Genomic DNA, 144,179 nt, shown 5'->3' with positions numbered 1-144,179 from the left:
TTGGGAAAGAAATCTCATTTCAAATTTTGTTGGGATGAGAGAGTTGTAGTCCGTTTTATAAAGAGTGTGCGACACGTCATCCAAAATTAAAACCTGTGTAACTCTCTGACTTTAAGTTCAAAAGTGGTGAAATTTCTACCAATCTTCAAATTCTCTTCCGGGGAAAAAAATCTTGTTTTAAAAATTGTTGGGGTGAGAGAGTTGTTGTCCGTCTTAAAAAGAGTGTGGGAAACGTCACCCAAAATTAAAACCACCATAAGTCTCTCTTTTCAGGTCCAAATATGGTCAAATTTCTAACAAATTAGTGGACTTCAAATTCTCTTTCAACGAAAAAAATCCCATTTAAAAATTCGGTAGGGCGAGAGAGTTTTGGACCATTTTATAATGAGTGTGTGAAACGTCACCCAAAATTAAAACGTCCATAACTCACTCATTTTAAGTCGAAAAGTGGAGAAATTTCTATCAATTAGATGCCTTCAAATTCTCTTTTGAGTAAAAAATCTCATTTAAAAATTCGGTGGGATGAGAGAGTTTTGGTCCATTTTAAAAAGAGTGTGTGAAACGTCACCCAAAATTAAAACTTGCCTAACTCTCTCATTTGAAGTCAAAAAGTGGTGAAATTTCTACCAATCGGAGGTCCTAAGATTCTTTTTCTTGGGAAAGAAATCTCATTTCAAATTTTGTTGGGATGAGAGAGTTGTAGTCCGTTTTATAAAGAGTGTGCGACACGTCATCCAAAATTAAAACCTGTGTAACTCTCTGACTTTAAGTTCAAAAGTGGTGAAATTTCTACCAATCTTCAAATTCTCTTCCGGGGAAAAAAATCTTGTTTTAAAAATTGTTGGGGTGAGAGAGTTGTTGTCCGTCTTAAAAAGAGTGTGCGAAACGTCACCCAAAATTAAAACCACCATAAGTCTCTCTTTTCAGGTCCAAATATGGTCAAATTTCTAACAAATTAGTGGACTTCAAATTCTCTTTCAACGAAAAAAATCCCATTTAAAAATTCGGTAGGGCGAGAGAGTTTTGGACCATTTTATAATGAGTGTGTGAAACGTCACCCAAAATTAAAACGTCCATAACTCACTCATTTTAAGTCGAAAAGTGGAGAAATTTCTATCAATTAGATGCCTTCAAATTCTCTTTTGAGTAAAAAATCTCATTTAAAAATTCGGTGGGATGAGAGAGTTTTGGTCCATTTTAAAAAGAGTGTGTGAAACGTCACCCAAAATTAAAACTTGCCTAACTCTCTCATTTGAAGTCAAAAAGTGGTGAAATTTCTACCAATCGGAGGTCCTAAGATTCTTTTTCTTGGGAAAGAAATCTCATTTCAAATTTTGTTGGGATGAGAGAGTTGTAGTCCGTTTTATAAAGAGTGTGCGACACGTCATCCAAAATTAAAACCTGTGTAACTCTCTGACTTTAAGTTCAAAAGTGGTGAAATTTCTACCAATCTTCAAATTCTCTTCCGGGGAAAAAAATCTTGTTTTAAAAATTGTTGGGGTGAGAGAGTTGTTGTCCGTCTTAAAAAGAGTGTGCGAAACGTCACCCAAAATTAAAACCACCATAAGTCTCTCTTTTCAGGTCCAAATATGGTCAAATTTCTAACAAATTAGTGGACTTCAAATTCTCTTTCAACGAAAAAAATCCCATTTAAAAATTCGGTAGGGCGAGAGAGTTTTGGACCATTTTATAATGAGTGTGTGAAACGTCACCCAAAATTAAAACGTCCATAACTCACTCATTTTAAGTCGAAAAGTGGAGAAATTTCTATCAATTAGATGCCTTCAAATTCTCTTTTGAGTAAAAAATCTCATTTAAAAATTCGGTGGGATGAGAGAGTTTTGGTCCATTTTAAAAAGAGTGTGTGAAACGTCACCCAAAATTAAAACTTGCCTAACTCTCTCATTTGAAGTCAAAAAGTGGTGAAATTTCTACCAATCGGAGGTCCTAAGATTCTTTTTCTTGGGAAAGAAATCTCATTTCAAATTTTGTTGGGATGAGAGAGTTGTAGTCCGTTTTATAAAGAGTGTGCGACACGTCATCCAAAATTAAAACCTGTGTAACTCTCTGACTTTAAGTTCAAAAGTGGTGAAATTTCTACCAATCTTCAAATTCTCTTTCCGGGGAAAAAAATCTTGTTTTAAAAATCGTTGGGGTGAGAGAGTTGTTGTCCGTCTTAAAAAGAGTGTGCGAAACGTCACCCAAAATTAAAACCACCATAAGTCTCTCTTTTCAGGTCCAAATATGGTGAAATTTCTAACAAATTAGTGGACTTCAAATTCTCTTTCAACGAAAAAAATCCCATTTAAAAATTCGGTAGGGCGAGAGAGTTTTGGACCATTTTATAATGAGTGTGTGAAACGTCACCCAAAATTAAAACGTCCATAACTCACTCATTTTAAGTCGAAAAGTGGAGAAATTTCTATCAATTAGATGCCTTCAAATTCTCTTTTGAGTAAAAAAATCTCATTTAAAAATTCGGTGGGATGAGAGAGTTTTGGTCCATTTTAAAAAGAGTGTGTGAAACGTCACCCAAAATTAAAACTTCCGTAACTCTCTCATTTGAAGTCAAAAAGTGGTGAAATTTCTACCAATCGGAGGTCCTAAGATTCTTTTCCTTGGGAAAGAAATCTCATTTCAAATTTTGTTGGGATGAGAGAGTTGTAGTCCGTTTTATAAAGAGTGTGCGACACGTCATCCAAAATTAAAACCTGTGTAACTCTCTGACTTTAAGTTCAAAAGTGGTGAAATTTCTACCAATCTTCAAATTCTCTTTCCGGGGAAAAAATCTTGTTTTAAAAATCGTTGGGGAGAGAGAGTTGTTGTCCGTCTTAAAAAGAGTGTGCGAAACGTCACCCAAAATTAAAACCACCATAAGTCTCTCTTTTCAAGTCCAAATGTGGTGAATTTCTAACAAATTAGTGGACTTCAAATTCTCTTTCAACGAAAAAAATCCCATTTAAAAATTCGGTAGGGCGAGAGAGTTTTGGACCATTTTATAATGAGTGTGTGAAACGTCACCTAAAATTAAAACGTCCATAACTCACTCATTTTAAGTCGAAAAATGGAGAAATTTCTATCAATTAGATTCCTTCAAATTCTCTTTCAAGTAAAAAAATCTCATTTAAAAATTCGGTGGGATGAGAGAGTTTTGGTCCATTTTAAAAAGAGTGTGTGAAACGTCACCCAAAATTAAAACTTCCGTAACTCTCTCATTTGAAGTCAAAAAGTGGTGAAATTTCTACCAATCGGAGGTCCTAAGATTCTTTTTCTTAGGAAAGAAATCTCATTTCAAATTTTGTTGGGATGAGAGAGTTGTAGTCCGTTTTATAAAGAGTGTGCGACACGTCATCCAAAATTAAAACCTGTGTAACTCTCTGACTTTAAGTTCAAAAGTGGTGAAATTTCTACCAATCTTCAAATTCTCTTTCCGGGGAAAAAAATCTTGTTTTAAAAATCGTTGGGGTGAGAGAGTTGTTGTCCGTCTTAAAAAGAGTGTGCGAAACGTCACCCAAAATTAAAACCACCATAAGTCTCTCTTTTCAAGTCCAAATATGGTGAAATTTCTAAAAAATTAGTGGACTTCAAATTCTCTTTCAACGAAAAAAATCCCATTTAAAAATTCGGTAGGGCGAGAGAGTTTTGGACCATTTTATAATGAGTGTGTGAAACGTCACCCAAAATTAAAACGTCCATAACTCACTCATTTTAAGTCGAAAAGTGGAGAAATTTCTATCAATTAGATGCCTTCAAATTTTCTTTTGAGTAAAAAAATCTCATTTAAAAATTCGGTGGGATGAGAGAGTTTTGGTCCATTTTAAAAAGAGTGTGTGAAACGTCACCCAAAATTAAAACTTTCGTAACTCTCTCATTTGAAGTCAAAAAGTGGTGAAATTTCTACCAATCGGAGGTCCTAAGATTCTTTTCCTTGGGAAAGAAATCTCATTTCAAATTTTGTTGGGATGAGAGAGTTGTAGTCCGTTTTATAAAGAGTGTGCGACACGTCATCCAAAATTAAAACCTGTGTAACTCTCTGACTTTAAGTTCAAAAGTGGTGAAATTTCTACCAATCTTCAAATTCTCTTCCGGGGAAAAAAATCTTGTTTTAAAAATCGTTGGGGTGAGAGAGTTGTTGTCCGTCTTAAAAAGAGTGTGCGAAACGTCACCCAAAATTAAAACCACCATAAGTCTCTCTTTTCAAGTCCAAATATGGTGAAATTTCTAACAAATTAGTGGACTTCAAATTCTCTTTCAACGAAAAAAATCCCATTTAAAAATTCGGTAGGGCGAGAGAGTTTTGGACCATTTTATAATGAGTGTGTGAAACGTCACCTAAAATTAAAACGTCGATAACTCACTCATTTTAAGTCGAAAAGTGGAGAAATTTCTATCAATTAGATTCCTTCAAATTCTCTTTCAAGTAAAAAAATCTCATTTAAAAATTCGGTGGGATGAGAGAGTTTTGGTCCATTTTAAAAAGAGTGTGTGAAACGTCACCCAAAATTAAAACTTCCCTAACTCTCTCATTTGAAGTCAAAAAGTGGTGAAATTTCTACCAATCGGAGGTCCTAAGATTCTTTTCCTTGGGAAAGAAATCTCATTTCAAATTTTGTTGGGATGAGAGAGTTGTAGTCCGTTTTATAAAGAGTGTGCGACACGTCATCCAAAATTAAAACCTGTGTAACTCTCTGACTTTAAGTTCAAAAGTGGTGAAATTTCTACCAATCTTCAAATTCTCTTCCGGGGAAAAAAATCTTGTTTTAAAAATCGTTGGGGTGAGAGAGTTGTTGTCCGTCTTAAAAAGAGTGTGCGAAACGTCACCCAAAATTAAAACCACCATAAGTCTCTCTTTTCAGGTCCAAATATGGTCAAATTTCTAACAAATTAGTGGACTTCAAATTCTCTTTCAACGAAAAAAATCCCATTTAAAAATTCGGTAGGGCGAGAGAGTTTTGGACCATTTTATAATGAGTGTGTGAAACGTCACCCAAAATTAAAACGTCCATAACTCACTCATTTTAAGTCGAAAAGTGGAGAAATTTCTATCAATTAGATGCCTTCAAATTCTCTTTTGAGTAAAAAATCTCATTTAAAAATTCGGTGGGATGAGAGAGTTTTGGTCCATTTTAAAAAGAGTGTGTGAAACGTCACCCAAAATTAAAACTTGCCTAACTCTCTCATTTGAAGTCAAAAAGTGGTGAAATTTCTACCAATCGGAGGTCCTAAGATTCTTTTTCTTGGGAAAGAAATCTCATTTCAAATTTTGTTGGGATGAGAGAGTTGTAGTCCGTTTTATAAAGAGTGTGCGACACGTCATCCAAAATTAAAACCTGTGTAACTCTCTGACTTTAAGTTCAAAAGTGGTGAAATTTCTACCAATCTTCAAATTCTCTTCCGGGGAAAAAAATCTTGTTTTAAAAATTGTTGGGGTGAGAGAGTTGTTGTCCGTCTTAAAAAGAGTGTGCGAAACGTCACCCAAAATTAAAACCACCATAAGTCTCTCTTTTCAGGTCCAAATATGGTCAAATTTCTAACAAATTAGTGGACTTCAAATTCTCTTTCAACGAAAAAAATCCCATTTAAAAATTCGGTAGGGCGAGAGAGTTTTGGACCATTTTATAATGAGTGTGTGAAACGTCACCCAAAATTAAAACGTCCATAACTCACTCATTTTAAGTCGAAAAGTGGAGAAATTTCTATCAATTAGATGCCTTCAAATTCTCTTTTGAGTAAAAAATCTCATTTAAAAATTCGGTGGGATGAGAGAGTTTTGGTCCATTTTAAAAAGAGTGTGTGAAACGTCACCCAAAATTAAAACTTGCCTAACTCTCTCATTTGAAGTCAAAAAGTGGTGAAATTTCTACCAATCGGAGGTCCTAAGATTCTTTTTCTTGGGAAAGAAATCTCATTTCAAATTTTGTTGGGATGAGAGAGTTGTAGTCCGTTTTATAAAGAGTGTGCGACACGTCATCCAAAATTAAAACCTGTGTAACTCTCTGACTTTAAGTTCAAAAGTGGTGAAATTTCTACCAATCTTCAAATTCTCTTCCGGGGAAAAAAATCTTGTTTTAAAAATTGTTGGGGTGAGAGAGTTGTTGTCCGTCTTAAAAAGAGTGTGCGAAACGTCACCCAAAATTAAAACCACCATAAGTCTCTCTTTTCAGGTCCAAATATGGTCAAATTTCTAACAAATTAGTGGACTTCAAATTCTCTTTCAACGAAAAAAATCCCATTTAAAAATTCGGTAGGGCGAGAGAGTTTTGGACCATTTTATAATGAGTGTGTGAAACGTCACCCAAAATTAAAACGTCCATAACTCACTCATTTTAAGTCGAAAAGTGGAGAAATTTCTATCAATTAGATGCCTTCAAATTCTCTTTTGAGTAAAAAATCTCATTTAAAAATTCGGTGGGATGAGAGAGTTTTGGTCCATTTTAAAAAGAGTGTGTGAAACGTCACCCAAAATTAAAACTTGCCTAACTCTCTCATTTGAAGTCAAAAAGTGGTGAAATTTCTACCAATCGGAGGTCCTAAGATTCTTTTTCTTGGGAAAGAAATCTCATTTCAAATTTTGTTGGGATGAGAGAGTTGTAGTCCGTTTTATAAAGAGTGTGCGACACGTCATCCAAAATTAAAACCTGTGTAACTCTCTGACTTTAAGTTCAAAAGTGGTGAAATTTCTACCAATCTTCAAATTCTCTTCCGGGGAAAAAAATCTTGTTTTAAAAATTGTTGGGGTGAGAGAGTTGTTGTCCGTCTTAAAAAGAGTGTGCGAAACGTCACCCAAAATTAAAACCACCATAAGTCTCTCTTTTCAGGTCCAAATATGGTCAAATTTCTAACAAATTAGTGGACTTCAAATTCTCTTTCAACGAAAAAAATCCCATTTAAAAATTCGGTAGGGCGAGAGAGTTTTGGACCATTTTATAATGAGTGTGTGAAACGTCACCCAAAATTAAAACGTCCATAACTCACTCATTTTAAGTCGAAAAGTGGAGAAATTTCTATCAATTAGATGCCTTCAAATTCTCTTTTGAGTAAAAAATCTCATTTAAAAATTCGGTGGGATGAGAGAGTTTTGGTCCATTTTAAAAAGAGTGTGTGAAACGTCACCCAAAATTAAAACTTGCCTAACTCTCTCATTTGAAGTCAAAAAGTGGTGAAATTTCTACCAATCGGAGGTCCTAAGATTCTTTTTCTTGGGAAAGAAATCTCATTTCAAATTTTGTTGGGATGAGAGAGTTGTAGTCCGTTTTATAAAGAGTGTGCGACACGTCATCCAAAATTAAAACCTGTGTAACTCTCTGACTTTAAGTTCAAAAGTGGTGAAATTTCTACCAATCTTCAAATTCTCTTTCCGGGGAAAAAAATCTTGTTTTAAAAATCGTTGGGGTGAGAGAGTTGTTGTCCGTCTTAAAAAGAGTGTGCGAAACGTCACCCAAAATTAAAACCACCATAAGTCTCTCTTTTCAGGTCCAAATATGGTGAAATTTCTAACAAATTAGTGGACTTCAAATTCTCTTTCAACGAAAAAAATCCCATTTAAAAATTCGGTAGGGCGAGAGAGTTTTGGACCATTTTATAATGAGTGTGTGAAACGTCACCCAAAATTAAAACGTCCATAACTCACTCATTTTAAGTCGAAAAGTGGAGAAATTTCTATCAATTAGATGCCTTCAAATTCTCTTTTGAGTAAAAAAATCTCATTTAAAAATTCGGTGGGATGAGAGAGTTTTGGTCCATTTTAAAAAGAGTGTGTGAAACGTCACCCAAAATTAAAACTTCCGTAACTCTCTCATTTGAAGTCAAAAAGTGGTGAAATTTCTACCAATCGGAGGTCCTAAGATTCTTTTCCTTGGGAAAGAAATCTCATTTCAAATTTTGTTGGGATGAGAGAGTTGTAGTCCGTTTTATAAAGAGTGTGCGACACGTCATCCAAAATTAAAACCTGTGTAACTCTCTGACTTTAAGTTCAAAAGTGGTGAAATTTCTACCAATCTTCAAATTCTCTTTCCGGGGAAAAAATCTTGTTTTAAAAATCGTTGGGGAGAGTGAGTTGTTGTCCGTCTTAAAAAGAGTGTGCGAAACGTCACCCAAAATTAAAACCACCATAAGTCTCTCTTTTCAAGTCCAAATGTGGTGAATTTCTAACAAATTAGTGGACTTCAAATTCTCTTTCAACGAAAAAAATCCCATTTAAAAATTCGGTAGGGCGAGAGAGTTTTGGACCATTTTATAATGAGTGTGTGAAACGTCACCTAAAATTAAAACGTCCATAACTCACTCATTTTAAGTCGAAAAATGGAGAAATTTCTATCAATTAGATTCCTTCAAATTCTCTTTCAAGTAAAAAAATCTCATTTAAAAATTCGGTGGGATGAGAGAGTTTTGGTCCATTTTAAAAAGAGTGTGTGAAACGTCACCCAAAATTAAAACTTCCGTAACTCTCTCATTTGAAGTCAAAAAGTGGTGAAATTTCTACCAATCGGAGGTCCTAAGATTCTTTTTCTTAGGAAAGAAATCTCATTTCAAATTTTGTTGGGATGAGAGAGTTGTAGTCCGTTTTATAAAGAGTGTGCGACACGTCATCCAAAATTAAAACCTGTGTAACTCTCTGACTTTAAGTTCAAAAGTGGTGAAATTTCTACCAATCTTCAAATTCTCTTTCCGGGGAAAAAAATCTTGTTTTAAAAATCGTTGGGGTGAGAGAGTTGTTGTCCGTCTTAAAAAGAGTGTGCGAAACGTCACCCAAAATTAAAACCACCATAAGTCTCTCTTTTCAAGTCCAAATATGGTGAAATTTCTAAAAAATTAGTGGACTTCAAATTCTCTTTCAACGAAAAAAATCCCATTTAAAAATTCGGTAGGGCGAGAGAGTTTTGGACCATTTTATAATGAGTGTGTGAAACGTCACCCAAAATTAAAACGTCCATAACTCACTCATTTTAAGTCGAAAAGTGGAGAAATTTCTATCAATTAGATGCCTTCAAATTTTCTTTTGAGTAAAAAAATCTCATTTAAAAATTCGGTGGGATGAGAGAGTTTTGGTCCATTTTAAAAAGAGTGTGTGAAACGTCACCCAAAATTAAAACTTTCGTAACTCTCTCATTTGAAGTCAAAAAGTGGTGAAATTTCTACCAATCGGAGGTCCTAAGATTCTTTTCCTTGGGAAAGAAATCTCATTTCAAATTTTGTTGGGATGAGAGAGTTGTAGTCCGTTTTATAAAGAGTGTGCGACACGTCATCCAAAATTAAAACCTGTGTAACTCTCTGACTTTAAGTTCAAAAGTGGTGAAATTTCTACCAATCTTCAAATTCTCTTCCGGGGAAAAAAATCTTGTTTTAAAAATCGTTGGGGTGAGAGAGTTGTTGTCCGTCTTAAAAAGAGTGTGCGAAACGTCACCCAAAATTAAAACCACCATAAGTCTCTCTTTTCAAGTCCAAATATGGTGAAATTTCTAACAAATTAGTGGACTTCAAATTCTCTTTCAACGAAAAAAATCCCATTTAAAAATTCGGTAGGGCGAGAGAGTTTTGGACCATTTTATAATGAGTGTGTGAAACGTCACCTAAAATTAAAACGTCGATAACTCACTCATTTTAAGTCGAAAAGTGGAGAAATTTCTATCAATTAGATTCCTTCAAATTCTCTTTCAAGTAAAAAAATCTCATTTAAAAATTCGGTGGGATGAGAGAGTTTTGGTCCATTTTAAAAAGAGTGTGTGAAACGTCACCCAAAATTAAAACTTCCCTAACTCTCTCATTTGAAGTCAAAAAGTGGTGAAATTTCTACCAATCGGAGGTCCTAAGATTCTTTTCCTTGGGAAAGAAATCTCATTTCAAATTTTGTTGGGATGAGAGAGTTGTAGTCCGTTTTATAAAGAGTGTGCGACACGTCATCCAAAATTAAAACCTGTGTAACTCTCTGACTTTAAGTTCAAAAGTGGTGAAATTTCTACCAATCTTCAAATTCTCTTCCGGGGAAAAAAATCTTGTTTTAAAAATCGTTGGGGTGAGAGAGTTGTTGTCCGTCTTAAAAAGAGTGTGCGAAACGTCACCCAAAATTAAAACCACCATAAGTCTCTCTTTTCAGGTCCAAATATGGTCAAATTTCTAACAAATTAGTGGACTTCAAATTCTCTTTCAACGAAAAAAATCCCATTTAAAAATTCGGTAGGGCGAGAGAGTTTTGGACCATTTTATAATGAGTGTGTGAAACGTCACCCAAAATTAAAACGTCCATAACTCACTCATTTTAAGTCGAAAAGTGGAGAAATTTCTATCAATTAGATGCCTTCAAATTCTCTTTTGAGTAAAAAATCTCATTTAAAAATTCGGTGGGATGAGAGAGTTTTGGTCCATTTTAAAAAGAGTGTGTGAAACGTCACCCAAAATTAAAACTTGCCTAACTCTCTCATTTGAAGTCAAAAAGTGGTGAAATTTCTACCAATCGGAGGTCCTAAGATTCTTTTTCTTGGGAAAGAAATCTCATTTCAAATTTTGTTGGAATGAGAGAGTTGTAGTCCGTTTTATAAAGAGTGTGCGACACGTCATCCAAAATTAAAACCTGTGTAACTCTCTGACTTTAAGTTCAAAAGTGGTGAAATTTCTACCAATCTTCAAATTCTCTTTCCGGGGAAAAAAATCTTGTTTTAAAAATCGTTGGGGTGAGAGAGTTGTTGTCCGTCTTAAAAAGAGTGTGCGAAACGTCACCCAAAATTAAAACCACCATAAGTCTCTCTTTTCAAGTCCAAATATGGTGAAATTTCTAACAAATTAGTGGACTTCAAATTCTCTTTCAACAAAAAAAATCCCATTTAAAAATTCGGTAGGGCGAGAGAGTTTTGGACCATTTTATAATGAGTGTGTGAAACGTCACCCAAAATTAAAACGTCCATAACTCACTCATTTTAAGTCGAAAAGTGGAGAAATTTCTATCAATTAGATGCCTTCAAATTCTCTTTTGAGTAAAAAAATCTCATTTAAAAATTCGGTGGGATGAGAGAGCTTTGGTCCATTTTAAAAAGAGTGTGTGAAACGTCACCCAAAATTAAAACTTCCCTAACTCTCTCATTTGAAGTCAAAAAGTGGTGAAATTTCTACCAATCGGAGGTCCTAAGATTCTTTTTCTTGGGATAGAAATCTCATTTCAAATTTTGTTGGGATGAGAGAGTTGTAGTCCGTTTTATAAAGAGTGTGCGACACGTCATCCAAAATTTAAACCTGTGTAACTCTCTGACTTTAAGTTCAAAAGTGGTGAAATTTCTACCAATCTTCAAATTCTCTTTCCGGGGAAAAAATCTTGTTTTAAAAATCGTTGGGGTGAGAGAGTTGTTGTCCGTCTTTAAAAGAGTGTGCGAAACATCACCCAAAATTAAAACCACCATAAGTCTCTCTTTTCAAGTCCAAATGTGGTGAATTTCTAACAAATTAGTGGACTTCAAATTCTCTTTCAACGAAAAAAATCCCATTTAAAAATTCGGTAGGGCGAGAGAGTTTTGGACCATTTTATAATGAGTTTGTGAAACGTCACCCAAAATTAAAACGTCCATAACTCACTCATTTTAAGTCGAAAAGTGGAGAAATTTCTATCAATTAGATGCCTTCAAATTCTCTTTTGAGTAAAAAAATCTCATTTAAAAATTCGGTGGGATGAGAGAGTTTTGGTCCATTTTAAAAAGAGTGTGTGAAACGTCACCCAAAATTAAAACTTCCGTAACTCCCTCATTTGAAGTCAAAAAGTGGTGAAATTTCTACCAATCGGAGGTCCTAAGATTCTTTTCCTTGGGAAAGAAATCTCATTTCAAATTTTGTTGGGATGAGAGAGTTGTAGTCCGTTTTATAAAGAGTGTGCGACACGTCATCCAAAATTAAAACCTGTGTAACTCTCTGACTTTAAGTTCAAAAGTGGTGAAATTTCTACCAATCTTCAAATTCTCTTCCGGGGAAAAAAATCTTGTTTTAAAAATTGTTGGGGTGAGAGAGTTGTTGTCCGTCTTAAAAAGAGTGTGCGAAACGTCACCCAAAATTAAAACCACCATAAGTCTCTCTTTTCAGGTCCAAATATGGTCAAATTTCTAACAAATTAGTGGACTTCAAATTCTCTTTCAACGAAAAAAATCCCATTTAAAAATTCGGTAGGGCGAGAGAGTTTTGGACCATTTTATAATGAGTGTGTGAAACGTCACCCAAAATTAAAACGTCCATAACTCACTCATTTTAAGTCGAAAAGTGGAGAAATTTCTATCAATTAGATGCCTTCAAATTCTCTTTTGAGTAAAAAATCTCATTTAAAAATTCGGTGGGATGAGAGAGTTTTGGTCCATTTTAAAAAGAGTGTGTGAAACGTCACCCAAAATTAAAACTTGCCTAACTCTCTCATTTGAAGTCAAAAAGTGGTGAAATTTCTACCAATCGGAGGTCCTAAGATTCTTTTTCTTGGGAAAGAAATCTCATTTCAAATTTTGTTGGGATGAGAGAGTTGTAGTCCGTTTTATAAAGAGTGTGCGACACGTCATCCAAAATTAAAACCTGTGTAACTCTCTGACTTTAAGTTCAAAAGTGGTGAAATTTCTACCAATCTTCAAATTCTCTTCCGGGGAAAAAAATCTTGTTTTAAAAATTGTTGGGGTGAGAGAGTTGTTGTCCGTCTTAAAAAGAGTGTGCGAAACGTCACCCAAAATTAAAACCACCATAAGTCTCTCTTTTCAGGTCCAAATATGGTCAAATTTCTAACAAATTAGTGGACTTCAAATTCTCTTTCAACGAAAAAAATCCCATTTAAAAATTCGGTAGGGCGAGAGAGTTTTGGACCATTTTATAATGAGTGTGTGAAACGTCACCCAAAATTAAAACGTCCATAACTCACTCATTTTAAGTCGAAAAGTGGAGAAATTTCTATCAATTAGATGCCTTCAAATTCTCTTTTGAGTAAAAAATCTCATTTAAAAATTCGGTGGGATGAGAGAGTTTTGGTCCATTTTAAAAAGAGTGTGTGAAACGTCACCCAAAATTAAAACTTGCCTAACTCTCTCATTTGAAGTCAAAAAGTGGTGAAATTTCTACCAATCGGAGGTCCTAAGATTCTTTTTCTTGGGAAAGAAATCTCATTTCAAATTTTGTTGGGATGAGAGAGTTGTAGTCCGTTTTATAAAGAGTGTGCGACACGTCATCCAAAATTAAAACCTGTGTAACTCTCTGACTTTAAGTTCAAAAGTGGTGAAATTTCTACCAATCTTCAAATTCTCTTCCGGGGAAAAAAATCTTGTTTTAAAAATTGTTGGGGTGAGAGAGTTGTTGTCCGTCTTAAAAAGAGTGTGCGAAACGTCACCCAAAATTAAAACCACCATAAGTCTCTCTTTTCAGGTCCAAATATGGTGAAATTTCTAACAAATTAGTGGACTTCAAATTCTCTTTCAACGAAAAAAATCCCATTTAAAAATTCGGTAGGGCGAGAGAGTTTTGGACCATTTTATAATGAGTGTGTGAAACGTCACCCAAAATTAAAACGTCCATAACTCACTCATTTTAAGTCGAAAAGTGGAGAAATTTCTATCAATTAGATGCCTTCAAATTCTCTTTTGAGTAAAAAATCTCATTTAAAAATTCGGTGGGATGAGAGAGTTTTGGTCCATTTTAAAAAGAGTGTGTGAAACGTCACCCAAAATTAAAACTTGCCTAACTCTCTCATTTGAAGTCAAAAAGTGGTGAAATTTCTACCAATCGGAGGTCCTAAGATTCTTTTTCTTGGGAAAGAAATCTCATTTCAAATTTTGTTGGGATGAGAGAGTTGTAGTCCGTTTTATAAAGAGTGTGCGACACGTCATCCAAAATTAAAACCTGTGTAACTCTCTGACTTTAAGTTCAAAAGTGGTGAAATTTCTACCAATCTTCAAATTCTCTTTCCGGGGAAAAAAATCTTGTTTTAAAAATCGTTGGGGTGAGAGAGTTGTTGTCCGTCTTAAAAAGAGTGTGCGAAACGTCACCCAAAATTAAAACCACCATAAGTCTCTCTTTTCAAGTCCAAATATGGTGAAATTTCTAACAAATTAGTGGACTTCAAATTCTCTTTCAACAAAAAAAATCCCATTTAAAAATTCGGTAGGGCGAGAGAGTTTTGGACCATTTTATAATGAGTGTGTGAAACGTCACCCAAAATTAAAACGTCCATAACTCACTCATTTTAAGTCGAAAAGTGGAGAAATTTCTATCAATTAGATGCCTTCAAATTCTCTTTTGAGTAAAAAAATCTCATTTAAAAATTCGGTGGGATGAGAGAGTTTTGGTCCATTTTAAAAAGAGTGTGTGAAACGTCACCCAAAATTAAAACTTCCGTAACTCTCTCATTTGAAGTCAAAAAGTGGTGAAATTTCTACCAATCGGAGGTCCTAAGATTCTTTTCCTTGGGAAAGAAATCTCATTTCAAATTTTGTTGGGATGAGAGAGTTGTAGTCCGTTTTATAAAGAGTGTGCGACACGTCATCCAAAATTAAAACCTGTGTAACTCTCTGACTTTAAGTTCAAAAGTGGTGAAATTTCTACCAATCTTCAAATTCTCTTCCGGGGAAAAAAATCTTGTTTTAAAAATCGTTGGGGTGAGAGAGTTGTTGTCCGTCTTAAAAAGAGTGTGCGAAACGTCACCCAAAATTAAAACCACCATAAGTCTCTCTTTTCAGGTCCAAATATGGTGAAATTTCTAACAAATTAGTGGACTTCAAATTCTCTTTCAACGAAAAAAATCCTATTTAAAAATTCGGTAGGGCGAGAGAGTTTTGGACCATTTTATAATGAGTGTGTGAAACGTCACCCAAAATTAAAACGTCCATAACTCACTCATTTTAAGTCGAAAAGTGGAGAAATTTCTATCAATTAGATGCCTTCAAATTCTCTTTTGAGTAAAAAATCTCATTTAAAAATTCGGTGGGATGAGAGAGTTTTGGTCCATTTTAAAAAGAGTGTGTGAAACGTCACCCAAAATTAAAACTTGCCTAACTCTCTCATTTGAAGTCAAAAAGTGGTGAAATTTCTACCAATCGGAGGTCCTAAGATTCTTTTTCTTGGGAAAGAAATCTCATTTCAAATTTTGTTGGGATGAGAGAGTTGTAGTCCGTTTTATAAAGAGTGTGCGACACGTCATCCAAAATTAAAACCTGTGTAACTCTCTGACTTTAAGTTCAAAAGTGGTGAAATTTCTACCAATCTTCAAATTCTCTTTCCGGGGAAAAAAATCTTGTTTTAAAAATCGTTGGGGTGAGAGAGTTGTTGTCCGTCTTAAAAAGAGTGTGAAACGTCACCCAAAATTAAAACCACCATAAGTCTCTCTTTTCAAGTCCAAATATGGTGAAATTTCTAACAAATTAGTGGACTTCAAATTCTCTTTCAACAAAAAAAATCCCATTTAAAAATTCGGTAGGGCGAGAGAGTTTTGGACCATTTTATAATGAGTGTGTGAAACGTCACCCAAAATTAAAACGTCCATAACTCACTCATTTTAAGTCGAAAAGTGGAGAAATTTCTATCAATTAGATGCCTTCAAATTCTCTTTTGAGTAAAAAAATCTCATTTAAAAATTCGGTGGGATGAGAGAGTTTTGGTCCATTTTAAAAAGAGTGTGTGAAACGTCACCCAAAATTAAAACTTCCGTAACTCTCTCATTTGAAGTCAAAAAGTGGTGAAATTTCTACCAATCGGAGGTCCTAAGATTCTTTTCCTTGGGAAAGAAATCTCATTTCAAATTTTGTTGGGATGAGAGAGTTGTAGTCCGTTTTATAAAGAGTGTGCGACACGTCATCCAAAATTAAAACCTGTGTAACTCTCTGACTTTAAGTTCAAAAGTGGTGAAATTTCTACCAATCTTCAAATTCTCTTCCGGGGAAAAAAATCTTGTTTTAAAAATCGTTGGGGTGAGAGAGTTGTTGTCCGTCTTAAAAAGAGTGTGCGAAACGTCACCCAAAATTAAAACCACCATAAGTCTCTCTTTTCAGGTCCAAATATAGTGAAATTTCTAACAAATTAGTGGACTTCAAATTCTCTTTCAACGAAAAAAATCCCATTTAAAAATTCGGTAGGGCGAGAGAGTTTTGGACCATTTTATAATGAGTGTGTGAAACGTCACCCAAAATTAAAACGTCCATAACTCACTCATTTTAAGTCGAAAAGTGGAGAAATTTCTATCAATTAGATGCCTTCAAATTCTCTTTTGAGTAAAAAATCTCATTTAAAAATTCGGTGGGACTCAGAGTTTTGGTCCATTTTAAAAAGAGTGTGTGAAACGTCACCCAAAATTAAAACTTGCCTAACTCTCTCATTTGAAGTCAAAAAGTGGTGAAATTTCTACCAATCGGAGGTCCTAAGATTCTTTTTCTTGGGAAAGAAATCTCATTTCAAATTTTGTTGGGATGAGAGAGTTGTAGTCCGTTTTATAAAGAGTGTGCGACACGTCATCCAAAATTAAAACATGTGTAACTCTCTGACTTTAAGTTCAAAAGTGGTGAAATTTCTACCAATCTTCAAATTCTCTTTCCGGGGAAAAAAATCATGTTTTAAAAATCGTTGGGGTGAGAGAGTTGTTGTCCGTCTTAAAAAGAGTGTGCGAAACGTCACCCAAAATTAAAACCACCATAAGTCTCTCTTTTCAAGTCCAAATATGGTGAAATTTCTAACAAATTAGTGGACTTCAAATTCTCTTTCAACGAAAAAAATCCCATTTAAAAATTCGGTAGGGCGAGAGAGTTTTGGACCATTTTATAATGAGTGTGTGAAACGTCACCCAAAATTAAAACGTCCATAACTCACTCATTTTAAGTCGAAAAGTGGAGAAATTTCTATCAATTAGATGCCTTCAAATTCTCTTTTGAGTAAAAAAATCTCATTTAAAAATTCGGTGGGATGAGAGAGTTTTGGTCCATTTTAAAAAGAGTGTGTGAAACGTCACCCAAAATTAAAACTTCCGTAACTCTCTCATTTGAAGTCAAAAAGTGGTGAAATTTCTACCAATCGGAGGTCCTAAGATTCTTTTCCTTGGGAAAGAAATCTCATTTCAAATTTTGTTGGGATGAGAGAGTTGTAGTCCGTTTTATAAAGAGTGTGCGACACGTCATCCAAAATTAAAACCTGTGTAACTCTCTGACTTTAAGTTCAAAAGTGGTGAAATTTCTACCAATCTTCAAATTCTCTTCCGGGGAAAAAAATCTTGTTTTAAAAATCGTTGGGGTGAGAGAGTTGTTGTCCGTCTTAAAAAGAGTGTGCGAAACGTCACCCAAAATTAAAACCACCATAAGTCTCTCTTTTCAGGTCCAAATATGGTGAAATTTCTAACAAATTAGTGGACTTCAAATTCTCTTTCAACGAAAAAAATCCCATTTAAAAATTCGGTAGGGCGAGAGAGTTTTGGACCATTTTATAATGAGTGTGTGAAACGTCACCCAAAATTAAAACGTCCATAACTCACTCATTTTAAGTCGAAAAGTGGAGAAATTTCTATCAATTAGATGCCTTCAAATTCTCTTTTGAGTAAAAAATCTCATTTAAAAATTCGGTGGGATGAGAGAGTTTTGGTCCATTTTAAAAAGAGTGTGTGAAACGTCACCCAAAATTAAAACTTGCCTAACTCTCTCATTTGAAGTCAAAAAGTGGTGAAATTTCTACCAATCGGAGGTCCTAAGATTCTTTTTCTTGGGAAAGAAATCTCATTTCAAATTTTGTTGGGATGAGAGAGTTGTAGTCCGTTTTATAAAGAGTGTGCGACACGTCATCCAAAATTAAAACCTGTGTAACTCTCTGACTTTAAGTTCAAAAGTGGTGAAATTTCTACCAATCTTCAAATTCTCTTTCCGGGGAAAAAAATCTTGTTTTAAAAATCGTTGGGGTGAGAGAGTTGTTGTCCGTCTTAAAAAGAGTGTGAAACGTCACCCAAAATTAAAACCACCATAAGTCTCTCTTTTCAAGTCCAAATATGGTGAAATTTCTAACAAATTAGTGGACTTCAAATTCTCTTTCAACAAAAAAAATCCCATTTAAAAATTCGGTAGGGCGAGAGAGTTTTGGACCATTTTATAATGAGTGTGTGAAACGTCACCCAAAATTAAAACGTCCATAACTCACTCATTTTAAGTCGAAAAGTGGAGAAATTTCTATCAATTAGATGCCTTCAAATTCTCTTTTGAGTAAAAAAATCTCATTTAAAAATTCGGTGGGATGAGAGAGTTTTGGTCCATTTTAAAAAGAGTGTGTGAAACGTCACCCAAAATTAAAACTTCCGTAACTCTCTCATTTGAAGTCAAAAAGTGGTGAAATTTCTACCAATCGGAGGTCCTAAGATTCTTTTCCTTGGGAAAGAAATCTCATTTCAAATTTTGTTGGGATGAGAGAGTTGTAGTCCGTTTTATAAAGAGTGTGCGACACGTCATCCAAAATTAAAACCTGTGTAACTCTCTGACTTTAAGTTCAAAAGTGGTGAAATTTCTACCAATCTTCAAATTCTCTTCCGGGGAAAAAAATCTTGTTTTAAAAATCGTTGGGGTGAGAGAGTTGTTGTCCGTCTTAAAAAGAGTGTGCGAAACGTCACCCAAAATTAAAACCACCATAAGTCTCTCTTTTCAGGTCCAAATATAGTGAAATTTCTAACAAATTAGTGGACTTCAAATTCTCTTTCAACGAAAAAAATCCCATTTAAAAATTCGGTAGGGCGAGAGAGTTTTGGACCATTTTATAATGAGTGTGTGAAACGTCACCCAAAATTAAAACGTCCATAACTCACTCATTTTAAGTCGAAAAGTGGAGAAATTTCTATCAATTAGATGCCTTCAAATTCTCTTTTGAGTAAAAAATCTCATTTAAAAATTCGGTGGGACTCAGAGTTTTGGTCCATTTTAAAAAGAGTGTGTGAAACGTCACCCAAAATTAAAACTTGCCTAACTCTCTCATTTGAAGTCAAAAAGTGGTGAAATTTCTACCAATCGGAGGTCCTAAGATTCTTTTTCTTGGGAAAGAAATCTCATTTCAAATTTTGTTGGGATGAGAGAGTTGTAGTCCGTTTTATAAAGAGTGTGCGACACGTCATCCAAAATTAAAACATGTGTAACTCTCTGACTTTAAGTTCAAAAGTGGTGAAATTTCTACCAATCTTCAAATTCTCTTTCCGGGGAAAAAAATCATGTTTTAAAAATCGTTGGGGTGAGAGAGTTGTTGTCCGTCTTAAAAAGAGTGTGCGAAACGTCACCCAAAATTAAAACCACCATAAGTCTCTCTTTTCAAGTCCAAATATGGTGAAATTTCTAACAAATTAGTGGACTTCAAATTCTCTTTCAACGAAAAAAATCCCATTTAAAAATTCGGTAGGGCGAGAGAGTTTTGGACCATTTTATAATGAGTGTGTGAAACGTCACCCAAAATTAAAACGTCCATAACTCACTCATTTTAAGTCGAAAAGTGGAGAAATTTCTATCAATTAGATGCCTTCAAATTCTCTTTTGAGTAAAAAAATCTCATTTAAAAATTCGGTGGGATGAGAGAGTTTTGGTCCATTTTAAAAAGAGTGTGTGAAACGTCACCCAAAATTAAAACTTCCGTAACTCTCTCATTTGAAGTCAAAAAGTGGTGAAATTTCTACCAATCGGAGGTCCTAAGATTCTTTTCCTTGGGAAAGAAATCTCATTTCAAATTTTGTTGGGATGAGAGAGTTGTAGTCCGTTTTATAAAGAGTGTGCGACACGTCATCCAAAATTAAAACCTGTGTAACTCTCTGACTTTAAGTTCAAAAGTGGTGAAATTTCTACCAATCTTCAAATTCTCTTCCGGGGAAAAAAATCTTGTTTTAAAAATCGTTGGGGTGAGAGAGTTGTTGTCCGTCTTAAAAAGAGTGTGCGAAACGTCACCCAAAATTAAAACCACCATAAGTCTCTCTTTTCAGGTCCAAATATGGTGAAATTTCTAACAAATTAGTGGACTTCAAATTCTCTTTCAACGAAAAAAATCCCATTTAAAAATTCGGTAGGGCGAGAGAGTTTTGGACCATTTTATAATGAGTGTGTGAAACGTCACCCAAAATTAAAACGTCCATAACTCACTCATTTTAAGTCGAAAAGTGGAGAAATTTCTATCAATTAGATGCCTTCAAATTCTCTTTTGAGTAAAAAATCTCATTTAAAAATTCGGTGGGATGAGAGAGTTTTGGTCCATTTTAAAAAGAGTGTGTGAAACGTCACCCAAAATTAAAACTTGCCTAACTCTCTCATTTGAAGTCAAAAAGTGGTGAAATTTCTACCAATCGGAGGTCCTAAGATTCTTTTTCTTGGGAAAGAAATCTCATTTCAAATTTTGTTGGGATGAGAGAGTTGTAGTCCGTTTTATAAAGAGTGTGCGACACGTCATCCAAAATTAAAACCTGTGTAACTCTCTGACTTTAAGTTCAAAAGTGGTGAAATTTCTACCAATCTTCAAATTCTCTTTCCGGGGAAAAAAATCTTGTTTTAAAAATCGTTGGGGTGAGAGAGTTGTTGTCCGTCTTAAAAAGAGTGTGCGAAACGTCACCCAAAATTAAAACCACCATAAGTCTCTCTTTTCAAGTCCAAATATGGTGAAATTTCTAACAAATTAGTGGACTTCAAATTCTCTTTCAACGAAAAAAATCCCATTTAAAAATTCGGTAGGGCGAGAGAGTTTTGGACCATTTTATAATGAGTTTGTGAAACGTCACCCAAAATTAAAACGTCCATAACTCACTCATTTTAAGTCGAAAAGTGGAGAAATTTCTATCAATTAGATGCCTTCAAATTCTCTTTTGAGTAAAAAAATCTCATTTAAAAATTCGGTGGGATGAGAGAGTTTTGGTCCATTTTAAAAAGAGTGTGTGAAACGTCACCCAAAATTAAAACTTCCGTAACTCTCTCATTTGAAGTCAAAAAGTCGTGAAATTTCTACCAATCGGAGGTCCTAAGATTCTTTTCCTTGGGAAAGAAATCTCATTTCAAATTTTGTTGGCATGAGAGAGTTGTAGTCCGTTTTATAAAGAGTGTGCGACACGTCATCCAAAATTAAAACCTGTGTAACTCTCTGACTTTAAGTTCAAAAGTGGTGAAATTTCTACCAATCTTCAAATTCTCTTCCGGGGAAAAAAATCTTGTTTTAAAAATCGTTGGGGTGAGAGAGTTGTTGTCCGTCTTAAAAAGAGTGTGCGAAACGTCACCCAAAATTAAAACCACCATAAGTCTCTCTTTTCAGGTCCAAATATGGTGAAATTTCTAACAAATTAGTGGACTTCAAATTCTCTTTCAACGAAAAAAATCCCATTTAAAAATTCGGTAGGGCGAGAGAGTTTTGGACCATTTTATAATGAGTGTGTGAAACGTCACCCAAAATTAAAACGTCCATAACTCACTCATTTTAAGTCGAAAAGTGGAGAAATTTCTATCAATTAGATGCCTTCAAATTCTCTTTTGAGTAAAAAATCTCATTTAAAAATTCGGTGGGATGAGAGAGTTTTGGTCCATTTTAAAAAGAGTGTGTGAAACGTCACCCAAAATTAAAACTTGCCTAACTCTCTCATTTCAAGTTAAAAAGTGGTGAAATTTCTACCAATCGGAGGTCCTAAGATTCTTTTTCTTGGGAAAGAAATCTCATTTCAAATTTTGTTGGGATGAGAGAGTTGTAGTCCGTTTTATAAAGAGTGTGCGACACGTCATCCAAAATTAAAACCTGTGTAACTCTCTGACTTTAAGTTCAAAAGTGGTGAAATTTCTACCAATCTTCAAATTCTCTTTCCGGGGAAAAAAATCTTGTTTTAAAAATCGTTGGGGTGAGAGAGTTGTTGTCCGTCTTAAAAAGAGTGTGCGAAACGTCACCCAAAATTAAAACCACCATAAGTCTCTCTTTTCAAGTCCAAATATGGTGAAATTTCTAACAAATTAGTGGACTTCAAATTCTCTTTCAACAAAAAAAATCCCATTTAAAAATTCGGTAGGGCGAGAGAGTTTTGGACCATTTTATAATGAGTGTGTGAAACGTCACCCAAAATTAAAACGTCCATAACTCACTCATTTTAAGTCGAAAAGTGGAGAAATTTCTATCAATTAGATGCCTTCAAATTCTCTTTTGAGTAAAAAATCTCATTTAAAAATTCGGTGGGATGAGAGAGTTTTGGTCCATTTTAAAAAGAGTGTGTGAAACGTCACCCAAAATTAAAACTTGCCTAACTCTCTCATTTGAAGTCAAAAAGTGGTGAAATTTCTACCAATCGGAGGTCCTAAGATTCTTTTTCTTGGGAAAGAAATCTCATTTCAAATTTTGTTGGGATGAGAGAGTTGTAGTCCGTTTTATAAAGAGTGTGCGACACGTCATCCAAAATTAAAACCTGTGTAACTCTCTGACTTTAAGTTCAAAAGTGGTGAAATTTCTACCAATCTTCAAATTCTCTTTCCGGGGAAAAAAATCTTGTTTTAAAAATCGTTGGGGTGAGAGAGTTGTTGTCCGTCTTAAAAAGAGTGTGCGAAACGTCACCCAAAATTAAAACCACCATAAGTCTCTCTTTTCAAGTCCAAATATGGTGAAATTTCTAACAAATTAGTGGACTTCAAATTCTCTTTCAACGAAAAAAATCCCATTTAAAAATTCGGTAGGGCGAGAGAGTTTTGGACCATTTTATAATGAGTTTGTGAAACGTCACCCAAAATTAAAACGTCCATAACTCACTCATTTTAAGTCGAAAAGTGGAGAAATTTCTATCAATTAGATGCCTTCAAATTCTCTTTTGAGTAAAAAAATCTCATTTAAAAATTCGGTGGGATGAGAGAGTTTTGGTCCATTTTAAAAAGAGTGTGTGAAACGTCACCCAAAATTAAAACTTCCGTAACTCTCTCATTTGAAGTCAAAAAGTGGTGAAATTTCTACCAATCGGAGGTCCTAAGATTCTTTTCCTTGGGAAAGAAATCTCATTTCAAATTTTGTTGGGATGAGAGAGTTGTAGTCCGTTTTATAAAGAGTGTGCGACACGTCATCCAAAATTAAAACCTGTGTAACTCTCTGACTTTAAGTTCAAAAGTGGTGAAATTTCTACCAATCTTCAAATTCTCTTCCGGGGAAAAAAATCTTGTTTTAAAAATCGTTGGGGTGAGAGAGTTGTTGTCCGTCTTAAAAAGAGTGTGCGAAACGTCACCCAAAATTAAAACCACCATAAGTCTCTCTTTTCAGGTCCAAATATGGTGAAATTTCTAACAAATTAGTGGACTTCAAATTCTCTTTCAACGAAAAAAATCCCATTTAAAAATTCGGTAGGGCGAGAGAGTTTTGGACCATTTTATAATGAGTGTGTGAAACGTCACCCAAAATTAAAACGTCCATAACTCACTCATTTTAAGTCGAAAAGTGGAGAAATTTCTATCAATTAGATGCCTTCAAATTCTCTTTTGAGTAAAAAATCTCATTTAAAAATTCGGTGGGATGAGAGAGTTTTGGTCCATTTTAAAAAGAGTGTGTGAAACGTCACCCAAAATTAAAACTTGCCTAACTCTCTCATTTGAAGTCAAAAAGTGGTGAAATTTCTACCAATCGGAGGTCCTAAGATTCTTTTTCTTCGGAAAGAAATCTCATTTCAAATTTTGTTGGGATGAGAGAGTTGTAGTCCGTTTTATAAAGAGTGTGCGACACGTCATCCAAAATTAAAACCTGTGTAACTCTCTGACTTTAAGTTCAAAAGTGGTGAAATTTCTACCAATCTTGAAATTCTCTTTCCGGGGAAAAAAATCTTGTTTTAAAAATCGTTGGGGTGAGAGAGTTGTTGTCCGTCTTAAAAAGAGTGTGCGAAACGTCACCCAAAATTAAAACCACCATAAGTCTCTCTTTTCAGGTCCAAATATGGTGAAATTTCTAACAAATTAGTGGACTTCAAATTCTCTTTCAACGAAAAAAATCCCATTTAAAAATTCGGTAGGGCGAGAGAGTTTTGGACCATTTTATAATGAGTGTGTGAAACGTCACCCAAAATTAAAACGTCCATAACTCACTCATTTTAAGTCGAAAAGTGGAGAAATTTCTATCAATTAGATGCCTTCAAATTCTCTTTTGAGTAAAAAAATCTCATTTAAAAATTCGGTGGGATGAGAGAGTTTTGGTCCATTTTAAAAAGAGTGTGTGAAACGTCACCCAAAATTAAAACTTCCCTAACTCTCTCATTTGAAGTCAAAAAGTGGTGAAATTTCTACCAATCGGAGGTCCTAAGATTCTTTTCCTTGGGAAAGAAATCTCATTTCAAATTTTGTTGGGATGAGAGAGTTGTAGTCCGTTTTATAAAGAGTGTGCGACACGTCATCCAAAATTAAAACCTGTGTAACTCTCTGACTTTAAGTTCAAAAGTGGTGAAATTTCTACCAATCTTCAAATTCTCTTCCGGGGAAAAAAATCTTGTTTTAAAAATTGTTGGGGTGAGAGAGTTGTTGTCCGTCTTAAAAAGAGTGTGCGAAACGTCACCCAAAATTAAAACCACCATAAGTCTCTCTTTTCAGGTCCAAATATGGTGAAATTTCTAACAAATTAGTGGACTTCAAATTCTCTTTCAACGAAAAAAATCCCATTTAAAAATTCGGTAGGGCGAGAGAGTTTTGGACCATTTTATAATGAGTGTGTGAAACGTCACCCAAAATTAAAACGTCCATAACTCACTCATTTTAAGTCGAAAAGTGGAGAAATTTCTATCAATTAGATGCCTTCAAATTCTCTTTTGAGTAAAAAATCTCATTTAAAAATTCGGTGGGATGAGAGAGTTTTGGTCCATTTTAAAAAGAGTGTGTGAAACGTCACCCAAAATTAAAACTTGCCTAACTCTCTCATTTGAAGTCAAAAAGTGGTGAAATTTCTACCAATCGGAGGTCCTAAGATTCTTTTTCTTGGGAAAGAAATCTCATTTCAAATTTTGTTGGGATGAGAGAGTTGTAGTCCGTTTTATAAAGAGTGTGCGACACGTCATCCAAAATTAAAACATGTGTAACTCTCTGACTTTAAGTTCAAAAGTGGTGAAATTTCTACCAATCTTCAAATTCTCTTTCCGGGGAAAAAAATCATGTTTTAAAAATCGTTGGGGTGAGAGAGTTGTTGTCCGTCTTAAAAAGAGTGTGCGAAACGTCACCCAAAATTAAAACCACCATAAGTCTCTCTTTTCAAGTCCAAATATGGTGAAATTTCTAACAAATTAGTGGACTTCAAATTCTCTTTCAACGAAAAAAATCCCATTTAAAAATTCGGTAGGGCGAGAGAGTTTTGGACCATTTTATAATGAGTGTGTGAAACGTCACCCAAAATTAAAACGTCCATAACTCACTCATTTTAAGTCGAAAAGTGGAGAAATTTCTATCAATTAGATGCCTTCAAATTCTCTTTTGAGTAAAAAAATCTCATTTAAAAATTTGGTGGGATGAGAGAGTTTTGGTCCATTTTAAAAAGAGTGTGTGAAACGTCACCCAAAATTAAAACTTCCGTAACTCTCTCATTTGAAGTCAAAAAGTGGTGAAATTTCCACCAATCGGAGGTCCTAAGATTCTTTTCCTTGGGAAAGAAATCTCATTTCAAATTTTGTTGGGATGAGAGAGTTGTAGTCCGTTTTATAAAGAGTGTGCGACACGTCATCCAAAATTAAAACCTGTGTAACTCTCTGACTTTAAGTTCAAAAGTGGTGAAATTTCTATCAATTAGATGCCTTCAAATTCTCTTTTGAGTAAAAAAATCTCATTTAAAAATTCGGTGGGATGAGAGAGTTTTGGTCCATTTTAAAAAGAGTGTGAAACGTCACCCAAAATTAAAACTTGCCTAACTCTCTCATTTGAAGTCAAAAAGTGGTGAAATTTCTACCAATCGGAGGTCCTAAGATTCTTTTTCTTGGGAAAGAAATCTCATTTCAAATTTTGTTGGGATGAGAGAGTTGTAGTCCGTTTTATAAAGAGTGTGCGACACGTCATCCAAAATTAAAACCTGTGTAACTCTCTGACTTTAAGTTCAAAAGTGGTGAAATTTCTACCAATCTTCAAATTCTCTTTCCGGGGAAAAAAATCTTGTTTTAAAAATCGTTGGGGTGAGAGAGTTGTTGTCCGTCTTAAAAAGGGTGTGCGAAACGTCACCCAAAATTAAAACCACCATAAGTCTCTCTTTTCAAGTCCAAATATGGTGAAATTTCTAACAAATTAGTGGACTTCAAATTCTCTTTCAACGAAAAAAATCCCATTTAAAAATTCGGTAGGGCGAGAGAGTTTTGGACCATTTTATAATGAGTGTGTGAAACGTCACCCAAAATTAAAACGTCCATAACTCACTCATTTTAAGTCGAAAAGTGGAGAAATTTCTATCAATTAGATGCCTTCAAATTCTCTTTTGAGTAAAAAAATCTCATTTAAATATTCGGTGGGATGAGAGAGTTTTGGTCCATTTTAAAAAGAGTGTGTGAAACGTCACCCAAAATTAAAACTTCCGTAACTCTCTCATTTGAAGTCAAAAAGTGGTGAAATTTCTACCAATCGGAGGTCCTAAGATTCTTTTCCTTGGGAAAGAAATCTCATTTCAAATTTTGTTGGGATGAGAGAGTTGTAGTCCGTTTTATAAAGAGTGTGCGACACGTCATCCAAAATTAAAACCTGTGTAACTCTCTAACTTTAAGTTCAAAAGTGGTGAAATTTCTACCAATCTTCAAATTCTCTTTCCGGGGAAAAAATCTTGTTTTAAAAATCGTTGGGGTGAGAGAGTTGTTGTCCGTCTTAAAAAGAGTGTGCGAAACGTCACCCAAAATTAAAACCACCATAAGTCTCTCTTTTCAGGTCCAAATGTGGTGAATTTCTAACAAATTAGTGGACTTCAAATTCTCTTTCAACGAAAAAAATCCCATTTAAAAATTCGGTAGGGCGAGAGAGTTTTGGACCATTTTATAATGAGTGTGTGAAACGTCACCTAAAATTAAAACGTCCATAACTCACTCATTTTAAGTCGAAAAATGGAGAAATTTCTATCAATTAGATTCCTTCAAATTCTCTTTCAAGTAAAAAAATCTCATTTAAAAATTCGGTGGGATGAGAGAGTTTTGGTCCATTTTAAAAAGAGTGTGTGAAACGTCACCCAAAATTAAAACTTCCGTAACTCTCTCATTTGAAGTCAAAAAGTGGTGAAATTTCTACCAATCGGAGGTCCTAAGATTCTTTTTCTTAGGAAAGAAATCTCATTTCAAATTTTGTTGGGATGAGAGAGTTGTAGTCCGTTTTATAAAGAGTGTGCGACACGTCATCCAAAATTAAAACCTGTGTAACTCTCTGACTTTAAGTTCAAAAGTGGTGAAATTTCTACCAATCTTGAAATTCTCTTTCCGGGGAAAAAAATCTTGTTTTAAAAATCGTTGGGGTGAGAGAGTTGTTGTCCGTCTTAAAAAGAGTGTGCGAAACGTCACCCAAAATTAAAACCACCATAAGTCTCTCTTTTCAGGTCCAAATATGGTGAAATTTCTAACAAATTAGTGGACTTCAAATTCTCTTTCAACGAAAAAAATCCCATTTAAAAATTCGGTAGGGCGAGAGAGTTTTGGACCATTTTATAATGAGTGTGTGAAACGTCACCCAAAATTAAAACGTCCATAACTCACTCATTTTAAGTCGAAAAGTGGAGAAATTTCTATCAATTAGATGCCTTCAAATTCTCTTTTGAGTAAAAAAATCTCATTTAAAAATTCGGTGGGATGAGAGAGTTTTGGTCCATTTTAAAAAGAGTGTGAAACGTCACCCAAAATTAAAACTTCCCTAACTCTCTCATTTGAAGTCAAAAAGTGGTGAAATTTCTACCAATCGGAGGTCCTAAGATTCTTTTCCTTGGGAAAGAAATCTCATTTCAAATTTTGTTGGGATGAGAGAGTTGTAGTCCGTTTTATAAAGAGTGTGCGACACGTCATCCAAAATTAAAACCTGTGTAACTCTCTGACTTTAAGTTCAAAAGTGGTGAAATTTCTACCAATCTTCAAATTCTCTTCCGGGGAAAAAAATCTTGTTTTAAAAATCGTTGGGGTGAGAGAGTTGTTGTACGTCTTAAAAAGAGTGTGCGAAACGTCACCCAAAATTAAAACCACCATAAGTCTCTCTTTTCAAGTCCAAATATGGTGAAATTTCTAACAAATTAGTGGACTTCAAATTCTCTTTCAACGAAAAAAATCCCATTTAAAAATTCGGTAGGGCGAGAGAGTTTTGGACCATTTTATAATGAGTGTGTGAAACGTCACCTAAAATTAAAACGTCTATAACTCACTCATTTTAAGTCGAAAAGTGGAGAAATTTCTATCAATTAGATTCCTTCAAATTCTCTTTCAAGTAAAAAAATCTCATTTAAAAATTCGGTGGGATGAGAGAGTTTTGGTCCATTTTAAAAAGAGTGTGTGAAACGTCACCCAAAATTAAAACTTCCCTAACTCTCTCATTTGAAGTCAAAAAGTGGTGAAATTTCTACCAATCGGAGGTCCTAAGATTCTTTTTCTTGGGATAGAAATCTCATTTCAAATTTTGTTGGGATGAGAGAGTTGTAGTCCGTTTTATAAAGAGTGTGCGACACGTCATCCAAAATTAAAACCTGTGTAACTCTCTGACTTTAAGTTCAAAAGTGGTGAAATTTCTACCAATCTTCAAATTCTCTTTCCGGGGAAAAAATCTTGTTTTAAAAATCGTTGGGGTGAGAGAGTTGTTGTCCGTCTTAAAAAGAGTGTGCGAAACATCACCCAAAATTAAAACCACCATAAGTCTCTCTTTTCAAGTCCAAATGTGGTGAATTTCTAACAAATTAGTGGACTTCAAATTCTCTTTCAACGAAAAAAATCCCATTTAAAAATTCGGTAGGGCGAGAGAGTTTTGGACCATTTTATAATGAGTGTGTGAAACGTCACCTAAAATTAAAACGTCCATAACTCACTCATTTTAAGTCGAAAAATGGAGAAATTTCTATCAATTAGATTCCTTCAAATTCTCTTTCAAGTAAAAAAATCTCATTTAAAAATTCGGTGGGATGAGAGAGTTTTGGTCCATTTTAAAAAGAGTGTGTGAAACGTCACCCAAAATTAAAACTTCCGTAACTCTCTCATTTGAAGTCAAAAAGTGGTGAAATTTCTACCAATCGGAGGTCCTAAGATTCTTTTTCTTGGGAAAGAAATCTCATTTCAAATTTTGTTGGGATGAGAGAGTTGTAGTCCGTTTTATAAAGAGTGTGCGACACGTCATCCAAAATTAAAACCTGTGTAACTCTCTGACTTTAAGTTCAAAAGTGGTGAAATTTCTACCAATCTTCAAATTCTCTTTCCGGGGAAAAAAATCTTGTTTTAAAAATCGTTGGGGTGAGAGAGTTGTTGTCCGTCTTAAAAAGAGTGTGCGAAACGTCACCCAAAATTAAAACCACCATAAGTCTCTCTTTTCAAGTCCAAATATGGTGAAATTTCTAACAAATTAGTGGACTTCAAATTCTCTTTCAACGAAAAAAATCCCATTTAAAAATTCGGTAGGGCGAGAGACTTTTGGACCATTTTATAATGAGTGTGTGAAACGTCACCTAAAATTAAAACGTCTATAACTCACTCATTTTAAGTCGAAAAGTGGAGAAATTTCTATCAATTAGATTCCTTCAAATTCTCTTTCAAGTAAAAAAATCTCATTTAAAAATTCGGTGGGATGAGAGAGTTTTGGTCCATTTTAAAAAGAGTGTGTGAAACGTCACCCAAAATTAAAACTTCCCTAACTCTCTCATTTGAAGTCAAAAAGTGGTGAAATTTCTACCAATCGGAGGTCTTAAGATTCTTTTTCTTGGGATAGAAATCTCATTTCAAATTTTGTTGGGATGAGAGAGTTGTAGTCCGTTTTATAAAGAGTGTGCGACACGTCATCCAAAATTAAAACCTGTGTAACTCTCTGACTTTAAGTTCAAAAGTGGTGAAATTTCTACCAATCTTCAAATTCTCTTTCCGGGGAAAAAATCTTGTTTTAAAAATCGTTGGGGTGAGAGAGTTGTTGTCCGTCTTAAAAAGAGTGTCCGAAACATCACCCAAAATTAAAACCACCATAAGTCTCTCTTTTCAAGTCCAAATGTGGTGAATTTCTAACAAATTAGTGGACTTCAAATTCTCTTTCAACGAAAAAAATCCCATTTAAAAATTCGGTAGGGCGAGAGAGTTTTGGACCATTTTATAATGAGTGTGTGAAACGTCACCTAAAATTAAAACGTCCATAACTCACTCATTTTAAGTCGAAAAATGGAGAAATTTCTATCAATTAGATTCCTTCAAATTCTCTTTCAAGTAAAAAAATCTCATTTAAAAATTCGGTGGGATGAGAGAGTTTTGGTCCATTTTAAAAAGAGTGTGTGAAACGTCACCCAAAATTAAAACTTCCGTAACTCTCTCATTTGAAGTCAAAAAGTGGTGAAATTTCTACCAATCGGAGGTCCTAAGATTCTTTTTCTTGGGAAAGAAATCTCATTTCAAATTTTGTTGGGATGAGAGAGTTGTAGTCCGTTTTATAAAGAGTGTGCGACACGTCATCCAAAATTAAAACCTGTGTAACTCTCTGACTTTAAGTTCAAAAGTGGTGAAATTTCTACCAATCTTCAAATTCTCTTTCCGGGGAAAAAAATCTTGTTTTAAAAATCGTTGGGGTGAGAGAGTTGTTGTCCGTCTTAAAAAGAGTGTGCGAAACGTCACCCAAAATTAAAACCACCATAAGTCTCTCTTTTCAAGTCCAAATATGGTGAAATTTCTAACAAATTAGTGGACTTCAAATTCTCTTTCAACGAAAAAAATCCCATTTAAAAATTCGGTAGGGCGAGAGACTTTTGGACCATTTTATAATGAGTGTGTGAAACGTCACCTAAAATTAAAACGTCTATAACTCACTCATTTTAAGTCGAAAAGTGGAGAAATTTCTATCAATTAGATTCCTTCAAATTCTCTTTCAAGTAAAAAAATCTCATTTAAAAATTCGGTGGGATGAGAGAGTTTTGGTCCATTTTAAAAAGAGTGTGTGAAACGTCACCCAAAATTAAAACTTCCCTAACTCTCTCATTTGAAGTCAAAAAGTGGTGAAATTTCTACCAATCGGAGGTCCTAAGATTCTTTTTCTTGGGATAGAAATCTCATTTCAAATTTTGTTGGGATGAGAGAGTTGTAGTCCGTTTTATAAAGAGTGTGCGACACGTCATCCAAAATTAAAACCTGTGTAACTCTCTGACTTTAAGTTCAAAAGTGGTGAAATTTCTACCAATCTTCAAATTCTCTTTCCGGAGAAAAAATCTTGTTTTAAAAATCGTTGGGGTGAGAGAGTTGTTGTCCGTCTTAAAAAGAGTGTGCGAAACATCACCCAAAATTAAAACCACCATAAGTCTCTCTTTTCAAGTCCAAATGTGGTGAATTTCTAACAAATTAGTGGACTTCAAATTCTCTTTCAACGAAAAAAATCCCATTTAAAAATTCGGTAGGGCGAGAGAGTTTTGGACCATTTTATAATGAGTGTGTGAAACGTCACCCAAAATTAAAACGTCCATAACTCACTCATTTTAAGTCGAAAAGTGGAGAAATTTCTATCAATTAGATGCCTTCAAATTCTCTTTTGAGTAAAAAAATCTCATTTAAAAATTCGGTGGGATGAGAGAGTTTTGGTCCATTTTAAAAAGAGTGTGTGAAACGTCACCCAAAATTAAAACTTCCGTAACTCTCTCATTTGAAGTCAAAAAGTGGTGAAATTTCTACCAATCGGAGGTCCTAAGATTCTTTTCCTTGGGAAAGAAATCTCATTTCAAAATTTGTTGGGATGAGAGAGTTGTAGTCCGTTTTATAAAGAGTGTGCGACACGTCATCCAAAATTAAAACCTGTGTAACTCTCTGACTTTAAGTTCAAAAGTGGTGAAATTTCTACCAATCTTCAAATTCTCTTCCGGGGAAAAAAATCTTGTTTTAAAAATCGTTGGGGTGAGAGAGTTGTTGTCCGTCTTAAAAAGAGTGTGCGAAACGTCACCCAAAATTAAAACCACCATAAGTCTCTCTTTTCAGGTCCAAATATGGTGAAATTTCTAACAAATTAGTGAACTTCAAATTCTCTTTCAACGAAAAAAATCCCATTTAAAAATTCGGTAGGGCGAGAGACTTTTGGACCATTTTATAATGAGTGTGTGAAACGTCACCCAAAATTAAAACGTCCATAACTCACTCATTTTAAGTCGAAAAGTGGAGAAATTTCTATCAATTAGATGCCTTCAAATTCTCTTTTGAGTAAAAAATCTCATTTAAAAATTCGGTGGGATGAGAGAGTTTTGGTCCATTTTAAAAAGAGTGTGTGAAACGTCACCCAAAATTAAAACTTGCCTAACTCTCTCATTTGAAGTCAAAAAGTGGTGAAATTTCTACCAATCGGAGGTCCTAAGATTCTTTTTCTTGGGAAAGAAATCTCATTTCAAATTTTGTTGGGATGAGAGAGTTGTAGTCCGTTTTATAAAGAGTGTGCGACACGTCATCCAAAATTAAAACCTGTGTAACTCTCTGACTTTAAGTTCAAAAGTGGTGAAATTTCTACCAATCTTCAAATTCACTTTCCGGGGAAAAAAATCTTGTTTTAAAAATCGTTGGGGTGAGAGAGTTGTTGTCCGTCTTAAAAAGAGTGTGCGAAACGTCACCCAAAATTAAAACCACCATAAGTCTCTCTTTTCAAGTCCAAATATGGTGAAATTTCTAACAAATTAGTGGACTTCAAATTCTCTTTCAACGAAAAAAATCCCATTTAAAAATTCGGTAGGGCGAGAGAGTTTTGGACCATTTTATAATGAGTGTGTGAAACGTCACCCAAAATTAAAACGTCCATAACTCACTCATTTTAAGTCGAAAAGTGGAGAAATTTCTATCAATTAGATGCCTTCAAATTCTCTTTTGAGTAAAAAAATCTCATTTAAAAATTCGGTGGGATGAGAGAGTTTTGGTCCATTTTAAAAAGAGTGTGTGAAACGTCACCCAAAATTAAAACTTCCGTAACTCTCTCATTTGAAGTCAAAAAGTGGTGAAATTTCTACCAATCGGAGGTCCTAAGATTCTTTTCCTTGGGAAAGAAATCTCATTTCAAATTTTGTTGGGATGAGAGAGTTGTAGTCCGTTTTATAAAGAGTGTGCGACACGTCATCCAAAATTAAAACCTGTGTAACTCTCAGACTTTAAGTTCAAAAGTGGTGAAATTTCTACCAATCTTCAAATTCTCTTTCCGGGGAAAAAATATTGTTTTAAAAATCGTTGGGGTGAGAGAGTTGTTGTCCGTCTTAAAAAGAGTGTGCGAAACATCACCCAAAATTAAAACCACCATAAGTCTCTCTTTTCAAGTCCAAATGTGGTGAATTTCTAACAAATTAGTGGACTTCAAATTCTCTTTCAACGAAAAAAATCCCATTTAAAAATTCGGTAGGGCGAGAGAGTTTTGGACCATTTTATAATGAGTGTGTGAAACGTCACCCAAAATTAAAACGTCCATAACTCACTCATTTTAAGTCGAAAAGTGGAGAAATTTCTATCAATTAGATGCCTTCAAATTCTCTTTTGAGTAAAAAAATCTCATTTAAAAATTCGGTGGGATGAGAGAGTTTTGGTCCATTTTTAAAAGAGTGTGTGAAACGTCACCCAAAATTAAAACTTCCGTAACTCTCTCATTTGAAGTCAAAAAGTGGTGAAATTTCTACCAATCGGAGGTCCTAAGATTCTTTTTCTTGGGAAAGAAATCTCATTTCAAATTTTGTTGGGATGAGAGAGTTGTAGTCCGTTTTATAAAGAGTGTGCGACACGTCATCCAAAATTAAAACCTGTGTAACTCTCAGACTTTAAGTTCAAAAGTGGTGAAATTTCTACCAATCTTCAAATTCTCTTTCCGGGGAAAAAAATCTTGTTTTAAAAATCGTTGGGGTGAGAGAGTTGTTGTCCGTCTTAAAAAGAGTGTGCGAAACGTCACCCAAAATTAAAACCACCATAAGTCTCTCTTTTCAAGTCCAAATATGGTGAAATTTCTAACAAATTAGTGGACTTCAAATTCTCTTTCAACGAAAAAAATCCCATTTAAAAATTCGGTAGGGCGAGAGAGTTTTGGACCATTTTATAATGAGTGTGTGAAACGTCACCTAAAATTAAAACGTCTATAACTCACTCATTTTAAGTCGAAAAGTGGAGAAATTTCTATCAATTAGATTCCTTCAAATTCTCTTTCAAGTAAAAAAATCTCATTTAAAAATTCGGTGGGATGAGAGAGTTTTGGTCCATTTTAAAAAGAGTGTGTGAAACGTCACCCAAAATTAAAACTTCCCTAACTCTCTCATTTGAAGTCAAAAAGTGGTGAAATTTCTACCAATCGGAGGTCCTAAGATTCTTTTTCTTGGGATAGAAATCTCATTTCAAATTTTGTTGGGATGAGAGAGTTGTAGTCCGTTTTATAAAGAGTGTGCGACACGTCATCCAAAATTAAAACCTGTGTAACTCTCTGACTTTAAGTTCAAAAGTGGTGAAATTTCTACCAATCTTCAAATTCTCTTCCGGGGAAAAAAATCTTGTTTTAAAAATCGTTGGGGTGAGAGAGTTGTTGTCCGTCTTAAAAAGAGTGTGCGAAACGTCACCCAAAATTAAAACCACCAGAAGTCTCTCTTTTCAGGTCCAAATATGGTGAAATTTCTAACAAATTAGTGAACTTCAAATTCTCTTTCAACGAATAAAATCCCATTTATAAATTCGGTAGGGCGAGAGACTTTTGGACCATTTTATAATGAGTGTGTGAAACGTCACCCAAAATTAAAACGTCCATAACTCACTCATTTTAAGTCGAAAAGTGGAGAAATTTCTATCAATTAGATGCCTTCAAATTCTCTTTTGAGTAAAAAATCTCATTTAAAAATTCGGTGGGATGAGAGAGTTTTGGTCCATTTTAAAAAGAGTGTGTGAAACGTCACCCAAAATTAAAACTTGCCTAACTCTCTCATTTGAAGTCAAAAAGTGGTGAAATTTCTACCAATCGGAGGTCCTAAGATTCTTTTTCTTGGGAAAGAAATCTCATTTCAAATTTTGTTGGGATGAGAGAGTTGTAGTCCGTTTTATAAAGAGTGTGCGACACGTCATCCAAAATTAAAACCTGTGTAACTCTCTGACTTTAAGTTCAAAAGTGGTGAAATTTCTACCAATCTTCAAATTCACTTTCCGGGGAAAAAAATCTTGTTTTAAAAATCGTTGGGGTGAGAGAGTTGTTGTCCGTCTTAAAAAGAGTGTGCGAAACGTCACCCAAAATTAAAACCACCATAAGTCTCTCTTTTCAAGTCCAAATATGGTGAAATTTCTAACAAATTAGTGGACTTCAAATTCTCTTTCAACGAAAAAAATCCCATTTAAAAATTCGGTAGGGCGAGAGAGTTTTGGACCATTTTATAATGAGTGTGTGAAACGTCACCCAAAATTAAAACGTCCATAACTCACTCATTTTAAGTCGAAAAGTGGAGAAATTTCTATCAATTAGATGCCTTCAAATTCTCTTTTGAGTAAAAAAATCTCATTTAAAAATTCGGTGGGATGAGAGAGTTTTGGTCCATTTTAAAAAGAGTGTGTGAAACGTCACCCAAAATTAAAACTTCCGTAACTCTCTCATTTGAAGTCAAAAAGTGGTGAAATTTCTACCAATCGGAGGTCCTAAGATTCTTTTCCTTGGGAAAGAAATCTCATTTCAAATTTTGTTGGGATGAGAGAGTTGTAGTCCGTTTTATAAAGAGTGTGCGACACGTCATCCAAAATTAAAACCTGTGTAACTCTCTGACTTTAAGTTCAAAAGTGGTGAAATTTCTACCAATCTTCAAATTCTCTTCCGGGGAAAAAAAACTTGTTTTAAAAATCGTTGGGGTGAGAGAGTTGTTGTCCGTCTTAAAAAGAGTGTGCGAAACGTCACCCAAAATTAAAACCACCATAAGTCTCTCTTTTCAAGTCCAAATATGGTGAAATTTCTAACAAATTAGTGGACTTCAAATTCTCTTTCAACGAAAAAAATCCCATTTAAAAATTCGGTAGGGCGAGAGAGTTTTGGACCATTTTATAATGAGTGTGTGAAACGTCACCCAAAATTAAAACGTCCATAACTCACTCATTTTAAGTCGAAAAGTGGAGAAATTTCTATCAATTAGATGCCTTCAAATTCTCTTTTGAGTAAAAAAATCTCATTTAAAAATTCGGTGGGATGAGAGAGTTTTGGTCCATTTTAAAAAGAGTGTGTGAAACGTCACCCAAAATTAAAACTTCCGTAACTCTCTCATTTGAAGTCAAAAAGTGGTGAAATTTCTACCAATCGGAGGTCCTAAGATTCTTTTCCTTGGGAAAGAAATCTCATTTCAAATTTTGTTGGGATGAGAGAGTTGTAGTCCGTTTTATAAAGAGTGTGCGACACGTCATCCAAAATTAAAACCTGTGTAACTCTCAGACTTTAAGTTCAAAAGTGGTGAAATTTCTACCAATCTTCAAATTCTCTTTCCGGGGAAAAAATATTGTTTTAAAAATCGTTGGGGTGAGAGAGTTGTTGTCCGTCTTAAAAAGAGTGTGCGAAACATCACCCAAAATTAAAACCACCATAAGTCTCTCTTTTCAAGTCCAAATGTGGTGAATTTCTAACAAATTAGTGGACTTCAAATTCTCTTTCAACGAAAAAAATCCCATTTAAAAATTCGGTAGGGCGAGAGAGTTTTGGACCATTTTATAATGAGTGTGTGAAACGTCACCCAAAATTAAAACGTCCATAACTCACTCATTTTAAGTCGAAAAGTGGAGAAATTTCTATCAATTAGATGCCTTCAAATTCTCTTTTGAGTAAAAAAATCTCATTTAAAAATTCGGTGGGATGAGAGAGTTTTGGTCCATTTTTAAAAGAGTGTGTGAAACGTCACCCAAAATTAAAACTTCCGTAACTCTCTCATTTGAAGTCAAAAAGTGGTGAAATTTCTACCAATCGGAGGTCCTAAGATTCTTTTTCTTGGGAAAGAAATCTCATTTCAAATTTTGTTGGGATGAGAGAGTTGTAGTCCGTTTTATAAAGAGTGTGCGACACGTCATCCAAAATTAAAACCTGTGTAACTCTCAGACTTTAAGTTCAAAAGTGGTGAAATTTCTACCAATCTTCAAATTCTCTTTCCGGGGAAAAAAATCTTGTTTTAAAAATCGTTGGGGTGAGAGAGTTGTTGTCCGTCTTAAAAAGAGTGTGCGAAACGTCACCCAAAATTAAAACCACCATAAGTCTCTCTTTTCAAGTCCAAATATGGTGAAATTTCTAACAAATTAGTGGACTTCAAATTCTCTTTCAACGAAAAAAATCCCATTTAAAAATTCGGTAGGGCGAGAGAGTTTTGGACCATTTTATAATGAGTGTGTGAAACGTCACCTAAAATTAAAACGTCTATAACTCACTCATTTTAAGTCGAAAAGTGGAGAAATTTCTATCAATTAGATTCCTTCAAATTCTCTTTCAAGTAAAAAAATCTCATTTAAAAATTCGGTGGGATGAGAGAGTTTTGGTCCATTTTAAAAAGAGTATGTGAAACGTCACCCAAAATTAAAACTTCCCTAACTCTCTCATTTGAAGTCAAAAAGTGGTGAAATTTCTACCAATCGGAGGTCCTAAGATTCTTTTTCTTGGGATAGAAATCTCATTTCAAATTTTGTTGGGATGAGAGAGTTGTAGTCCGTTTTATAAAGAGTGTGCGACACGTCATCCAAAATTAAAACCTGTGTAACTCTCTGACTTTAAGTTCAAAAGTGGTGAAATTTCTACCAATCTTCAAATTCTCTTCCGGGGAAAAAAATCTTGTTTTAAAAATCGTTGGGGTGAGAGAGTTGTTGTCCGTCTTAAAAAGAGTGTGCGAAACGTCACCCAAAATTAAAACCACCAGAAGTCTCTCTTTTCAGGTCCAAATATGGTGAAATTTCTAACAAATTAGTGAACTTCAAATTCTCTTTCAACGAATAAAATCCCATTTATAAATTCGGTAGGGCGAGAGACTTTTGGACCATTTTATAATGAGTGTGTGAAACGTCACCCAAAATTAAAACGTCCATAACTCACTCATTTTAAGTCGAAAAGTGGAGAAATTTCTATCAATTAGATGCCTTCAAATTCTCTTTTGAGTAAAAAATCTCATTTAAAAATTCGGTGGGATGAGAGAGTTTTGGTCCATTTTAAAAAGAGTGTGTGAAACGTCACCCAAAATTAAAACTTGCCTAACTCTCTCATTTGAAGTCAAAAAGTGGTGAAATTTCTACCAATCGGAGGTCCTAAGATTCTTTTTCTTGGGAAAGAAATCTCATTTCAAATTTTGTTGGGATGAGAGAGTTGTAGTCCGTTTTATAAAGAGTGTGCGACACGTCATCCAAAATTAAAACCTGTGTAACTCTCTGACTTTAAGTTCAAAAGTGGTGAAATTTCTACCAATCTTCAAATTCACTTTCCGGGGAAAAAAATCTTGTTTTAAAAATCGTTGGGGTGAGAGAGTTGTTGTCCGTCTTAAAAAGAGTGTGCGAAACGTCACCCAAAATTAAAACCACCATAAGTCTCTCTTTTCAAGTCCAAATATGGTGAAATTTCTAACAAATTAGTGGACTTCAAATTCTCTTTCAACGAAAAAAATCCCATTTAAAAATTCGGTAGGGCGAGAGAGTTTTGGACCATTTTATAATGAGTGTGTGAAACGTCACCCAAAATTAAAACGTCCATAACTCACTCATTTTAAGTCGAAAAGTGGAGAAATTTCTATAAATTAGATGCTTTCAAATTCTCTTTTGAGTAAAAAAATCTCATTTAAAAATTCGGTGGGATGAGAGAGTTTTGGTCCATTTTAAAAAGAGTGTGTGAAACGTCACCCAAAATTAAAACTTGCCTAACTCTCTCATTTGAAGTCAAAAAGTGGTGAAATTTCTACCAATCGGAGGTCCTAAGATTCTTTTTCTTGGGAAAGAAATCTCATTTCAAATTTTGTTGGGATGAGAGAGTTGTAGTCCGTTTTATAAAGAGTGTGCGACACGTCATCCAAAATTAAAACCTGTGTAACTCTCTGACTTTAAGTTCAAAAGTGGTGAAATTTCTACCAATCTTCAAATTCACTTTCCGGGGAAAAAAATCTTGTTTTAAAAATCGTTGGGGTGAGAGAGTTGTTGTCCGTCTTAAAAAGAGTGTGCGAAACGTCACCCAAAATTAAAACCACCATAAGTCTCTCTTTTCAAGTCCAAATATGGTGAAATTTCTAACAAATTAGTGGACTTCAAATTCTCTTTCAACGAAAAAAATCCCATTTAAAAATTCGGTAGGGCGAGAGAGTTTTGGACCATTTTATAATGAGTGTGTGAAACGTCACCCAAAATTAAAACGTCCATAACTCACTCATTTTAAGTCGAAAAGTGGAGAAATTTCTATCAATTAGATGCCTTCAAATTCTCTTTTGAGTAAAAAAATCTCATTTAAAAATTCGGTGGGATGAGAGAGTTTTGGTCCATTTTAAAAAGAGTGTGTGAAACGTCACCCAAAATTAAAACTTCCGTAACTCTCTCATTTGAAGTCAAAAAGTGGTGAAATTTCTACCAATCGGAGGTCCTAAGATTCTTTTCCTTGGGAAAGAAATCTCATTTCAAATTTTGTTGGGATGAGAGAGTTGTAGTCCGTTTTATAAAGAGTATGCGACACGTCATCCAAAATTAAAACCTGTGTAACTCTCTGACTTTAAGTTCAAAAGTGGTGAAATTTCTACCAATCTTCAAATTCTCTTCCGGGGAAAAAAAACTTGTTTTAAAAATCGTTGGGGTGAGAGAGTTGTTGTCCGTCTTAAAAAGAGTGTGCGAAACGTCACCCAAAATTAAAACCACCATAAGTCTCTCTTTTCAAGTCCAAATATGGTGAAATTTCTAACAAATTAGTGGACTTCAAATTCTCTTTCAACGAAAAAAATCCCATTTAAAAATTCGGTAGGGCGAGAGAGTTTTGGACCATTTTATAATGAGTGTGTGAAACGTCACCCAAAATTAAAACGTCCATAACTCACTCATTTTAAGTCGAAAAGTGGAGAAATTTCTATCAATTAGATGCCTTCAAATTCTCTTTTGAGTAAAAAAATCTCATTTAAAAATTCGGTGGGATGAGAGAGTTTTGGTCCATTTTAAAAAGAGTGTGTGAAACGTCACCCAAAATTAAAACTTCCGTAACTCTCTCATTTGAAGTCAAAAAGTGGTGAAATTTCTACCAATCGGAGGTCCTAAGATTCTTTTCCTTGGGAAAGAAATCTCATTTCAAATTTTGTTGGGATGAGAGAGTTGTAGTCCGTTTTATAAAGAGTGTGCGACACGTCATCCAAAATTAAAACCTGTGTAACTCTCAGACTTTAAGTTCAAAAGTGGTGAAATTTCTACCAATCTTCAAATTCTCTTTCCGGGGAAAAAATATTGTTTTAAAAATCGTTGGGGTGAGAGAGTTGTTGTCCGTCTTAAAAAGAGTGTGCGAAACATCACCCAAAATTAAAACCACCATAAGTCTCTCTTTTCAAGTCCAAATGTGGTGAATTTCTAACAAATTAGTGGACTTCAAATTCTCTTTCAACGAAAAAAATCCCATTTAAAAATTCGGTAGGGCGAGAGAGTTTTGGACCATTTTATAATGAGTGTGTGAAACGTCACCCAAAATTAAAACGTCCATAACTCACTCATTTTAAGTCGAAAAGTGGAGAAATTTCTATCAATTAGATGCCTTCAAATTCTCTTTTGAGTAAAAAAATCTCATTTAAAAATTCGGTGGGATGAGAGAGTTTTGGTCCATTTTTAAAAGAGTGTGTGAAACGTCACCCAAAATTAAAACTTCCGTAACTCTCTCATTTGAAGTCAAAAAGTGGTGAAATTTCTACCAATCGGAGGTCTTAAGATTCTTTTTCTTGGGAAAGAAATCTCATTTCAAATTTTGTTGGGATGAGAGAGTTGTAGTCCGTTTTATAAAGAGTGTGCGACACGTCATCCAAAATTAAAACCTGTGTAACTCTCAGACTTTAAGTTCAAAAGTGGTGAAATTTCTACCAATCTTCAAATTCTCTTTCCGGGGAAAAAAATCTTGTTTTAAAAATCGTTGGGGTGAGAGAGTTGTTGTCCGTCTTAAAAAGAGTGTGCGAAACGTCACCCAAAATTAAAACCACCATAAGTCTCTCTTTTCAAGTCCAAATATGGTGAAATTTCTAACAAATTAGTGGACTTCAAATTCTCTTTCAACGAAAAAAATCCCATTTAAAAATTCGGTAGGGCGAGAGAGTTTTGGACCATTTTATAATGAGTGTGTGAAACGTCACCTAAAATTAAAACGTCTATAACTCACTCATTTTAAGTCGAAAAGTGGAGAAATTTCTATCAATTAGATTCCTTCAAATTCTCTTTCAAGTAAAAAAATCTCATTTAAAAATTCGGTGGGATGAGAGAGTTTTGGTCCATTTTAAAAAGAGTATGTGAAACGTCACCCAAAATTAAAACTTCCCTAACTCTCTCATTTGAAGTCAAAAAGTGGTGAAATTTCTACCAATCGGAGGTCCTAAGATTCTTTTTCTTGGGATAGAAATCTCATTTCAAATTTTGTTGGGATGAGAGAGTTGTAGTCCGTTTTATAAAGAGTGTGCGACACGTCATCCAAAATTAAAACCTGTGTAACTCTCTGACTTTAAGTTCAAAAGTGGTGAAATTTCTACCAATCTTCAAATTCTCTTCCGGGGAAAAAAATCTTGTTTTAAAAATCGTTGGGGTGAGAGAGTTGTTGTCCGTCTTAAAAAGAGTGTGCGAAACGTCACCCAAAATTAAAACCACCAGAAGTCTCTCTTTTCAGGTCCACATATGGTGAAATTTCTAACAAATTAGTGAACTTCAAATTCTCTTTCAACGAATAAAATCCCATTTATAAATTCGGTAGGGCGAGAGACTTTTGGACCATTTTATAATGAGTGTGTGAAACGTCACCCAAAATTAAAACGTCCATAACTCACTCATTTTAAGTCGAAAAGTGGAGAAATTTCTATCAATTAGATGCCTTCAAATTCTCTTTTGAGTAAAAAATCTCATTTAAAAATTCGGTGGGATGAGAGAGTTTTGGTCCATTTTAAAAAGAGTGTGTGAAACGTCACCCAAAATTAAAACTTGCCTAACTCTCTCATTTGAAGTCAAAAAGTGGTGAAATTTCTACCAATCGGAGGTCCTAAGATTCTTTTTCTTGGGAAAGAAATCTCATTTCAAATTTTGTTGGGATGAGAGAGTTGTAGTCCGTTTTATAAAGAGTGTGCGACACGTCATCCAAAATTAAAACCTGTGTAACTCTCTGACTTTAAGTTCAAAAGTGGTGAAATTTCTACCAATCTTCAAATTCACTTTCCGGGGAAAAAAATCTTGTTTTAAAAATCGTTGGGGTGAGAGAGTTGTTGTCCGTCTTAAAAAGAGTGTGCGAAACGTCACCCAAAATTAAAACCACCATAAGTCTCTCTTTTCAAGTCCAAATATGGTGAAATTTCTAACAAATTAGTGGACTTCAAATTCTCTTTCAACGAAAAAAATCCCATTTAAAAATTCGGTAGGGCGAGAGAGTTTTGGACCATTTTATAATGAGTGTGTGAAACGTCACCCAAAATTAAAACGTCCATAACTCACTCATTTTAAGTCGAAAAGTGGAGAAATTTCTATCAATTAGATGCCTTCAAATTCTCTTTTGAGTAAAAAAATCTCATTTAAAAATTCGGTGGGATGAGAGAGTTTTGGTCCATTTTTAAAAGAGTGTGTGAAACGTCACCCAAAATTAAAACTTGCCTAACTCTCTCATTTGAAGTCAAAAAGTGGTGAAATTTCTACCAATCGGAGGTCCTAAGATTCTTTTTCTTGGGAAAGAAATCTCATTTCAAATTTTGTTGGGATGAGAGAGTTGTAGTCCGTTTTATAAAGAGTGTGCGACACGTCATCCAAAATTAAAACATGTGTAACTCTCTGACTTTAAGTTCAAAAGTGGTGAAATTTCTACCAATCTTCAAATTCTCTTTCCGGGGAAAAAAATCATGTTTTAAAAATCGTTGGGGTGAGAGAGTTGTTGTCCGTCTTAAAAAGAGTGTGCGAAACGTCACCCAAAATTAAAACCACCATAAGTCTCTCTTTTCAAGTCCAAATATGGTGAAATTTCTAACAAATTAGTGGACTTCAAATTCTCTTTCAACGAAAAAAATCCCATTTAAAAATTCGGTAGGGCGAGAGAGTTTTGGACCATTTTATAATGAGTGTGTGAAACGTCACCCAAAATTAAAACGTCCATAACTCACTCATTTTAAGTCGAAAAGTGGAGAAATTTCTATCAATTAGATGCCTTCAAATTCTCTTTTGAGTAAAAAAATCTCATTTAAAAATTTGGTGGGATGAGAGAGTTTTGGTCCATTTTAAAAAGAGTGTGTGAAACGTCACCCAAAATTAAAACTTGCCTAACTCTCTCATTTGAAGTCAAAAAGTGGTGAAATTTCCACCAATCGGAGGTCCTAAGATTCTTTTCCTTGGGAAAGAAATCTCATTTCAAATTTTGTTGGGATGAGAGAGTTGTAGTCCGTTTTATAAAGAGTGTGCGACACGTCATCCAAAATTAAAACCTGTGTAACTCTCTGACTTTAAGTTCAAAAGTGGTGAAATTTCTATCAATTAGATGCCTTCAAATTCTCTTTTGAGTAAAAAAATCTCAATTAAAAATTCGGTGGGATGAGAGAGTTTTGGACCATTTTATAATGAGTGTGTGAAACGTCACCTAAAATTAAAACGTCCATAACTCACTCATTTTAAGTCGAAAAATGGAGAAATTTCTATCAATTAGATTCCTTCAAATTCTCTTTCAAGTAAAAAAATCTCATTTAAAAATTCTGTGGGATGAGAGAGTTTTGGTCCATTTTAAAAAGAGTGTGTGAAACGTCACCCAAAATTAAAACTTCCGTAACTCTCTCATTTGAAGTCAAAAAGTGGTGAAATTTCTACCAATCGGAGGTCCTAAGATTCTTTTTCTTGGGAAAGAAATCTCATTTCAAATTTTGTTGGGATGAGAGAGTTGTAGTCCGTTTTATAAAGAGTGTGCGACACGTCATCCAAAATTAAAACCTGTGTAACTCTCTGACTTTAAGTTCAAAAGTGGTGAAATTTCTACCAATCTTCAAATTCTCTTTCCGGGGAAAAAAATCTTGTTTTAAAAATCGTTGGGGTGAGAGAGTTGTTGTCCGTCTTAAAAAGAGTGTGCGAAACGTCACCCAAAATTAAAACCACCATAAGTCTCTCTTTTCAAGTCCAAATATGGTGAAATTTCTAACAAATTAGTGGACTTCAAATTCTCTTTCAACGAAAAAAATCCCATTTAAAAATTCGGTAGGGCGAGAGAGTTTTGGACCATTTTATAATGAGTGTGTGAAACGTCACCTAAAATTAAAACGTCTATAACTCACTCATTTTAAGTCGAAAAGTGGAGAAATTTCTATCAATTAGATTCCTTCAAATTCTCTTTCAAGTAAAAAAATCTCATTTAAAAATTCGGTGGGATGAGAGAGTTTTGGTCCATTTTAAAAAGAGTGTGTGAAACGTCACCCAAAATTAAAACTTCCCTAACTCTCTCATTTGAAGTCAAAAAGTGGTGAAATTTCTACCAATCGGAGGTCCTAAGATTCTTTTTCTTGGGATAGAAATCTCATTTCAAATTTTGTTGGGATGAGAGAGTTGTAGTCCGTTTTATAAAGAGTGTGCGACACGTCATCCAAAATTAAAACCTGTGTAACTCTCTGACTTTAAGTTCAAAAGTGGTGAAATTTCTACCAATCTTCAAATTCTCTTCCGGGGAAAAAAATCTTGTTTTAAAAATCGTTGGGGTGAGAGAGTTGTTGTCCGTCTTAAAAAGAGTGTGCGAAACGTCACCCAAAATTAAAACCACCAGAAGTCTCTCTTTTCAGGTCCAAATATGGTGAAATTTCTAACAAATTAGTGAACTTCAAATTCTCTTTCAACGAAAAAAATCCCATTTAAAAATTCGGTAGGGCGAGAGACTTTTGGACCATTTTATAATGAGTGTGTGAAACGTCACCCAAAATTAAAACGTCCATAACTCACTCATTTTAAGTCGAAAAGTGGAGAAATTTCTATCAATTAGATGCCTTCAAATTCTCTTTTGAGTAAAAAATCTCATTTAAAAATTCGGTGGGATGAGAGAGTTTTGGTCCATTTTAAAAAGAGTGTGTGAAACGTCACCCAAAATTAAAACTTGCCTAACTCTCTCATTTGAAGTCAAAAAGTGGTGAAATTTCTACCAATCGGAGGTCCTAAGATTCTTTTTCTTGGGAAAGAAATCTCATTTCAAATTTTGTTGGGATGAGAGAGTTGTAGTCCGTTTTATAAAGAGTGTGCGACACGTCATCCAAAATTAAAACCTGTGTAACTCTCTGACTTTAAGTTCAAAAGTGGTGAAATTTCTACCAATCTTCAAATTCACTTTCCGGGGAAAAAAATCTTGTTTTAAAAATCGTTGGGGTGAGAGAGTTGTTGTCCGTCTTAAAAAGAGTGTGCGAAACGTCACCCAAAATTAAAACCACCATAAGTCTCTCTTTTCAAGTCCAAATATGGTGAAATTTCTAACAAATTAGTGGACTTCAAATTCTCTTTCAACGAAAAAAATCCCATTTAAAAATTCGGTAGGGCGAGAGAGTTTTGGACCATTTTATAATGAGTGTGTGAAACGTCACCCAAAATTAAAACGTCCATAACTCACTCATTTTAAGTCGAAAAGTGGAGAAATTTCTATCAATTAGATGCCTTCAAATTCTCTTTTGAGTAAAAAAATCTCATTTAAAAATTCGGTGGGATGAGAGAGTTTTGGTCCATTTTAAAAAGAGTGTGTGAAACGTCACCCAAAATTAAAACTTGCCTAACTCTCTCATTTGAAGTCAAAAAGTGGTGAAATTTCTACCAATCGGAGGTCCTAAGATTCTTTTTCTTGGGAAAGAAATCTCATTTCAAATTTTGTTGGGATGAGAGAGTTGTAGTCCGTTTTATAAAGAGTGTGCGACACGTCATCCAAAATTAAAACATGTGTAACTCTCTGACTTTAAGTTCAAAAGTGGTGAAATTTCTACCAATCTTCAAATTCTCTTTCCGGGGAAAAAAATCATGTTTTAAAAATCGTTGGGGTGAGAGAGTTGTTGTCCGTCTTAAAAAGAGTGTGCGAAACGTCACCCAAAATTAAAACCACCATAAGTCTCTCTTTTCAAGTCCAAATATGGTGAAATTTCTAACAAATTAGTGGACTTCAAATTCTCTTTCAACGAAAAAAATCCCATTTAAAAATTCGGTAGGGCGAGAGAGTTTTGGACCATTTTATAATGAGTGTGTGAAACGTCACCCAAAATTAAAACGTCCATAACTCACTCATTTTAAGTCGAAAAGTGGAGAAATTTCTATCAATTAGATGCCTTCAAATTCTCTTTTGAGTAAAAAAATCTCATTTAAAAATTTGGTGGGATGAGAGAGTTTTGGTCCATTTTAAAAAGAGTGTGTGAAACGTCACCCAAAATTAAAACTTGCCTAACTCTCTCATTTGAAGTCAAAAAGTGGTGAAATTTCCACCAATCGGAGGTCCTAAGATTCTTTTCCTTGGGAAAGAAATCTCATTTCAAATTTTGTTGGGATGAGAGAGTTGTAGTCCGTTTTATAAAGAGTGTGCGACACGTCATCCAAAATTAAAACCTGTGTAACTCTCTGACTTTAAGTTCAAAAGTGGTGAAATTTCTATCAATTAGATGCCTTCAAATTCTCTTTTGAGTAAAAAAATCTCAATTAAAAATTCGGTGGGATGAGAGAGTTTTGGACCATTTTATAATGAGTGTGTGAAACGTCACCTAAAATTAAAACGTCCATAACTCACTCATTTTAAGTCGAAAAATGGAGAAATTTCTATCAATTAGATTCCTTCAAATTCTCTTTCAAGTAAAAAAATCTCATTTAAAAATTCGGTGGGATGAGAGAGTTTTGGTCCATTTTAAAAAGAGTGTGTGAAACGTCACCCAAAATTAAAACTTCCGTAACTCTCTCATTTGAAGTCAAAAAGTGGTGAAATTTCTACCAATCGGAGGTCCTAAGATTCTTTTTCTTGGGAAAGAAATCTCATTTCAAATTTTGTTGGGATGAGAGAGTTGTAGTCCGTTTTATAAAGAGTGTGCGACACGTCATCCAAAATTAAAACCTGTGTAACTCTCTGACTTTAAGTTCAAAAGTGGTGAAATTTCTACCAATCTTCAAATTCTCTTTCCGGGGAAAAAAATCTTGTTTTAAAAATCGTTGGGGTGAGAGAGTTGTTGTCCGTCTTAAAAAGAGTGTGCGAAACGTCACCCAAAATTAAAACCACCATAAGTCTCTCTTTTCAAGTCCAAATATGGTGAAATTTCTAACAAATTAGTGGACTTCAAATTCTCTTTCAACGAAAAAAATCCCATTTAAAAATTCGGTAGGGCGAGAGAGTTTTGGACCATTTTATAATGAGTGTGTGAAACGTCACCTAAAATTAAAACGTCTATAACTCACTCATTTTAAGTCGAAAAGTGGAGAAATTTCTATCAATTAGATTCCTTCAAATTCTCTTTCAAGTAAAAAAATCTCATTTAAAAATTCGGTGGGATGAGAGAGTTTTGGTCCATTTTAAAAAGAGTGTGTGAAACGTCACCCAAAATTAAAACTTCCCTAACTCTCTCATTTGAAGTCAAAAAGTGGTGAAATTTCTACCAATCGGAGGTCCTAAGATTCTTTTTCTTGGGATAGAAATCTCATTTCAAATTTTGTTGGGATGAGAGAGTTGTAGTCCGTTTTATAAAGAGTGTGCGACACGTCATCCAAAATTAAAACCTGTGTAACTCTCTGACTTTAAGTTCAAAAGTGGTGAAATTTCTACCAATCTTCAAATTCTCTTTCCGGGGAAAAAATCTTGTTTTAAAAATCGTTGGGGTGAGAGAGTTGTTGTCCGTCTTAAAAAGAGTGTGCGAAACATCACCCAAAATTAAAACCACCATAAGTCTCTCTTTTCAAGTCCAAATGTGGTGAATTTCTAACAAATTAGTGGACTTCAAATTCTCTTTCAACGAAAAAAATCCCATTTAAAAATTCGGTAGGGCGAGAGAGTTTTGGACCATTTTATAATGAGTGTGTGAAACGTCACCTAAAATTAAAACGTCCATAACTCACTCATTTTAAGTCGAAAAATGGAGAAATTTCTATCAATTAGATTCCTTCAAATTCTCTTTCAAGTAAAAAAATCTCATTTAAAAATTCGGTGGGATGAGAGAGTTTTGGTCCATTTTAAAAAGAGTGTGTGAAACGTCACCCAAAATTAAAACTTCCGTAACTCTTTCATTTGAAGTCAAAAAGTGGTGAAATTTCTACCAATCGGAGGTCCTAAGATTCTTTTTCTTGGGAAAGAAATCTCATTTCAAATTTTGTTGGGATGAGAGAGTTGTAGTCCGTTTTATAAAGAGTGTGCGACACGTCATCCAAAATTAAAACCTGTGTAACTCTCTGACTTTAAGTTCAAAAGTGGTGAAATTTCTACCAATCTTCAAATTCTCTTTCCGGGGAAAAAAATCTTGTTTTAAAAATCGTTGGGGTGAGAGAGTTGTTGTCCGTCTTAAAAAGAGTGTGCGAAACGTCACCCAAAATTAAAACCACCATAAGTCTCTCTTTTCAAGTCCAAATATGGTGAAATTTCTAACAAATTAGTGGACTTCAAATTCTCTTTCAACGAAAAAAATCCCATTTAAAAATTCGGTAGGGCGAGAGAGTTTTGTACCATTTTATAATGAATGTGTGAAACGTCACCCAAAATTAAAACGTCCATAACTCACTCATTTTAAGTCGAAAAGTGGAGAAATTTCTATCAATTAGATGCCTTCAAATTCTCTTTTGAGTAAAAAAATCTCATTTAAAAATTCGGTGGGATGAGAGAGTTTTGGTCCATTTTAAAAAGAGTGTGTGAAACGTCACCCAAAATTAAAACTTGCCTAACTCTCTCATTTGAAGTCAAAAAGTGGTGAAATTTCTACCAATCGGAGGTCCTAAGATTCTTTTTCTTGGGAAAGAAATCTCATTTCAAATTTTGTTGGGATGAGAGAGTTGTAGTCCGTTTTATAAAGAGTGTGCGACACGTCATCCAAAATTAAAACCTGTGTAACTCTCTGACTTTAAGTTCAAAAGTGGTGAAATTTCTACCAATCTTCAAATTCTCTTTCCGGGGAAAAAAATCTTGTTTTAAAAATCGTTGGGGTGAGAGAGTTGTTGTCCGTCTTAAAAAGAGTGTGCGAAACGTCACCCAAAATTAAAACCACCATAAGTCTCTCTTTTCAAGTCCAAATATGGTGAAATTTCTAACAAATTAGTGGACTTCAAATTCTCTTTCAACGAAAAAAATCCCATTTAAAAATTCGGTAGGGCGAGAGAGTTTTGGACCATTTTATAATGAGTGTGTGAAACGTCACCCAAAATTAAAACGTCCATAACTCACTCATTTTAAGTCGAAAAGTGGAGAAATTTCTATCAATTAGATGCCTTCAAATTCTCTTTTGAGTAAAAAAATCTCATTTAAAAATTCGGTGGGATGAGAGAGTTTTGGTCCATTTTAAAAAGAGTGTGTGAAACGTCACCCAAAATTAAAACTTCCGTAACTCTCTCATTTGAAGTCAAAAAGTGGTGAAATTTCTACCAATCGGAGGTCCTAAGATTCTTTTCCTTGGGAAAGAAATCTCATTTCAAATTTTGTTGGGATGAGAGAGTTGTAGTCCGTTTTATAAAGAGTGTGCGACACGTCATCCAAAATTAAAACCTGTGTAACTCTCTGACTTTAAGTTCAAAAGTGGTGAAATTTCTACCAATCTTCAAATTCTCTTCCGGGGAAAAAAATCTTGTTTTAAAAATCGTTGGGGTGAGAGAGTTGTTGTCCGTCTTAAAAAGAGTGTGCGAAACGTCACCCAAAATTAAAACCACCATAAGTCTCTCTTTTCAGGTCCAAATATGGTGAAATTTCTAACAAATTAGTGGACTACAAATTCTCTTTCAACGAAAAAAATCCCATTTAAAAATTCGGTAGGGCGAGAGAGTTTTGGACCATTTTATAATGAGTGTGTGAAACGTCACCCAAAATTAAAACGTCCATAACTCACTCATTTTAAGTCGAAAAGTGGAGAAATTTCTATCAATTAGATGCCTTCAAATTCTCTTTTGAGTAAAAAATCTCATTTAAAAATTCGGTGGGATGAGAGAGTTTTGGTCAATTTTAAAAAGAGTGTGTGAAACGTCACCCAAAATTAAAACTTGCCTAACTCTCTCATTTGAAGTCAAAAAGTGGTGAAATTTCTACCAATCGGAGGTCCTAAGATTCTTTTTCTTGGGAAAGAAATCTCATTTCAAATTTTGTTGGGATGAGAGAGTTGTAGTCCGTTTTATAAAGAGTGTGCGACACGTCATCCAAAATTAAAACCTGTGTAACTCTCTGACTTTAAGTTCAAAAGTGGTGAAATTTCTACCAATCTTCAAATTCTCTTTCCGGGGAAAAAAATCTTGTTTTAAAAATCGTTGGGGTGAGAGAGTTGTTGTCCGTCTTAAAAAGAGTGTGCGAAACGTCACCCAAAATTAAAACCACCATAAGTCTCTCTTTTCAAGTCCAAATATGGTGAAATTTCTAACAAATTAGTGGACTTCAAATTCTCTTTCAACAAAAAAAATCCCATTTAAAAATTCGGTAGGGCGAGAGAGTTTTGGACCATTTTATAATGAGTGTGTGAAACGTCACCCAAAATTAAAACGTCCATAACTCACTCATTTTAAGTCGAAAAGTGGAGAAATTTCTATCAATTAGATGCCTTCAAATTCTCTTTTGAGTAAAAAAATCTCATTTAAAAATTCGGTGGGATGAGAGAGTTTTGGTCCATTTTAAAAAGAGTGTGTGAAACGTCACCCAAAATTAAAACTTCCGTAACTCTCTCATTTGAAGTCAAAAAGTGGTGAAATTTCTACCAATCGGAGGTCCTAAGATTCTTTTCCTTGGGAAAGAAATCTCATTTCAAATTTTGTTGGGATGAGAGAGTTGTAGTCCGTTTTATAAAGAGTGTGCGACACGTCATCCAAAATTAAAACCTGTGTAACTCTCTGACTTTAAGTTCAAAAGTGGTGAAATTTCTACCAATCTTCAAATTCTCTTCCGGGGAAAAAAATCTTGTTTTAAAAATCGTTGGGGTGAGAGAGTTGTTGTCCGTCTTAAAAAGAGTGTGCGAAACGTCACCCAAAATTAAAACCACCATAAGTCTCTCTTTTCAGGTCCAAATATGGTGAAATTTCTAACAAATTAGTGGACTACAAATTCTCTTTCAACGAAAAAAATCCCATTTAAAAATTCGGTAGGGCGAGAGAGTTTTGGACCATTTTATAATGAGTGTGTGAAACGTCACCCAAAATTAAAACGTCCATAACTCACTCATTTTAAGTCGAAAAGTGGAGAAATTTCTATCAATTAGATGCCTTCAAATTCTCTTTTGAGTAAAAAATCTCATTTAAAAATTCGGTGGGATGAGAGAGTTTTGGTCCATTTTAAAAAGAGTGTGTGAAACGTCACCCAAAATTAAAACTTGCCTAACTCTCTCATTTGAAGTCAAAAAGTGGTGAAATTTCTACCAATCGGAGGTCCTAAGATTCTTTTTCTTGGGAAAGAAATCTCATTTCAAATTTTGTTGGGATGAGAGAGTTGTAGTCCGTTTTATAAAGAGTGTGCGACACGTCATCCAAAATTAAAACCTGTGTAACTCTCTGACTTTAAGTTCAAAAGTGGTGAAATTTCTACCAATCTTCAAATTCTCTTTCCGGGGAAAAAAATCTTGTTTTAAAAATCGTTGGGGTGAGAGAGTTGTTGTCCGTCTTAAAAAGAGTGTGCGAAACGTCACCCAAAATTAAAACCACCATAAGTCTCTCTTTTCAAGTCCAAATATGGTGAAATTTCTAACAAATTAGTGGACTTCAAATTCTCTTTCAACGAAAAAAATCCCATTTAAAAATTCGGTAGGGCGAGAGAGTTTTGGACCATTTTATAATGAGTGTGTGAAACGTCACCCAAAATTAAAACGTCCATAACTCACTCATTTTAAGTCGAAAAGTGGAGAAATTTCTATCAATTAGATGCCTTCAAATTCTCTTTTGAGTAAAAAAATCTCATTTAAAAATTCGGTGGGATGAGAGAGTTTTGGTCCATTTTAAAAAGAGTGTGTGAAACGTCACCCAAAATTAAAACTTCCGTAACTCTCTCATTTGAAGTCAAAAAGTGGTGAAATTTCTACCAATCGGAGGTCCTAAGATTCTTTTCCTTGGGAAAGAAATCTCATTTCAAATTTTGTTGGGATGAGAGAGTTGTAGTCCGTTTTATAAAGAGTGTGCGACACGTCATCCAAAATTAAAACCTGTGTAACTCTCTGACTTTAAGTTCAAAAGTGGTGAAATTTCTACCAATCTTCAAATTCTCTTCCGGGGAAAAAAATCTTGTTTTAAAAATCGTTGGGGTGAGAGAGTTGTTGTCCGTCTTAAAAAGAGTGTGCGAAACGTCACCCAAAATTAAAACCACCATAAGTCTCTCTTTTCAGGTCCAAATATGGTGAAATTTCTAACAAATTAGTGGACTACAAATTCTCTTTCAACGAAAAAAATCCCATTTAAAAATTCGGTAGGGCGAGAGAGTTTTGGACCATTTTATAATGAGTGTGTGAAACGTCACCCAAAATTAAAACGTCCATAACTCACTCATTTTAAGTCGAAAAGTGGAGAAATTTCTATCAATTAGATGCCTTCAAATTCTCTTTTGAGTAAAAAATCTCATTTAAAAATTCGGTGGGATGAGAGAGTTTTGGTCCATTTTAAAAAGAGTGTGTGAAACGTCACCCAAAATTAAAACTTGCCTAACTCTCTCATTTGAAGTCAAAAAGTGGTGAAATTTCTACCAATCGGAGGTCCTAAGATTCTTTTTCTTGGGAAAGAAATCTCATTTCAAATTTTGTTGGGATGAGAGAGTTGTAGTCCGTTTTATAAAGAGTGTGCGACACGTCATCCAAAATTAAAACCTGTGTAACTCTCTGACTTTAAGTTCAAAAGTGGTGAAATTTCTACCAATCTTCAAATTCTCTTTCCGGGGAAAAAAATCTTGTTTTAAAAATCGTTGGGGTGAGAGAGTTGTTGTCCGTCTTAAAAAGAGTGTGCGAAACGTCACCCAAAATTAAAACCACCATAAGTCTCTCTTTTCAAGTCCAAATATGGTGAAATTTCTAACAAATTAGTGGACTTCAAATTCTCTTTCAACAAAAAAAATCCCATTTAAAAATTCGGTAGGGCGAGAGACTTTTGGACCATTTTATAATGAGTGTGTGAAACGTCACCCAAAATTAAAACGTCCATAACTCACTCATTTTAAGTCGAAAAGTGGAGAAATTTCTATCAATTAGATGCCTTCAAATTCTCTTTTGAGTAAAAAAATCTCATTTAAAAATTCGGTGGGATGAGAGAGTTTTGGTCCATTTTAAAAAGAGTGTGTGAAACGTCACCCAAAATTAAAACTTCCGTAACTCTCTCATTTGAAGTCAAAAAGTGGTGAAATTTCTACCAATCGGAGGTCCTAAGATTCTTTTCCTTGGGAAAGAAATCTCATTTCAAATTTTGTTGGGATGAGAGAGTTGTAGTCCGTTTTATAAAGAGTGTGCGACACGTCATCCAAAATTAAAACCTGTGTAACTCTCTGACTTTAAGTTCAAAAGTGGTGAAATTTCTACCAATCTTCAAATTCTCTTCCGGGGAAAAAAATCTTGTTTTAAAAATCGTTGGGGTGAGAGAGTTGTTGTCCGTCTTAAAAAGAGTGTGCGAAACGTCACCCAAAATTAAAACCACCATAAGTCTCTCTTTTCAGGTCCAAATATGGTGAAATTTCTAACAAATTAGTGGACTACAAATTCTCTTTCAACGAAAAAAATCCCATTTAAAAATTCGGTAGGGCGAGAGAGTTTTGGACCATTTTATAATGAGTGTGTGAAACGTCACCCAAAATTAAAACGTCCATAACTCACTCATTTTAAGTCGAAAAGTGGAGAAATTTCTATCAATTAGATGCCTTCAAATTCTCTTTTGAGTAAAAAATCTCATTTAAAAATTCGGTGGGATGAGAGAGTTTTGGTCCATTTTAAAAAGAGTGTGTGAAACGTCACCCAAAATTAAAACTTGCCTAACTCTCTCATTTGAAGTCAAAAAGTGGTGAAATTTCTACCAATCGGAGGTCCTAAGATTCTTTTTCTTGGGAAAGAAATCTCATTTCAAATTTTGTTGGGATGAGAGAGTTGTAGTCCGTTTTATAAAGAGTGTGCGACACGTCATCCAAAATTAAAACCTGTGTAACTCTCTGACTTTAAGTTCAAAAGTGGTGAAATTTCTACCAATCTTCAAATTCTCTTTCCGGGGAAAAAAATCTTGTTTTAAAAATCGTTGGGGTGAGAGAGTTGTTGTCCGTCTTAAAAAGAGTGTGCGAAACGTCACCCAAAATTAAAACCACCATAAGTCTCTCTTTTCAAGTCCAAATATGGTGAAATTTCTAACAAATTAGTGGACTTCAAATTCTCTTTCAACAAAAAAAATCCCATTTAAAAATTCGGTAGGGCGAGAGACTTTTGGACCATTTTATAATGAGTGTGTGAAACGTCACCCAAAATTAAAACGTCCATAACTCACTCATTTTAAGTCGAAAAGTGGAGAAATTTCTATCAATTAGATGCCTTCAAATTCTCTTTTGAGTAAAAAAATCTCATTTAAAAATTCGGTGGGATGAGAGAGTTTTGGTCCATTTTAAAAAGAGTGTGTGAAACGTCACCCAAAATTAAAACTTCCGTAACTCTCTCATTTGAAGTCAAAAAGTGGTGAAATTTCTACCAATCGGAGGTCCTAAGATTCTTTTCCTTGGGAAAGAAATCTCATTTCAAATTTTGTTGGGATGAGAGAGTTGTAGTCCGTTTTATAAAGAGTGTGCGACACGTCATCCAAAATTAAAACCTGTGTAACTCTCTGACTTTAAGTTCAAAAGTGGTGAAATTTCTACCAATCTTCAAATTCTCTTCCGGGGAAAAAAATCTTGTTTTAAAAATCGTTGGGGTGAGAGAGTTGTTGTCCGTCTTAAAAAGAGTGTGCGAAACGTCACCCAAAATTAAAACCACCATAAGTCTCTCTTTTCAGGTCCCAATATGGTGAAATTTCTAACAAATTAGTGGACTTCAAATTCTCTTTCAACGAAAAAAATCCCATTTAAAAATTCGGTAGGGCGAGAGAGTTTTTGACCATTTTATAATGAGTGTGTGAAACGTCACCCAAAATTAAAACGTCCATAACTCACTCATTTTAAGTCGAAAAGTGGAGAAATTTCTATCAATTAGATGCCTTCAAATTCTCTTTTGAGTAAAAAATCTCATTTAAAAATTCGGTGGGATGAGAGAGTTTTGGTCCATTTTAAAAAGAGTGTGTGAAACGTCACCCAAAATTAAAACTTGCCTAACTCTCTCATTTGAAGTCAAAAAGTGGTGAAATTTCTACCAATCGGAGGTCCTAAGATTCTTTTTCTTGGGAAAGAAATCTCATTTCAAATTTTGTTGGGATGAGAGAGTTGTAGTCCGTTTTATAAAGAGTGTGCGACACGTCATCCAAAATTAAAACCTGTGTAACTCTCTGACTTTAAGTTCAAAAGTGGTGAAATTTCTACCAATCTTCAAATTCTCTTTCCGGGGAAAAAAATCTTGTTTTAAAAATCGTTGGGGTGAGAGAGTTGTTGTCCGTCTTAAAAAGAGTGTGCGAAACGTCACCCAAAATTAAAACCACCATAAGTCTCTCTTTTCAAGTCCAAATATGGTGAAATTTCTAACAAATTAGTGGACTTCAAATTCTCTTTCAACGAAAAAAATCCCATTTAAAAATTCGGTAGGGCGAGAGAGTTTTGGACCATTTTATAATGAGTGTGTGAAACGTCACCCAAAATTAAAACGTCCATAACTCACTCATTTTAAGTCGAAAAGTGGAGAAATTTCTATCAATTAGATGCCTTCAAATTCTCTTTTGAGTAAAAAAATCTCATTTAAAAATTCGGTGGGATGAGAGAGTTTTGGTCCATTTTAAAAAGAGTGTGTGAAACGTCACCCAAAATTAAAACTTCCGTAACTCTCTCATTTGAAGTCAAAAAGTGGTGAAATTTCTACCAATCGGAGGTCCTAAGATTCTTTTCCTTGGGAAAGAAATCTCATTTCAAATTTTGTTGGGATGAGAGAGTTGTAGTCCGTTTTATAAAGAGTGTGCGACACGTCATCCAAAATTAAAACCTGTGTAACTCTCTGACTTTAAGTTCAAAAGTGGTGAAATTTCTACCAATCTTCAAATTCTCTTCCGGGGAAAAAAATCTTGTTTTAAAAATCGTTGGGGTGAGAGAGTTGTTGTCCGTCTTAAAAAGAGTGTGCGAAACGTCACCCAAAATTAAAACCACCATAAGTCTCTCTTTTCAGGTCCAAATATGGTGAAATTTCTAACAAATTAGTGGACTTCAAATTCTCTTTCAACGAAAAAAATCCCATTTAAAAATTCGGTAGGGCGAGAGAGTTTTGGACCATTTTATAATGAGTGTGTGAAACGTCACCCAAAATTAAAACGTCCATAACTCACTCATTTTAAGTCGAAAAGTGGAGAAATTTCTATCAATTAGATGCCTTCAAATTCTCTTTTGAGTAAAAAAATCTCATTTAAAAATTCGGTGGGATGAGAGAGTTTTGGTCCATTTTAAAAAGAGTGTGTGAAACGTCACCCAAAATTAAAACTTCCGTAACTCTCTCATTTGAAGTCAAAAAGTGGTGAAATTTCTACCAATCGGAGGTCCTAAGATTCTTTTCCTTGGGAAAGAAATCTCATTTCAAATTTTGTTGGGATGAGAGAGTTGTAGTCCGTTTTATAAAGAGTGTGCGACACGTCATCCAAAATTAAAACCTGTGTAACTCTCTGACTTTAAGTTCAAAAGTGGTGAAATTTCTACCAATCTTCAAATTCTCTTTCCGGGGAAAAAAATCTTGTTTTAAAAATCGTTGGGGTGAGAGAGTTGTTGTCCGTCTTAAAAAGAGTGTGCGAAACGTCACCCAAAATTAAAACCACCATAAGTCTCTCTTTTCAAGTCCAAATATGGTGAAATTTCTAACAAATTAGTGGACTTCAAATTCTCTTTCAACGAAAAAAATCCAATTTAAAAATTCGGTAGGGCGAGAGAGTTTTGGACCATTTTATAATGAGTGTGTGAAACGTCACCCAAAATTAAAACGTCCATAACTCACTCATTTTAAGTCGAAAAGTGGAGAAATTTCTATCAATTAGATGCCTTCAAATTCTCTTTTGAGTAAAAAAATCTCATTTAAAAATTCGGTGGGATGAGAGAGTTTTGGTCCATTTTAAAAAGAGTGTGTGAAACGTCACCCAAAATTAAAACTTCCGTAACTCTCTCATTTGAAGTCAAAAAGTGGTGAAATTTCTACCAATCGGAGGTCCTAAGATTCTTTTCCTTGGGAAAGAAATCTCATTTCAAATTTTGTTGGGATGAGAGAGTTGTAGTCCGTTTTATAAAGAGTGTGCGACACGTCATCCAAAATTAAAACCTGTGTAACTCTCTGACTTTAAGTTCAAAAGTGGTGAAATTTCTACCAATCTTCAAATTCTCTTTCCGGGGAAAAAAATCTTGTTTTAAAAATCGTTGGGGTGAGAGAGTTGTTGTCCGTCTTAAAAAGAGTGTGCGAAACGTCACCCAAAATTAAAACCACCATAAGTCTCTCTTTTCAAGTCCAAATATGGTGAAATTTCTAACAAATTAGTGGACTTCAAATTCTCTTTCAACGAAAAAAATCCAATTTAAAAATTCGGTAGGGCGAGAGAGTTTTGGACCATTTTATAATGAGTGTGTGAAACGTCACCCAAAATTAAAACGTCCATAACTCACTCATTTTAAGTCGAAAAGTGGAGAAATTTCTATCAATTAGATGCCTTCAAATTCTCTTTTGAGTAAAAAAATCTCATTTAAAAATTCGGTGGGATGAGAGAGTTTTGGTCCATTTTAAAAAGAGTGTGTGAAACGTCACCCAAAATTAAAACTTCCGTAACTCTCTCATTTGAAGTCAAAAAGTGGTGAAATTTCTACCAATCGGAGGTCCTAAGATTCTTTTTCTTGGGAAAGAAATCTCATTTCAAATTTTGTTGGGATGAGAGAGTTGTAGTCCGTTTTATAAAGAGTGTGCGACACGTCATCCAAAATTAAAACCTGTGTAACTCTCTGACTTTAAGTTCAAAAGTGGTGAAATTTCTACCAATCTTCAAATTCTCTTCCGGGGAAAAAAATCTTGTTTTAAAAATCGTTGGGGTGAGAGAGTTGTTGTCCGTCTTAAAAAGAGTGTGCGAAACGTCACCCAAAATTAAAACCACCATAAGTCTCTCTTTTCAAGTCCAAATATGGTGAAATTTCTAACAAATTAGTGGACTTCAAATTCTCTTTCAACGAAAAAAATCCCATTTAAAAATTCGGTAGGGCGAGAGAGTTTTGGACCATTTTATAATGAGTGTGTGAAACGTCACCCAAAATTAAAACGTCCATAACTCACTCATTTTAAGTCGAAAAGTGGAGAAATTTCTATCAATTAGATGCCTTCAAATTCTCTTTTGAGTAAAAAAATCTCATTTAAAAATTCGGTGGGATGAGAGAGTTTTGGTCCATTTTAAAAAGAGTGTGTGAAACGTCACCCAAAATTAAAACTTCCGTAACTCTCTCATTTGAAGTCAAAAAGTGGTGAAATTTCTACCAATCGGAGGTCCTAAGATTCTTTTCCTTGGGAAAGAAATCTCATTTCAAATTTTGTTGGGATGAGAGAGTTGTAGTCCGTTTTATAAAGAGTGTGCGACACGTCATCCAAAATTAAAACCTGTGTAACTCTCTGACTTTAAGTTCAAAAGTGGTGAAATTTCTACCAATCTTCAAATTCTCTTCCGGGGAAAAAAATCTTGTTTTAAAAATCGTTGGGGTGAGAGAGTTGTTGTCCGTCTTAAAAAGAGTGTGCGAAACGTCACCCAAAATTAAAACCACCATAAGTCTCTCTTTTCAGGTCCAAATATGGTGAAATTTCTAACAAATTAGTGGACTTCAAATTCTCTTTCAACGAAAAAAATCCCATTTAAAAATTCGGTAGGGCGAGAGAGTTTTGGACCATTTTATAATGAGTGTGTGAAACGTCACCCAAAATTAAAACGTCCATAACTCACTCATTTTAAGTCGAAAAGTGGAGAAATTTCTATCAATTAGATGCCTTCAAATTCTCTTTTGAGTAAAAAATCTCATTTAAAAATTCGGTGGGATGAGAGAGTTTTGGTCCATTTTAAAAAGAGTGTGTGAAACGTCACCCAAAATTAAAACTTGCCTAACTCTCTCATTTGAAGTCAAAAAGTGGTGAAATTTCTACCAATCGGAGGTCCTAAGATTCTTTTTCTTGGGAAAGAAATCTCATTTCAAATTTTGTTGGGATGAGAGAGTTGTAGTCCGTTTTATAAAGAGTGTGCGACACGTCATCCAAAATTAAAACCTGTGTAACTCTCTGACTTTAAGTTCAAAAGTGGTGAAATTTCTACCAATCTTCAAATTCTCTTTCCGGGGAAAAAAATCTTGTTTTAAAAATCGTTGGGGTGAGAGAGTTGTTGTCCGTCTTAAAAAGAGTGTGCGAAACGTCACCCAAAATTAAAACCACCATAAGTCTCTCTTTTCAAGTCCAAATATGGTGAAATTTCTAACAAATTAGTGGACTTCAAATTCTCTTTCAACAAAAAAAATCCCATTTAAAAATTCGGTAGGGCGAGAGACTTTTGGACCATTTTATAATGAGTGTGTGAAACGTCACCCAAAATTAAAACGTCCATAACTCACTCATTTTAAGTCGAAAAGTGGAGAAATTTCTATCAATTAGATGCCTTCAAATTCTCTTTTGAGTAAAAAAATCTCATTTAAAAATTCGGTGGGATGAGAGAGTTTTGGTCCATTTTAAAAAGAGTGTGTGAAACGTCACCCAAAATTAAAACTTCCGTAACTCTCTCATTTGAAGTCAAAAAGTGGTGAAATTTCTACCAATCGGAGGTCCTAAGATTCTTTTCCTTGGGAAAGAAATCTCATTTCAAATTTTGTTGGGATGAGAGAGTTGTAGTCCGTTTTATAAAGAGTGTGCGACACGTCATCCAAAATTAAAACCTGTGTAACTCTCTGACTTTAAGTTCAAAAGTGGTGAAATTTCTACCAATCTTCAAATTCTCTTCCGGGGAAAAAAATCTTGTTTTAAAAATCGTTGGGGTGAGAGAGTTGTTGTCCGTCTTAAAAAGAGTGTGCGAAACGTCACCCAAAATTAAAACCACCATAAGTCTCTCTTTTCAGGTCCCAATATGGTGAAATTTCTAACAAATTAGTGGACTTCAAATTCTCTTTCAACGAAAAAAATCCCATTTAAAAATTCGGTAGGGCGAGAGAGTTTTTGACCATTTTATAATGAGTGTGTGAAACGTCACCCAAAATTAAAACGTCCATAACTCACTCATTTTAAGTCGAAAAGTGGAGAAATTTCTATCAATTAGATGCCTTCAAATTCTCTTTTGAGTAAAAAATCTCATTTAAAAATTCGGTGGGATGAGAGAGTTTTGGTCCATTTTAAAAAGAGTGTGTGAAACGTCACCCAAAATTAAAACTTGCCTAACTCTCTCATTTGAAGTCAAAAAGTGGTGAAATTTCTACCAATCGGAGGTCCTAAGATTCTTTTTCTTGGGAAAGAAATCTCATTTCAAATTTTGTTGGGATGAGAGAGTTGTAGTCCGTTTTATAAAGAGTGTGCGACACGTCATCCAAAATTAAAACCTGTGTAACTCTCTGACTTTAAGTTCAAAAGTGGTGAAATTTCTACCAATCTTCAAATTCTCTTTCCGGGGAAAAAAATCTTGTTTTAAAAATCGTTGGGGTGAGAGAGTTGTTGTCCGTCTTAAAAAGAGTGTGCGAAACGTCACCCAAAATTAAAACCACCATAAGTCTCTCTTTTCAAGTCCAAATATGGTGAAATTTCTAACAAATTAGTGGACTTCAAATTCTCTTTCAACGAAAAAAATCCCATTTAAAAATTCGGTAGGGCGAGAGAGTTTTGGACCATTTTATAATGAGTGTGTGAAACGTCACCCAAAATTAAAACGTCCATAACTCACTCATTTTAAGTCGAAAAGTGGAGAAATTTCTATCAATTAGATGCCTTCAAATTCTCTTTTGAGTAAAAAAATCTCATTTAAAAATTCGGTGGGATGAGAGAGTTTTGGTCCATTTTAAAAAGAGTGTGTGAAACGTCACCCAAAATTAAAACTTCCGTAACTCTCTCATTTGAAGTCAAAAAGTGGTGAAATTTCTACCAATCGGAGGTCCTAAGATTCTTTTCCTTGGGAAAGAAATCTCATTTCAAATTTTGTTGGGATGAGAGAGTTGTAGTCCGTTTTATAAAGAGTGTGCGACACGTCATCCAAAATTAAAACCTGTGTAACTCTCTGACTTTAAGTTCAAAAGTGGTGAAATTTCTACCAATCTTCAAATTCTCTTCCGGGGAAAAAAATCTTGTTTTAAAAATCGTTGGGGTGAGAGAGTTGTTGTCCGTCTTAAAAAGAGTGTGCGAAACGTCACCCAAAATTAAAACCACCATAAGTCTCTCTTTTCAGGTCCAAATATGGTGAAATTTCTAACAAATTAGTGGACTTCAAATTCTCTTTCAACGAAAAAAATCCCATTTAAAAATTCGGTAGGGCGAGAGAGTTTTGGACCATTTTATAATGAGTGTGTGAAACGTCACCCAAAATTAAAACGTCCATAACTCACTCATTTTAAGTCGAAAAGTGGAGAAATTTCTATCAATTAGATGCCTTCAAATTCTCTTTTGAGTAAAAAAATCTCATTTAAAAATTCGGTGGGATGAGAGAGTTTTGGTCCATTTTAAAAAGAGTGTGTGAAACGTCACCCAAAATTAAAACTTCCGTAACTCTCTCATTTGAAGTCAAAAAGTGGTGAAATTTCTACCAATCGGAGGTCCTAAGATTCTTTTCCTTGGGAAAGAAATCTCATTTCAAATTTTGTTGGGATGAGAGAGTTGTAGTCCGTTTTATAAAGAGTGTGCGACACGTCATCCAAAATTAAAACCTGTGTAACTCTCTGACTTTAAGTTCAAAAGTGGTGAAATTTCTACCAATCTTCAAATTCTCTTTCCGGGGAAAAAAATCTTGTTTTAAAAATCGTTGGGGTGAGAGAGTTGTTGTCCGTCTTAAAAAGAGTGTGCGAAACGTCACCCAAAATTAAAACCACCATAAGTCTCTCTTTTCAAGTCCAAATATGGTGAAATTTCTAACAAATTAGTGGACTTCAAATTCTCTTTCAACGAAAAAAATCCAATTTAAAAATTCGGTAGGGCGAGAGAGTTTTGGACCATTTTATAATGAGTGTGTGAAACGTCACCCAAAATTAAAACGTCCATAACTCACTCATTTTAAGTCGAAAAGTGGAGAAATTTCTATCAATTAGATGCCTTCAAATTCTCTTTTGAGTAAAAAAATCTCATTTAAAAATTCGGTGGGATGAGAGAGTTTTGGTCCATTTTAAAAAGAGTGTGTGAAACGTCACCCAAAATTAAAACTTCCGTAACTCTCTCATTTGAAGTCAAAAAGTGGTGAAATTTCTACCAATCGGAGGTCCTAAGATTCTTTTCCTTGGGAAAGAAATCTCATTTCAAATTTTGTTGGGATGAGAGAGTTGTAGTCCGTTTTATAAAGAGTGTGCGACACGTCATCCAAAATTAAAACCTGTGTAACTCTCTGACTTTAAGTTCAAAAGTGGTGAAATTTCTACCAATCTTCAAATTCTCTTCCGGGGAAAAAAATCTTGTTTTAAAAATCGTTGGGGTGAGAGAGTTGTTGTCCGTCTTAAAAAGAGTGTGCGAAACGTCACCCAAAATTAAAACCACCATAAGTCTCTCTTTTCAAGTCCAAATATGGTGAAATTTCTAACAAATTAGTGGACTTCAAATTCTCTTTCAACGAAAAAAATCCCATTTAAAAATTCGGTAGGGCGAGAGAGTTTTGGACCATTTTATAATGAGTGTGTGAAACGTCACCCAAAATTAAAACGTCCATAACTCACTCATTTTAAGTCGAAAAGTGGAGAAATTTCTATCAATTAGATGCCTTCAAATTCTCTTTTGAGTAAAAAAATCTCATTTAAAAATTCGGTGGGATGAGAGAGTTTTGGTCCATTTTAAAAAGAGTGTGTGAAACGTCACCCAAAATTAAAACTTCCGTAACTCTCTCATTTGAAGTCAAAAAGTGGTGAAATTTCTACCAATCGGAGGTCCTAAGATTCTTTTCCTTGGGAAAGAAATCTCATTTCAAATTTTGTTGGGATGAGAGAGTTGTAGTCCGTTTTATAAAGAGTGTGCGACACGTCATCCAAAATTAAAACCTGTGTAACTCTCTGACTTTAAGTTCAGAAGTGGTGAAATTTCTACCAATCTTCAAATTCTCTTCCGGGGAAAAAAATCTTGTTTTAAAAATCGTTGGGGTGAGAGAGTTGTTGTCCGTCTTAAAAAGAGTGTGTGAAACGTCACCCAAAATTAAAACCACCATAAGTCTCTCTTTTCAGGTCCAAATATGGTGAAATTTCTAACAAATTAGTGGACTTCAAATTCTCTTTCAACGAAAAAAATCCCATTTAAAAATTCGGTAGGGCGAGAGAGTTTTGGACCATTTTATAATGAGTGTGTGAAACGTCACCCAAAATTAAAACGTCCATAACTCACTCATTTTAAGTCGAAAAGTAGAGAAATTTCTATCAATTAGATGCCTTCAAATTCTCTTTTGAGTAAAAAAATCTCATTTAAAAATTCGGTGGGATGAGAGAGTTTTGGTCCATTTTAAAAAGAGTGTGTGAAACGTCACCCAAAATTAAAACTTCCGTAACTCTCTCATTTGAAGTCAAAAAGTGGTGAAATTTCTACCAATCGGAGGTCCTAAGATTCTTTTCCTTGGGAAAGAAATCTCATTTCAAATTTTGTTGGGATGAGAGAGTTGTAGTCCGTTTTATAAAGAGTGTGCGACACGTCATCCAAAATTAAAACCTGTGTAACTCTCTGACTTTAAGTTCAGAAGTGGTGAAATTTCTACCAATCTTCAAATTCTCTTCCGGGGAAAAAAATCTTGTTTTAAAAATCGTTGGGGTGAGAGAGTTGTTGTCCGTCTTAAAAAGAGTGTGTGAAACGTCACCCAAAATTAAAACCACCATAAGTCTCTCTTTTCAGGTCCAAATATGGTGAAATTTCTAACAAATTAGTGGACTTCAAATTCTCTTTCAACGAAAAAAATCCCATTTAAAAATTCGGTAGGGCGAGAGAGTTTTGGACCATTTTATAATGAGTGTGTGAAACGTCACCCAAAATTAAAACGTCCATAACTCACTCATTTTAAGTCGAAAAGTGGAGAAATTTCTATCAATTAGATGCCTTCAAATTCTCTTTTGAGTAAAAAATCTCATTTAAAAATTCGGTGGGATGAGAGAGTTTTGGTCCATTTTAAAAAGAGTGTGTGAAACGTCACCCAAAATTAAAACTTGCCTAACTCTCTCATTTGAAGTCAAAAAGTGGTGAAATTTCTACCAATCGGAGGTCCTAAGATTCTTTTTCTTGGGAAAGAAATCTCATTTCAAATTTTGTTGGGATGAGAGAGTTGTAGTCCGTTTTATAAAGAGTGTGCGACACGTCATCCAAAATTAAAACCTGTGTAACTCTCTGACTTTAAGTTCAAAAGTGGTGAAATTTCTACCAATCTTCAAATTCTCTTTCCGGGGAAAAAAATCTTGTTTTAAAAATCGTTGGGGTGAGAGAGTTGTTGTCCGTCTTAAAAAGAGTGTGCGAAACGTCACCCAAAATTAAAACCACCATAAGTCTCTCTTTTCAAGTCCAAATATGGTGAAATTTCTAACAAATTAGTGGACTTCAAATTCTCTTTCAACGAAAAAAATCCCATTTAAAAATTCGGTAGGGCGAGAGAGTTTTGGACCATTTTATAATGAGTGTGTGAAACGTCACCCAAAATTAAAACGTCCATAACTCACTCATTTTAAGTCGAAAAGTGGAGAAATTTCTATCAATTAGATGCCTTCAAATTCTCTTTTGAGTAAAAAAATCTCATTTAAAAATTCGGTGGGATGAGAGAGTTTTGGTCCATTTTAAAAAGAGTGTGTGAAACGTCACCCAAAATTAAAACTTCCGTAACTCTCTCATTTGAAGTCAAAAAGTGGTGAAATTTCTACCAATCGGAGGTCCTAAGATTCTTTTCCTTGGGAAAGAAATCTCATTTCAAATTTTGTTGGGATGAGAGAGTTGTAGTCCGTTTTATAAAGAGTGTGCGACACGTCATCCAAAATTAAAACCTGTGTAACTCTCTGACTTTAAGTTCAAAAGTGGTGAAATTTCTACCAATCTTCAAATTCTCTTCCGGGGAAAAAAATCTTGTTTTAAAAATCGTTGGGGTGAGAGAGTTGTTGTCCGTCTTAAAAAGAGTGTGCGAAACGTCACCCAAAATTAAAACCACCATAAGTCTCTCTTTTCAGGTCCAAATATGGTGAAATTTCTAACAAATTAGTGGACTTCAAATTCTCTTTCAACGAAAAAAATCCCATTTAAAAATTCGGTAGGGCGAGAGAGTTTTGGACCATTTTATAATGAGTGTGTGAAACGTCACCCAAAATTAAAACGTCCATAACTCACTCATTTTAAGTCGAAAAGTGGAGAAATTTCTATCAATTAGATGCCTTCAAATTCTCTTTTGAGTAAAAGATCTCATTTAAAAATTCGGTGGGATGAGAGAGTTTTGGTCCATTTTAAAAAGAGTGTGTGAAACGTCACCCAAAATTAAAACTTCCGTAACTCTCTCATTTGAAGTCAAAAAGTGGTGAAATTTCTACCAATCGGAGGTCCTAAGATTCTTTTTCTTGGGAAAGAAATCTCATTTCAAATTTTGTTGGGATGAGAGAGTTGTAGTCCGTTTTATAAAGAGTGTGCGACACGTCATCCAAAATTAAAACCTGTGTAACTCTCTGACTTTAAGTTCAAAAGTGGTGAAATTTCTACCAATCTTCAAATTTTCTTTCCGGGGAAAAAAATCTTGTTTTAAAAATCGTTGGGGTGAGAGAGTTGTTGTCCGTCTTAAAAAGAGTGTGCGAAACGTCACCCAAAATTAAAACCACCATAAGTCTCTCTTTTCAAGTCCAAATATGGTGAAATTTCTAACAAATTAGTGGACTTCAAATTCTCTTTCAACGAAAAAAATCCCATTTAAAAATTCGGTAGGGCGAGAGAGTTTTGGACCATTTTATAATGAGTGTGTGAAACGTCACCCAAAATTAAAACGTCCATAACTCACTCATTTTAAGTCGAAAAGTGGAGAAATTTCTATCAATTAGATGCCTTCAAATTCTCTTTTGAGTAAAAAATCTCATTTAAAAATTCGGTGGGATGAGAGAGTTTTGGTCCATTTTAAAAAGAGTGTGTGAAACGTCACCCAAAATTAAAACTTGCCTAACTCTCTCATTTGAAGTCAAAAAGTGGTGAAATTTCTACCAATTGGAGGTCCTAAGATTCTTTTTCTTGGGAAAGAAATCTCATTTCAAATTTTGTTGGGATGAGAGAGTTGTAGTCCGTTTTATAAAGAGTGTGCGACACGTCATCCAAAATTAAAACCTGTGTAACTCTCTGACTTTAAGTTCAAAAGTGGTGAAATTTCTACCAATCTTCAAATTCTCTTTCCGGGGAAAAAAATCTTGTTTTAAAAATCGTTGGGGTGAGAGAGTTGTTGTCCGTCTTAAAAAGAGTGTGCGAAACGTCACCCAAAATTAAAACCACCATAAGTCTCTCTTTTCAAGTCCAAATATGGTGAAATTTCTAACAAATTAGTGGACTTCAAATTCTCTTTCAACGAAAAAAATCCCATTTAAAAATTCGGTAGGGCGAGAGAGTTTTGGACCATTTTATAATGAGTGTGTGAAACGTCACCCAAAATTAAAACGTCCATAACTCACTCATTTTAAGTCGAAAAGTGGAGAAATTTCTATCAATTAGATGCCTTCAAATTCTCTTTTGAGTAAAAAAATCTCATTTAAAAATTCGGTGGGATGAGAGAGTTTTGGTCCATTTTAAAAAGAGTGTGTGAAACGTCACCCAAAATTAAAACTTCCGTAACTCTCTCATTTGAAGTCAAAAAGTGGTGAAATTTCTACCAATCGGAGGTCCTAAGATTCTTTTCCTTGGGAAAGAAATCTCATTTCAAATTTTGTTGGGATGAGAGAGTTGTAGTCCGTTTTATAAAGAGTGTGCGACACGTCATCCAAAATTAAAACCTGTGTAACTCTCTGACTTTAAGTTCAAAAGTGGTGAAATTTCTACCAATCTTCAAATTCTCTTCCGGGGAAAAAAATCTTGTTTTAAAAATCGTTGGGGTGAGAGAGTTGTTGTCCGTCTTAAAAAGAGTGTGCGAAACGTCACCCAAAATTAAAACCACCATAAGTCTCTCTTTTCAAGTCCAAATATGGTGAAATTTCTAACAAATTAGTGGACTTCAAATTCTCTTTCAACGAAAAAAATCCCATTTAAAAATTCGGTAGGGCGAGAGAGTTTTGGACCATTTTATAATGAGTGTGTGAAACGTCACCCAAAATTAAAACGTCCATAACTCACTCATTTTAAGTCGAAAAGTGGAGAAATTTCTATCAATTAGATGCCTTCAAATTCTCTTTTGAGTAAAAAAATCTCATTTAAAAATTCGGTGGGATGAGAGAGTTTTGGTCCATTTTAAAAAGAGTGTGTGAAACGTCACCCAAAATTAAAACTTCCGTAACTCTCTCATTTGAAGTCAAAAAGTGGTGAAATTTCTACCAATCGGAGGTCCTAAGATTCTTTTCCTTGGGAAAGAAATCTCATTTCAAATTTTGTTGGGATGAGAGAGTTGTAGTCCGTTTTATAAAGAGTGTGCGACACGTCATCCAAAATTAAAACCTGTGTAACTCTCTGACTTTAAGTTCAAAAGTGGTGAAATTTCTACCAATCTTCAAATTCTCTTCCGGGGAAAAAAATCTTGTTTTAAAAATCGTTGGGGTGAGAGAGTTGTTGTCCGTCTTAAAAAGAGTGTGCGAAACGTCACCCAAAATTAAAACCACCATAAGTCTCTCTTTTCAGGTCCAAATATGGTGAAATTTCTAACAAATTAGTGGACTTCAAATTCTCTTTCAACGAAAAAAATCCCATTTAAAAATTCGGTAGGGCGAGAGAGTTTTGGACCATTTTATAATGAGTGTGTGAAACGTCACCCAAAATTAAAACGTCCATAACTCACTCATTTTAAGTCGAAAAGTGGAGAAATTTCTATCAATTAGATGCCTTCAAATTCTCTTTTGAGTAAAAAAATCTCATTTAAAAATTCGGTGGGATGAGAGAGTTTTGGTCCATTTTAAAAAGAGTGTGTGAAACGTCACCCAAAATTAAAACTTCCGTAACTCTCTCATTTGAAGTCAAAAAGTGGTGAAATTTCTACCAATCGGAGGTCCTAAGATTCTTTTCCTTGGGAAAGAAATCTCATTTCAAATTTTGTTGGGATGAGAGAGTTGTAGTCCGTTTTATAAAGAGTGTGCGACACGTCACCCAAAATTAAAACCTGTGTAACTCTCTGACTTTAAGTTCAAAAGTGGTGAAATTTCTACCAATCTTCAAATTCTCTTCCGGGGAAAAAAATCTTGTTTTAAAAATCGTTGGGGTGAGAGAGTTGTTGTCCGTCTTAAAAAGAGTGTGCGAAACGTCACCCAAAATTAAAACCACCATAAGTCTCTCTTTTCAGGTCCAAATATGGTGAAATTTCTAACAAATTAGTGGACTTCAAATTCTCTTTCAACGAAAAAAATCCCATTTAAAAATTCGGTAGGGCGAGAGAGTTTTGGACCATTTTATAATGAGTGTGTGAAACGTCACCCAAAATTAAAACGTCCATAACTCACTCATTTTAAGTCGAAAAGTGGAGAAATTTCTATCAATTAGATGCCTTCAAATTCTCTTTTGAGTAAAAAATCTCATTTAAAAATTCGGTGGGATGAGAGAGTTTTGGTCCATTTTAAAAAGAGTGTGTGAAACGTCACCCAAAATTAAAACTTGCCTAACTCTCTCATTTGAAGTCAAAAAGTGGTGAAATTTCTACCAATCGGAGGTCCTAAGATTCTTTTTCTTGGGAAAGAAATCTCATTTCAAATTTTGTTGGGATGAGAGAGTTGTAGTCCGTTTTATAAAGAGTGTGCGACACGTCATCCAAAATTAAAACCTGTGTAACTCTCTGACTTTAAGTTCAAAAGTGGTGAAATTTCTACCAATCTTCAAATTCTCTTCCGGGGAAAAAAATCTTGTTTTAAAAATCGTTGGGGTGAGAGAGTTGTTGTCCGTCTTAAAAAGAGTGTGCGAAACGTCACCCAAAATTAAAACCACCATAAGTCTCTCTTTTCAGGTCCAAATATGGTGAAATTTCTAACAAATTAGTGGACTTCAAATTCTCTTTCAACGAAAAAAATCCCATTTAAAAATTCGGTAGGGCGAGAGAGTTTTGGACCATTTTATAATGAGTGTGTGAAACGTCACCCAAAATTAAAACGTCCATAACTCACTCATTTTAAGTCGAAAAGTGGAGAAATTTCTATCAATTAGATGCCTTCAAATTCTCTTTTGAGTAAAAAAATCTCATTTAAAAATTCGGTGGGATGAGAGAGTTTTGGTCCATTTTAAAAAGAGTGTGTGAAACGTCACCCAAAATTAAAACTTCCGTAACTCTCTCATTTGAAGTCAAAAAGTGGTGAAATTTCTACCAATCGGAGGTCCTAAGATTCTTTTCCTTGGGAAAGAAATCTCATTTCAAATTTTGTTGGGATGAGAGAGTTGTAGTCCGTTTTATAAAGAGTGTGCGACACGTCACCCAAAATTAAAACCTGTGTAACTCTCTGACTTTAAGTTCAAAAGTGGTGAAATTTCTACCAATCTTCAAATTCTCTTCCGGGGAAAAAAATCTTGTTTTAAAAATCGTTGGGGTGAGAGAGTTGTTGTCCGTCTTAAAAAGAGTGTGCGAAACGTCACCCAAAATTAAAACCACCATAAGTCTCTCTTTTCAGGTCCAAATATGGTGAAATTTCTAACAAATTAGTGGACTTCAAATTCTCTTTCAACGAAAAAAATCCCATTTAAAAATTCGGTAGGGCGAGAGAGTTTTGGACCATTTTATAATGAGTGTGTGAAACGTCACCCAAAATTAAAACGTCCATAACTCACTCATTTTAAGTCGAAAAGTGGAGAAATTTCTATCAATTAGATGCCTTCAAATTCTCTTTTGAGTAAAAAATCTCATTTAAAAATTCGGTGGGATGAGAGAGTTTTGGTCCATTTTAAAAAGAGTGTGTGAAACGTCACCCAAAATTAAAACTTGCCTAACTCTCTCATTTGAAGTCAAAAAGTGGTGAAATTTCTACCAATCGGAGGTCCTAAGATTCTTTTTCTTGGGAAAGAAATCTCATTTCAAATTTTGTTGGGATGAGAGAGTTGTAGTCCGTTTTATAAAGAGTGTGCGACACGTCATCCAAAATTAAAACCTGTGTAACTCTCTGACTTTAAGTTCAAAAGTGGTGAAATTTCTACCAATCTTCAAATTCTCTTTCCGGGGAAAAAAATCTTGTTTTAAAAATCGTTGGGGTGAGAGAGTTGTTGTCCGTCTTAAAAAGAGTGTGCGAAACGTCACCCAAAATTAAAACCACCATAAGTCTCTCTTTTCAAGTCCAAATATGGTGAAATTTCTAACAAATTAGTGGACTTCAAATTCTCTTTCAACGAAAAAAATCCCATTTAAAAATTCGGTAGGGCGAGAGAGTTTTGGACCATTTTATAATGAGTGTGTGAAACGTCACCCAAAATTAAAACGTCCATAACTCACTCATTTTAAGTCGAAAAGTGGAGAAATTTCTATCAATTAGATGCCTTCAAATTCTCTTTTGAGTAAAAAAATCTCATTTAAAAATTCGGTGGGATGAGAGAGTTTTGGTCCATTTTAAAAAGAGTGTGTGAAACGTCACCCAAAATTAAAACTTCCGTAACTCTCTCATTTGAAGTCAAAAAGTGGTGAAATTTCTACCAATCGGAGGTCCTAAGATTCTTTTCCTTGGGAAAGAAATCTCATTTCAAATTTTGTTGGGATGAGAGAGTTGTAGTCCGTTTTATAAAGAGTGTGCGACACGTCATCCAAAATTAAAACCTGTGTAACTCTCTGACTTTAAGTTCAAAAGTGGTGAAATTTCTACCAATCTTCAAATTCTCTTCCGGGGAAAAAAATCTTGTTTTAAAAATCGTTGGGGTGAGAGAGTTGTTGTCCGTCTTAAAAAGAGTGTGCGAAACGTCACCCAAAATTAAAACCACCATAAGTCTCTCTTTTCAGGTCCAAATATGGTGAAATTTCTAACAAATTAGTGGACTTCAAATTCTCTTTCAACGAAAAAAATCCCATTTAAAAATTCGGTAGGGCGAGAGAGTTTTGGACCATTTTATAATGAGTGTGTGAAACGTCACCCAAAATTAAAACGTCCATAACTCACTCATTTTAAGTCGAAAAGTGGAGAAATTTCTATCAATTAGATGCCTTCAAATTCTCTTTTGAGTAAAAAATCTCATTTAAAAATTCGGTGGGATGAGAGAGTTTTGGTCCATTTTAAAAAGAGTGTGTGAAACGTCACCCAAAATTAAAACTTCCGTAACTCTCTCATTTGAAGTCAAAAAGTGGTGAAATTTCTACCAATCGGAGGTCCTAAGATTCTTTTTCTTGGGAAAGAAATCTCATTTCAAATTTTGTTGGGATGAGAGAGTTGTAGTCCGTTTTATAAAGAGTGTGCGACACGTCATCCAAAATTAAAACCTGTGTAACTCTCTGACTTTAAGTTCAAAAGTGGTGAAATTTCTACCAATCTTCAAATTTTCTTTCCGGGGAAAAAATCTTGTTTTAAAAATCGTTGGGGTGAGAGAGTTGTTGTCCGTCTTAAAAAGAGTGTGCGAAACGTCACCCAAAATTAAAACCACCATAAGTGTCTCTTTTCAAGTCCAAATATGGTGAAATTTCTAACAAATTAGTGGACTTCAAATTCTCTTTCAACGAAAAAAATCCCATTTAAAAATTCGGTAGGGCGAGAGAGTTTTGGACCATTTTATAATGAGTGTGTGAAACGTCACCCAAAATTAAAACGTCCATAACTCACTCATTTTAAGTCGAAAAGTGGAGAAATTTCTATCAATTAGATGCCTTCAAATTCTCTTTTGAGTAAAAAATCTCATTTAAAAATTCGGTGGGATGAGAGAGTTTTGGTCCATTTTAAAAAGAGTGTGTGAAACGTCACCCAAAATTAAAACTTGCCTAACTCTCTCATTTGAAGTCAAAAAGTGGTGAAATTTCTACCAATTGGAGGTCCTAAGATTCTTTTTCTTGGGAAAGAAATCTCATTTCAAATTTTGTTGGGATGAGAGAGTTGTAGTCCGTTTTATAAAGAGTGTGCGACACGTCATCCAAAATTAAAACCTGTGTAACTCTCTGACTTTAAGTTCAGAAGTGGTGAAATTTCTACCAATCTTCAAATTCTCTTCCGGGGAAAAAAATCTTGTTTTAAAAATCGTTGGGGTGAGAGAGTTGTTGTCCGTCTTAAAAAGAGTGTGTGAAACGTCACCCAAAATTAAAACCACCATAAGTCTCTCTTTTCAGGTCCAAATATGGTGAAATTTCTAACAAATTAGTGGACTTCAAATTCTCTTTCAACGAAAAAAATCCCATTTAAAAATTCGGTAGGGCGAGAGAGTTTTGGACCATTTTATAATGAGTGTGTGAAACGTCACCCAAAATTAAAACGTCCATAACTCACTCATTTTAAGTCGAAAAGTGGAGAAATTTCTATCAATTAGATGCCTTCAAATTCTCTTTTGAGTAAAAAAATCTCATTTAAAAATTCGGTGGGATGAGAGAGTTTTGGTCCATTTTAAAAAGAGTGTGTGAAACGTCACCCAAAATTAAAACTTCCGTAACTCTCTCATTTGAAGTCAAAAAGTGGTGAAATTTCTACCAATCGGAGGTCCTAAGATTCTTTTCCTTGGGAAAGAAATCTCATTTCAAATTTTGTTGGGATGAGAGAGTTGTAGTCCGTTTTATAAAGAGTGTGCGACACGTCATCCAAAATTAAAACCTGTGTAACTCTCTGACTTTAAGTTCAGAAGTGGTGAAATTTCTACCAATCTTCAAATTCTCTTCCGGGGAAAAAAATCTTGTTTTAAAAATCGTTGGGGTGAGAGAGTTGTTGTCCGTCTTAAAAAGAGTGTGTGAAACGTCACCCAAAATTAAAACCACCATAAGTCTCTCTTTTCAGGTCCAAATATGGTGAAATTTCTAACAAATTAGTGGACTTCAAATTCTCTTTCAACGAAAAAAATCCCATTTAAAAATTCGGTAGGGCGAGAGAGTTTTGGACCATTTTATAATGAGTGTGTGAAACGTCACCCAAAATTAAAACGTCCATAACTCACTCATTTTAAGTCGAAAAGTGGAGAAATTTCTATCAATTAGATGCCTTCAAATTCTCTTTTGAGTAAAAAATCTCATTTAAAAATTCGGTGGGATGAGAGAGTTTTGGGCCATTTTAAAAAGAGTGTGTGAAACGTCACCCAAAATTAAAACTTGCCTAACTCTCTCATTTGAAGTCAAAAAGTGGTGAAATTTCTACCAATCGGAGGTCCTAAGATTCTTTTTCTTGGGAAAGAAATCTCATTTCAAATTTTGTTGGGATGAGAGAGTTGTAGTCCGTTTTATAAAGAGTGTGCGACACGTCATCCAAAATTAAAACCTGTGTAACTCTCTGACTTTAAGTTCAAAAGTGGTGAAATTTCTACCAATCTTCAAATTCTCTTTCCGGGGAAAAAAATCTTGTTTTAAAAATCGTTGGGGTGAGAGAGTTGTTGTCCGTCTTAAAAAGAGTGTGCGAAACGTCACCCAAAATTAAAACCACCATAAGTCTCTCTTTTCAAGTCCAAATATGGTGAAATTTCTAACAAATTAGTGGACTTCAAATTCTCTTTCAACGAAAAAAATCCCATTTAAAAATTCGGTAGGGCGAGAGAGTTTTGGACCATTTTATAATGAGTGTGTGAAACGTCACCCAAAATTAAAACGTCCATAACTCACTCATTTTAAGTCGAAAAGTGGAGAAATTTCTATCAATTAGATGCCTTCAAATTCTCTTTTGAGTAAAAAAATCTCATTTAAAAATTCGGTGGGATGAGAGAGTTTTGGTCCATTTTAAAAAGAGTGTGTGAAACGTCACCCAAAATTAAAACTTCCGTAACTCTCTCATTTGAAGTCAAAAAGTGGTGAAATTTCTACCAATCGGAGGTCCTAAGATTCTTTTCCTTGGGAAAGAAATCTCATTTCAAATTTTGTTGGGATGAGAGAGTTGTAGTCCGTTTTATAAAGAGTGTGCGACACGTCACCCAAAATTAAAACCTGTGTAACTCTCTGACTTTAAGTTCAAAAGTGGTGAAATTTCTACCAATCTTCAAATTCTCTTCCGGGGAAAAAAATCTTGTTTTAAAAATCGTTGGGGTGAGAGAGTTGTTGTCCGTCTTAAAAAGAGTGTGCGAAACGTCACCCAAAATTAAAACCACCATAAGTCTCTCTTTTCAGGTCCAAATATGGTGAAATTTCTAACAAATTAGTGGACTTCAAATTCTCTTTCAACGAAAAAAATCCCATTTAAAAATTCGGTAGGGCGAGAGAGTTTTGGACCATTTTATAATGAGTGTGTGAAACGTCACCCAAAATTAAAACGTCCATAACTCACTCATTTTAAGTCGAAAAGTGGAGAAATTTCTATCAATTAGATGCCTTCAAATTCTCTTTTGAGTAAAAAATCTCATTTAAAAATTCGGTGGGATGAGAGAGTTTTGGTCCATTTTAAAAAGAGTGTGTGAAACGTCACCCAAAATTAAAACTTGCCTAACTCTCTCATTTGAAGTCAAAAAGTGGTGAAATTTCTACCAATCGGAGGTCCTAAGATTCTTTTTCTTGGGAAAGAAATCTCATTTCAAATTTTGTTGGGATGAGAGAGTTGTAGTCCGTTTTATAAAGAGTGTGCGACACGTCATCCAAAATTAAAACCTGTGTAACTCTCTGACTTTAAGTTCAAAAGTGGTGAAATTTCTACCAATCTTCAAATTCTCTTTCCGGGGAAAAAAATCTTGTTTTAAAAATCGTTGGGGTGAGAGAGTTGTTGTCCGTCTTAAAAAGAGTGTGCGAAACGTCACCCAAAATTAAAACCACCATAAGTCTCTCTTTTCAAGTCCAAATATGGTGAAATTTCTAACAAATTAGTGGACTTCAAATTCTCTTTCAACGAAAAAAATCCCATTTAAAAATTCGGTAGGGCGAGAGAGTTTTGGACCATTTTATAATGAGTGTGTGAAACGTCACCCAAAATTAAAACGTCCATAACTCACTCATTTTAAGTCGAAAAGTGGAGAAATTTCTATCAATTAGATGCCTTCAAATTCTCTTTTGAGTAAAAAAATCTCATTTAAAAATTCGGTGGGATGAGAGAGTTTTGGTCCATTTTAAAAAGAGTGTGTGAAACGTCACCCAAAATTAAAACTTCCGTAACTCTCTCATTTGAAGTCAAAAAGTGGTGAAATTTCTACCAATCGGAGGTCCTAAGATTCTTTTCCTTGGGAAAGAAATCTCATTTCAAATTTTGTTGGGATGAGAGAGTTGTAGTCCGTTTTATAAAGAGTGTGCGACACGTCATCCAAAATTAAAACCTGTGTAACTCTCTGACTTTAAGTTCAAAAGTGGTGAAATTTCTACCAATCTTCAAATTCTCTTCCGGGGAAAAAAATCTTGTTTTAAAAATCGTTGGGGTGAGAGAGTTGTTGTCCGTCTTAAAAAGAGTGTGCGAAACGTCACCCAAAATTAAAACCACCATAAGTCTCTCTTTTCAGGTCCAAATATGGTGAAATTTCTAACAAATTAGTGGACTTCAAATTCTCTTTCAACGAAAAAAATCCCATTTAAAAATTCGGTAGGGCGAGAGAGTTTTGGACCATTTTATAATGAGTGTGTGAAACGTCACCCAAAATTAAAACGTCCATAACTCACTCATTTTAAGTCGAAAAGTGGAGAAATTTCTATCAATTAGATGCCTTCAAATTCTCTTTTGAGTAAAAAATCTCATTTAAAAATTCGGTGGGATGAGAGAGTTTTGGTCCATTTTAAAAAGAGTGTGTGAAACGTCACCCAAAATTAAAACTTCCGTAACTCTCTCATTTGAAGTCAAAAAGTGGTGAAATTTCTACCAATCGGAGGTCCTAAGATTCTTTTTCTTGGGAAAGAAATCTCATTTCAAATTTTGTTGGGATGAGAGAGTTGTAGTCCGTTTTATAAAGAGTGTGCGACACGTCATCCAAAATTAAAACCTGTGTAACTCTCTGACTTTAAGTTCAAAAGTGGTGAAATTTCTACCAATCTTCAAATTTTCTTTCCGGGGAAAAAATCTTGTTTTAAAAATCGTTGGGGTGAGAGAGTTGTTGTCCGTCTTAAAAAGAGTGTGCGAAACGTCACCCAAAATTAAAACCACCATAAGTGTCTCTTTTCAAGTCCAAATATGGTGAAATTTCTAACAAATTAGTGGACTTCAAATTCTCTTTCAACGAAAAAAATCCCATTTAAAAATTCGGTAGGGCGAGAGAGTTTTGGACCATTTTATAATGAGTGTGTGAAACGTCACCCAAAATTAAAACGTCCATAACTCACTCATTTTAAGTCGAAAAGTGGAGAAATTTCTATCAATTAGATGCCTTCAAATTCTCTTTTGAGTAAAAAATCTCATTTAAAAATTCGGTGGGATGAGAGAGTTTTGGTCCATTTTAAAAAGAGTGTGTGAAACGTCACCCAAAATTAAAACTTGCCTAACTCTCTCATTTGAAGTCAAAAAGTGGTGAAATTTCTACCAATTGGAGGTCCTAAGATTCTTTTTCTTGGGAAAGAAATCTCATTTCAAATTTTGTTGGGATGAGAGAGTTGTAGTCCGTTTTATAAAGAGTGTGCGACACGTCATCCAAAATTAAAACCTGTGTAACTCTCTGACTTTAAGTTCAAAAGTGGTGAAATTTCTACCAATCTTCAAATTCTCTTTCCGGGGAAAAAAATCTTGTTTTAAAAATCGTTGGGGTGAGAGAGTTGTTGTCCGTCTTAAAAAGAGTGTGCGAAACGTCACCCAAAATTAAAACCACCATAAGTCTCTCTTTTCAAGTCCAAATATGGTGAAATTTCTTACAAATTAGTGGACTTCAAATTCTCTTTCAACGAAAAAAATCCCATTTAAAAATTCGGTAGGGCGAGAGAGTTTTGGACCATTTTATAATGAGTGTGTGAAACGTCACCCAAAATTAAAACGTCCATAACTCACTCATTTTAAGTCGAAAAGTGGAGAAATTTCTATCAATTAGATGCCTTCAAATTCTCTTTTGAGTAAAAAAATCTCATTTAAAAATTCGGTGGGATGAGAGAGTTTTGGTCCATTTTAAAAAGAGTGTGTGAAACGTCACCCAAAATTAAAACTTCCGTAACTCTCTCATTTGAAGTCAAAAAGTGGTGAAATTTCTACCAATCGGAGGTCCTAAGATTCTTTTCCTTGGGAAAGAAATCTCATTTCAAATTTTGTTGGGATGAGAGAGTTGTAGTCCGTTTTATAAAGAGTGTGCGACACGTCATCCAAAATTAAAACCTGTGTAACTCTCTGACTTTAAGTTCAAAAGTGGTGAAATTTCTACCAATCTTCAAATTCTCTTCCGGGGAAAAAAATCTTGTTTTAAAAATCGTTGGGGTGAGAGAGTTGTTGTCCGTCTTAAAAAGAGTGTGCGAAACGTCACCCAAAATTAAAACCACCATAAGTCTCTCTTTTCAGGTCCAAATATGGTGAAATTTCTAACAAATTAGTGGACTTCAAATTCTCTTTCAACGAAAAAAATCCCATTTAAAAATTCGGTAGGGCGAGAGAGTTTTGGACCATTTTATAATGAGTGTGTGAAACGTCACCCAAAATTAAAACGTCCATAACTCACTCATTTTAAGTCGAAAAGTGGAGAAATTTCTATCAATTAGATGCCTTCAAATTCTCTTTTGAGTAAAAAATCTCATTTAAAAATTCGGTGGGATGAGAGAGTTTTGGTCCATTTTAAAAAGAGTGTGTGAAACGTCACCCAAAATTAAAACTTGCCTAACTCTCTCATTTGAAGTCAAAAAGTGGTGAAATTTCTACCAATCGGAGGTCCTAAGATTCTTTTTCTTGGGAAAGAAATCTCATTTCAAATTTTGTTGGGATGAGAGAGTTGTAGTCCGTTTTATAAAGAGTGTGCGACACGTCATCCAAAATTAAAACCTGTGTAACTCTCTGACTTTAAGTTCAAAAGTGGTGAAATTTCTACCAATCTTCAAATTCTCTTTCCGGGGAAAAAAATCTTGTTTTAAAAATCGTTGGGGTGAGAGAGTTGTTGTCCGTCTTAAAAAGAGTGTGCGAAACGTCACCCAAAATTAAAACCACCATAAGTCTCTCTTTTCAAGTCCAAATATGGTGAAATTTCTAACAAATTAGTGGACTTCAAATTCTCTTTCAACGAAAAAAATCCCATTTAAAAATTCGGTAGGGCGAGAGAGTTTTGGACCATTTTATAATGAGTGTGTGAAACGTCACCCAAAATTAAAACGTCCATAACTCACTCATTTTAAGTCGAAAAGTGGAGAAATTTCTATCAATTAGATGCCTTCAAATTCTCTTTTGAGTAAAAAAATCTCATTTAAAAATTCGGTGGGATGAGAGAGTTTTGGTCCATTTTAAAAAGAGTGTGTGAAACGTCACCCAAAATTAAAACTTCCGTAACTCTCTCATTTGAAGTCAAAAAGTGGTGAAATTTCTACCAATCGGAGGTCCTAAGATTCTTTTCCTTGGGAAAGAAATCTCATTTCAAATTTTGTTGGGATGAGAGAGTTGTAGTCCGTTTTATAAAGAGTGTGCGACACGTCATCCAAAATTAAAACCTGTGTAACTCTCTGACTTTAAGTTCAAAAGTGGTGAAATTTCTACCAATCTTCAAATTCTCTTCCGGGGAAAAAAATCTTGTTTTAAAAATCGTTGGGGTGAGAGAGTTGTTGTCCGTCTTAAAAAGAGTGTGCGAAACGTCACCCAAAATTAAAACCACCATAAGTCTCTCTTTTCAGGTCCAAATATGGTGAAATTTCTAACAAATTAGTGGACTTCAAATTCTCTTTCAACGAAAAAAATCCCATTTAAAAATTCGGTAGGGCGAGAGAGTTTTGGACCATTTTATAATGAGTGTGTGAAACGTCACCCAAAATTAAAACGTCCATAACTCACTCATTTTAAGTCGAAAAGTGGAGAAATTTCTATCAATTAGATGCCTTCAAATTCTCTTTTGAGTAAAAAATCTCATTTAAAAATTCGGTGGGATGAGAGAGTTTTGGTCCATTTTAAAAAGAGTGTGTGAAACGTCACCCAAAATTAAAACTTGCCTAACTCTCTCATTTGAAGTCAAAAAGTGGTGAAATTTCTACCAATCGGAGGTCCTAAGATTCTTTTTCTTGGGAAAGAAATCTCATTTCAAATTTTGTTGGGATGAGAGAGTTGTAGTCCGTTTTATAAAGAGTGTGCGACACGTCATCCAAAATTAAAACCTGTGTAACTCTCTGACTTTAAGTTCAAAAGTGGTGAAATTTCTACCAATCTTCAAATTCTCTTTCCGGGGAAAAAAATCTTGTTTTAAAAATCGTTGGGGTGAGAGAGTTGTTGTCCGTCTTAAAAAGAGTGTGCGAAACGTCACCCAAAATTAAAACCACCATAAGTCTCTCTTTTCAAGTCCAAATATGGTGAAATTTCTAACAAATTAGTGGACTTCAAATTCTCTTTCAACGAAAAAAATCCCATTTAAAAATTCGGTAGGGCGAGAGAGTTTTGGACCATTTTATAATGAGTGTGTGAAACGTCACCCAAAATTAAAACGTCCATAACTCACTCATTTTAAGTCGAAAAGTGGAGAAATTTCTATCAATTAGATGCCTTCAAATTCTCTTTTGAGTAAAAAATCTCATTTAAAAATTCGGTGGGATGAGAGAGTTTTGGTCCATTTTAAAAAGAGTGTGTGAAACGTCACCCAAAATTAAAACTTGCCTAACTCTCTCATTTGAAGTCAAAAAGTGGTGAAATTTCTACCAATCGGAGGTCCTAAGATTCTTTTTCTTGGGAAAGAAATCTCATTTCAAATTTTGTTGGGATGAGAGAGTTGTAGTCCGTTTTATAAAGAGTGTGCGACACGTCATCCAAAATTAAAACCTGTGTAACTCTCTGACTTTAAGTTCAAAAGTGGTGAAATTTCTACCAATCTTCAAATTCTCTTTCCGGGGAAAAAAATCTTGTTTTAAAAATCGTTGGGGTGAGAGAGTTGTTGTCCGTCTTAAAAAGAGTGTGCGAAACGTCACCCAAAATTAAAACCACCATAAGTCTCTCTTTTCAAGTCCAAATATGGTGAAATTTCTAACAAATTAGTGGACTTCAAATTCTCTTTCAACGAAAAAAATCCCATTTAAAAATTCGGTAGGGCGAGAGAGTTTTGGACCATTTTATAATGAGTGTGTGAAACGTCACCCAAAATTAAAACGTCCATAACTCACTCATTTTAAGTCGAAAAGTGGAGAAATTTCTATCAATTAGATGCCTTCAAATTCTCTTTTGAGTAAAAAAATCTCATTTAAAAATTCGGTGGGATGAGAGAGTTTTGGTCCATTTTAAAAAGAGTGTGTGAAACGTCACCCAAAATTAAAACTTCCGTAACTCTCTCATTTGAAGTCAAAAAGTGGTGAAATTTCTACCAATCGGAGGTCCTAAGATTCTTTTCCTTGGGAAAGAAATCTCATTTCAAATTTTGTTGGGATGAGAGAGTTGTAGTCCGTTTTATAAAGAGTGTGCGACACGTCATCCAAAATTAAAACCTGTGTAACTCTCTGACTTTAAGTTCAAAAGTGGTGAAATTTCTACCAATCTTCAAATTCTCTTCCGGGGAAAAAAATCTTGTTTTAAAAATCGTTGGGGTGAGAGAGTTGTTGTCCGTCTTAAAAAGAGTGTGCGAAACGTCACCCAAAATTAAAACCACCATAAGTCTCTCTTTTCAGGTCCAAATATGGTGAAATTTCTAACAAATTAGTGGACTTCAAATTCTCTTTCAACGAAAAAAATCCCATTTAAAAATTCGGTAGGGCGAGAGAGTTTTGGACCATTTTATAATGAGTGTGTGAAACGTCACCCAAAATTAAAACGTCCATAACTCACTCATTTTAAGTCGAAAAGTGGAGAAATTTCTATCAATTAGATGCCTTCAAATTCTCTTTTGAGTAAAAAATCTCATTTAAAAATTCGGTGGGATGAGAGAGTTTTGGTCCATTTTAAAAAGAGTGTGTGAAACGTCACCCAAAATTAAAACTTGCCTAACTCTCTCATTTGAAGTCAAAAAGTGGTGAAATTTCTACCAATCGGAGGTCCTAAGATTCTTTTTCTTGGGAAAGAAATCTCATTTCAAATTTTGTTGGGATGAGAGAGTTGTAGTCCGTTTTATAAAGAGTGTGCGACACGTCATCCAAAATTAAAACCTGTGTAACTCTCTGACTTTAAGTTCAAAAGTGGTGAAATTTCTACCAATCTTCAAATTCTCTTTCCGGGGAAAAAAATCTTGTTTTAAAAATCGTTGGGGTGAGAGAGTTCTTGTCCGTCTTAAAAAGAGTGTGCGAAACGTCACCCAAAATTAAAACCACCATAAGTCTCTCTTTTCAAGTCCAAATATGGTGAAATTTCTAACAAATTAGTGGACTTCAAATTCTCTTTCAACGAAAAAAATCCCATTTAAAAATTCGGTAGGGCGAGAGAGTTTTGGACCATTTTATAATGAGTGTGTGAAACGTCACCCAAAATTAAAACGTCCATAACTCACTCATTTTAAGTCGAAAAGTGGAGAAATTTCTATCAATTAGATGCCTTCAAATTCTCTTTTGAGTAAAAAATCTCATTTAAAAATTCGGTGGGATGAGAGAGTTTTGGTCCATTTTAAAAAGAGTGTGTGAAACGTCACCCAAAATTAAAACTTGCCTAACTCTCTCATTTGAAGTCAAAAAGTGGTGAAATTTCTACCAATCGGAGGTCCTAAGATTCTTTTTCTTGGGAAAGAAATCTCATTTCAAATTTTGTTGGGATGAGAGAATTGTAGTCCGTTTTATAAAGAGTGTGCGACACGTCATCCAAAATTAAAACCTGTGTAACTCTCTGACTTTAAGTTCAAAAGTGGTGAAATTTCTACCAATCTTCAAATTCTCTTTCCGGGGAAAAAAATCTTGTTTTAAAAATCGTTGGGGTGAGAGAGTTGTTGTCCGTCTTAAAAAGAGTGTGCGAAACGTCACCCAAAATTAAAACCACCATAAGTCTCTCTTTTCAAGTCCAAATATGGTGAAATTTCTAACAAATTAGTGGACTTCAAATTCTCTTTCAACGAAAAAAATCCCATTTAAAAATTCGGTAGGGCGAGAGAGTTTTGGACCATTTTATATTGAGTGTGTGAAACGTCACCCAAAATTAAAACGTCCATAACTCACTCATTTTAAGTCGAAAAGTGGAGAAATTTCTATCAATTAGATGCCTTCAAATTCTCTTTTGAGTAAAAAAATCTCATTTAAAAATTCGGTGGGATGAGAGAGTTTTGGTCCATTTTAAAAAGAGTGTGTGAAACGTCACCCAAAATTAAAACTTCCGTAACTCTCTCATTTGAAGTCAAAAAGTGGTGAAATTTCTACCAATCGGAGGTCCTAAGATTCTTTTCCTTGGGAAAGAAATCTCATTTCAAATTTTGTTGGGATGAGAGAGTTGTAGTCCGTTTTATAAAGAGTGTGCGACACGTCATCCAAAATTAAAACCTGTGTAACTCTCTGACTTTAAGTTCAAAAGTGGTGAAATTTCTACCAATCTTCAAATTCTCTTCCGGGGAAAAAAATCTTGTTTTAAAAATCGTTGGGGTGAGAGAGTTGTTGTCCGTCTTAAAAAGAGTGTGCGAAACGTCACCCAAAATTAAAACCACCATAAGTCTCTCTTTTCAAGTCCAAATATGGTGAAATTTCTAACAAATTAGTGGACTTCAAATTCTCTTTCAACGAAAAAAATCCCATTTAAAAATTCGGTAGGGCGAGAGAGTTTTGGACCATTTTATAATGAGTGTGTGAAACGTCACCCAAAATTAAAACGTCCATAACTCACTCATTTTAAGTCGAAAAGTGGAGAAATTTCTATCAATTAGATGCCTTCAAATTCTCTTTTGAGTAAAAAATCTCATTTAAAAATTCGGTGGGATGAGAGAGTTTTGGTCCATTTTAAAAAGAGTGTGTGAAACGTCACCCAAAATTAAAACTTGCCTAACTCTCTCATTTGAAGTCAAAAAGTGGTGAAATTTCTACCAATTGGAGGTCCTAAGATTCTTTTTCTTGGGAAAGAAATCTCATTTCAAATTTTGTTGGGATGAGAGAGTTGTAGTCCGTTTTATAAAGAGTGTGCGACACGTCATCCAAAATTAAAACCTGTGTAACTCTCTGACTTTAAGTTCAAAAGTGGTGAAATTTCTACCAATCTTCAAATTCTCTTTCCGGGGAAAAAAATCTTGTTTTAAAAATCGTTGGGGTGAGAGAGTTGTTGTCCGTCTTAAAAAGAGTGTGCGAAACGTCACCCAAAATTAAAACCACCATAAGTCTCTCTTTTCAAGTCCAAATATGGTGAAATTTCTAACAAATTAGTGGACTTCAAATTCTCTTTCAACGAAAAAAATCCCATTTAAAAATTCGGTAGGGCGAGAGAGTTTTGGACCATTTTATAATGAGTGTGTGAAACGTCACCCAAAATTAAAACGTCCATAACTCACTCATTTTAAGTCGAAAAGTGGAGAAATTTCTATCAATTAGATGCCTTCAAATTCTCTTTTGAGTAAAAAAATCTCATTTAAAAATTCGGTGGGATGAGAGAGTTTTGGTCCATTTTAAAAAGAGTGTGTGAAACGTCACCCAAAATTAAAACTTCCGTAACTCTCTCATTTGAAGTCAAAAAGTGGTGAAATTTCTACCAATCGGAGGTCCTAAGATTCTTTTCCTTGGGAAAGAAATCTCATTTCAAATTTTGTTGGGATGAGAGAGTTGTAGTCCGTTTTATAAAGAGTGTGCGACACGTCATCCAAAATTAAAACCTGTGTAACTCTCTGACTTTAAGTTCAAAAGTGGTGAAATTTCTACCAATCTTCAAATTCTCTTCCGGGGAAAAAAATCTTGTTTTAAAAATCGTTGGGGTGAGAGAGTTGTTGTCCGTCTTAAAAAGAGTGTGCGAAACGTCACCCAAAATTAAAACCACCATAAGTCTCTCTTTTCAAGTCCAAATATGGTGAAATTTCTAACAAATTAGTGGACTTCAAATTCTCTTTCAACGAAAAAAATCCCATTTAAAAATTCGGTAGGGCGAGAGAGTTTTGGACCATTTTATAATGAGTGTGTGAAACGTCACCCAAAATTAAAACGTCCATAACTCACTCATTTTAAGTCGAAAAGTGGAGAAATTTCTATCAATTAGATGCCTTCAAATTCTCTTTTGAGTAAAAAAATCTCATTTAAAAATTCGGTGGGATGAGAGAGTTTTGGTCCATTTTAAAAAGAGTGTGTGAAACGTCACCCAAAATTAAAACTTCCGTAACTCTCTCATTTGAAGTCAAAAAGTGGTGAAATTTCTACCAATCGGAGGTCCTAAGATTCTTTTCCTTGGGAAAGAAATCTCATTTCAAATTTTGTTGGGATGAGAGAGTTGTAGTCCGTTTTATAAAGAGTGTGCGACACGTCATCCAAAATTAAAACCTGTGTAACTCTCTGACTTTAAGTTCAAAAGTGGTGAAATTTCTACCAATCTTCAAATTCTCTTCCGGGGAAAAAAATCTTGTTTTAAAAATCGTTGGGGTGAGAGAGTTGTTGTCCGTCTTAAAAAGAGTGTGCGAAACGTCACCCAAAATTAAAACCACCATAAGTCTCTCTTTTCAGGTCCAAATATGGTGAAATTTCTAACAAATTAGTGGACTTCAAATTCTCTTTCAACGAAAAAAATCCCATTTAAAAATTCGGTAGGGCGAGAGAGTTTTGGACCATTTTATAATGAGTGTGTGAAACGTCACCCAAAATTAAAACGTCCATAACTCACTCATTTTAAGTCGAAAAGTGGAGAAATTTCTATCAATTAGATGCCTTCAAATTCTCTTTTGAGTAAAAAATCTCATTTAAAAATTCGGTGGGATGAGAGAGTTTTGGTCCATTTTAAAAAGAGTGTGTGAAACGTCACCCAAAATTAAAACTTGCCTAACTCTCTCATTTGAAGTCAAAAAGTGGTGAAATTTCTACCAATCGGAGGTCCTAAGATTCTTTTTCTTGGGAAAGAAATCTCATTTCAAATTTTGTTGGGATGAGAGAGTTGTAGTCCGTTTTATAAAGAGTGTGCGACACGTCATCCAAAATTAAAACCTGTGTAACTCTCTGACTTTAAGTTCAAAAGTGGTGAAATTTCTACCAATCTTCAAATTCTCTTTCCGGGGAAAAAAATCTTGTTTTAAAAATCGTTGGGGTGAGAGAGTTGTTGTCCGTCTTAAAAAGAGTGTGCGAAACGTCACCCAAAATTAAAACCACCATAAGTCTCTCTTTTCAAGTCCAAATATGGTGAAATTTCTAACAAATTAGTGGACTTCAAATTCTCTTTCAACGAAAAAAATCCCATTTAAAAATTCGGTAGGGCGAGAGAGTTTTGGACCATTTTATAATGAGTGTGTGAAACGTCACCCAAAATTAAAACGTCCATAACTCACTCATTTTAAGTCGAAAAGTGGAGAAATTTCTATCAATTAGATGCCTTCAAATTCTCTTTTGAGTAAAAAATCTCATTTAAAAATTCGGTGGGATGAGAGAGTTTTGGTCCATTTTAAAAAGAGTGTGTGAAACGTCACCCAAAATTAAAACTTGCCTAACTCTCTCATTTGAAGTCAAAAAGTGGTGAAATTTCTACCAATCGGAGGTCCTAAGATTCTTTTTCTTGGGAAAGAAATCTCATTTCAAATTTTGTTGGGATGAGAGAGTTGTAGTCCGTTTTATAAAGAGTGTGCGACACGTCATCCAAAATTAAAACCTGTGTAACTCTCTGACTTTAAGTTCAAAAGTGGTGAAATTTCTACCAATCTTCAAATTCTCTTTCCGGGGAAAAAAATCTTGTTTTAAAAATCGTTGGGGTGAGAGAGTTGTTGTCCGTCTTAAAAAGAGTGTGCGAAACGTCACCCAAAATTAAAACCACCATAAGTCTCTCTTTTCAAGTCCAAATATGGTGAAATTTCTAACAAATTAGTGGACTTCAAATTCTCTTTCAACGAAAAAAATCCCATTTAAAAATTCGGTAGGGCGAGAGAGTTTTGGACCATTTTATAATGAGTGTGTGAAACGTCACCCAAAATTAAAACGTCCATAACTCACTCATTTTAAGTCGAAAAGTGGAGAAATTTCTATCAATTAGATGCCTTCAAATTCTCTTTTGAGTAAAAAAATCTCATTTAAAAATTCGGTGGGATGAGAGAGTTTTGGTCCATTTTAAAAAGAGTGTGTGAAACGTCACCCAAAATTAAAACTTCCGTAACTCTCTCATTTGAAGTCAAAAAGTGGTGAAATTTCTACCAATCGGAGGTCCTAAGATTCTTTTCCTTGGGAAAGAAATCTCATTTCAAATTTTGTTGGGATGAGAGAGTTGTAGTCCGTTTTATAAAGAGTGTGCGACACGTCATCCAAAATTAAAACCTGTGTAACTCTCTGACTTTAAGTTCAAAAGTGGTGAAATTTCTACCAATCTTCAAATTCTCTTCCGGGGAAAAAAATCTTGTTTTAAAAATCGTTGGGGTGAGAGAGTTGTTGTCCGTCTTAAAAAGAGTGTGCGAAACGTCACCCAAAATTAAAACCACCATAAGTCTCTCTTTTCAAGTCCAAATATGGTGAAATTTCTAACAAATTAGTGGACTTCAAATTCTCTTTCAACGAAAAAAATCCCATTTAAAAATTCGGTAGGGCGAGAGAGTTTTGGACCATTTTATAATGAGTGTGTGAAACGTCACCCAAAATTAAAACGTCCATAACTCACTCATTTTAAGTCGAAAAGTGGAGAAATTTCTATCAATTAGATGCCTTCAAATTCTCTTTTGAGTAAAAAAATCTCATTTAAAAATTCGGTGGGATGAGAGAGTTTTGGTCCATTTTAAAAAGAGTGTGTGAAACGTCACCCAAAATTAAAACTTCCGTAACTCTCTCATTTGAAGTCAAAAAGTGGTGAAATTTCTACCAATCGGAGGTCCTAAGATTCTTTTCCTTGGGAAAGAAATCTCATTTCAAATTTTGTTGGGATGAGAGAGTTGTAGTCCGTTTTATAAAGAGTGTGCGACACGTCATCCAAAATTAAAACCTGTGTAACTCTCTGACTTTAAGTTCAAAAGTGGTGAAATTTCTACCAATCTTCAAATTCTCTTCCGGGGAAAAAAATCTTGTTTTAAAAATCGTTGGGGTGAGAGAGTTGTTGTCCGTCTTAAAAAGAGTGTGCGAAACGTCACCCAAAATTAAAACCACCATAAGTCTCTCTTTTCAGGTCCAAATATGGTGAAATTTCTAACAAATTAGTGGACTTCAAATTCTCTTTCAACGAAAAAAATCCCATTTAAAAATTCGGTAGGGCGAGAGAGTTTTGGACCATTTTATAATGAGTGTGTGAAACGTCACCCAAAATTAAAACGTCCATAACTCACTCATTTTAAGTCAAAAAGTGGAGAAATTTCTATCAATTAGATGCCTTCAAATTCTCTTTTGAGTAAAAAATCTCATTTAAAAATTCGGTGGGATGAGAGAGTTTTGGTCCATTTTAAAAAGAGTGTGTGAAACGTCACCCAAAATTAAAACTTGCCTAACTCTCTCATTTGAAGTCAAAAAGTGGTGAAATTTCTACCAATCGGAGGTCCTAAGATTCTTTTTCTTGGGAAAGAAATCTCATTTCAAATTTTGTTGGGATGAGAGAGTTGTAGTCCGTTTTATAAAGAGTGTGCGACACGTCATCCAAAATTAAAACCTGTGTAACTCTCTGACTTTAAGTTCAAAAGTGGTGAAATTTCTACCAATCTTCAAATTCTCTTTCCGGGGAAAAAAATCTTGTTTTAAAAATCGTTGGGGTGAGAGAGTTGTTGTCCGTCTTAAAAAGAGTGTGCGAAACGTCACCCAAAATTAAAACCACCATAAGTCTCTCTTTTCAAGTCCAAATATGGTGAAATTTCTAACAAATTAGTGGACTTCAAATTCTCTTTCAACGAAAAAAATCCCATTTAAAAATTCGGTAGGGCGAGAGAGTTTTGGACCATTTTATAATGAGTGTGTGAAACGTCACCCAAAATTAAAACGTCCATAACTCACTCATTTTAAGTCGAAAAGTGGAGAAATTTCTATCAATTAGATGCCTTCAAATTCTCTTTTGAGTAAAAAAATCTCATTTAAAAATTCGGTGGGATGAGAGAGTTTTGGTCCATTTTAAAAAGAGTGTGTGAAACGTCACCCAAAATTAAAACTTCCGTAACTCTCTCATTTGAAGTCAAAAAGTGGTGAAATTTCTACCAATCGGAGGTCCTAAGATTCTTTTCCTTGGGAAAGAAATCTCATTTCAAATTTTGTTGGGATGAGAGAGTTGTAGTCCGTTTTATAAAGAGTGTGCGACACGTCATCCAAAATTAAAACCTGTGTAACTCTCTGACTTTAAGTTCAAAAGTGGTGAAATTTCTACCAATCTTCAAATTCTCTTCCGGGGAAAAAAATCTTGTTTTAAAAATCGTTGGGGTGAGAGAGTTGTTGTCCGTCTTAAAAAGAGTGTGCGAAACGTCACCCAAAATTAAAACCACCATAAGTCTCTCTTTTCAGGTCCAAATATGGTGAAATTTCTAACAAATTAGTGGACTTCAAATTCTCTTTCAACGAAAAAAATCCCATTTAAAAATTCGGTAGGGCGAGAGAGTTTTGGACCATTTTATAATGAGTGTGTGAAACGTCACCCAAAATTAAAACGTCCATAACTCACTCATTTTAAGTCGAAAAGTGGAGAAATTTCTATCAATTAGATGCCTTCAAATTCTCTTTTGAGTAAAAAATCTCATTTAAAAATTCGGTGGGATGAGAGAGTTTTGGTCCATTTTAAAAAGAGTGTGTGAAACGTCACCCAAAATTAAAACTTGCCTAACTCTCTCATTTGAAGTCAAAAAGTGGTGAAATTTCTACCAATCGGAGGTCCTAAGATTCTTTTTCTTGGGAAAGAAATCTCATTTCAAATTTTGTTGGGATGAGAGAGTTGTAGTCCGTTTTATAAAGAGTGTGCGACACGTCATCCAAAATTAAAACCTGTGTAACTCTCTGACTTTAAGTTCAAAAGTGGTGAAATTTCTACCAATCTTCAAATTCTCTTTCCGGGGAAAAAAATCTTGTTTTAAAAATCGTTGGGGTGAGAGAGTTGTTGTCCGTCTTAAAAAGAGTGTGCGAAACGTCACCCAAAATTAAAACCACCATAAGTCTCTCTTTTCAAGTCCAAATATGGTGAAATTTCTAACAAATTAGTGGACTTCAAATTCTCTTTCAACGAAAAAAATCCCATTTAAAAATTCGGTAGGGCGAGAGAGTTTTGGACCATTTTATAATGAGTGTGTGAAACGTCACCCAAAATTAAAACGTCCATAACTCACTCATTTTAAGTCGAAAAGTGGAGAAATTTCTATCAATTAGATGCCTTCAAATTCTCTTTTGAGTAAAAAAATCTCATTTAAAAATTCGGTGGGATGAGAGAGTTTTGGTCCATTTTAAAAAGAGTGTGTGAAACGTCACCCAAAATTAAAACTTCCGTAACTCTCTCATTTGAAGTCAAAAAGTGGTGAAATTTCTACCAATCGGAGGTCCTAAGATTCTTTTCCTTGGGAAAGAAATCTCATTTCAAATTTTGTTGGGATGAGAGAGTTGTAGTCCGTTTTATAAAGAGTGTGCGACACGTCATCCAAAATTAAAACCTGTGTAACTCTCTGACTTTAAGTTCAAAAGTGGTGAAATTTCTACCAATCTTCAAATTCTCTTCCGGGGAAAAAAATCTTGTTTTAAAAATCGTTGGGGTGAGAGAGTTGTTGTCCGTCTTAAAAAGAGTGTGCGAAACGTCACCCAAAATTAAAACCACCATAAGTCTCTCTTTTCAGGTCCAAATATGGTGAAATTTCTAACAAATTAGTGGACTTCAAATTCTCTTTCAACGAAAAAAATCCCATTTAAAAATTCGGTAGGGCGAGAGAGTTTTGGACCATTTTATAATGAGTGTGTGAAACGTCACCCAAAATAAAAACGTCCATAACTCACTCATTTTAAGTCGAAAAGTGGAGAAATTTCTATCAATTAGATGCCTTCAAATTCTCTTTTGAGTAAAAAATCTCATTTAAAAATTCGGTGGGATGAGAGAGTTTTGGTCCATTTTAAAAAGAGTGTGTGAAACGTCACCCAAAATTAAAACTTCCGTAACTCTCTCATTTGAAGTCAAAAAGTGGTGAAATTTCTACCAATCGGAGGTCCTAAGATTCTTTTTCTTGGGAAAGAAATCTCATTTCAAATTTTGTTGGGATGAGAGAGTTGTAGTCCGTTTTATAAAGAGTGTGCGACACGTCATCCAAAATTAAAACCTGTGTAACTCTCTGACTTTAAGTTCAAAAGTGGTGAAATTTCTACCAATCTTCAAATTTTCTTTCCGGGGAAAAAAATCTTGTTTTAAAAATCGTTGGGGTGAGAGAGTTGTTGTCCGTCTTAAAAAGAGTGTGCGAAACGTCACCCAAAATTAAAACCACCATAAGTCTCTCTTTTCAAGTCCAAATATGGTGAAATTTCTAACAAATTAGTGGACTTCAAATTCTCTTTCAACGAAAAAAATCCCATTTAAAAATTCGGTAGGGCGAGAGAGTTTTGGACCATTTTATAATGAGTGTGTGAAACGTCACCCAAAATTAAAACGTCCATAACTCACTCATTTTAAGTCGAAAAGTGGAGAAATTTCTATCAATTAGATGCCTTCAAATTCTCTTTTGAGTAAAAAAATCTCATTGAAAAATTCGGTGGGATGAGAGAGTTTTGGTCCATTTTAAAAAGAGTGTGTGAAACGTCACCCAAAATTAAAACTTGCCTAACTCTCTCATTTGAAGTCAAAAAGTGGTGAAATTTCTACCAATCGGAGGTCCTAAGATTCTTTTTCTTGGGAAAGAAATCTCATTTCAAATTTTGTTGGGATGAGAGAGTTGTAGTCCGTTTTATAAAGAGTGTGCGACACGTCATCCAAAATTAAAACCTGTGTAACTCTCTGACTTTAAGTTCAAAAGTGGTGAAATTTCTACCAATCTTCAAATTCTCTTTCCGGGGAAAAAAATCTTGTTTTAAAAATCGTTGGGGTGAGAGAGTTGTTGTCCGTCTTAAAAAGAGTGTGCGAAACGTCACCCAAAATTAAAACCACCATAAGTCTCTCTTTTCAAGTCCAAATATGGTGAAATTTCTAACAAATTAGTGGACTTCAAATTCTCTTTCAACGAAAAAAATCCCATTTAAAAATTCGGTTGGGCGAGAGAGTTTTGGACCATTTTATAATGAGTGTGTGAAACGTCACCTAAAATTAAAACGTCTATAACTCACTCATTTTAAGTCGAAAAGTGGAGAAATTTCTATCAATTAGATGCCTTCAAATTCTCTTTTGAGTAAAAAAATCTCATTTAAAAATTCGGTGGGATGAGAGAGTTTTGGTCCATTTTAAAAAGAGTGTGTGAAACGTCACCCAAAATTAAAACTTCCCTAACTCTCTCATTTGAAGTCAAAAAGTGGTGAAATTTCTACCAATCGGAGGTCCTAAGATTCTTTTTCTTGGGAAAGAAATCTCATTTCAAATTTTGTTGGGATGAGAGAGTTGTAGTCCGTTTTATAAAGAGTGTGCGACACGTCATCCAAAATTAAAACCTGTGTAACTCTCTGACTTTAAGTTCAAAAGTGGTGAAATTTCAACCAATCTTCAAATTCTCTTCCGGGGAAAAAAATCTTGTTTTAAAAATCGTTGGGGTGAGAGAGTTGTTGTCCGTCTTAAAAAGAGTGTGCGAAAGGTCACCCAAAATTAAAACCACCATAAGTCTCTCTTTTCAAGTCCAAATATGGTGAAATTTCTAACAAATTAGTGGACTTCAAATTCTCTTTCAACGAAAAAAATCCCATTTAAAAATTCGGTAGGGCGAGAGAGTTTTGGACCATTTTATAATGAGTGTGTGAAACGTCACCCAAAATTAAAACGTCCATAACTCACTCATTTTAAGTCGAAAAGTGGAGAAATTTCTATCAATTAGATGCCTTCAAATTCTCTTTTGAGTAAAAAAATCTCTTTTAAAAATTCGGTGGGATGAGAGAGTTTTGGTCCATTTTAAAAAGAGTGTGTGAAACGTCACCCAAAATTAAAACTTGCCTAACTCTCTCATTTGAAGTCAAAAAGTGGTGAAATTTCTACCAATCGGAGGTCCTAAGATTCTTTTTCTTGGGAAAGAAATCTCATTTCAAATTTTGTTGGGATGAGAGAGTTGTAGTCCGTTTTATAAAGAGTGTGCGACACGTCATCCAAAATTAAAACATGTGTAACTCTCTGACTTTAAGTTCAAAAGTGGTGAAATTTCTACCAATCTTCAAATTCTCTTTCCGGGGAAAAAAATCATGTTTTAAAAATCGTTGGGGTGTGAGAGTTGTTGTCCGTCTTAAAAAGAGTGTGCGAAACGTCACCCAAAATTAAAACCACCATAAGTCTCTCTTTTCAAGTCCAAATATGGTGAAATTTCTAACAAATTAGTGGACTTCAAATTCTCTTTCAACGAAAAAAATCCCATTTAAAAATTCGGTAGGGCGAGAGAGTTTTGGACCATTTTATAATGAGTGTGTGAAACGTCACCCAAAATTAAAACGTCCATAACTCACTCATTTTAAGTCGAAAAGTGGAGAAATTTCTATCAATTAGATGCCTTCAAATTCTCTTTTGAGTAAAAAAATCTCATTTAAAAATTCGGTGGGATGAGAGAGTTTTGGTCCATTTTAAAAAGAGTGTGTGAAACGTCACCCAAAATTAAAACTTCCGTAACTCTCTCATTTGAAGTCAAAAAGTGGTGAAATTTCGACCAATCGGAGGTCCTAAGATTCTTTTCCTTGGGAAAGAAATCTCATTTCAAATTTTGTTGGGATGAGAGAGTTGTAGTCCGTTTTATAAAAAGTGTGCGACACGTCATCCAAAATTAAAACCTGTGTAACTCTCTGACTTTAAGTTCAAAAGTGGTGAAATTTCTACCAATCTTCAAATTCTCTTCCGGGGAAAAAAATCTTGTTTTAAAAATCGTTGGGGTGAGAGAGTTGTTGTCCGTCTTAAAAAGAGTGTGCGAAACGTCACCCAAAATTAAAACCACCATAAGTCTCTCTTTTCAAGTCCAAATATGGTGAAATTTCTAACAAATTAGTGGACTTCAAATTCTCTTTCAACGAAAAAAATCCCATTTAAAAATTCGGTAGGGCGAGAGAGTTTTGGACCATTTTATAATGAGTGTGTGAAACGTCACCCAAAATTAAAACGTCCATAACTCACTCATTTTAAGTCGAAAAGTGGAGAAATTTCTATCAATTAGATGCCTTCAAATTCTCTTTTGAGTAAAAAAATCTCATTTAAAAATTCGGTGGGATGAGAGAGTTTTGGTCCATTTTAAAAAGAGTGTGTGAAACGTCACCCAAAATTAAAACTTGCCTAACTCTCTCATTTGAAGTCAAAAAGTGGTGAAATTTCTACCAATCGGAGGTCCTAAGATTCTTTTTCTTGGGAAAGAAATCTCATTTCAAATTTTGTTGGGATGAGAGAGTTGTAGTCCGTTTTATAAAGAGTGTGCGACACGTCATCCAAAATTAAAACATGTGTAACTCTCTGACTTTAAGTTCAAAAGTGGTGAAATTTCTACCAATCTTCAAATTCTCTTTCCGGGGAAAAAAATCATGTTTTAAAAATCGTTGGGGTGAGAGAGTTGTTGTCCGTCTTAAAAAGAGTGTGCGAAACGTCACCCAAAATTAAAACCACCATAAGTCTCTCTTTTCAAGTCCAAATATGGTGAAATTTCTAACAAATTAGTGGACTTCAAATTCTCTTTCAACGAAAAAAATCCCATTTAAAAATTCGGTAGGGCGAGAGAGTTTTGGACCATTTTATAATGAGTGTGTGAAACGTCACCCAAAATTAAAACGTCCATAACTCACTCATTTTAAGTCGAAAAGTGGAGAAATTTCTATCAATTAGATGCCTTCAAATTCTCTTTTGAGTAAAAAAATCTCATTTAAAAATTCGGTGGGATGAGAGAGTTTTGGTCCATTTTAAAAAGAGTGTGTGAAACGTCACCCAAAATTAAAACTTCCCTAACTCTCTCATTTGAAGTCAAAAAGTGGTGAAATTTCTACCAATCGGAGGTCCTAAGATTCTTTTTCTTGGGAAAGAAATCTCATTTCAAATTTTGTTGGGATGAGAGAGTTGTAGTCCGTTTTATAAAGAGTGTGCGACACGTCATCCAAAATTAAAACCTGTGTAACTCTCTGACTTTAAGTTCAAAAGTGGTGAAATTTCTACCAATCTTCAAATTCTCTTTCCGGGGAAAAAAATCTTGTTTTAAAAATCGTTGGGGTGAGAGAGTTGTTGTCCGTCTTAAAAAGAGTGTGCGAAACGTCACCCAAAATTAAAACCACCATAAGTCTCTCTTTTCAAGTCCAAATATGGTGAAATTTCTAACAAATTAGTGGACTTCAAATTCTCTTTCAACGAAAAAAATCCCATTTAAAAATTCGGTTGGGCGAGAGAGTTTTGGACCATTTTATAATGAGTGTGTGAAACGTCACCTAAAATTAAAACGTCTATAACTCACTCATTTTAAGTCGAAAAGTGGAGAAATTTCTATCAATTAGATGCCTTCAAATTCTCTTTTGAGTAAAAAAATCTCATTTAAAAATTCGGTGGGATGAGAGAGTTTTGGTCCATTTTAAAAAGAGTGTGTGAAACGTCACCCAAAATTAAAACTTCCCTAACTCTCTCATTTGAAGTCAAAAAGTGGTGAAATTTCTACCAATCGGAGGTCCTAAGATTCTTTTTCTTGGGAAAGAAATCTCATTTCAAATTTTGTTGGGATGAGAGAGTTGTAGTCCGTTTTATAAAGAGTGTGCGACACGTCATCCAAAATTAAAACCTGTGTAACTCTCTGACTTTAAGTTCAAAAGTGGTGAAATTTCAACCAATCTTCAAATTCTCTTCCGGGGAAAAAAATCTTGTTTTAAAAATCGTTGGGGTGAGAGAGTTGTTGTCCGTCTTAAAAAGAGTGTGCGAAAGGTCACCCAAAATTAAAACCACCATAAGTCTCTCTTTTCAAGTCCAAATATGGTGAAATTTCTAACAAATTAGTGGACTTCAAATTCTCTTTCAACGAAAAAAATCCCATTTAAAAATTCGGTAGGGCGAGAGAGTTTTGGACCATTTTATAATGAGTGTGTGAAACGTCACCCAAAATTAAAACGTCCATAACTCACTCATTTTAAGTCGAAAAGTGGAGAAATTTCTATCAATTAGATGCCTTCAAATTCTCTTTTGAGTAAAAAAATCTCTTTTAAAAATTCGGTGGGATGAGAGAGTTTTGGTCCATTTTAAAAAGAGTGTGTGAAACGTCACCCAAAATTAAAACTTGCCTAACTCTCTCATTTGAAGTCAAAAAGTGGTGAAATTTCTACCAATCGGAGGTCCTAAGATTCTTTTTCTTGGGAAAGAAATCTCATTTCAAATTTTGTTGGGATGAGAGAGTTGTAGTCCGTTTTATAAAGAGTGTGCGACACGTCATCCAAAATTAAAACATGTGTAACTCTCTGACTTTAAGTTCAAAAGTGGTGAAATTTCTACCAATCTTCAAATTCTCTTTCCGGGGAAAAAAATCATGTTTTAAAAATCGTTGGGGTGTGAGAGTTGTTGTCCGTCTTAAAAAGAGTGTGCGAAACGTCACCCAAAATTAAAACCACCATAAGTCTCTCTTTTCAAGTCCAAATATGGTGAAATTTCTAACAAATTAGTGGACTTCAAATTCTCTTTCAACGAAAAAAATCCCATTTAAAAATTCGGTAGGGCGAGAGAGTTTTGGACCATTTTATAATGAGTGTGTGAAACGTCACCCAAAATTAAAACGTCCATAACTCACTCATTTTAAGTCGAAAAGTGGAGAAATTTCTATCAATTAGATGCCTTCAAATTCTCTTTTGAGTAAAAAAATCTCATTTAAAAATTCGGTGGGATGAGAGAGTTTTGGTCCATTTTAAAAAGAGTGTGTGAAACGTCACCCAAAATTAAAACTTCCGTAACTCTCTCATTTGAAGTCAAAAAGTGGTGAAATTTCGACCAATCGGAGGTCCTAAGATTCTTTTCCTTGGGAAAGAAATCTCATTTCAAATTTTGTTGGGATGAGAGAGTTGTAGTCCGTTTTATAAAAAGTGTGCGACACGTCATCCAAAATTAAAACCTGTGTAACTCTCTGACTTTAAGTTCAAAAGTGGTGAAATTTCTACCAATCTTCAAATTCTCTTCCGGGGAAAAAAATCTTGTTTTAAAAATCGTTGGGGTGAGAGAGTTGTTGTCCGTCTTAAAAAGAGTGTGCGAAACGTCACCCAAAATTAAAACCACCATAAGTCTCTCTTTTCAAGTCCAAATATGGTGAAATTTCTAACAAATTAGTGGACTTCAAATTCTCTTTCAACGAAAAAAATCCCATTTAAAAATTCGGTAGGGCGAGAGAGTTTTGGACCATTTTATAATGAGTGTGTGAAACGTCACCCAAAATTAAAACGTCCATAACTCACTCATTTTAAGTCGAAAAGTGGAGAAATTTCTATCAATTAGATGCCTTCAAATTCTCTTTTGAGTAAAAAAATCTCATTTAAAAATTCGGTGGGATGAGAGAGTTTTGGTCCATTTTAAAAAGAGTGTGTGAAACGTCACCCAAAATTAAAACTTGCCTAACTCTCTCATTTGAAGTCAAAAAGTGGTGAAATTTCTACCAATCGGAGGTCCTAAGATTCTTTTTCTTGGGAAAGAAATCTCATTTCAAATTTTGTTGGGATGAGAGAGTTGTAGTCCGTTTTATAAAGAGTGTGCGACACGTCATCCAAAATTAAAACATGTGTAACTCTCTGACTTTAAGTTCAAAAGTGGTGAAATTTCTACCAATCTTCAAATTCTCTTTCCGGGGAAAAAAATCATGTTTTAAAAATCGTTGGGGTGAGAGAGTTGTTGTCCGTCTTAAAAAGAGTGTGCGAAACGTCACCCAAAATTAAAACCACCATAAGTCTCTCTTTTCAAGTCCAAATATGGTGAAATTTCTAACAAATTAGTGGACTTCAAATTCTCTTTCAACGAAAAAAATCCCATTTAAAAATTCGGTAGGGCGAGAGAGTTTTGGACCATTTTATAATGAGTGTGTGAAACGTCACCCAAAATTAAAACGTCCATAACTCACTCATTTTAAGTCGAAAAGTGGAGAAATTTCTATCAATTAGATGCCTTCAAATTCTCTTTTGAGTAAAAAAATCTCATTTAAAAATTCGGTGGGATGAGAGAGTTTTGGTCCATTTTAAAAAGAGTGTGTGAAACGTCACCCAAAATTAAAACTTCCGTAACTCTCTCATTTGAAGTCAAAAAGTGGTGAAATTTCTACCAATCGGAGGTCCTAAGATTCTTTTCCTTGGGAAAGAAATCTCATTTCAAATTTTGTTGGGATGAGAGAGTTGTAGTCCGTTTTATAAAGAGTGTGCGACACGTCATCCAAAATTAAAACCTGTGTAACTCTCTGACTTTAAGTTCAAAAGTGGTGAAATTTCTACCAATCTTCAAATTCTCTTCCGGGGAAAAAAATCTTGTTTTAAAAATCGTTGGGGTGAGAGAGTTGTTGTCCGTCTTAAAAAGAGTGTGCGAAACGTCACCCAAAATTAAAACCACCATAAGTCTCTCTTTTCAAGTCCAAATATGGTGAAATTTCTAACAAATTAGTGGACTTCAAATTCTCTTTCAACGAAAAAAATCCCATTTAAAAATTCGGTAGGGCGAGAGAGTTTTGGACCATTTTATAATGAGTGTGTGAAACGTCACCCAAAATTAAAACGTCCATAACTCACTCATTTTAAGTCGAAAAGTGGAGAAATTTCTATCAATTAGATGCCTTCAAATTCTCTTTTGAGTAAAAAAATCTCATTTAAAAATTCGGTGGGATGAGAGAGTTTTGGTCCATTTTAAAAAGAGTGTGAAACGTCACCCAAAATTAAAACTTGCCTAACTCTCTCATTTGAAGTCAAAAAGTGGTGAAATTTCTACCAATCGGAGGTCCTAAGATTCTTTTTCTTGGGAAAGAAATCTCATTTCAAATTTTGTTGGGATGAGAGAGTTGTAGTCCGTTTTATAAAGAGTGTGCGACACGTCATCCAAAATTAAAACCTGTGTAACTCTCTGACTTTAAGTTCAAAAGTGGTGAAATTTCTACCAATCTTCAAATTCTCTTTCCGGGGAAAAAAATCTTGTTTTAAAAATCGTTGGGGTGAGAGAGTTGTTGTCCGTCTTAAAAAGAGTGTGCGAAACGTCACCCAAAATTAAAACCACCATAAGTCTCTCTTTTCAAGTCCAAATGCGGTGAATTTCTAACAAATTAGTGGACTTCAAATTCTCTTTCAACGAAAAAAATCCCATTTAAAAATTCGGTAGGGCGAGAGAGTTTTGGACCATTTTATAATGAGTGTGTGAAACGTCACCCAAAATTAAAACGTCCATAACTCACTCATTTTAAGTCGAAAAGTGGAGAAATTTCTATCAATTAGATGCCTTCAAATTCTCTTTCAAGTAAAAAAATCTCATTTAAAAATTCGATGGGATGAGCGAGTTTTGGTCCATTTTAAAAAGAGTGTGTGAAACGTCACCCAAAATTAAAACTTCCGTAACTCTCTCATTTGAAGTCAAAAAGTGGTGAAATTTCTACCAATCGGAGGTCCTAAGATTCTTTTTCTTGGGAAAGAAATCTCATTTCAAACTTTGTTGGGATGACAGAGTTGTAGTCCGTTTTATAAAGAGTGTGCGACACGTCATCCAAAATTAAAACATGTGTAACTCTCTGACTTTAAGTTCAAAAGTGGTGAAATTTCTACCAATCTTCAAATTCTCTTTCCGGGGAAAAAATCTTGTTTTAAAAATCGTTGGGGTGAGAGAGTTGTTGTCCGTCTTAAAAAGAGTGTGCGAAACGTCACCCAAAATTAAAACCACCATAAGTCTCTCTTTTCAAGTCCAAATGTGGTGAATTTCTAACAAATTAGTGGACTTCAAATTCTCTTTCAACGAAAAAAATCCCATTTAAAAATTCGGTAGGGCGAGAGAGTTTTGGACCATTTTATAATGAGTGTGTGAAACGTCACCCAAAATTAAAACGTCCATAACTCACTCATTTTAAGTCGAAAAGTGGAGAAATTTCTATCAATTAGATGCCTTCAAATTCTCTTTCAAGTAAAAAAATCTCATTTAAAAATTCGGTGGGATGAGCGAGTTTTGGTCCATTTTAAAAAGAGTGTGTGAAACGTCACCCAAAATTAAAACTTCCGTAACTCTCTCATTTGAAGTCAAAAAGTGGTGAAATTTCTACCAATCGGAGGTCCTAAGATTCTTTTTCTTGGGAAAGAAATCTCATTTCAAATTTTGTTGGGATGACAGAGTTGTAGTCCGTTTTATAAAGAGTGTGCGACACGTCATCCAAAATTAAAACCTGTGTAACTCTCTGACTTTAAGTTCAAAAGTGGTGAAATTTCTACCAATCTTCAAATTCTCTTTCCGGGGAAAAAAATCTTGTTTTAAAAATCGTTGGGGTGAGAGAGTTGTTGTCCGTCTTAAAAAGAGTGTGCGAAACGTCACCCAAAATTAAAACCACCATAAGTCTCTCTTTTCAAGTCCAAATGTGGTGAATTTCTAACAAATTAGTGGACTTCAAATTCTCTTTCAACGAAAAAAATCCCATTTAAAAATTCGGTAGGGCGAGAGAGTTTTGGACCATTTTATAATGAGTGTGTGAAACGTCACCCAAAATTAAAACGTCCATAACTCACTCATTTTAAGTCGAAAAGTGGAGAAATTTCTATCAATTAGATGCCTTCAAATTCTCTTTCAAGTAAAAAAATCTCATTTAAAAATTCGATGGGATGAGCGAGTTTTGGTCCATTTTAAAAAGAGTGTGTGAAACGTCACCCAAAATTAAAACTTCCGTAACTCTCTCATTTGAAGTCAAAAAGTGGTGAAATTTCTACCAATCGGAGGTCCTAAGATTCTTTTTCTTGGGAAAGAAATCTCATTTCAAATTTTGTTGGGATGACAGAGTTGTAGTCCGTTTTATAAAGAGTGTGCGACACGTCATCCAAAATTAAAACATGTGTAACTCTCTGACTTTAAGTTCAAAAGTGGTGAAATTTCTACCAATCTTCAAATTCTCTTTCCGGGGAAAAAATCTTGTTTTAAAAATCGTTGGGGTGAGAGAGTTGTTGTCCGTCTTAAAAAGAGTGTGCGAAACGTCACCCAAAATTAAAACCACCATAAGTCTCTCTTTTCAAGTCCAAATGTGGTGAATTTCTAACAAATTAGTGGACTTCAAATTCTCTTTCAACGAAAAAAATCCCATTTAAAAATTCGGTAGGGCGAGAGAGTTTTGGACCATTTTATAATGAGTGTGTGAAACGTCACCCAAAATTAAAACGTCCATAACTCACTCATTTTAAGTCGAAAAGTGGAGAAATTTCTATCAATTAGATGCCTTCAAATTCTCTTTCAAGTAAAAAAATCTCATTTAAAAATTCGGTGGGATGAGCGAGTTTTGGTCCATTTTAAAAAGAGTGTGTGAAACGTCACCCAAAATTAAAACTTCCGTAACTCTCTCATTTGAAGTCAAAAAGTGGTGAAATTTCTACCAATCGGAGGTCCTAAGATTCTTTTTCTTGGGAAAGAAATCTCATTTCAAATTTTGTTGGGATGACAGAGTTGTAGTCCGTTTTATAAAGAGTGTGCGACACGTCATCCAAAATTAAAACCTGTGTAACTCTCTGACTTTAAGTTCAAAAGTGGTGAAATTTCTACCAATCTTCAAATTCTCTTTCCGGGGAAAAAAATCTTGTTTTAAAAATCGTTGGGGTGAGAGAGTTGTTGTCCGTCTTAAAAAGAGTGTGCGAAACGTCACCCAAAATTAAAACCACCATAAGTCTCTCTTTTCAAGTCCAAATGTGGTGAATTTCTAACAAATTAGTGGACTTCAAATTCTCTTTCAACGAAAAAAATCCCATTTAAAAATTCGGTAGGGCGAGAGAGTTTTGGACCATTTTATAATGAGTGTGTGAAACGTCACCCAAAATTAAAACGTCCATAACTCACTCATTTTAAGTCGAAAAGTGGAGAAATTTCTATCAATTAGATGCCTTCAAATTCTCTTTCAAGTAAAAAAATCTCATTTAAAAATTCGGTGGGATGAGCGAGTTTTGGTCCATTTTAAAAAGAGTGTGTGAAACGTCACCCAAAATTAAAACTTCCGTAACTCTCTCATTTGAAGTCAAAAAGTGGTGAAATTTCTACCAATCGGAGGTCCTAAGATTCTTTTTCTTGGGAAAGAAATCTCATTTCAAATTTTGTTGGGATGACAGAGTTGTAGTCCGTTTTATAAAGAGTGTGCGACACGTCATCCAAAATTAAAACCTGTGTAACTCTCTGACTTTAAGTTCAAAAGTGGTGAAATTTCTACCAATCTTCAAATTCTCTTTCCGGGGAAAAAAATCTTGTTTTAAAAATCGTTGGGGTGAGAGAGTTGTTGTCCGTCTTAAAAAGAGTGTGCGAAACGTCACCCAAAATTAAAACCACCATAAGTCTCTCTTTTCAAGTCCAAATGTGGTGAATTTCTAACAAATTAGTGGACTTCAAATTCTCTTTCAACGAAAAAAATCCCATTTAAAAATTCGGTAGGGCGAGAGAGTTTTGGACCATTTTATAATGAGTGTGTGAAACGTCACCCAAAATTAAAACGTCCATAACTCACTCATTTTAAGTCGAAAAGTGGAGAAATTTCTATCAATTAGATGCCTTCAAATTCTCTTTCAAGTAAAAAAATCTCATTTAAAAATTCGGTGGGATGAGCGAGTTTTGGTCCATTTTAAAAAGAGTGTGTGAAACGTCACCCAAAATTAAAACTTCCGTAACTCTCTCATTTGAAGTCAAAAAGTGGTGAAATTTCTACCAATCGGAGGTCCTAAGATTCTTTTTCTTGGGAAAGAAATCTCATTTCAAATTTTGTTGGGATGACAGAGTTGTAGTCCGTTTTATAAAGAGTGTGCGACACGTCATCCAAAATTAAAACCTGTGTAACTCTCTGACTTTAAGTTCAAAAGTGGTGAAATTTCTACCAATCTTCAAATTCTCTTTCCGGGGAAAAAAATCTTGTTTTAAAAATCGTTGGGGTGAGAGAGTTGTTGTCCGTCTTAAAAAGAGTGTGCGAAACGTCACCCAAAATTAAAACCACCATAAGTCTCTCTTTTCAAGTCCAAATGTGGTGAATTTCTAACAAATTAGTGGACTTCAAATTCTCTTTCAACGAAAAAAATCCCATTTAAAAATTCGGTAGGGCGAGAGAGTTTTGGACCATTTTATAATGAGTGTGTGAAACGTCACCCAAAATTAAAACGTCCATAACTCACTCATTTTAAGTCGAAAAGTGGAGAAATTTCTATCAATTAGATGCCTTCAAATTCTCTTTCAAGTAAAAAAATCTCATTTAAAAATTCGGTGGGATGAGCGAGTTTTGGTCCATTTTAAAAAGAGTGTGTGAAACGTCACCCAAAATTAAAACTTCCGTAACTCTCTCATTTGAAGTCAAAAAGTGGTGAAATTTCTACCAATCGGAGGTCCTAAGATTCTTTTTCTTGGGAAAGAAATCTCATTTCAAATTTTGTTGGGATGACAGAGTTGTAGTCCGTTTTATAAAGAGTGTGCGACACGTCATCCAAAATTAAAACCTGTGTAACTCTCTGATTTTAAGTTCAAAAGTGGTGAAATTTCTACCAATCTTCAAATTCTCTTTCCGGGGAAAAAAATCTTGTTTTAAAAATCGTTGGGGTGAGAGAGTTGTTGTCCGTCTTAAAAAGAGTGTGCGAAACGTCACCCAAAATTAAAACCACCATAAGTCTCTCTTTTCAAGTCCAAATGTGGTGAATTTCTAACAAATTAGTGGACTTCAAATTCTCTTTCAACGAAAAAAATCCCATTTAAAAATTCGGTAGGGCGAGAGAGTTTTGGACCATTTTATAATGAGTGTGTGAAACGTCACCCAAAATTAAAACGTCCATAACTCACTCATTTTAAGTCGAAAAGTGGAGAAATTTCTATCAATTAGATGCCTTCAAATTCTCTTTCAAGTAAAAAAATCTCATTTAAAAATTCGGTGGGATGAGCGAGTTTTGGTCCATTTTAAAAAGAGTGTGTGAAACGTCACCCAAAATTAAAACTTCTGTAACTCTCTCATTTGAAGTCAAAAAGTGGTGAAATTTCTACCAATCGGAGGTCCTAAGATTCTTTTTCTTGGGAAAGAAATCTCATTTCAAATTTTGTTGGGATGACAGAGTTGTAGTCCGTTTTATAAAGAGTGTGCGACACGTCATCCAAAATTAAAACCTGTGTAACTCTCTGACTTTAAGTTCAAAAGTGGTGAAATTTCTACCAATCTTCAAATTCTCTTTCCGGGGAAAAAAATCTTGTTTTAAAAATCGTTGGGGTGAGAGAGTTGTTGTCCGTCTTAAAAAGAGTGTGCGAAACGTCACCCAAAATTAAAACCACCATAAGTCTCTCTTTTCAAGTCCAAATGTGGTGAAATTTCTAACAAATTAGTGGACTTCAAATTCTCTTTCAACGAAAAAAATCCCATTTAAAAATTCGGTAGGGCGAGAGAGTTTTGGACCATTTTATAATGAGTGTGTGAAACGTCACCCAAAATTAAAACGTCCATAACTCACTCATTTAAAGTCGAAAAGTGGAGAAATTTCTATCAATTAGATGCCTTCAAATTCTCTTTCAAGTAAAAAAATCTCATTTAAAAATTCGGTGGGATGAGCGAGTTTTGGTCCATTTTAAAAAGAGTGTGTGAAACGTCACCCAAAATTAAAACTTCCGTAACTCTCTCATTTGAAGTCAAAAAGTGGTGAAATTTCTACCAATCGGAGGTCCTAAGATTCTTTTTCTTGGGAAAGAAATCTCATTTCAAATTTTGTTGGGATGACAGAGTTGTAGTCCGTTTTATAAAGAGTGTGCGACACGTCATCCAAAATTAAAACCTGTGTAACTCTCTGACTTTAAGTTCAAAAGTGGTGAAATTTCTACCAATCTTCAAATTCTCTTTCCGGGGAAAAAAAACTTGTTTTAAAAATCGTTGGGGTGAGAGAGTTGTTGTCCGTCTTAAAAAGAGTGTGCGAAACGTCACCCAAAATTAAAACCACCATAAGTCTCTCTTTTCAAGTCCAAATGTGGTGAAATTTCTAACAAATTAGTGGACTTCAAATTCTCTTTCAACGAAAAAAATCCCATTTAAAAATTCGGTAGGGCGAGAGAGTTTTGGACCATTTTATAATGAGTGTGTGAAACGTCACCCAAAATTAAAACGTCCATAACTCACTCATTTAAAGTCGAAAAGTGGAGAAATTTCTATCAATTAGATGCCTTCAAATTCTCTTTCAAGTAAAAAAATCTCATTTAAAAATTCGGTGGGATGAGCGAGTTTTGGTCCATTTTAAAAAGAGTGTGTGAAACGTCACCCAAAATTAAAACTTCCGTAACTCTCTCATTTGAAGTCAAAAAGTGGTGAAATTTCTACCAATCGGAGGTCCTAAGATTCTTTTTCTTGGGAAAGAAATCTCATTTCAAATTTTGTTGGGATGACAGAGTTGTAGTCCGTTTTATAAAGAGTGTGCGACACGTCATCCAAAATTAAAACCTGTGTAACTCTCTGACTTTAAGTTCAAAAGTGGTGAAATTTCTACCAATCTTCAAATTCTCTTTCCGGGGAAAAAAATCTTGTTTTAAAAATCGTTGGAGTGAGAGAGTTGTTGTCCGTCTTAAAAAGAGTGTGCGAAACGTCACCCAAAATTAAAACCACCATAAGTCTCTCTTTTCAAGTCCAAATGTGGTGAAATTTCTAACAAATTAGTGGACTTCAAATTCTCTTTCAACGAAAAAAATCCCATTTAAAAATTCGGTAGGGCGAGAGAGTTTTGGACCATTTTATAATGAGTGTGTGAAACGTCACCCAAAATTAAAACGTCCATAACTCACTCATTTAAAGTCGAAAAGTGGAGAAATTTCTATCAATTAGATGCCTTCAAATTCTCTTTCAAGTAAAAAAATCTCATTTAAAAATTCGGTGGGATGAGCGAGTTTTGGTCCATTTTAAAAAGAGTGTGTGAAACGTCACCCAAAATTAAAACTTCCGTAACTCTCTCATTTGAAGTAAAAAAGTGGTGAAATTTCTACCAATCGGAGGTCCTAAGATTCTTTTTCTTGGGAAAGAAATCTCATTTCAAATTTTGTTGGGATGACAGAGTTGTAGTCCGTTTTATAAAGAGTGTGCGACACGTCATCCAAAATTAAAACCTGTGTAACTCTCTGACTTTAAGTTCAAAAGTGGTGAAATTTCTACCAATCTTCAAATTCTCTTTCCGGGGAAAAAAAACTTGTTTTAAAAATCGTTGGGGTGAGAGAGTTGTTGTCCGTCTTAAAAAGAGTGTGCGAAACGTCACCCAAAATTAAAACCACCATAAGTCTCTCTTTTCAAGTCCAAATGTGGTGAAATTTCTAACAAATTAGTGGACTTCAAATTCTCTTTCAACGAAAAAAATCCCATTTAAAAATTCGGTAGGGCGAGAGAGTTTTGGACCATTTTATAATGAGTGTGTGAAACGTCACCCAAAATTAAAACGTCCATAACTCACTCATTTAAAGTCGAAAAGTGGAGAAATTTCTATCAATTAGATGCCTTCAAATTCTCTTTCAAGTAAAAAAATCTCATTTAAAAATTCGGTGGGATGAGCGAGTTTTGGTCCATTTTAAAAAGAGTGTGTGAAACGTCACCCAAAATTAAAACTTCCGTAACTCTCTCATTTGAAGTCAAAAAGTGGTGAAATTTCTACCAATCGGAGGTCCTAAGATTCTTTTTCTTGGGAAAGAAATCTCATTTCAAATTTTGTTGGGATGACAGAGTTGTAGTCCGTTTTATAAAGAGTGTGCGACACGTCATCCAAAATTAAAACCTGTGTAACTCTCTGACTTTAAGTTCAAAAGTGGTGAAATTTCTACCAATCTTCAAATTCTCTTTCCGGGGAAAAAAATCTTGTTTTAAAAATCGTTGGGGTGAGAGAGTTGTTGTCCGTCTTAAAAAGAGTGTGCGAAACGTCACCCAAAATTAAAACCACCATAAGTCTCTCTTTTCAAGTCCAAATGTGGTGAAATTTCTAACAAATTAGTGGACTTCAAATTCTCTTTCAACGAAAAAAATCCCATTTAAAAATTCGGTAGGGCGAGAGAGTTTTGGACCATTTTATAATGAGTGTGTGAAACGTCACCCAAAATTAAAACGTCCATAACTCACTCATTTAAAGTCGAAAAGTGGAGAAATTTCTATCAATTAGATGCCTTCAAATTCTCTTTCAAGTAAAAAAATCTCATTTAAAAATTCGGTGGGATGAGCGAGTTTTGGTCCATTTTAAAAAGAGTGTGTGAAACGTCACCCAAAATTAAAACTTCCGTAACTCTCTCATTTGAAGTCAAAAAGTGGTGAAATTTCTACCAATCGGAGGTCCTAAGATTCTTTTTCTTGGGAAAGAAATCTCATTTCAAATTTTGTTGGGATGACAGAGTTGTAGTCCGTTTTATAAAGAGTGTGCGACACGTCATCCAAAATTAAAACCTGTGTAACTCTCTGACTTTAAGTTCAAAAGTGGTGAAATTTCTACCAATCTTCAAATTCTCTTTCCGGGGAAAAAAATCTTATTTTAAAAATTGTTGGGGTGAGAGAGTTGTTGTCCGTCTTAAAAAGAGTGTGCGAAACGTCACCCAAAATTAAAACCACCATAAGTCTCTCTTTTCAAGTCCAAATGTGGTGAAATTTCTAACAAATTAGTGGACTTCAAATTCTCTTTCAACGAAAAAAATCCCATTTAAAAATTCGGTAGGGCGAGAGAGTTTTGGACCATTTTATAATGAGTGTGTGAAACGTCACCCAAAATTAAAACGTCCATAACTCACTCATTTAAAGTCGAAAAGTGGAGAAATTTCTATCAATTAGATGCCTTCAAATTCTCTTTCAAGTAAAAAAATCTCATTTAAAAATTCGGTGGGATGAGCGAGTTTTGGTCCATTTTAAAAAGAGTGTGTGAAACGTCACCCAAAATTAAAACTTCCGTAACTCTGTCAGTTGAAGTCAAAAAGTGGTGAAATTTCTACCAATCGGAGGTCCTAAGATTCTTTTTCTTGGGAAAGAAATCTCATTTCAAATTTTGTTGGGATGACAGAGTTGTAGTCCGTTTTATAAAGAGTGTGCGACACGTCATCCAAAATTAAAACCTGTGTAACTCTCTGACTTTAAGTTCAAAAGTGGTGAAATTTCTACCAATCTTCAAATTCTCTTTCCGGGAAAAAAATCTTGTTTTAAAAATTGTTGGGGTGAGAGAGTTGTTGTCCGTCTTAAAAAGAGTGTGCGAAACGTCACCTAAAATTAAAACCACCATAAGTCTCTCTTTTCAAGTCCAAATGTGGTGAAATTTCTAACAAATTAGTGGACTTCAAATTCTCTTTCAACGAAAAAAATCCCATTTAAAAATTCGGTAGGGCGAGAGAGTTTTGGACCATTTTATAATGAGTGTGTGAAACGTCACCCAAAATTAAAACGTCCATAACTCACTCATTTTAAGTCGAAAAGTGGAGAACTTTCTATCAATTAGATGCCTTCAAATTCTCTTTCAAGTAAAAACATCTCATTTAAAAATTCGGTGGGATGAGAGAGTTTTGGTCCATTTTAAAAAGAGTGTATGAAACGTCACCCAAAATTAAAACTTCCGTAACCCTCTCATTTGAAGTCAAAAAGTGGTGAAATTTCTACCAATCGGAGGTCCTAAGATTCTTTTTCTTGGGAAAGAAATCTCGTTTCAAATTTTGTTGGGATGACAGAGTTGTAGTCCGTTTTATAAAGAGTGTGCGACACGTCATCCAAAATTAAAACCTGTGTAACTCTCTGACTTTAAGTTCAAAAGTGGTGAAATTTCTACCAATCTTCAAATTCTCTTTCCGGGAAAAAAATCTTGTTTTAAAAATTGTTGGGGTGAGAGAGTTGTTCTCCGTCTTAAAAAGAGTGTGCGAAACGTCACCCAAAATTAAAACCACCATAAGTCTCTCTTTTCAAGTCCAAATGTGGTGAAATTTCTAACAAATTAGTGGACTTCAAATTCTCTTTCAACGAAAAAAATCACATTTAAAAATTCGGTTGGGCAAGAGAGTTTTGGACCATTTTATAATGAGTGTGTGAAACGTCACCCAAAATTAAAACATCCATAACTCACTCATTTTAAGTCGAAAAGTGGAGAACTTTCTATCAATTAGTTGCCTTCAAATTCTCTTTCAAGTAAAAAAATCTCATTTAAAAATTCGGTGGGATGAGAGAGTTTTGGTCCATTTTAAAAAGAGTGTGTGAAACGTCACCCAAAATTAAAACTTCCGTAACTCTCTCATTTGAAGTCAAAAAGTGGTGAAATTTCTACCAATCGGAGGTCCTAAGATTCTTTTTCTTGGGAAAGAAATCTCATTTCAAATTTTGTTGGGATGACAGAGTTGTAGTCCGTTTTATAAAGAGTGTGCGACACGTCATCCAAAATTAAAACCTGTGTAACTCTCTGACTTTAAGTTCAAAAGTGGTGAAATTTCTACCAATCTTCAAATTCTCTGTCCGGGGAAAAAAATCTTGTTTTAAAAATCGTTGGGGTGAGAGAGTTGTTGTCCGTCTTAAAAAGAGTGTGCGAAACGTCACCCAAAATTAAAACCACCATAAGTCTCTCTTTTCAAGTCCAAATGTGGTGAATTTCTAACAAATTAGTGGACTTCAAATTCTCTTTCAACGAAAAAAATTCCATTTAAAAATTCGGTAGGGCGAGAGAGTTTTGGACCATTTTATAATGAGTGTGTGAAACGTCACCCAAAATTAAAACGTCCATAACTCACTTATTTTAAGTCGAAAAGTGGAGAAATTTCTATCAATTAGATGCCTTCAAATTCTCTTTTAAGTAAAAAAATCTCATTTAAAAATTCGGTGGGATGAGCGAGTTTTGGTCCATTTTAAAAAGAGTGTGTGAAACGTCACCCAAAATTAAAACTTCCGTAACTCTCTCATTTGAAGTCAAAAAGTGGTGAAATTTCTACCAATCGAAGGTCCTAAGATTCTTTTTCTTGGGAAAGAAATCTCATTTCAAATTTTGTTGGGATGACAGAGTTGTAGTCCGTTTTATAAAGAGTGTGCGACACGTCATCCAAAATTAAAACCTGTGTAACTCTCTGACTTTAAGTTCAAAAGTGGTGAAATTTCTACCAATCTTCAAATTCTCTTTCCGGGGAAAAAAATCTTGTTTTAAAAATCGTTGGGGTGAGAGAGTTGTTGTCCGTCTTAAAAAGAGTGTGCGAAACGTCACCCAAAATTAAAACCACCATAAGTCTCTCTTTTCAAGTCCAAATGTGGTGAATTTCTAACAAATTAGTGGACTTCAAATTCTCTTTCAACGAAAAAAATCCCATTTAAAAATTCGGTAGGGCGAGAGAGTTTTGGACCATTTTATAATGAGTGTGTGAAACGTCACCCAAAATTAAAACGTCCATAACTCACTCATTTTAAGTCGAAAAGTGGAGAAATTTCTATCAATTAGATGCCTTCAAATTCTCTTTCAAGTAAAAAAATCTCATTTAAAAATTCGGTGGGATGAGCGAGTTTTGGTCCATTTTAAAAAGAGTGTGTGAAACGTCACCCAAAATTAAAACTTCCGTAACTCTCTCATTTGAAGTCAAAAAGTGGTGAAATTTCTACCAATCGGAGGTCCTAAGATTCTTTTTCTTGGGAAAGAAATCTCATTTCAAATTTTGTTGGGATGACAGAGTTGTAGTCCGTTTTATAAAGAGTGTGCGACACGTCATCCAAAATTAAAACCTGTGTAACTCTTTGACTTTAAGTTCAAAAGTGGTGAAATTTCTACCAATCTTCAAATTCTATTTCCGGGGAAAAAAAACTTGTTTTAAAAATCGTTGGGGTGAGAGAGTTGTTGTCCGTCTTAAAAAGAGTGTGCGAAACGTCACCCAAAATTAAAACCACCATAAGTCTCTCTTTTCAAGTCCAAATGTGGTGAAATTTCTAACAAATTAGTGGACTTCAAATTCTCTTTCAACGAAAAAAATCCCATTTAAAAATTCGGTAGGGCGAGAGAGTTTTGGACCATTTTATAATGAGTGTGTGAAACGTCACCCAAAATTAAAACGTCCATAACTCACTCATTTTAAGTCGAAAAGTGGAGAACTTTCTATCAATTAGATGCCTTCAAATTCTCTTTCAAGTAAAAACATCTCATTTAAAAATTCGGTGGGATGAGAGAGTTTTGGTCCATTTTAAAAAGAGTGTGTGAAACGTCACCCAAAATTAAAACTTCCGTAACTCTCTCATTTGAAGTCAAAAAGTGGTGAAATTTCTACCAATCGGAGGTCCTAAGATTCTTTTTCTTGGGAAAGAAATCTCATTTCAAATTTTGTTGGGATGACAGAGTTGTAGTCCGTTTTATAAAGAGTGTGCGACACGTCATCCAAAATTAAAACCTGTGTAACTCTTTGACTTTAAGTTCAAAAGTGGTGAAATTTCTACCAATCTTCAAATTCTATTTCCGGGGAAAAAAAACTTGTTTTAAAAATCGTTGGGGTGAGAGAGTTGTTGTCCGTCTTAAAAAGAGTGTGCGAAACGTCACCCAAAATTAAAACCACCATAAGTCTCTCTTTTCAAGTCCAAATGTGGTGAAATTTCTAACAAATTAGTGGACTTCAAATTCTCTTTCAACGAAAAAAATCCCATTTAAAAATTCGGTAGGGCGAGAGAGTTTTGGACCATTTTATAATGAGTGTGTGAAACGTCACCCAAAATTAAAACGTCCATAACTCACTCATTTTAAGTCGAAAAGTGGAGAACTTTCTATCAATTAGATGCCTTCAAATTCTCTTTCAAGTAAAAACATCTCATTTAAAAATTCGGTGGGATGAGAGAGTTTTGGTCCATTTTAAAAAGAGTGTGTGAAACGTCACCCAAAATTAAAACTTCCGTAACTCTCTCATTTGAAGTCAAAAAGTGGTGAAATTTCTACCAATCGGAGGTCCTAAGATTCTTTTTCTTGGGAAAGAAATCTCATTTCAAATTTTGTTGGGATGACAGAGTTGTAGTCCGTTTTATAAAGAGTGTGCGACACGTCATCCAAAATTAAAACCTGTGTAACTCTCTGACTTTAAGTTCAAAAGTGGTGAAATTTCTACCAATGTTCAAATTCTCTTTCCGGGGAAAAAATCTTGTTTTAAAAATCGTTGGGGTGAGAGAGTTGTTGTCCGTCTTAAAAAGAGTGTGCGAAACGTCACCCAAAATTAAAACCACCATAAGTCTCTCTTTTCAAGTCCAAATGTGGTGAATTTCTAACAAATTAGTGGACTTCAAATTCTCTTTCAACGAAAAAAATCCCATTTAAAAATTCGGTAGGGCGAGAGAGTTTTGGACCATTTTATAATGAGTGTGTGAAACGTCACCCAAAATTAAAACGTCCATAACTCACTCATTTAAAGTCGAAAAGTGGAGAAATTTCTATCAATTAGATGCCTTCAAATTCTCTTTCAAGTAAAAAAATCTCATTTAAAAATTCGGTGGGATGAGCGAGTTTTGGTCCATTTTAAAAAGAGTGTGTGAAACGTCACCCAAAATTAAAACTTCCGTAACTCTCTCATTTGAAGTCAAAAAGTGGTGAAATTTCTACCAATCGGAGGTCCTAAGATTCTTTTTCTTGGGAAAGAAATCTCATTTCAAATTTTGTTGGGATGACAGAGTTGTAGTCCGTTTTATAAAGAGTGTGCGACACGTCATCCAAAATTAAAACCTGTGTAACTCTCTGACTTTAAGTTCAATAGTGGTGAAATTTCTACCAATCTTCAAATTCTCTTTCCGGAAAAAAAATCTTGTTTTAAAAATTGTTGGGGTGAGAGAGTTGTTGTCCGTCTTAAAAAGAGTGTGCGAAACGTCACCCAAAATTAAAACCACCATAAGTCTCTCTTTTCAAGTCCAAATGTGGTGAAATTTCTAACAAATTAGTGGACTTCAAATTCTCTTTCAACGAAAAAAATCACATTTAAAAATTCGGTAGGGCGAGAGAGTTTTGGACCATTTTATAATGAGTGTGTGAAACGTCACCCAAAATTAAAACGTCCATAACTCACTCATTTTAAGTCGAAAAGTGGAGAACTTTCTATCAATTAGATGCCTTCAAATTCTCTTTCAAGTAAAAACATCTCATTTAAAAATTCGGTGGGATGAGAGAGTTTTGGTCCATTTTAAAAAGAGTGTGTGAAACGTCACCCAAAATTAAAACTTCCGTAACTCTCTCATTTGAAGTCAAAAAGTGGTGAAATTTCTACCAATCGGAGGTCCTAAGATTCTTTTTCTTGGGAAAGAAATCTCATTTCAAATTTTGGTGGGATGACAGAGTTGTAGTCCGTTTTATAAAGAGTGTGCGACACGTCATCTAAAATTAAAACCTGTGTAACTCTCTGACTTTAAGTTCAAAAGTGGTGAAATTTCTACCAATCTTCAAATTCTCTTTCTGGGGAAAAAAATCTTGTTTTAAAAATCGTTGGGGTGAGAGAGTTGTTGTCCGTCTTAAAAAGAGTGTGCGAAACGTCACCCAAAATTAAAACCACCATAAGTCTCTCTTTTCAAGTCCAAATGTGGTGAATTTCTAACAAATTAGTGGACTTCAAATTCTCTTTCAACGAAAAAAATCCCATTTAAAAATTCGGTAGGGCGAGAGAGTTTTGGACCATTTTATAATGAGTGTGTGAAACGTCACCCAAAATTAAAACGTCCATAACTCACTCATTTAAAGTCGAAAAGTGGAGAAATTTCTATCAATTAGATGCCTTCAAATTCTCTTTCAAGTAAAAAAATCTCATTTAAAAATTCGGTGGGATGAGCGAGTTTTGGTCCATTTTAAAAAGAGTGTGTGAAACGTCACCCAAAATTAAAACTTCCGTAACTCTCTCATTTGAAGTCAAAAAGTGGTGAAATTTCTACCAATCGGAGGTCCTAAGATTCTTTTTCTTGGGAAAGAAATCTCATTTCAAATTTTGTTGGGATGACAGAGTTGTAGTCCGTTTTATTAAGAGTGTGCGACACGTCATCCAAAATTAAAACCTGTGTAACTCTCTGACTTTAAGTTCAAAAGTGGTGAAATTTCTACCAATCTTCAAATTCTCTTTCCGGAAAAAAAATCTTGTTTTAAAAATTGTTGGGGTGAGAGAGTTGTTGTCCGTCTTAAAAAGAGTGTGCGAAACGTCACCCAAAATTAAAACCACCATAAGTCTCTCTTTTCAAGTCCAAATGTGGTGAAATTTCTAACAAATTAGTGGACTTCAAATTCTCTTTCAACGAAAAAAATCACATTTAAAAATTCGGCAGGGCGAGAGAGTTTTGGACCATTTTATAATGAGTGTGTGAAACGTCACCCAAAATTAAAACGTCCATAACTCACTCATTTTAAGTCGAAAAGTGGAGAACTTTCTATCAATTAGATGCCTTCAAATTCTCTTTCAAGTAAAAACATCTCATTTAAAAATTCGGTGGGATGAGAGAGTTTTGGTCCATTTTAAAAAGAGTGTGTGAAACGTCACCCAAAATTAAAACTTCCGTAACTCTCTCATTTGAAGTCAAGAAGTGGTGAAATTTCTACCAATCGGAGGTCCTAAGATTCTTTTTCTTGGGAAAGAAATCTCATTTCAAATTTTGGTGGGATGACAGAGTTGTAGTCCGTTTTATAAAGAGTGTGCGACACGTCATCCAAAATTAAAACCTGTGTAACTCTCTGACTTTAAGTTCAAAAGTGGTGAAATTTCTACCAATCTTCAAATTCTCTTTCTGGGGAAAAAAATCTTGTTTTAAAAATCGTTGGGGTGAGAGAGTTGTTGTCCGTCTTAAAAAGAGTGTGCGAAACGTCACCCAAAATTAAAACCACCATAAGTCTCTCTTTTCAAGTCCAAATGTGGTGAAATTTCTAACAAATTAGTGGACTTCAAATTCTCTTTCAACGAAAAAAATCCCATTTAAAAATTCGGTAGGGCGAGAGAGTTTTGGACCATTTTATAATGAGTGTGTGAAACGTCACCCAAAATTAAAACGTCCATAACTCACTCATTTAAAGTCGAAAAGTGGAGAAATTTCTATCAATTAGATGTCTTCAAATTCTCTTTCAAGTAAAAAAATCTCATTTAAAAATTCGGTGGGATGAGAGAGTTTTGGTCCATTTTAAAAAGAGTGTGTGAAACGTCACCCAAAATTAAAACTTCCCTAACTCTCTCATTTGAAGTCAAAAAGTGGTGAAATTTCTACCAATCGGAGGTCCTAAGATTCTTTTTCTTGCGAAAGAAATCTCATTTCAAATTTTGTTGGGATGAGAGAGTTGTAGTCCGTTTTATAAAGAGTGTGCGACACGTCATCCAAAATTAAAACCTGTGTAACTCTCTGACTTTAAGTTCAAAAGTGGTGAAATTTCTACCAATCTTCAAATTCTCTTTCCGGGGAAAAAAATCTTGTTTTAAAAATCGTTGGGGTGAGAGAGTTGTTGTCCGTCTTAAAAAGAGTGTGCGAAACGTCACCCAAAATTAAAACCACCATAAGTCTCTCTTTTCAAGTCCAAATGTGGTGAATTTCTAACAAATTAGTGGACTTCAAATTCTCTTTCAACGAAAACAATCCCATTTAAAAATTCGGTAGGGCGAGAGAGTTTTGGACCATTTTATAATGAGTGTGTGAAACGTCACCCAAAATTAAAACGTCCATAACTCACTCATTTTAAGTCGAAAAGTGGAGAAATTTCTATCAATTAGATGCCTTCAAATTCTCTTTCAAGTAAAAAAATCTCATTTAAAAATTCGGTGGGATGAGAGAGTTTTGGTCCATTTTAAAAAGAGTGTGTGAAACGTCACCCAAAATTAAAACTTCCCTAACTCTCTCATTTGAAGTCAAAAAGTGGTGAAATTTCTACCAATCGGAGGTCCTAAGATTCTTTTTCTTGCGAAAGAAATCTCATTTCAAATTTTGTTGGGATGAGAGAGTTGTAGTCCGTTTTATAAAGAGTGTGCGACACGTCATCCAAAATTAAAACCTGTGTAACTCTCTGACTTTAGTTCAAAAGTGGTGAAATTTCTACCAATCTTCAAATTCTCTTTCCGGGGAAAAAAATCTTGTTTTAAAAATCGTTGGGGTGAGAGAGTTGTTGTCCGTCTTAAAAAGAGTGTGCGAAACATCACCCAAAATTAAAACCACCATAAGTCTCTCTTTTCAAGTCCAAATGTGGTGAAATTTCTAACAAATTAGTGGACTTCAAATTCTCTTTCAACGAAAAAAATCCCATTTAAAAATTCGGTAGGGCGAGAGAGTTTTGGACCATTTTATAATGAGTGTGTGAAACGTCACCCAAAATTAAAACGTCCATAACTCACTCATTTAAAGTCGAAAAGTGGAGAAATTTCTATCAATTAGATGTCTTCAAATTCTCTTTCAAGTAAAAAAATCTCATTTAAAAATTCGGTGGGATGAGAGAGTTTTGGTCCATTTTAAAAAGAGTGTGTGAAACGTCACCCAAAATTAAAACTTCCCTAACTCTCTCATTTGAAGTCAAAAAGTGGTGAAATTTCTACCAATCGGAGGTCCTAAGATTCTTTTTCTTGCGAAAGAAATCTCATTTCAAATTTTGTTGGGATGAGAGAGTTGTAGTCCGTTTTATAAAGAGTGTGCGACACGTCATCCAAAATTAAAACCTGTGTAACTCTCTGACTTTAAGTTCAAAAGTGGTGAAATTTCTACCAATCTTCAAATTCTCTTTCCGGGGAAAAAAATCTTGTTTTAAAAATCGTTGGGGTGAGAGAGTTGCTGTCCGTCTTAAAAAGAGTGTGCGAAACGTCACCCAAAATTAAAACCACCATAAGTCTCTCTTTTCAAGTCCAAATGTGGTGAATTTCTAACAAATTAGTGGACTTCAAATTCTCTTTCAACGAAAACAATCCCATTTAAAAATTCGGTAGGGCGAGAGAGTTTTGGACCATTTTATAATGAGTGTGTGAAACGTCACCCAAAATTAAAACGTCCATAACTCACTCATTTTAAGTCGAAAAGTGGAGAAATTTCTATCAATTAGATGCCTTCAAATTCTCTTTCAAGTAAAAAAATCTCATTTAAAAATTCGGTGGGATGAGAGAGTTTTGGTCCATTTTAAAAAGAGTGTGTGAAACGTCACCCAAAATTAAAACTTCCCTAACTCTCTCATTTGAAGTCAAAAAGTGGTGAAATTTCTACCAATCGGAGGTCCTAAGATTCTTTTTCTTGCGAAAGAAATCTCATTTCAAATTTTGTTGGGATGAGAGAGTTGTAGTCCGTTTTATAAAGAGTGTGCGACACGTCATCCAAAATTAAAACCTGTGTAACTCTCTGACTTTAGTTCAAAAGTGGTGAAATTTCTACCAATCTTCAAATTCTCTTTCCGGGGAAAAAAATCTTGTTTTAAAAATCGTTGGGGTGAGAGAGTTGTTGTCCGTCTTAAAAAGAGTGTGCGAAACGTCACCCAAAATTAAAACCACCATAAGTCTCTCTTTTCAAGTCCAAATGTGGTGAAATTTCTAACAAATTAGTGGACTTCAAATTCTCTTTCAACGAAAAAAATCCCATTTAAAAATTCGGTAGGGCGAGAGTGTTTTGGACCATTTTATAATGAGTGTGTGAAACGTCACCCAAAATTAAAACGTCCATAACTCACTCATTTTAAGTCGAAAAGTGGAGAAATTTCTATCATTTAGATGCCTTCAAATTCTCTTTCAAGTAAAAAAATCTCATTTAAAAATTCGGTGGGATGAGAGAGTTTTGGTCCATTTTAAAAAGAGTGTGTGAAACGTCACCCAAAATTAAAACTTCCCTAACTCTCTCATTTGAAGTCAAAAAGTGGTGAAATTTCTACCAATCGGAGGTCCTAAGATTCTTTTTCTTGCGAAAGAAATCTCATTTCAAATTTTGTTGGGATGAGAGAGTTGTAGTCCGTTTTATAAAGAGTGTGCGACACGTCATCCAAAATTAAAACCTGTGTAACTCTCTGACTTTAGTTCAAAAGTGGTGAAATTTCTACCAATCTTCAAATTCTCTTTCCGGGGAAAAAAATCTTGTTTTAAAAATCGTTGGGGTGAGAGAGTTGTTGTCCGTCTTAAAAAGAGTGTGCGAAACGTCACCCAAAATTAAAACCACCATAAGTCTCTCTTTTCAAGTCCAAATGTGGTGAAATTTCTAACAAATTAGTGGACTTCAAATTCTCTTTCAACGAAAAAAATCCCATTTAAAAATTCGGTAGGGCGAGATAGTTTTGGACCATTTTATAATGATTGTGTGAAACGTCACCCAAAATTAAAACGTCCATAACTCACTCATTTAAAGTCGAAAAGTGGAGAAATTTCTATCAATTAGATGTCTTCAAATTCTCTTTCAAGTAAAAAAGTCTCATTTAAAAATTCGGTGGGATGAGAGAGTTTTGGTCCATTTTAAAAAGAGTGTGTGAAACGTCACCCAAAATTAAAACTTCCCTAACTCTCTCATTTGAAGTCAAAAAGTGGTGAAATTTCTACCAATCGGAGGTCCTAAGATTCTTTTTCTTGCGAAAGAAATCTCATTTCAAATTTTGTTGGGATGAGAGAGTTGTAGTCCGTTTTATAAAGAGTGTGCGACACGTCATCCAAAATTAAAACCTGTGTAACTCTCTGACTTTAGTTCAAAAGTGGTGAAATTTCTACCAATCTTCAAATTCTCTTTCCGGGGAAAAAAATCTTGTTTTAAAAATCGTTGGGGTGAGAGAGTTGTTGTCCGTCTTAAAAAGAGTGTGCGAAACGTCACCCAAAATTAAAACCACCATAAGTCTCTCTTTTCAAGTCCAAATGTGGTGAAATTTCTAACAAATTAGTGGACTTCAAATTCTCTTTCAACGAAAAAAATCCCATTTAAAAATTCGGTAGGGCGAGATAGTTTTGGACCATTTTATAATGATTGTGTGAAACGTCACCCAAAATTAAAACGTCCATAACTCACTCATTTAAAGTCGAAAAGTGGAGAAATTTCTATCAATTAGATGTCTTCAAATTCTCTTTCAAGTAAAAAAGTCTCATTTAAAAATTCGGTGGGATGAGAGAGTTTTGGTCCATTTTAAAAAGAGTGTGTGAAACGTCACCCAAAATTAAAACTTCCCTAACTCTCTCATTTGAAGTCAAAAAGTGGTGAAATTTCTACCAATCGGAGGTCCTAAGATTCTTTTTCTTGCGAAAGAAATCTCATTTCAAATTTTGTTGGGATGAGAGAGTTGTAGTCCGTTTTATAAAGAGTGTGCGACACATCATCCAAAATTAAAACCTGTGTAACTCTCTGACTTTAAGTTCAAAAGTGGTGAAATTTCTACCAATCTTCAAATTCTCTTTCCGGGGAAAAAAATCTTGTTTTAAAAATCGTTGGGGTGAGAGAGTTGTTGTCCGTCTTAAAAAGAGTGTGCGAAACGTCACCCAAAATTAAAACCACCATAAGTCTCTCTTTTCAAGTCCAAATGTGGTGAATTTCTAACAAATTAGTGGACTTCAAATTCTCTTTCAACGAAAACAATCCCATTTAAAAATTCGGTAGGGCGAGAGAGTTTTGGACCATTTTATAATGAGTGTGTGAAACGTCACCCAAAATTAAAACGTCCATAACTCACTCATTTTAAGTCGAAAAGTGGAGAAATTTCTATCAATTAGATGCCTTCAAATTCTCTTTCAAGTAAAAAAATCTCATTTAAAAATTCGGTGGGATGAGAGAGTTTTGGTCCATTTTAAAAAGAGTGTGTGAAACGTCACCCAAAATTAAAACTTCCCTAACTCTCTCATTTGAAGTCAAAAAGTGGTGAAATTTCTACCAATCGGAGGTCCTAAGATTCTTTTTCTTGCGAAAGAAATCTCATTTCAAATTTTGTTGGGATGAGAGAGTTGTAGTCCGTTTTATAAAGAGTGTGCGACACGTCATCCAAAATTAAAACCTGTGTAACTCTCTGACTTTAGTTCAAAAGTGGTGAAATTTCTACCAATGTTCAAATTCTCTTTCCGGGGAAAAAAATCTTGTTTTAAAAATCGTTGGGGTGAGAGAGTTGTTGTCCGTCTTAAAAAGAGTGTGCGAAACGTCACCCAAAATTAAAACCACCATAAGTCTCTCTTTTCAAGTCCAAATGTGGTGAAATTTCTAACAAATTAGTGGACTTCAAATTCTCTTTCAACGAAAAAAATCCCATTTAAAAATTCGGTAGGGCGAGAGAGTTTTGGACCATTTTATAATGAGTGTGTGAAACGTCACCCAAAATTAAAACGTCCATAACTCACTCATTTAAAGTCGAAAAGTGGAGAAATTTCTATCAATTAGATGTCTTCAAATTCTCTTTCAAGTAAAAAAATCTCATTTAAAAATTCGGTGGGATGAGAGAGTTTTGGTCCATTTTTAAAAGAGTGTGTGAAACGTCACCCAAAATTAAAACTTCCCTAACTCTCTCATTTGAAGTCAAAAAGTGGTGAAATTTCTACCAATCGGAGGTCCTAAGATTCTTTTTCTTGCGAAAGAAATCTCATTTCAAATTTTGTTGGGATGAGAGAGTTGTAGTCCGTTTTATTAAGAGTGTGCGACACGTCATCCAAAATTAAAACCTGTGTAACTCTCTGACTTTAAGTTCAAAAGTGGTGAAATTTCTACCAATCTTCAAATTCTCTTTCCGGGGAAAAAAATCTTGTTTTAAAAATCGTTGGGGTGAGAGAGTTGTTGTCCGTCTTAAAAAGAGTGTGCGAAACGTCACCCAAAATTAAAACCACCATAAGTCTCTCTTTTCAAGTCCAAATGTGGTGAATTTCTAACAAATTAGTGGACTTCAAATTCTCTTTCAACGAAAACAATCCCATTTAAAAATTCGGTAGGGCGAGAGAGTTTTGGACCATTTTATAATGAGTGTGAGAAACGTCACCCAAAATTAAAACGTCCATAACTCACTCATTTTAAGTCGAAAAGTGGAGAAATTTCTATCAATTAGATGCCTTCAAATTCTCTTTCAAGTAAAAAAATCTCATTTAAAAATTCGGTGGGATGAGAGAGTTTTGGTCCATTTTAAAAAGAGTGTGTGAAACGTCACCCAAAATTAAAACTTCCCTAACTCTCTCATTTGAAGTCAAAAAGTGGTGAAATTTCTACCAATCGGAGGTCCTAAGATTCTTTTTCTTGCGAAAGAAATCTCATTTCAAATTTTGTTGGGATGAGAGAGTTGTAGTCCGTTTTATAAAGAGTGTGCGACACGTCATCCAAAATTAAAACCTGTGTAACTCTCTGACTTTAGTTCAAAAGTGGTGAAATTTCTACCAATGTTCAAATTCTCTTTCCGGGGAAAAAAATCTTGTTTTAAAAATCGTTGGGGTGAGAGAGTTGTTGTCCGTCTTAAAAAGAGTGTGCGAAACGTCACCCAAAATTAAAACCACCATAAGTCTCTCTTTTCAAGTCCAAATGTGGTGAAATTTCTAACAAATTAGTGGACTTCAAATTCTCTTTCAACGAAAAAAATCCCATTTAAAAATTCGGTAGGGCGAGAGAGTTTTGGACCATTTTATAATGAGTGTGTGAAACGTCACCCAAAATTAAAACGTCCATAACTCACTCATTTTAAGTCGAAAAGTGGAGAAATTTCTATCAATTAGATGTCTTCAAATTCTCTTTCAAGTAAAAAAATCTCATTTAAAAATTCGGTGGGATGAGAGAGTTTTGGTCCATTTTAAAAAGAGTGTGTGAAACGTCACCCAAAATTAAAACTTCCCTAACTCTCTCATTTGAAGTCAAAAAGTGGTGAAATTTCTACCAATCGGAGGTCCTAAGATTCTTTTTCTTGCGAAAGAAATCTCATTTCAAATTTTGTTGGGATGAGAGAGTTGTAGTCCGTTTTATAAAGAGTGTGCGACACGTCATCCAAAATTAAAACCTGTGTAACTCTCTGACTTTAAGTTCAAAAGTGGTGAAATTTCTACCAATCTTCAAATTCTCTTTCCGGGGAAAAAAATCTTGTTTTAAAAATCGTTGGGGTGAGAGAGTTGTTGTCCGTCTTAAAAAGTGTGTGCGAAACGTCACCCAAAATTAAAACCACCATAAGTCTCTCTTTTCAAGTCCAAATGTGGTGAATTTCTAACAAATTAGTGGACTTCAAATTCTCTTTCAACGAAAACAATCCCATTTAAAAATTCGGTAGGGCGAGAGAGTTTTGGACCATTTTATAATGAGTGTGAGAAACGTCACCCAAAATTAAAACGTCCATAACTCACTCATTTTAAGTCGAAAAGTGGAGAAATTTCTATCAATTAGATGCCTTCAAATTCTCTTTCAAGTAAAAAAATCTCATTTAAAAATTCGGTGGGATGAGAGAGTTTTGGTCCATTTTAAAAAGAGTGTGTGAAACGTCACCCAAAATTAAAACTTCCCTAACTCTCTCATTTGAAGTCAAAAAGTGGTGAAATTTCTACCAATCGGAGATCCTAAGATTCTTTTTCTTGCGAAAGAAATCTCATTTCAAATTTTGTTGGGATGAGAGAGTTGTAGTCCGTTTTATAAAGAGTGTGCGACACGTCATCCAAAATTAAAACCTGTGTAACTCTCTGACTTTAGTTCAAAAGTGGTGAAATTTCTACCAATCTTCAAATTCTCTTTCCGGGGAAAAAAATCTTGTTTTAAAAATCGTTGGGGTGAGAGAGTTGTTGTCCGTCTTAAAAAGAGTGTGTGAAACGTCACCCAAAATTAAAACGTCCATAACTCACTCATTAAAAGTCGAAAAGTGGAGAAATTTCTATCAATTAGATGTCTTCAAATTCTCTTTCAAGTAAAAAAATCTCATTTAAAAATTCGGTGGGATGAGAGAGTTTTGGTCCATTTTAAAAAGAGTGTGTGAAACGTCACCCAAAATTAAAACTTCCGTAACTCTCTCATTTGAAGTCAAAAAGTGGTGAAATTTCTACCAATCGGAGGTCCTAAGATTCTTTTTCTTGCGAAAGAAATCTCATTTCAAATTTTGTTGGGATGAGAGAGTTATAGTCCGTTTTATAAAGAGTGTGCGACACGTCATCCAAAATTAAAACCTGTGTAACTCTCTGACTTTAGTTCAAAAGTGGTGAAATTTCTACCAATGTTCAAATTCTCTTTCCGGGGAAAAAAATCTTGTTTTAAAAATCGTTGGGGTGAGAGAGTTGTTGTCCGTCTTAAAAAGAGTGTGCGAAACGTCACCCAAAATTAAAACCACCATAAGTCTCTCTTTTCAAGTCCAAATGTGGTGAAATTTCTAACAAATTAGTGGACTTCAAATTCTCTTTCAACGAAAAAAATCCCATTTAAAAATTCGGTAGGGCGAGAGAGTTTTGGACCATTTTATAATGAGTGTGTGAAACGTCACCCAAAATTAAAACGTCCATAACTCACTCATTTAAAGTCGAAAAGTGGAGAAATTTCTCTCAATTAGATGTCTTCAAATTCTCTTTCAAGTAAAAAAATCTCATTTAAAAATTCGGTGGGATGAGAGAGTTTTGGTCCATTTTAAAAAGAGTGTGTGAAACGTCACCCAAAATTAAAACTTCCCTAACTCTCTCATTTGAAGTCAAAAAGTGGTGAAATTTCTACCAATCGGAGGTCCTAAGATTCTTTTTCTTGCGAAAGAAATCTCATTTCAAATTTTGTTGGGATGAGAGAGTTGTAGTCCGTTTTATAAAGAGTGTGCGACACGTCATCCAAAATTAAAACCTGTGTAACTCTCTGACTTTAAGTTCAAAAGTGGTGAAATTTCTACCAATCTTCAAATTCTCTTTCCGGGGAAAAAAATCTTGTTTTAAAAATCGTTGGGGTGAGAGTTGTTGTCCGTCTTAAAAAGAGTGTGCGAAACGTCACCCAAAATTAAAACCACCATAAGTCTCTCTTTCCAAGTCCAAATGTGGTGAATTTCTAACAAATTAGTGGACTTCAAATTCTCTTTCAACGAAAACAATCCCATTTAAAAATTCGGTAGGGCGAGAGAGTTTTGGACCATTTTATAATGAGTGTGAGAAACGTCACCCAAAATTAAAACGTCCATAACTCACTCATTTTAAGTCGAAAAGTGGAGAAATTTCTATCAATTAGATGCCTTCAAATTCTCTTTCAAGTAAAAAAATCTCATTTAAAAATTCGGTGGGATGAGAGAGTTTTGGTCCATTTTAAAAAGAGTGTGTGAAACGTCACCCAAAATTAAAACTTCCCTAACTCTCTCATTTGAAGTCAAAAAGTGGTGAAATTTCTACCAATCGGAGGTCCTAAGATTCTTTTTCTTGCGAAAGAAATCTCATTTCAAATTTTGTTGGGATGAGCGAGTTGTAGTCCGTTTTATAAAGAGTGTGCGACACGTCATCCAAAATTAAAACCTGTGTAACTCTCTGACTTTAGTTCAAAAGTGGTGAAATTTCTACCAATGTTCAAATTCTCTTTCCGGGGAAAAAAATCTTGTTTTAAAAATCGTTGGGGTGAGAGAGTTGTTGTCCGTCTTAAAAAGTGTGTGCGAAACGTCACCCAAAATTAAAACCACCATAAGTCTCTCTTTTCAAGTCCAAATGTGGTGAATTTCTAACAAATTAGTGGACTTCAAATTCTCTTTCAACGAAAACAATCCCATTTAAAAATTCGGTAGGGCGAGAGAGTTTTGGACCATTTTATAATGAGTGTGAGAAACGTCACCCAAAATTAAAACGTCCATAACTCACTCATTTTAAGTCGAAAAGTGGAGAAATTTCTATCAATTAGATGCCTTCAAATTCTCTTTCAAGTAAAAAAATCTCATTTAAAAATTCGGTGGGATGAGAGAGTTTTGGTCCATTTTAAAAAGAGTGTGTGAAACGTCACCCAAAATTAAAACTTCCCTAACTCTCTCATTTGAAGTCAAAAAGTGGTGAAATTTCTACCAATCGGAGATCCTAAGATTCTTTTTCTTGCGAAAGAAATCTCATTTCAAATTTTGTTGGGATGAGAGAGTTGTAGTCCGTTTTATAAAGAGTGTGCGACACGTCATCCAAAATTAAAACCTGTGTAACTCTCTGACTTTAAGTTCAAAAGTGGTGAAATTTCTACCAATCTTCAAATTCTCTTTCCGGGGAAAAAAATCTTGTTTTAAAAATCGTTGGGGTGAGAGAGTTGCTGTCCGTCTTAAAAAGAGTGTGCGAAACGTCACCCAAAATTAAAACCACCATAAGTCTCTCTTTTCAAGTCCAAATGTGGTGAATTTCTAACAAATTAGTGGACTTCAAATTCTCTTTCAACGAAAACAATCCCATTTAAAAATTCGGTAGGGCGAGAGAGTTTTGGACCATTTTATAATGAGTGTGTGAAACGTCACCCAAAATTAAAACGTCCATAACTCACTCATTTTAAGTCGAAAAGTGGAGAAATTTCTATCAATTAGATGCCTTCAAATTCTCTTTCAAGTAAAAAAATCTCATTTAAAAATTCGGTGGGATGAGAGAGTTTTGGTCCATTTTAAAAAGAGTGTGTGAAACGTCACCCAAAATTAAAACTTCCCTAACTCTCTCATTTGAAGTCAAAAAGTGGTGAAATTTCTACCAATCGGAGGTCCTAAGATTCTTTTTCTTGCGAAAGAAATCTCATTTCAAATTTTGTTGGGATGAGAGAGTTGTAGTCCGTTTTATAAAGAGTGTGCGACACGTCATCCAAAATTAAAACCTGTGTAACTCTCTGACTTTAGTTCAAAAGTGGTGAAATTTCTACCAATCTTCAAATTCTCTTTCCGGGGAAAAAAATCTTGTTTTAAAAATCGTTGGGGTGAGAGAGTTGTTGTCCGTCTTAAAAAGAGTGTGCGAAACGTCACCCAAAATTAAAACCACCATAAGTCTCTCTTTTCAAGTCCAAATGTGGTGAAATTTCTAACAAATTAGTGGACTTCAAATTCTCTTTCAACGAAAAAAATCCCATTTAAAAATTCGGTAGGGCGAGAGTGTTTTGGACCATTTTATAATGAGTGTGTGAAACGTCACCCAAAATTAAAACGTCCATAACTCACTCATTTTAAGTCGAAAAGTGGAGAAATTTCTATCATTTAGATGCCTTCAAATTCTCTTTCAAGTCAAAAAATCTCATTTAAAAATTCGGTGGGATGAGAGAGTTTTGGTCCATTTTAAAAAGAGTGTGTGAAACGTCACCCAAAATTAAAACTTCCCTAACTCTCTCATTTGAAGTCAAAAAGTGGTGAAATTTCTACCAATCGGAGGTCCTAAGATTCTTTTTCTTGCGAAAGAAATCTCATTTCAAATTTTGTTGGGATGAGAGAGTTGTAGTCCGTTTTATAAAGAGTGTGCGACACGTCATCCAAAATTAAAACCTGTGTAACTCTCTGACTTTAGTTCAAAAGTGGTGAAATTTCTACCAATCTTCAAATTCTCTTTCCGGGGAAAAAAATCTTGTTTTAAAAATCGTTGGGGTGAGAGAGTTGTTGTCCGTCTTAAAAAGAGTGTGCGAAACGTCACCCAAAATTAAAACCACCATAAGTCTCTCTTTTCAAGTCCAAATGTGGTGAAATTTCTAACAAATTAGTGGACTTCAAATTCTCTTTCAACGAAAAAAATCCCATTTAAAAATTCGGTAGGGCGAGATAGTTTTGGACCATTTTATAATGATTGTGTGAAACGTCACCCAAAATTAAAACGTCCATAACTCACTCATTTAAAGTCGAAAAGTGGAGAAATTTCTATCAATTAGATGTCTTCAAATTCTCTTTCAAGTAAAAAAGTCTCATTTAAAAATTCGGTGGGATGAGAGAGTTTTGGTCCATTTTAAAAAGAGTGTGTGAAACGTCACCCAAAATTAAAACTTCCCTAACTCTCTCATTTGAAGTCAAAAAGTGGTGAAATTTCTACCAATCGGAGGTCCTAAGATTCTTTTTCTTGCGAAAGAAATCTCATTTCAAATTTTGTTGGGATGAGAGAGTTGTAGTCCGTTTTATAAAGAGTGTGCGACACGTCATCCAAAATTAAAACCTGTGTAACTCTCTGACTTTAAGTTCAAAAGTGGTGAAATTTCTACCAATCTTCAAATTCTCTTTCCGGGGAAAAAAATCTTGTTTTAAAAATCGTTGGGGTGAGAGAGTTGTTGTCCGTCTTAAAAAGAGTGTGCGAAACGTCACCCAAAATTAAAACCACCATAAGTCTCTCTTTTCAAGTCCAAATGTGGTGAATTTCTAACAAATTAGTGGACTTCAAATTCTCTTTCAACGAAAACAATCCCATTTAAAAATTCGGTAGGGCGAGAGAGTTTTGGACCATTTTATAATGAGTGTGTGAAACGTCACCCAAAATTAAAACGTCCATAACTCACTCATTTTAAGTCGAAAAGTGGAGAAATTTCTATCAATTAGATGCCTTCAAATTCTCTTTCAAGTAAAAAAATCTCATTTAAAAATTCGGTGGGATGAGAGAGTTTTGGTCCATTTTAAAAAGAGTGTGTGAAACGTCACCCAAAATTAAAACTTCCCTAACTCTCTCATTTGAAGTCAAAAAGTGGTGAAATTTCTACCAATCGGAGGTCCTAAGATTCTTTTTCTTGCGAAAGAAATCTCATTTCAAATTTTGTTGGGATGAGAGAGTTGTAGTCCGTTTTATAAAGAGTGTGCGACACGTCATCCAAAATTAAAACCTGTGTAACTCTCTGACTTTAGTTCAAAAGTGGTGAAATTTCTACCAATGTTCAAATTCTCTTTCCGGGGAAAAAAATCTTGTTTTAAAAATCGTTGGGGTGAGAGAGTTGTTGTCCGTCTTAAAAAGAGTGTGCGAAACGTCACCCAAAATTAAAACCACCATAAGTCTCTCTTTTCAAGTCCAAATGTGGTGAAATTTCTAACAAATTAGTGGACTTCAAATTCTCTTTCAACGAAAAAAATCCCATTTAAAAATTCGGTAGGGCGAGAGAGTTTTGGACCATTTTATAATGAGTGTGTGAAACGTCACCCAAAATTAAAACGTCCATAACTCACTCATTTAAAGTCGAAAAGTGGAGAAATTTCTATCAATTAGATGTCTTCAAATTCTCTTTCAAGTAAAAAAATCTCATTTAAAAATTCGGTGGGATGAGAGAGTTTTGGTCCATTTTTAAAAGAGTGTGTGAAACGTCACCCAAAATTAAAACTTCCCTAACTCTCTCATTTGAAGTCAAAAAGTGGTGAAATTTCTACCAATCGGAGGTCCTAAGATTCTTTTTCTTGCGAAAGAAATCTCATTTCAAATTTTGTTGGGATGAGAGAGTTGTAGTCCGTTTTATTAAGAGTGTGCGACACGTCATCCAAAATTAAAACCTGTGTAACTCTCTGACTTTAAGTTCAAAAGTGGTGAAATTTCTACCAATCTTCAAATTCTCTTTCCGGGGAAAAAAATCTTGTTTTAAAAATCGTTGGGGTGAGAGAGTTGTTGTCCGTCTTAAAAAGAGTGTGCGAAACGTCACCCAAAATTAAAACCACCATAAGTCTCTCTTTTCAAGTCCAAATGTGGTGAATTTCTAACAAATTAGTGGACTTCAAATTCTCTTTCAACGAAAACAATCCCATTTAAAAATTCGGTAGGGCGAGAGAGTTTTGGACCATTTTATAATGAGTGTGAGAAACGTCACCCAAAATTAAAACGTCCATAACTCACTCATTTTAAGTCGAAAAGTGGAGAAATTTCTATCAATTAGATGCCTTCAAATTCTCTTTCAAGTAAAAAAATCTCATTTAAAAATTCGGTGGGATGAGAGAGTTTTGGTCCATTTTAAAAAGAGTGTGTGAAACGTCACCCAAAATTAAAACTTCCCTAACTCTCTCATTTGAAGTCAAAAAGTGGTGAAATTTCTACCAATCGGAGGTCCTAAGATTCTTTTTCTTGCGAAAGAAATCTCATTTCAAATTTTGTTGGGATGAGAGAGTTGTAGTCCGTTTTATAAAGAGTGTGCGACACGTCATCCAAAATTAAAACCTGTGTAACTCTCTGACTTTAGTTCAAAAGTGGTGAAATTTCTACCAATGTTCAAATTCTCTTTCCGGGGAAAAAAATCTTGTTTTAAAAATCGTTGGGGTGAGAGAGTTGTTGTCCGTCTTAAAAAGAGTGTGCGAAACGTCACCCAAAATTAAAACCACCATAAGTCTCTCTTTTCAAGTCCAAATGTGGTGAAATTTCTAACAAATTAGTGGACTTCAAATTCTCTTTCAACGAAAAAAATCCCATTTAAAAATTCGGTAGGGCGAGAGAGTTTTGGACCATTTTATAATGAGTGTGTGAAACGTCACCCAAAATTAAAACGTCCATAACTCACTCATTTTAAGTCGAAAAGTGGAGAAATTTCTATCAATTAGATGTCTTCAAATTCTCTTTCAAGTAAAAAAATCTCATTTAAAAATTCGGTGGGATGAGAGAGTTTTGGTCCATTTTAAAAAGAGTGTGTGAAACGTCACCCAAAATTAAAACTTCCCTAACTCTCTCATTTGAAGTCAAAAAGTGGTGAAATTTCTACCAATCGGAGGTCCTAAGATTCTTTTTCTTGCGAAAGAAATCTCATTTCAAATTTTGTTGGGATGAGAGAGTTGTAGTCCGTTTTATAAAGAGTGTGCGACACGTCATCCAAAATTAAAACCTGTGTAACTCTCTGACTTTAAGTTCAAAAGTGGTGAAATTTCTACCAATCTTCAAATTCTCTTTCCGGGGAAAAAAATCTTGTTTTAAAAATCGTTGGGGTGAGAGAGTTGTTGTCCGTCTTAAAAAGTGTGTGCGAAACGTCACCCAAAATTAAAACCACCATAAGTCTCTCTTTTCAAGTCCAAATGTGGTGAATTTCTAACAAATTAGTGGACTTCAAATTCTCTTTCAACGAAAACAATCCCATTTAAAAATTCGGTAGGGCGAGAGAGTTTTGGACCATTTTATAATGAGTGTGAGAAACGTCACCCAAAATTAAAACGTCCATAACTCACTCATTTTAAGTCGAAAAGTGGAGAAATTTCTATCAATTAGATGCCTTCAAATTCTCTTTCAAGTAAAAAAATCTCATTTAAAAATTCGGTGGGATGAGAGAGTTTTGGTCCATTTTAAAAAGAGTGTGTGAAACGTCACCCAAAATTAAAACTTCCCTAACTCTCTCATTTGAAGTCAAAAAGTGGTGAAATTTCTACCAATCGGAGATCCTAAGATTCTTTTTCTTGCGAAAGAAATCTCATTTCAAATTTTGTTGGGATGAGAGAGTTGTAGTCCGTTTTATAAAGAGTGTGCGACACGTCATCCAAAATTAAAACCTGTGTAACTCTCTGACTTTAGTTCAAAAGTGGTGAAATTTCTACCAATCTTCAAATTCTCTTTCCGGGGAAAAAAATCTTGTTTTAAAAATCGTTGGGGTGAGAGAGTTGTTGTCCGTCTTAAAAAGAGTGTGTGAAACGTCACCCAAAATTAAAACGTCCATAACTCACTCATTAAAAGTCGAAAAGTGGAGAAATTTCTATCAATTAGATGTCTTCAAATTCTCTTTCAAGTAAAAAAATCTCATTTAAAAATTCGGTGGGATGAGAGAGTTTTGGTCCATTTTAAAAAGAGTGTGTGAAACGTCACCCAAAATTAAAACTTCCGTAACTCTCTCATTTGAAGTCAAAAAGTGGTGAAATTTCTACCAATCGGAGGTCCTAAGATTCTTTTTCTTGCGAAAGAAATCTCATTTCAAATTTTGTTGGGATGAGAGAGTTATAGTCCGTTTTATAAAGAGTGTGCGACACGTCATCCAAAATTAAAACCTGTGTAACTCTCTGACTTTAGTTCAAAAGTGGTGAAATTTCTACCAATGTTCAAATTCTCTTTCCGGGGAAAAAAATCTTGTTTTAAAAATCGTTGGGGTGAGAGAGTTGTTGTCCGTCTTAAAAAGAGTGTGCGAAACGTCACCCAAAATTAAAACCACCATAAGTCTCTCTTTTCAAGTCCAAATGTGGTGAAATTTCTAACAAATTAGTGGACTTCAAATTCTCTTTCAACGAAAAAAATCCCATTTAAAAATTCGGTAGGGCGAGAGAGTTTTGGACCATTTTATAATGAGTGTGTGAAACGTCACCCAAAATTAAAACGTCCATAACTCACTCATTTAAAGTCGAAAAGTGGAGAAATTTCTCTCAATTAGATGTCTTCAAATTCTCTTTCAAGTAAAAAAATCTCATTTAAAAATTCGGTGGGATGAGAGAGTTTTGGTCCATTTTAAAAAGAGTGTGTGAAACGTCACCCAAAATTAAAACTTCCCTAACTCTCTCATTGGAAGTCAAAAAGTGGTGAAATTTCTACCAATCGGAGGTCCTAAGATTCTTTTTCTTGCGAAAGAAATCTCATTTCAAATTTTGTTGGGATGAGAGAGTTGTAGTCCGTTTTATAAAGAGTGTGCGACACGTCATCCAAAATTAAAACCTGTGTAACTCTCTGACTTTAAGTTCAAAAGTGGTGAAATTTCTACCAATCTTCAAATTCTCTTTCCGGGGAAAAAAATCTTGTTTTAAAAATCGTTGGGGTGAGAGTTGTTGTCCGTCTTAAAAAGAGTGTGCGAAACGTCACCCAAAATTAAAACCACCATAAGTCTCTCTTTCCAAGTCCAAATGTGGTGAATTTCTAACAAATTAGTGGACTTCAAATTCTCTTTCAACGAAAACAATCCCATTTAAAAATTCGGTAGGGCGAGAGAGTTTTGGACCATTTTATAATGAGTGTGAGAAACGTCACCCAAAATTAAAACGTCCATAACTCACTCATTTTAAGTCGAAAAGTGGAGAAATTTCTATCAATTAGATGCCTTCAAATTCTCTTTCAAGTAAAAAAATCTCATTTAAAAATTCGGTGGGATGAGAGAGTTTTGGTCCATTTTAAAAAGAGTGTGTGAAACGTCACCCAAAATTAAAACTTCCCTAACTCTCTCATTTGAAGTCAAAAAGTGGTGAAATTTCTACCAATCGGAGGTCCTAAGATTCTTTTTCTTGCGAAAGAAATCTCATTTCAAATTTTGTTGGGATGAGAGAGTTGTAGTCCGTTTTATAAAGAGTGTGCGACACGTCATCCAAAATTAAAACCTGTGTAACTCTCTGACTTTAGTTCAAAAGTGGTGAAATTTCTACCAATGTTCAAATTCTCTTTCCGGGGAAAAAAATCTTGTTTTAAAAATCGTTGGGGTGAGAGAGTTGTTGTCCGTCTTAAAAAGTGTGTGCGAAACGTCACCCAAAATTAAAACCACCATAAGTCTCTCTTTTCAAGTCCAAATGTGGTGAATTTCTAACAAATTAGTGGACTTCAAATTCTCTTTCAACGAAAACAATCCCATTTAAAAATTCGGTAGGGCGAGAGAGTTTTGGACCATTTTATAATGAGTGTGAGAAACGTCACCCAAAATTAAAACGTCCATAACTCACTCATTTTAAGTCGAAAAGTGGAGAAATTTCTATCAATTAGATGCCTTCAAATTCTCTTTCAAGTAAAAAAATCTCATTTAAAAATTCGGTGGGATGAGAGAGTTTTGGTCCATTTTAAAAAGAGTGTGTGAAACGTCACCCAAAATTAAAACTTCCCTAACTCTCTCATTTGAAGTCAAAAAGTGGTGAAATTTCTACCAATCGGAGATCCTAAGATTCTTTTTCTTGCGAAAGAAATCTCATTTCAAATTTTGTTGGGATGAGAGAGTTGTAGTCCGTTTTATAAAGAGTGTGCGACACGTCATCCAAAATTAAAACCTGTGTAACTCTCTGACTTTAAGTTCAAAAGTGGTGAAATTTCTACCAATCTTCAAATTCTCTTTCCGGGGAAAAAAATCTTGTTTTAAAAATCGTTGGGGTGAGAGAGTTGCTGTCCGTCTTAAAAAGAGTGTGCGAAACGTCACCCAAAATTAAAACCACCATAAGTCTCTCTTTTCAAGTCCAAATGTGGTGAATTTCTAACAAATTAGTGGACTTCAAATTCTCTTTCAACGAAAACAATCCCATTTAAAAATTCGGTAGGGCGAGAGAGTTTTGGACCATTTTATAATGAGTGTGTGAAACGTCACCCAAAATTAAAACGTCCATAACTCACTCATTTTAAGTCGAAAAGTGGAGAAATTTCTATCAATTAGATGCCTTCAAATTCTCTTTCAAGTAAAAAAATCTCATTTAAAAATTCGGTGGGATGAGAGAGTTTTGGTCCATTTTAAAAAGAGTGTGTGAAACGTCACCCAAAATTAAAACTTCCCTAACTCTCTCATTTGAAGTCAAAAAGTGGTGAAATTTCTACCAATCGGAGGTCCTAAGATTCTTTTTCTTGCGAAAGAAATCTCATTTCAAATTTTGTTGGGATGAGAGAGTTGTAGTCCGTTTTATAAAGAGTGTGCGACACGTCATCCAAAATTAAAACCTGTGTAACTCTCTGACTTTAGTTCAAAAGTGGTGAAATTTCTACCAATCTTCAAATTCTCTTTCCGGGGAAAAAAATCTTGTTTTAAAAATCGTTGGGGTGAGAGAGTTGTTGTCCGTCTTAAAAAGAGTGTGCGAAACGTCACCCAAAATTAAAACCACCATAAGTCTCTCTTTTCAAGTCCAAATGTGGTGAAATTTCTAACAAATTAGTGGACTTCAAATTCTCTTTCAACGAAAAAAATCCCATTTAAAAATTCGGTAGGGCGAGAGTGTTTTGGACCATTTTATAATGAGTGTGTGAAACGTCACCCAAAATTAAAACGTCCATAACTCACTCATTTTAAGTCGAAAAGTGGAGAAATTTCTATCATTTAGATGCCTTCAAATTCTCTTTCAAGTAAAAAAATCTCATTTAAAAATTCGGTGGGATGAGAGAGTTTTGGTCCATTTTAAAAAGAGTGTGTGAAACGTCACCCAAAATTAAAACTTCCCTAACTCTCTCATTTGAAGTCAAAAAGTGGTGAAATTTCTACCAATCGGAGGTCCTAAGATTCTTTTTCTTGCGAAAGAAATCTCATTTCAAATTTTGTTGGGATGAGAGAGTTGTAGTCCGTTTTATAAAGAGTGTGCGACACGTCATCCAAAATTAAAACCTGTGTAACTCTCTGACTTTAGTTCAAAAGTGGTGAAATTTCTACCAATCTTCAAATTCTCTTTCCGGGGAAAAAAATCTTGTTTTAAAAATCGTTGGGGTGAGAGAGTTGTTGTCCGTCTTAAAAAGAGTGTGCGAAACGTCACCCAAAATTAAAACCACCATAAGTCTCTCTTTTCAAGTCCAAATGTGGTGAAATTTCTAACAAATTAGTGGACTTCAAATTCTCTTTCAACGAAAAAAATCCCATTTAAAAATTCGGTAGGGCGAGATAGTTTTGGACCATTTTATAATGATTGTGTGAAACGTCACCCAAAATTAAAACGTCCATAACTCACTCATTTAAAGTCGAAAAGTGGAGAAATTTCTATCAATTAGATGTCTTCAAATTCTCTTTCAAGTAAAAAAGTCTCATTTAAAAATTCGGTGGGATGAGAGAGTTTTGGTCCATTTTAAAAAGAGTGTGTGAAACGTCACCCAAAATTAAAACTTCCCTAACTCTCTCATTTGAAGTCAAAAAGTGGTGAAATTTCTACCAATCGGAGGTCCTAAGATTCTTTTTCTTGCGAAAGAAATCTCATTTCAAATTTTGTTGGGATGAGAGAGTTGTAGTCCGTTTTATAAAGAGTGTGCGACACGTCATCCAAAATTAAAACCTGTGTAACTCTCTGACTTTAAGTTCAAAAGTGGTGAAATTTCTACCAATCTTCAAATTCTCTTTCCGGGGAAAAAAATCTTGTTTTAAAAATCGTTGGGGTGAGAGAGTTGTTGTCCGTCTTAAAAAGAGTGTGCGAAACGTCACCCAAAATTAAAACCACCATAAGTCTCTCTTTTCAAGTCCAAATGTGGTGAATTTCTAACAAATTAGTGGACTTCAAATTCTCTTTCAACGAAAACAATCCCATTTAAAAATTCGGTAGGGCGAGAGAGTTTTGGACCATTTTATAATGAGTGTGTGAAACGTCACCCAAATTAAAACGTCCATAACTCACTCATTTTAAGTCGAAAAGTGGAGAAATTTCTATCAATTAGATGCCTTCAAATTCTCTTTCAAGTAAAAAAATCTCATTTAAAAATTCGGTGGGATGAGAGAGTTTTGGTCCATTTTAAAAAGAGTGTGTGAAACGTCACCCAAAATTAAAACTTCCCTAACTCTCTCATTTGAAGTCAAAAAGTGGTGAAATTTCTACCAATCGGAGGTCCTAAGATTCTTTTTCTTGCGAAAGAAATCTCATTTCAAATTTTGTTGGGATGAGAGAGTTGTAGTCCGTTTTATAAAGAGTGTGCGACACGTCATCCAAAATTAAAACCTGTGTAACTCTCTGACTTTAGTTCAAAAGTGGTGAAATTTCTACCAATGTTCAAATTCTCTTTCCGGGGAAAAAAATCTTGTTTTAAAAATCGTTGGGGTGAGAGAGTTGTTGTCCGTCTTAAAAAGAGTGTGCGAAACGTCACCCAAAATTAAAACCACCATAAGTCTCTCTTTTCAAGTCCAAATGTGGTGAAATTTCTAACAAATTAGTGGACTTCAAATTCTCTTTCAACGAAAAAAATCCCATTTAAAAATTCGGTAGGGCGAGAGAGTTTTGGACCATTTTATAATGAGTGTGTGAAACGTCACCCAAAATTAAAACGTCCATAACTCACTCATTTAAAGTCGAAAAGTGGAGAAATTTCTATCAATTAGATGTCTTCAAATTCTCTTTCAAGTAAAAAAATCTCATTTAAAAATTCGGTGGGATGAGAGAGTTTTGGTCCATTTTTAAAAGAGTGTGTGAAACGTCACCCAAAATTAAAACTTCCCTAACTCTCTCATTTGAAGTCAAAAAGTGGTGAAATTTCTACCAATCGGAGGTCCTAAGATTCTTTTTCTTGCGAAAGAAATCTCATTTCAAATTTTGTTGGGATGAGAGAGTTGTAGTCCGTTTTATTAAGAGTGTGCGACACGTCATCCAAAATTAAAACCTGTGTAACTCTCTGACTTTAAGTTCAAAAGTGGTGAAATTTCTACCAATCTTCAAATTCTCTTTCCGGGGAAAAAAATCTTGTTTTAAAAATCGTTGGGGTGAGAGAGTTGTTGTCCGTCTTAAAAAGAGTGTGCGAAACGTCACCCAAAATTAAAACCACCATAAGTCTCTCTTTTCAAGTCCAAATGTGGTGAATTTCTAACAAATTAGTGGACTTCAAATTCTCTTTCAACGAAAACAATCCCATTTAAAAATTCGGTAGGGCGAGAGAGTTTTGGACCATTTTATAATGAGTGTGAGAAACGTCACCCAAAATTAAAACGTCCATAACTCACTCATTTTAAGTCGAAAAGTGGAGAAATTTCTATCAATTAGATGCCTTCAAATTCTCTTTCAAGTAAAAAAATCTCATTTAAAAATTCGGTGGGATGAGAGAGTTTTGGTCCATTTTAAAAAGAGTGTGTGAAACGTCACCCAAAATTAAAACTTCCCTAACTCTCTCATTTGAAGTCAAAAAGTGGTGAAATTTCTACCAATCGGAGGTCCTAAGATTCTTTTTCTTGCGAAAGAAATCTCATTTCAAATTTTGTTGGGATGAGAGAGTTGTAGTCCGTTTTATAAAGAGTGTGCGACACGTCATCCAAAATTAAAACCTGTGTAACTCTCTGACTTTAGTTCAAAAGTGGTGAAATTTCTACCAATGTTCAAATTCTCTTTCCGGGGAAAAAAATCTTGTTTTAAAAATCGTTGGGGTGAGAGAGTTGTTGTCCGTCTTAAAAAGAGTGTGCGAAACGTCACCCAAAATTAAAACCACCATAAGTCTCTCTTTTCAAGTCCAAATGTGGTGAAATTTCTAACAAATTAGTGGACTTCAAATTCTCTTTCAACGAAAAAAATCCCATTTAAAAATTCGGTAGGGCGAGAGAGTTTTGGACCATTTTATAATGAGTGTGTGAAACGTCACCCAAAATTAAAACGTCCATAACTCACTCATTTTAAGTCGAAAAGTGGAGAAATTTCTATCAATTAGATGTCTTCAAATTCTCTTTCAAGTAAAAAAATCTCATTTAAAAATTCGGTGGGATGAGAGAGTTTTGGTCCATTTTAAAAAGAGTGTGTGAAACGTCACCCAAAATTAAAACTTCCCTAACTCTCTCATTTGAAGTCAAAAAGTGGTGAAATTTCTACCAATCGGAGGTCCTAAGATTCTTTTTCTTGCGAAAGAAATCTCATTTCAAATTTTGTTGGGATGAGAGAGTTGTAGTCCGTTTTATAAAGAGTGTGCGACACGTCATCCAAAATTAAAACCTGTGTAACTCTCTGACTTTAAGTTCAAAAGTGGTGAAATTTCTACCAATCTTCAAATTCTCTTTCCGGGGAAAAAAATCTTGTTTTAAAAATCGTTGGGGTGAGAGAGTTGTTGTCCGTCTTAAAAAGTGTGTGCGAAACGTCACCCAAAATTAAAACCACCATAAGTCTCTCTTTTCAAGTCCAAATGTGGTGAATTTCTAACAAATTAGTGGACTTCAAATTCTCTTTCAACGAAAACAATCCCATTTAAAAATTCGGTAGGGCGAGAGAGTTTTGGACCATTTTATAATGAGTGTGAGAAACGTCACCCAAAATTAAAACGTCCATAACTCACTCATTTTAAGTCGAAAAGTGGAGAAATTTCTATCAATTAGATGCCTTCAAATTCTCTTTCAAGTAAAAAAATCTCATTTAAAAATTCGGTGGGATGAGAGAGTTTTGGTCCATTTTAAAAAGAGTGTGTGAAACGTCACCCAAAATTAAAACTTCCCTAACTCTCTCATTTGAAGTCAAAAAGTGGTGAAATTTCTACCAATCGGAGATCCTAAGATTCTTTTTCTTGCGAAAGAAATCTCATTTCAAATTTTGTTGGGATGAGAGAGTTGTAGTCCGTTTTATAAAGAGTGTGCGACACGTCATCCAAAATTAAAACCTGTGTAACTCTCTGACTTTAGTTCAAAAGTGGTGAAATTTCTACCAATCTTCAAATTCTCTTTCCGGGGAAAAAAATCTTGTTTTAAAAATCGTTGGGGTGAGAGAGTTGTTGTCCGTCTTAAAAAGAGTGTGTGAAACGTCACCCAAAATTAAAACGTCCATAACTCACTCATTAAAAGTCGAAAAGTGGAGAAATTTCTATCAATTAGATGTCTTCAAATTCTCTTTCAAGTAAAAAAATCTCATTTAAAAATTCGGTGGGATGAGAGAGTTTTGGTCCATTTTAAAAAGAGTGTGTGAAACGTCACCCAAAATTAAAACTTCCGTAACTCTCTCATTTGAAGTCAAAAAGTGGTGAAATTTCTACCAATCGGAGGTCCTAAGATTCTTTTTCTTGCGAAAGAAATCTCATTTCAAATTTTGTTGGGATGAGAGAGTTATAGTCCGTTTTATAAAGAGTGTGCGACACGTCATCCAAAATTAAAACCTGTGTAACTCTCTGACTTTAGTTCAAAAGTGGTGAAATTTCTACCAATGTTCAAATTCTCTTTCCGGGGAAAAAAATCTTGTTTTAAAAATCGTTGGGGTGAGAGAGTTGTTGTCCGTCTTAAAAAGAGTGTGCGAAACGTCACCCAAAATTAAAACCACCATAAGTCTCTCTTTTCAAGTCCAAATGTGGTGAAATTTCTAACAAATTAGTGGACTTCAAATTCTCTTTCAACGAAAAAAATCCCATTTAAAAATTCGGTAGGGCGAGAGAGTTTTGGACCATTTTATAATGAGTGTGTGAAACGTCACCCAAAATTAAAACGTCCATAACTCACTCATTTAAAGTCGAAAAGTGGAGAAATTTCTCTCAATTAGATGTCTTCAAATTCTCTTTCAAGTAAAAAAATCTCATTTAAAAATTCGGTGGGATGAGAGAGTTTTGGTCCATTTTAAAAAGAGTGTGTGAAACGTCACCCAAAATTAAAACTTCCCTAACTCTCTCATTTGAAGTCAAAAAGTGGTGAAATTTCTACCAATCGGAGGTCCTAAGATTCTTTTTCTTGCGAAAGAAATCTCATTTCAAATTTTGTTGGGATGAGAGAGTTGTAGTCCGTTTTATAAAGAGTGTGCGACACGTCATCCAAAATTAAAACCTGTGTAACTCTCTGACTTTAAGTTCAAAAGTGGTGAAATTTCTACCAATCTTCAAATTCTCTTTCCGGGGAAAAAAATCTTGTTTTAAAAATCGTTGGGGTGAGAGTTGTTGTCCGTCTTAAAAAGAGTGTGCGAAACGTCACCCAAAATTAAAACCACCATAAGTCTCTCTTTCCAAGTCCAAATGTGGTGAATTTCTAACAAATTAGTGGACTTCAAATTCTCTTTCAACGAAAACAATCCCATTTAAAAATTCGGTAGGGCGAGAGAGTTTTGGACCATTTTATAATGAGTGTGAGAAACGTCACCCAAAATTAAAACGTCCATAACTCACTCATTTTAAGTCGAAAAGTGGAGAAATTTCTATCAATTAGATGCCTTCAAATTCTCTTTCAAGTAAAAAAATCTCATTTAAAAATTCGGTGGGATGAGAGAGTTTTGGTCCATTTTAAAAAGAGTGTGTGAAACGTCACCCAAAATTAAAACTTCCGTAACTCTCTCATTTGAAGTCAAAAAGTGGTGAAGTTTCTACCAATCGGAGGTCCTAAGATTCTTTTTCTTGGGAAAGAAATCTCATTTCAAGTTTTGTTGGGATGACAGAGTTGTAGTCCGTTTTATAAAGAGTGTGCGACACGTCATCCAAAATTAAAACCTGTGTAACTTTCTGACTTTAAGTTCAAAAGTGGTGAAATTTCTACCAATCTTCAAATTCTCTTTCCGGGGAAAAAAATCTTGTTTTCAAAATCGTTGGGGTGAGAGAGTTGTTGTCCGTCTTAAAAAGAGTGTGCGAAACGTCACCCAAAATTAAAACCACCATAAGTCTCTCTTTTCAAGTCCAAATGTGGTGAATTTCTAACAAATTAGTGGATTTCAAATTCTCTTTCAACGAAAACAATCCCATTTAAAAATTCGGTAGGGCGAGAGAGTTTTGGACCATTTTATAATGAGTGTGTGAAACGTCACCCAAAATTAAAACGTCCATAACTCACTCATTTTAAGTCGAAAAGTGGAGAAATTTCTATCAATTAGATGTCTTCAAATTCTCTTTCAAGTAAAAAAATCTCATTTAAAAATTCGGTGGGATGAGAGAGTTTTGGTCCATTTTAAAAAGAGTGTGTGAAACGTCACCCAAAATTAAAACTTCCGTAACTCTCTCATTTGAAGTCAAAAAGTGGTGAAATTTCTACCAATCGGAGGTCCTAAGATTCTTTTTCTTGGGAAAGAAATCTCATTTCAAATTTTGTTGGGATGACAGAGTTGTAGTCTGTTTTATAAAGAGTGTGCGACACGTCATCCAAAATTAAAACCTGTGTAACTCTCTGACGTTAAGTTCAAAAGTGGTGAAATTTCTACCAATCTTCAAATTCTCTTTCCGGGGAAAAACATCTTGTTTTAAAAATCGTTGGGGTGAGAGAGTTGTTGTCCGTCTTAAAAAGAGTGTGCGAAACGTCATCCAAAATTAAAACCACAATAAGTCTCTCTTTTCAAGTCCAAAAGTGGTGAAATTTCTAACAAATTAGTGGACTTCAAATTCTCTTTCAACGAAAAAAATCCCATTTAAAAATTCGGTAGGGCGAGAGAGTTTTGGACCATTTTATAATGAGTGTGTGAAACGTCACCCAAAATTAAAACGTCCATAACTCACTCATTTTAAGTCGAAAAGGGGAGAAATTTCTATCAATTAGATGTCTTCAAATTCTCTTTCAAGTAAAAAAATCTCATTTAAAAATTCGGTGGGATGAGAGAGTTTTGGTCCATTTTAAAAAGAGTGTGTGAAACGTCACCCAAAATTAAAACTTCCGTAACTCTCTCATTTGAAGTCAAAAAGTGGTGAAATTTCTACCAATCGGAGGTCCTAAGATTCTTTTTCTTGCGAAAGAAATCTCATTTCAAATTTTGTTGGGATGAGAGAGTTGTAGTCCGTTTTATAAAGAGTGTGCGACACGTCATCCAAAATTAAAACCTGTGTAACTCTCTGACTTTAAGTTCAAAAGTGGTGAAATTTCTACCAATCTTCAAATTCTCTTTCCGGGGAAAAAAATCTTGTTTTAAAAATCGTTGGGGTGAGAGAGTTGTTGTCCGTCTTAAAAAGAGTGTGCGAAACGTCACCCAAAATTAAAACCACCATAAGTCTCTCTTTTCAAGTCCAAATATGGTGAAATTTCTAACAAATTAGTGGACTTCAAATTCTCTTTCAACGAAAACAATCCCATTTAAAAATTCGGTAGGGCGAGAGAGTTTTGGACCATTTTATAATGAGTGTGTGAAACGTCACCCAAAATTAAAACGTCCATAACTCACTCATTTTAAGTCGAAAAGTGGAGAAATTTCTATCAATTAGATGTCTTCAAATTCTCTTTCAAGTAAAAAAATCTCATTTAAAAATTCGGTGGGATGAGAGAGTTTTGGTCCATTTTAAAAAGAGTGTGTGAAACGTCACCCAAAATTAAAACTTCCGTAACTCTCTCATTTGAAGTCAAAAAGTGGTGAAATTTCTACCAATCGGAGGTCCTAAGATTCTTTTTCTTGCGAAAGAAATCTCATTTCAAATTTTGTTGGGATGAGAGAGTTATAGTCCGTTTTATAAAGAGTGTGCGACACGTCATCCAAAATTAAAACCTGTGTAACTCTCTGACTTTAGTTCAAAAGTGGTGAAATTTCTACCAATGTTCAAATTCTCTTTCCGGGGAAAAAAATCTTGTTTTAAAAATCGTTGGGGTGAGAGAGTTGTTGTCCGTCTTAAAAAGAGTGTGCGAAACGTCACCCAAAATTAAAACCACCATAAGTCTCTCTTTTCAAGTCCAAATGTGGTGAAATTTCTAACAAATTAGTGGACTTCAAATTCTCTTTCAACGAAAAAAATCCCATTTAAAAATTCGGTAGGGCGAGAGAGTTTTGGACCATTTTATAATGAGTGTGTGAAACGTCACCCAAAATTAAAACGTCCATAACTCACTCATTTAAAGTCGAAAAGTGGAGAAATTTCTCTCAATTAGATGTCTTCAAATTCTCTTTCAAGTAAAAAAATCTCATTTAAAAATTCGGTGGGATGAGAGAGTTTTGGTCCATTTTAAAAAGAGTGTGTGAAACGTCACCCAAAATTAAAACTTCCCTAACTCTCTCATTTGAAGTCAAAAAGTGGTGAAATTTCTACCAATCGGAGGTCCTAAGATTCTTTTTCTTGCGAAAGAAATCTCATTTCAAATTTTGTTGGGATGAGAGAGTTGTAGTCCGTTTTATAAAGAGTGTGCGACACGTCATCCAAAATTAAAACCTGTGTAACTCTCTGACTTTAAGTTCAAAAGTGGTGAAATTTCTACCAATCTTCAAATTCTCTTTCCGGGGAAAAAAATCTTGTTTTAAAAATCGTTGGGGTGAGAGTTGTTGTCCGTCTTAAAAAGAGTGTGCGAAACGTCACCCAAAATTAAAACCACCATAAGTCTCTCTTTCCAAGTCCAAATGTGGTGAATTTCTAACAAATTAGTGGACTTCAAATTCTCTTTCAACGAAAACAATCCCATTTAAAAATTCGGTAGGGCGAGAGAGTTTTGGACCATTTTATAATGAGTGTGAGAAACGTCACCCAAAATTAAAACGTCCATAACTCACTCATTTTAAGTCGAAAAGTGGAGAAATTTCTATCAATTAGATGCCTTCAAATTCTCTTTCAAGTAAAAAAATCTCATTTAAAAATTCGGTGGGATGAGAGAGTTTTGGTCCATTTTAAAAAGAGTGTGTGAAACGTCACCCAAAATTAAAACTTCCGTAACTCTCTCATTTGAAGTCAAAAAGTGGTGAAGTTTCTACCAATCGGAGGTCCTAAGATTCTTTTTCTTGGGAAAGAAATCTCATTTCAAGTTTTGTTGGGATGACAGAGTTGTAGTCCGTTTTATAAAGAGTGTGCGACACGTCATCCAAAATTAAAACCTGTGTAACTTTCTGACTTTAAGTTCAAAAGTGGTGAAATTTCTACCAATCTTCAAATTCTCTTTCCGGGGAAAAAAATCTTGTTTTCAAAATCGTTGGGGTGAGAGAGTTGTTGTCCGTCTTAAAAAGAGTGTGCGAAACGTCACCCAAAATTAAAACCACCATAAGTCTCTCTTTTCAAGTCCAAATGTGGTGAATTTCTAACAAATTAGTGGATTTCAAATTCTCTTTCAACGAAAACAATCCCATTTAAAAATTCGGTAGGGCGAGAGAGTTTTGGACCATTTTATAATGAGTGTGTGAAACGTCACCCAAAATTAAAACGTCCATAACTCACTCATTTTAAGTCGAAAAGTGGAGAAATTTCTATCAATTAGATGTCTTCAAATTCTCTTTCAAGTAAAAAAATCTCATTTAAAAATTCGGTGGGATGAGAGAGTTTTGGTCCATTTTAAAAAGAGTGTGTGAAACGTCACCCAAAATTAAAACTTCCGTAACTCTCTCATTTGAAGTCAAAAAGTGGTGAAATTTCTACCAATCGGAGGTCCTAAGATTCTTTTTCTTGGGAAAGAAATCTCATTTCAAATTTTGTTGGGATGACAGAGTTGTAGTCTGTTTTATAAAGAGTGTGCGACACGTCATCCAAAATTAAAACCTGTGTAACTCTCTGACGTTAAGTTCAAAAGTGGTGAAATTTCTACCAATCTTCAAATTCTCTTTCCGGGGAAAAACATCTTGTTTTAAAAATCGTTGGGGTGAGAGAGTTGTTGTCCGTCTTAAAAAGAGTGTGCGAAACGTCATCCAAAATTAAAACCACAATAAGTCTCTCTTTTCAAGTCCAAAAGTGGTGAAATTTCTAACAAATTAGTGGACTTCAAATTCTCTTTCAACGAAAAAAATCCCATTTAAAAATTCGGTAGGGCGAGAGAGTTTTGGACCATTTTATAATGAGTGTGTGAAACGTCACCCAAAATTAAAACGTCCATAACTCACTCATTTTAAGTCGAAAAGGGGAGAAATTTCTATCAATTAGATGTCTTCAAATTCTCTTTCAAGTAAAAAAATCTCATTTAAAAATTCGGTGGGATGAGAGAGTTTTGGTCCATTTTAAAAAGAGTGTGTGAAACGTCACCCAAAA

This window comes from Tasmannia lanceolata, unplaced genomic scaffold (genome assembly GCF_043159265.1).
Source record: "Tasmannia lanceolata isolate RefF3 unplaced genomic scaffold, GAP_Taslan_0.1 ptg000037l, whole genome shotgun sequence".
In the NCBI taxonomy this organism is placed as follows: Eukaryota; Viridiplantae; Streptophyta; class Magnoliopsida; order Canellales; family Winteraceae; genus Tasmannia; species Tasmannia lanceolata.
The sequence above is the reverse complement of the archived record's forward strand: the minus strand, read 5'-3'. Positions refer to the sequence as shown.